The sequence below is a fragment of the Ylistrum balloti genome, unplaced genomic scaffold, assembly GCF_031769215.1.
Source record: "Ylistrum balloti isolate Yb309-2 unplaced genomic scaffold, AGI_CSIRO_Ybal_v1 Utg370612, whole genome shotgun sequence".
NCBI classification, from domain to species: domain Eukaryota; kingdom Metazoa; phylum Mollusca; class Bivalvia; order Pectinida; family Pectinidae; genus Ylistrum; species Ylistrum balloti.
The window spans coordinates 922729-1030011 of NW_026782376.1; the positions used below are offsets into that span (position 1 = coordinate 922729).

Below are 107283 nucleotides of genomic sequence, written 5' to 3' on the forward strand. Positions count from 1 at the left end.
ATTGCACATTCAGATGGCGATTTCTATGGTACATTTGCTATGTTTGGAATACTGAGAAGTCCGTTGTGGTTAGAATACTGTGAAGTCCGTTGAGGTTTAGAATACTGTGAAGTCCGTTGTGGTTAGAATACTGTGAAGTCCGTTGAGGTTAGAATACTTTGAAGTCCGTTGTGGTTAGAATACGTTGAAGTCCCTTGTGGTTAGAATACTGCGAAGTCCGTTGAGGTTAGAATACTGCGAAGTCCGTTGAGGTTAGAATACTGTGAAGTCCGTTGTGGTTAGAATACTGTGAAGTCCGTTGAGGTTAGAATACTGTGAAGTCCGTTGTGGTTAGAATACTGTGAAGTCTGTTGAGGTTAGAATACTGCGAAGTCCGTTGAGGTTAGAATACTGATGGACACACGATATAATTAGATGATAGTACATGTTATATACACGATATAATTAGATGATAGAAGTTATATCCGTTATATGTGGTTAGTTATATACACGATATAATTAGTGAAGTCTGTTGAGGTTAGAATACTGCGAAGTCCGTTGAGGTTAGAATACTGATGGACACACGATATAATTAGATGATAGTACATGTTATATACACGATATAATTAGATGATAGTACATGTTATATACACGATATAATTAGATGATAGTACATGTTATATACACGATATAATTAGATGATAGTACATGTTATATACACGATATAATTAGATGATAGTACATGTTATATACGATATAATTAGATGATAGATATAATTAGATGATAGTACATGTTATATACACGATATAATTAGATGATAGTACATGTTATATACACGATATAATTAGATGATAGTACATGTTATATACACGATATAATTAGATGATAGTACATGTTATATACACGATATAATTAGATGATAGTACATGTTATATACACGATATAATTAGATGATAGTACATGTTATATTATAATTAGATGATAGTACATGTTATATTATAATTAGATGATAGTACATGTTATATACACGATATAATACATGTTATAATTGATGACAGTACATGGTATAATTAGATGACAGTACATGTTATAATTAGATGACAGTACATGGTATAATTAGATGATAGTACATGTTATAATTAGATACAGTACATGGTATAATTAGATGATAGTACATGTTATAATATAGATGACAGTACATATAATTAGATAGTACATGTTATAATTAGATGACAGTACATGTTATATACACGATATAATTAGATGATACAGTACGATATAATTAGATGTAGTATGTTATATTAGATGACAGTACATGGATATAATTAGATGATAGTACATGTATAATAGATGACAGTACATGATATAATTAGATGATAGTACATGTTATAATTAGACGATATAATTAGATGACAGTACATGGTATAATTAGATGATAGTACATGTTATAATTAGATGATAGTACATGTTATAATTAGATGATAGTACATGTTATATAATATAATTAGATGATAGTACATGTTATATACACGATATAATTAGATGATAGTACATGTTATATACAGTACATGTTATATACACGATATAATTAGATGATAGTACATGTTATATACACGATATATAATTAGATGACAGTACATGTTATAATTAGATGACAGTACAGTACATGGTATAATTAATTATTAGATGACAGTACATGGTATAATTAGATGATAGTACATGTTATATACACGATATAATTAGATGATAGTACATGTTATATACATGTACATGTTATAATTAGATGACAGTACATGTTATAATTAGATGATAGTACATTTTATATACACGTTATAATTAGATGACAGTACATTGTATAATTAGATGACAGTACATGGTATAATTAGATGATAGTACATGTTATATACACGATATAATTAGATGATAGTACATGTATAATATACATGATAGATAAGTACATGGTATAATTAGATGATAGTACATGTTATATACACGATATAATTAGATGATAGTACATGTTATATACACGATATAATTAGATGATAGTACATGGATATAATTAGATGATAGTACATGTTATATACACGATATAATTAGATGACAGTACATGGTATAATTAGATGACAGTACATGTTATAATTAGATGACAGTACATGTTATAATTAGATGACAGTACATGTTATAATTAGATGACAGTATATGGTATAATTAGATGATAGTACATGGTATAATTAGATGACAGTACATGGTATAATTAGATGACAGTACATGGTATAATTAGATGATAGTACATGGTATAATTAGATGATAGTACATGTTATAATTAGATGATAGTACATGGTATAATTAGATGATAGTACATGTTATATACACGATATAATTAGATGACAGTACATGTTATATACACGATATAATTAGATGACAGTACATGGATATAATTAGATGATAGTACATGGATATAATTAGATGACAGTACATGGTATAATTAGATGACAGTACATGATAGTATAATTAGATGATAGTACATGTTATATACACGATATAATTAGATGATAGTACATGTTATATACACGATATAATTAGATGATAGTACATGGTATAATTAGATGATAGTACATGTTATATACACGATATAATTAGATGACAGTACATGTTATAATTAGATGACAGTACATGTTATAATTAGATGATAGTACATGGTATAATTAGATGATAGTACATGTTATAATTAGATGACGATATAATTAGATGATAGTACATGTTATATACACGATATAATTAGATGATAGTACATGTTATATATATAATTAGATGATAGTACATGTTATATACAGTACATGGTATAATTAGATGATAGTACATGTTATAATTAGATGATAGTACATGTTATAATTAGATGACAGTACACGATATAATTAGATGATAGTACATGTTAATGCATCAATTCGTTAGAATTTTCAGTATTTATATAGTTACGTTATGGTTTTCCAACATACACTACTCAATTGATTGTTCTGAATATCACAATTTGCGTGAAATATGTCGATATTTAACAACTAAATGAACAAGAGAAAAGTCAATGGAATGTTTCTTCACATAACTATGACCCCATCGCGTATATCCCGATTTCTTCGTGCTCTATGACGTCAGTTTCTCTCTTCTTTTTCCCAAAGGCCATGTTAGTCTTTAAGTGACCATTTATATAGTTGTGTAACATATGTGAATACATGTAACTTCACTAATGGACATATCTTTGTGGTATCATTGGATATGGTGTCTAGTCGCTGTAACATGTGTATATAATGAATGGCATTGGGAGGCCAAGCGCTGGTCTGACGTGGTAATATTAGTGAAACGCAATGAAGCAGATATTTCTTTTCTTCGCCATCTTTTCAGCTGTTCTTTCAGTAGGAGAAGGTCAGCGATTCCGACGAACATGTCCAAATGTTAACACGAAAGCAGATTTCAACATCACAGCAGTAGGTATTATGTTATTTGTCATAATTACAACATTTAAATCAAAGTACTGAAAGGCTAAACGTATTGAAAAATGTTCACAAATAACCGCAAAGCTCTATTACTTTCCCCATACTCCTACACTTTGGAATGCAAAAATTACTAAAATAAGAGAACCAGAGGCTATTTTTCTTAATTTTAAGCGATTTTATATCTTCTTTAATTCTTATTTGAAATTTGACGACAATGATGTGAACAAATCAAAATAGGTAAAAAAAAATAACAAAATACACACAACCATATATTTATCGCCAACAAGCCAAATGATAAATAGCTCTATGATAAAGTTGACTAAATAAAACCTTTGAAATACCCAAGATGTTGCAATTACTATCCTATCAATATGAGGATTTAGACAAATCGAAAGGACTTTATACCTACTTCTTTATTTTGAATGTATTGCAAAGTAATAGTCCTTACTTATTACAATTATATTTGTAGTTGAGGAAAGTAGATAAGGTGTACACAGCATTTCAGATAGATTAAAGTGTAAGTAATTACATTAAATGTATTTACATGCCTATCTTCCTTGAAGTATCATGGTTAGACTTTTCTTCCGGTAATTATGTCTATAAAGACATAGTTCTTTGAGATTAAACCAGATGTCCATGTATATATAAAATTTACTATATTTTCACTATAGCTACTACTATTTCTGATCTCTAATGCATTAGATAATGTCACCATGACACGATAAATGAATAAATATGTTATGGAAATGTTTCGTTCTAGTTAATTGATAATTATAAACATGAATATTTTGGATTTTTTTAAACGCGCTTTGTTTGAAGGAATATTTTCATTTCAAGGAACTTTGATGCATATTAACAAACCTTGAGAAATCAGCACAATCAACCTTCATCAAATAAAACTAAAAGACAAAAAATAAAAGTCATAACAGAGTCAACGTCATGATCAGTACAGTATTAAAAATATATTATTCATAAATCATGAGCACCAAATGTACCTTGCCTACGAAGCGCAAACTTTTTACCTTCAAAAACTTGAAAAAGTGTCATGGCGGTGGGTGTGAAAAACCAGAAAAAGTGTCATATCGGCTGGTGTGTGCGTGGGACGAACAGTCCAATTCGGTGACGTCAACTGAGGTAAAGTGATGTTATGTATTAAGACGATCTTGCCACAACGACAAGGATTAAAGCAAAATTGATGTTCTGTTTGTAAGTCTTGTTTGTTTATAAGTGCTGTTAGTTGATAATTCAAACCAAGCCCCCAGACTAGCTTCTTATCAACTCGCACGTACAGTGTTCTGTACGCTTACGTCCTGTCGAGAATTCCGTAAAATATATTGTTCCAAATTTATCAATAGTTCAACCACACGGTGCTTCTTTTTTGAAATATATAGTAATCGTATTGTTATTAAAAAATAAACTAATTTTGGATGCTTTTAAAATAGCGATTTGAAAGATCGGCATTATTCACGCAGAAAATTGCCGCTAGAGGGCTCTAACTCTTTTCGATATTTCAGCCAATGAGAAGGCCAGGATCTGTAAATTTGGTCTGAAAGGCCGTCGCAATAGGCTATGCGTACTTATTTTTTACTTATTTATTCATTTATTACGTTTCTAATTTATACAATCTATCAAAATTTCCGTCGAATCTGTTGATATTTCATTTCATCAAGCTACTCTAATTTCACTTATTTTGCATAACTAACATTAATCTATCCATTCCTTTTGGATCTTAATTCCTTCTTTATTCATACATCGTATACTGAAGGCGTTGATAAGTTACAATAACTTGTGCATAATCCCTTTTCTATCTTTTGGCAATAAATATGTTTAAACAATCTATACATTTAAAAGGAACAATTTTCATTCATTCAAACAAAACAATGATATTATATAAAAACAAACATAAAATGAATGGATTATGAAGTATATGTACAAAAAAGGTCTTTTTGATACTTGTATTGTCACTACGTCTAGATAAATTGTTTACAAATACTTATCCATGTATTATATCAATTCAAGATAATATATACACTACGTTTGCTGTTTGTTTACTGTTTGCTTTTTTTTTTCTTTTTTTTTTAGAAATGCTGTTTATCTTACATGCATTTTGTTTGTATACCATTGTGTATGTCTGACAAATCATCGCCGACCCTAAGATACAATATGATTTCATAGTGGTTTCCTTTCCCCCATCAGTTACATGTATGTACAAAGGTAAATTGTTGTCAACAAGCTGTAGTCTCAAACTTCTGACCAATAAGGTACATGTATGTAAGTAGGTAATTGTTGTAAACAAGCCGTAGACTCCAATAAGGTGCGTGTATATATGTACAAGCTTGGCTTTATACTGCTTAACATCTTACCAACACATATGGCTATTGGGGCACGGTCTCAATACATATCCGGGGAATCTCATGTTTTAAGTGCGCGGTTTGTCGGGGATATTTACGTGTGCACCACGAAAATATCAATAAAGGGCAATAACTCTGTTTTTGATGAACCATTTATTGAATTCCCTCAGGTTGTAGGAGTATATGTTGAGATGAATAGTTGAAGAAGTCGTATGTTCATAAAAACACAACACCAAGAATAGATAACACCAGACGTGCTCTTTCTTGTCGTTACGTATTTTGTTGTTGTTTTTCGTCCATTAGGAATCTCAGAGAATACTGGGGACAACTTCATAAAACTTAGTAAAACTCGCGAAGATTTGTAGACAAACAATTGAGTTTTTTGGGGTTTGAGTGAGATCATACATATCTGTCGGGACCTCTGAATGGTTGTAATTTCAACACAGTCCGATTTCGGTAATAGATATACTGAAAGGATAAAGAAACGCAGGGTAATATTTATTCCGATATTTTGAAAACGCGTTCTCCAAATAAAGTGAAACTTTGTGGATTGAGTAATTAGGTCATATTACACCTTGTCATGTATCGAAAATTTAGTCACGGTACAGTGCACAGCTCTGGTAAATGGAGGAAGGAAAAAACAAGAATCTCGTATACCGTGTTGTTCTGGTCTCGTGCAGCGTTGGTCAAGTCATCTTCGTTAGTCTTTATACAGACCAACTGCTTCCCTTAAATTAATTGAGAATTTGATTCGTTTTAAAAATGGCACGACTTACAGAAGTTCAGAGGGGTCAGGCCATTCAGATGCTGATGCAAGGACAGCTGCAAAATCAGGTTGCTAGGCTCTTTGGTGTTAATGTTTCCACCATAGAACGTCTTGTAAGACGTCTTCGGGAAACTGGGCGATTGGCCGATCGACCTAGGTTAGGACGTCCGCGCGTGACGTCACGACGTCAGGATTGCTATATCGTCGTCTCTCATGTGCGTAATCGGCGCTTACTGCCGTTGAGAGTGCACTTTATATTCGTGGAAATCATGGGCGCCCTATAAGTTCAAAAACTGTAAGGAATCGATTACGAGAAGTTGGTGTAAGAGCACGTCGCCCCTACGTAGGTCCACACCTTACCCCTGCTTGACGTCAGCGTCGTATGGCCTGGGTCGCTGCACATGCTCCACGACGGTTTCCACTGAGGCAGTGGAGACAAGTTTTCTTCACGGACGAGTCTCGATTCTGTCTTTATCGATCTGACGGCCGACAACGTGTCTACCGACGTCGTGACCAGAAGAATAAGGGCCGTGACCACAGCAAACGGCGGACACACAAGATATTGATGACTCAGTTCAATTTCAATTTCAAAATCCTATGGGTCCATTCAATTTAATCGGTAGTACCTCTAAACCAATTGTCAGATGCAAAATACAGACTTTGGAAATTTTTAAGCTTTAATTTATCTGTAAGTACACAAAATTTCGTTTTAAATGAAGCCCGATATCATACTTAATTTCTGGTTTAAAGTTCACCCTGCGTTTCTTTATCCTTTTAGTATAGTATTTTTTTGTACGCATATGTATTATGACACCGACAACTCTGTGTGGGAGATCGGTAACTGCTATTTTAGTTATCATTTGTTTCTCCATTTCTCAATTTGTATAAAGAAAAAAACAAAGAAAATGCCGACATGTTATTATAATTCGATGAAACCCGGGCGAAATATGACACAAAATGTATACACCAAGACTCCTGTACCGGGAGAATAAGATTCCGAAAGAACTGGCGTTTTCTGCTATATCGACGACACCTGCAATGTTTATCTTGTTCAATCCAACTAAATAATGTCACATTCCTAAATGTGAACAGAGTAAACAACACCGGAACCACCAGCCATACTATAGGTAGCATGAATCAAATAATTTCTCGTACTCTGCATTAACCTGCATATCTCGAAACCCTGTATTGTGAATTCTCCTGTCAACTGCCACATGACATTGGGAATAATCCTTTGAATATCGAATCAACTGCGACGTATAAACACAATAGGCTGGGGATTCAGGATTGTTGCTATCCAGAAAAGGAAAATTTACAATAGAGAAATGGAAATTAACATCCTTATCATACAGTTTGGTTCAAGGCTATCACGGTAGGTTATGTTGATGAAAAAATCGAAGTAAGCGTATGTTCAGTGCTTAATTTCCATATTTGGTGGGTACATTAACGTCTGTACGAGGAACATGGTTAATGAATGATTAATATATATATTTTAAAGTGTCACTGTCAATACAGTTAGCAGAATAATGTACATATTTGATGATGAGGGGCTATGTATAAATACATTAGTACCCAAATAATCCTTCATTTCTTGTAAGCTAATGTATATGCCTCCACCGATATCAATGAAATACAGAGTACATTATGCACTTGCTTGCCGTAAGGCGTGTGGACAAGATTCCTGACGTTTTAATTGTTGTCAGCTATCAGACAATCACAACTCTTCTTTGTTGGAGGTATGAAACAGAGATCAAAATTTCTGATGACGATTTACTCTTTTCCGTAATTACTCATTCGTATGCACATACCGACCATGTAAATAAGATTAAACCAATATATCGCCTATATCGATTTTTTTTCGAAATATGTTCATTATTATTATTGTTGTTGTTGTTTTTGTTTTATAGTACGAAGGTGACTGGTATGAGCAAAAAAGGTTTCCGGCCATATTTGAACTCGGATTGACATGTGTTAAGGCCAACTACCTCTTATTACAAAATGGAGACATTCGAGTCACTAACTCAGGCATAAACAGATTGTAAGTGTAACTTAACAATAGAACGAGACGTAAAGTAAGTATAAGGTACCTACTAACAATGCTATCTGACGTAGGTGAGTATGACGTCATACTGTTTAAGTATGATGCAAGGGAGCTACTAACATCGCTATCCAAAAATAGTAAATGTGAAATAATGTCTGAAAATTAGGTCACAAAGGTGAATGATTTTCTAACACCGCTACACGATAGTGGTAGGTATGATGTCATACCGGAACAGTATGACGTAGTAAAAAGCTATTAAGTACGTTGCTCGACGATGACAATTGTGACGTCCTGCTGGAACAGTATGACGTAGTAGGAGTTATTAACAACATTACACGACTATGGTAATTGTGACGTCAGGCTATCTGATGATATCTGACAGTTTTATCATACGCAGATTATCTGCATTCAATATTTGTCTAAAAAAAGATAATGTTGATCTTTTGTAAGCTAACCTTGAATACTTCATCTACTTGCATTTTTGTATTGAAGTGTTTTTAACGATCTTTCGAGATTGCAGTTGGAAGGATTCTGTATTTAGATCCCCGATGTTTGCAGTAGTTCTGGACGCCGCTGTTTATCAGCACCTTGGTATCGATTATACACATGTACTTCACGCTCTTAAGAAATAATTTTATATTGAAATTTACTCTCCTGTTGATTGATTTCTTTTAATAGATACAACCTTGTTTTAACCTCTCACAAGGCTATATCTGTATAATGTTATGTGAAATGAAATGTTTTTCAATCCGTTATTCCGTAATGCACCTTTTTTGAAATATTAATTAAGCACATGTATATTAAAACATGATCCTCCATATATTGGTATTTTGTCGTTTATTGGCGTTTTTCACACAATTTGATGTTAAATTTCTTGTTTTCTTATCTCCTTTACTTTGTAATTGATGAAAATAGCACCAAGCAAAAGTTACTAGATAATTTATCACATGGTATAAAAGAAATTATATACACTGTGCTGTTGAAAGTAGGAAATATTCTGTACAATAAATTTCGACTTTTCAGTATATATACTTTTTTTAGCTAAAACCTGTACTCATAAGTAGAAAAATGGCGCTTTATATGTTTTGTAGAAATTTTGCTCATGGACTAAATTTTTGACCGCGGAGTGCATCGCGATTTGGGCAAAAGCGTTAATAATTTCAACTTTTTCCCAGTTGTTAAAGTTTTAAAGCTTTACATTTCTTTAGAACAATTCTGGAAGTCTTAGATAGATTCAAAATCACCCATTTCTGCTGAGTTATCCTAAACTTGAACAACGTGAATCCTGACTCTTGGGGTGAAAAGTACGAAATATAACGTCCAGAGACGCTTTCATTTCCATCCTAGAAAATATCTGAAAATATCTCCTGATGTTCCTCTATGGAAGCATTTAGTCTCAAGGAAAAGCTCAGAATGTTGTCAATTGTTTTTATCTTTTTGTCGCAATGGGGTTCAATAGTAGGAAAATCAATTGGAATTTTTGTTTTTATATTTTACGTCATTTTTCATAAGTACACAAATGTACTTGTTGATAAAAAGGTGGACACTTGTTGAAAAAACGACCACTATGAAAAAACGCCTGTTATTCACAAATGAAATAAATAAAAAAGAATATTACGACATTTCCCATTACATATCTTCTGACAGCTATAGTGAAAAAAAAAGTGTAAAAAAACATTGATTTTAGCTTTTACATTACGTCCCAAAAACTGTTTCTCATAAAAAAATAATTCATGTTTAATAATTTCTAAACATGACTATCTTTGGTGAAATGAAATGTGTAGCCCACCTTACATTTCTCAGGTAGTATTCACATTCCTTCGCTGCATTATCACCTATTGTTTTTGTTTTTTCACTTTAGGTTTCAGATAAAGAAAAACAGCTGACGACTTAGAATTATGTTTTTTTCACAGGTTCCGTACTCCATCAGTATCTGTTGGAAGAGCCACGGTACCGGATCCTGCAGAGCCAGGCAGATTATCCGTCAGTTTCGGTGGTAAGTAGAAAAAATCACAGCGATAGTGGATTTTTTCCTAAAATTATTTTCAAACATAAGTTGTGAATACCGTCAACTCACGTGAATAAAATACTCAACAACGTCATCACACGAGAACAAACAAAACTTAGGTTCTTAGTATCACTGACTAGTCCTAGAAGGACGAAACAGCTGTATGATGTAACATCACTGACGAGTCCTAGAAGGACGAAACAGTTGTATGATGTAACATCACTGACGAGTCCTAGAAGGACCAAACAGCTGTATAATGCAGTTTAATTCATTGTTTGACTCTACTGTATCTAGCTCTTAATTTGTATTTAAAGTTGCTCTTCACTTGTGTGTCTTTTGTACAACCTTAAACACATTATTTAAGAAATTCGTCCTAACAGTCATTATTGGAGAAGGAATTTGAAGTAAAACCAGTAATCAGATACAGAGGATACCAACTTCTATCTACAAAGTACATCTGTGTTATTCACAAGAAAAAGAAAGCATGTGATTGAAAATTCGGTTCTAAAGCATCAGGTATGGATATGTAAGGTGAGTTTAAAGGGTTTTTTTTTTCTCATTCTCAGACAGTGGTTCCGGTCCATACTTGATTCTTGCTACTGATTATAAAGACTATGCCCTTGTCTACTCGTGTCAGTCCTACTTTAATCTCTTCGCCGTCGGTAAGTTATGTTACTGTATTAATATACGCAAATATACATAGCCATTGGTGCTTAAAAATTAAACAAGCTGTAAAAGACCTTTCGACTCCGCCTCTTTTGAGTATTCACCAATCGCAAAGCTGATGAAGTGATCGACGAACAGTGACAACCAATACTTACCCCGACGACATGTCTAAAATCGTCTTCCTTTCAAAAGAATTCCTACTCGCGATAACTACCGCTGAGACCAGTAGAGACAGGTGAGCCGATAGATTAGTCGGTAGAGCGTAGGCCTTCCCAACTTGAGGTGGAGATCCGTGGTGCATGGTCCGACAATTCTCCTCTCGACGTTGTGATTTTCCCAGGAAGCCGAGAAACGGACCGGTCTGTTGTGTCGTTGGTAGGACGCTCTACCCTGATTGCTCTGAACGATATGCAACATGCCTGTCGTGTATTGGTCATTAACTCACTACCTCTAGGAGACCCCACCTCAGCATGTAAAACAAGGGAAAATCCTTTATGTTCTAATTCGATTCTCTCAAACGAAAATTAATTATTCATCATTTACAGCCCAGCCCGCCTAGCTACTAGGCACACAATTTATTCGCGAAAAAACATTTCAAAACTCTCAAATCGGGCAAGATTTACTTAAAGCCTCAATATACTATAAAAAAACAAACTTTATCTTATTTTCCCCGTAATATATGTAACAAAACAAATACTTTCCTTTAATTAAAGAAAATAAAACCGACTGTTTTCAATTTAAATAAAAATTGAAAAAATCGGAAAATAAACAATATGGGACCCACACTAATTCATAATTACCGCTCGTAGCGATGACATTGCGCATGCGCATATTCCATGTGTGTAAACATGGCAGACACAGTACCGACGTCCACCAGTCGCTTCCTTTTTTCTAATCATACATCAGGCCAGTTCTCAATTCTTACGTTATAATTGTGCGTCATGTCGTTTCTAAACTAATTATTCCTTCTAATAATTTCCCAAAAACTGAATGTTTATCACAGGAATACATCAAGTCTACCACAAGACTTACCGTAGACATATCTGCATGTGATTCCTCTATAAGTAGAAACCTCAACTCTCGCGAGATCAGGTCATGAACTTTCCGACGTGGTTCGGCAACAATCGTAATTTCGATGGCGCGTGTTTAAAATGGAGGTTGTTTACAAATAGCGAGCTTCAACTGCTCATATATCAATACTTTATGCACAAAGTCATGGTAACTATTGTTTGAATAACTTAATTTTAACTACATCTTAGAGAATATCTCAATAATTATGTGTGATTCTACACTAAATTTTTGGTGAATGTTACGTATATTGGGGCTTTAAAGTCCATCTTTCCTCCCACAAATGTAGACACATCATGTCCTTAGAGCATCCAACATCTGGATTGCATTGTTACTGGAAAAGACAAACCAAACCAAGCAGCATTCATTTGATTACATAAATTCAACTTTCCCATGCGCTCGTTTACGTAATAACAATAAATATATATATGTGTGTGTGTGTGTGTGTGTGTGTGTGTGTGTGTGTGTGTGTGTGTGTGTGTGTGTGTGTGTGTGTGTGTCTTTCGACGCATGCGTATTCGGTGTTTTCTTTGGCGCATGAGAACTCATATTTATTTTTGCAACACTACTTGATGCTATATCTTGTACTTTTTTATAGAGTTCGCGTGGATCCTTAGGCGAGACAACAGTCAGCAGCTACAATCTGACCTTCGGAGTCGGTTGTATTCCATATTACTTAAGTACGATATTCAGCCATCCCGGTTTCTGGACGTTTATAATCCTACCTGTTAGATAACGATTAGTAGGCGTTTTCTCGGCGAGAACCCACTGTGAGAAAAAAATCATCATTTTATCCTGGAAACTTGACTTATTGAAGTTATTATGAATATTGGCATATCAAGAACTAATTTTATGATAAAAGTAAATGTATGTGAAGGAAATTAAAGCTGTTTGTTTTGTTTTGTTTTTGTATTTTTTTTTTTTTTTTTTTGTAGGTTTGTTATTATTATTATTGTTGTTTTTTTGTTTTTTTGTTTTTTTGTTATATTTATAGAAACTTTATACCACGCCGTATTTAGTTACATAACAACGCAGACCATATACAAATGAAAGATATCCGCAGACAAGATAGAGTAACTTTCCAATGACTTTCTCATTAATTCAGAAATTTATGGAATGAATTATAGATCCATAATATAAGCTTTGTTTAGCTTTACGATTATTGTGAAACAAGTTGTAAGCAAACTCTATCACTCCAGTTGGCCCGGGAATACTCCGGACACTTATTTAAGAGATTACATCAAGGGACATATATGATATCTACTGGAACTTGAAGTAGATGAGTACTTACCAGGTCAGGACCATTAGACCTAGAACGGTTAGAATAGCTGCTCTGACATAATGAATTGTGAAGTTAATATCAGATAAGGAATGTGATATCAATATTAGAGCCATGAGAGACTATTGGCTGAACACAAAATATATATTTTTTCTCATCGTCGTCTGAGACTAATAGAATCTTCCCCTACCCTGAGGGTATGATAGAGAAATCTCCAACCCGAGGAGTGATTTTTTTGTTGTCTAACCCGAGGCTCTACGGAAATTTATTATATCTATAGATTATTGCCATATTTAGAAAACAAAATTTGGCAGTAGCAAGCAAAGTCTAAATGACGTTTCGACAGCGTCATTAATATCAAATTCACCTAATGAACTCCAATTAAGTGAGTTTAGTTTGTCCTTGACTAAATCATTCCTCTGTCAAAAAGCCAGACGTTACGCTTTACACCCACTGCACTGGCTTGATAGTATTCAAAGAACATTAAATAGGACAATGTAGCCGATTGGTCAAGGAAGCCTTCTCCAACATTACTGATGATGGTATCATCACTAGTGCAGACAATAACAGGTCGGGACTAGATGAGCTGATATAGGTTAAAAGGATGAGGTACTTCACGTAAACGTGACTAGTGGTATTCTGTTACGATATTTGTTTTGAAATCACCGGCTATCACAATACGAGATATGCCTGTATCCTATGTGTTTACAATAGAATAGTAAGTCATGGACCATATGATGACAAGAGAGTCTGGGATCCGTCAAAACTGTAATATAAACGGGTTTTTTTCTGAACATTATGCATTTTCTGACACATTGAATAGTAGCTAGTTCTAATCTGTTCTTCAGTTTGTAGGAATACCTTCCTATACAGATACATACATGCCACCGTTGATCATATGTACGGGGGCAGAAGGGGTCAGAATTTCTGCGTTATCTTAAGTGGCATGAAATATCATTTGAATTAAACATTTCGTTGTTAAAAATAAGATTATTATATTACTTTGTAAGGAATATTAAGTTTTTGTTTAATACTTTGAACATTATGATGATATGATAATAACTAGTATCTGTACCTAACTGATCACAAAGCATAGGTAACGTAGACGAGCTAGCAGACATAGGCCAGAGTTCAGTTCTATATCTCCAGATATCATCGATTACCTATTAACCAACGTAAGAATAAGAAAATAGTTCCGTAACGAACAAGAAAGACGAGGAACTGAGACTGAAGTCGTTGTCACTGGATAATGACAAATATCGGCTGATCAATGTACAATGTATTTATACAAAGTCATGTTCGTCTGTCAGAAAAAACAAGCAAACTGGACATGTAGGCTACTTTGGAAATACTCCTTCAGCCATTGAATACTTACTTTAACATGAACTTAAAATGATATAACAAAAGTAGCTGTTATCCAATACAATTTGTACACAGGTGATGAAGACACGGAGTCGAGCACGGCATATACCAGAATGAGCAAGGAGGTGTTGATGGCAGTTTTGCGAAAACTTTGCATCAGCACCCAAATGTCCCTATAGAATACCAATGAACTACTGGTAGTGTATTCCAAGGACAATGTGGCGAAAGAATGCAAAATGGGCGTGGTTTATTAACATGCTTGCAACATTTGTAACAGTTTGGGACACGCATCTCGGAACATCTGTCAGACGTTGTTAAAAATCGAAAACCAAAGTTTTCACAAGCAACAGCAGGAAAGTTTCAGAAACAAATGTAATATATCAACCCTCATAGACCATGCCAACATACAGAGCTACAGCAGTTACACGAGGGTACTGATGGGAGGGGATAACTCGAAACATAGAAAGATCAAGGAATCCATGTGGAATAAGGGGGGAGGAGAACTGGAAGGTGTGTGTGTCGGGAGGGGAGGATTCCAGCTGAGTCATCTTTATGACCCCATTTTATCAGCCAACAAGAGGCAGAATTGAAGAAATATCAATCGTCCATCAGACTACATTATAAAAATACTTTTGGGACGAAAATATTTCACACCTGACCTTACGCGTTCGTCCATTTACCAAAGGGTGACTTGTCGTCAGTCATTTGCACTGAATGTTTGATTTAGGAAACAGATGTTTTCGAAAGCTCGCAAATTTTTTTCCAAAGCCTGTTTATTAATGAAGCATTCAGCGTAAATGGCATTGTTCTGGAATTTCACTTTTAAAGCATTCACTTCTTAAATCTTGTCATGACTTTAATATAGACAGGAACGTTTTGTTTGTAAGAGTGTTAGCATCAGGATGACACTAAAATTGAAAGTAAGTTACCGTATTTGAAATCGAGTGCTAGTTTCAACGAGATACGCTTAGAATATTTGTTTTCTTTAGCAGTGTGCAAAAATGTAGGTATTAGATAAAGAATTAGGACCAGGAGTGGTAACAAGTTATTATTATTTTATTTTTTATTTTTTTGTTTTGTTAATTATTATTTCTTATTATTTTTTCATTTATTCATTTTATTTTACCTCCGAAATCTGGCCCCTTTGAATCTACATATGTTTATATAAGACCTTTTGATAATTATCTTCCCCTGCCGGAGTATTCTATAATCTTACAAGCAATCGGAGCCTAATTTGGACCTTCTATAGTAGTACTTCATTCCGTTTTCAAAATACTTCAAATCATTTTGTGATGGAATTTCATAGAATAAAAAGGAAATCGACACAGTAAATTTATACCATAAGTTATTCTAAGTAACCAGGATGTATTTTTGCTTCCCTGGAATCTATTCTAGATAATTAAAAGATACAGGTATACCGACGGTCTGTCTTTAACCATAACAATTGCGAGACACAATTAACAGTCTTTCAAAATATGCAACATTTAAGAAGAATACCGAAATGCTTTTATTTTCTTTCATGGTACCATCCTGTCGTTCAAAACAAACATTAAAGATAATTATATCACAATTAATTTTCGACTCTGCAACAGTGTATATAAGGGTTGCTGTTTTTATTGTCCTTTTTCCCCCTATCCTTGTAAGTTTTATGCAAGTGATTTTGTTTTCATAGCTGTTAAAATATGTATTTTCTATGAGATTTCCAATTAAAACAGGGATCCGTGATAACCCTGTTGTGACAGCTATACATAATACGTTGAATTCCTACTAACACCCGAAAGCGTTTGTCATGCGCACTAAGGAGTGCTGCGCGTGCCCAGAAGGTATGATGCCAATCTCGACCCGTACACATGCGGTCTCGGTGTCTTGTCTCGCATTTTAATCCAGAGCTGTTTTCTATCACCTGTTGTCATTGGAATCCGACATAGGGAAACACCCTACTTAGGTCAATAGGAACTGGCACATTTCCGGTCACCTAGGTATGACATACGTCCGGTCAACTGGAATAGTCATTCATCCAAAAGTTTATAGCAAAACAGATATACCTATATAAAACGACACGTGTTCTGTCAACTTAATGTACTCGTTCACGTTTCTTGAAACCATACATATCTGATTGTAAGAAATAACCATGCACAGCTTAACACAGGCCAACCAAGAGGTACAAGATAAATGAAATATATCCACTTAATGAGAAACGTCAAAAAAGGAAAATACATGAAACAATACACATTCCGGGTCAGCAAGAAGCTTTACATATTCGGTAAAATATAAACGACTCGCATCTGGTCAATTTAAACTATGAAACGCCACGGATCGACTTAAAACGAAAATAGATTTCTAACAAGCTACCTTTTTTCATTGGTTGTATATAAGAAAAATTCGACACAGAGCGATGTTATTTCGGGCTTCTATATACCATTCGGGTTGAAAAAATTCGCCAGACAGTTTGCTCGAGGCTCTACTGGTAAATTTGTCTTATCGTAAAAATATTTGGAATGACACCTGTGAGTGTTTTACCTCGGGTGAACAATATCTAATGGGTATGATGCGGATAAGCAATTTGATTCCACAGGTACCAGTCTGAAATTATTTCACTCACGAGGAATTATTCAATAGTTCTCGCTTTATATCATGTATATGTGTGTTCATACGTAACTTATAACAATGTTATAATCGAGTTTGGAAAAAATACTGTTTATCATTGTTTCAGGATTTCAGGATAATTATTCTATTTCGTTAAAAAAGAGGCAGATACCGAGAACCTTATGATTCTCTTAATTATCATAAGATGCTCGAAAGGGACACATTTCATGTAACCGACGACAAAAATAAAATAAATACGTGATGGATTATATTTCATTATATCACTGAAATGCATCGGTTATCAAGCGTTGTTTTCATTTAGCTGCAACTATTTACCATATGTTCGTACGCTTCGTAAATAAATGTTAACTCTACTTCTGTATGAATGTCGTTTATTTAACACACGTTTATTTATTTAGATTTTATTTTTTTTTTTTTTTTTTTTTTTTGTGTGTTTTTTTTACTAGCCTGTTAATGTATTTATTTATCTGTTTATTTATTTGATGTATACATTATTATTATTATTTCGTTTCGTTTTGTTTTTTCTTTGATGTTTTTTTAAAGAAACTTTTGACTAAGACATACCTAGAACGATATTGATCACTGGACAAACAAAGATGATAGGAAGTTTGTTAACAAGATATCGCCTTTATTGATAAGGCAATGTTGTGTTATAAAAGTACAATAAAAGTTATGTTTACTACAATGTCTCCGGTTATCTATGAAAGTCATCATTTGTAAGTCTCCAGGCCATCTAGGCACTACGACCACCTGTTGTCGGAACACAACACCTCACTAAGTACCCTTGACCGCTGGTCGGAGCGAGAGGGATGGACGCTCTCTCTAGATTTGTGTTTCTAGTGTGTTTATCCACAGTTTCTTCGGCTTTTGGTAAGTGTTTTTATGCTTTAATTACTTTTTCATTTTTCATTTATGATATGCTATTTTCTGAATGTGCTTAGAACAATGGAATTTTTACCTTTACATCAGTTTGATAGTATGAAAGTGAATGAATGGTTAATTACATAAACAAATAATTCTGTAATGTAAATTTCACTTCCTTTACTTTTATATGTTATATTATACATAGGTAGTGCTATAGAATAATTTTTTTAAAAATACGCAATATTTATCTCTTTTCGATGTTTTATTTTTGTGGTTTGGGGAAGAAAATATAAAGAAAATACTTACATAACCATCAACAAGGGCGATAACTGATTTAAACTATTGAAACCAGAACACAATGAAATTCAAAACTTAGTATTCATTCATTCATTCATTCATTCTTTCATCTGTCCGTTCGTTCGTCCCTTCACTCGTTCGTTAATTCGTTCGCATTATTATGAATTTCTTAGCCAAGTCAATCAGCTATGACGAGCTCTATTTATTTACACTGATAGTTTCTTAACTACTTTCGGTTCATTGCACATCATATATGTAGGTTTTAAAGCACTAATGAGTATTTTCTTGGAATATGATGAATATGTATTAGTACTTTATGGATGAAAATATCTAATTTTCTATATTTGTGATAAGAATAATAAAAATTAAAAATACTAACACTTGCATTTTTTACGCTGAAATATCGAGTGAAATTTAAGACTGCAGAAACTGAGACCATCATGAAGGTTACGTGCACACATCTATCTTTATATGTGAAGTACATACAGTATTTTTTTCAAATTTATAATATTTTTCAAATTTATTAAGCAATAATCATCCACGAGATTTTATGGGGTTTTTTTTATTTGTTTGTATTTGTTTTTGTTTCTTTTTTTGTTTTGTTGTTGTTGTTTTATTTATTTATTTTTTTGTTATAACTAAATTAGAAACACGAAAATGAGTACCACACCTTAAAACAAAGCTTTAACAGTCGAAAGCTCTGAACGGATTTTCTTTTTATTTTACCCTAAAGTAAGTATACTTATTCTGGGTTACATAGAAGCATTTATGTATAATTAGATTGTGATTCCAAGTGGAGAGTTCTACATAACTTAGCTTGATACATTTTGCAATAATACCAAATGTTCTCACAATCTGGGAAAAAATCGATAGCTAATTCATAGCTTGATCGACTACCCTTATAACTACGCAGGTCACTGGAATCCGATGTAGATGCGTGCCGACCGATGATCATCGATAACGAAATGACCGCTGGTCAGTGTGATCAGTATGGGAGATAGGCGGGCCTGTTAAATTACCGCTGGCTATACTATTGACCAGTGAATCAAAAATAACGAAATCGAGCTTAGTTTTGTAAATATAACTTAAATTTGCTATATCCTATGTGATTGCTTGTTATAGACGTAAGTGTGTCTGAGAGAACAATAAAAATGTTGATTTTTTAAAAAGATTTTTTCGCCTGCGATATTCTGTATCATTTTTATAGATTTAAAGTTAATGTCATGACTTTAATGAAATAAGACATAGAAAATCGTCAGTTAGGTCGCTTTGAATATGATTTCTATGAAACAAGCTATAACGGATATTCGATAGCCTTTCCAAAATTTGTTGAACCAAAGAGTGTTAAATATCTAATTTTGCTACCACTAATTTAGGGGGAAATAAAAAAAAAACAAACAAAACATCCAGTTCTATACATGAATGTGTAAAATTGTTTTATTTGTCACAGTTATGACACACCAGGTATTGGCAACGTTGAGAAGTTGTCAGTGTTGATAATATAACTATACCAAATATTTTGTACATGTGACCGATTTAAAGAAAAAAATCGCTGTTATGATTCGAATGGATCCCAGCTGCAGGAAGGTATTCATTCGTTCGTTCGTGCGTTCCGTTCATTTCCCTGAGTCAATCCCGTGACATCAGTATGAAAAAAGGTTATCAACCGTTGTTTTACGAAGAATGTAGAACATGTGTACTTCAAAAAGGATGAATAGGTTTGACCCTAAGTTCGACAATACAATGTTTACTGATGTTATGATCTGGATGTTTGAATGTCTGTCGATGAGTAGAGGAGGTTACAATTAGTCTCTTGAATGACAATATATGGATCAATTCGTAAGTAGCCTGTTATACAATATACCAGTCAAAGTTGGTCTGTCATGCACTAAGTAAAAAAAATCTGTTAATAAACAACTTGCTTCACGAACAAACAATTTAACATACTCAATCGACAATATTTTTGTATACAGAAGATTCTGGAGTTGTCGGATATTTTCGGTAATCATCGACATGAGGGAAAGGCGCGAGTAGCTTTTCCATTGCAACAACAGGGGTTACAAGAATGACCCAAGACATTAATTTCGTGTAACACTGGATAAAAGAAACGATAATTAATGTTTTGGTTCTAATAAGTGTAAGAAAACAACGAACAATGTATATATATATATTCATTTAATGCATGTTTTTGTTCATTCACAGTTAATTTGGCATTAAATAAACCAACTTATCAGAACACACAACAGGAGTTCGTGGATCCGAAGTTCGGTTATTGTAATGAAAGTTTCGCTACAGACGGGAATCGGTATGCGGGTGGTAACCCATGGAAGTGCTCTTGTATAGCAAATGGAACTGGAACCAACACCTTCCCATTGTGGCAGGTAGATTTGGTGGAAGAATCTATCGTGACAAAAATTGTGGTAGATGTTTTGTCAAGAAGTAAGTATTATTTATATGTAACATACTGTCTGTTATCATTTACTAAAAATAACATTATTAAATTTTCGTGCAGAGTTGTCGTCCCCTTGGTATTCCAATGTAAAGAACGGAAACTTTATATAGAAAAATATAAAGCGGCTGTTGAATATGTAGTGATCTTAGCAAAATTGAATAAATTGCAGTAGTCTAGACTCGTTGATTCAAATTATGTATATATTAATGGCGTGTAAAAACGAAAAGTATCCATCCCTCCATATGACACTTTGCACAACGATATGAGAAATTGTTTTGAATGGAATTCAGTCAGGAAGCCACAATCTACTACAACATAACAAAGGCTTCCACGGCCGAAACACCAACCCCAAAAACATATTTCAAATAACAGTTCAAGATATTTTAAGTTTTTTACTGAAAAACTCTAAACCTAATTATTCTTGTTTTGTTTTTGCTTGTGGAACTTATTAAGAAAAGAGGTTCATAGTCCCGTAATGGTGCCATATATCTTTAAGTTGATGTTTTCTTGCAGTTTTACTAGAAGGCACTAAAGTGTATGTGTCTGATACACCCGATCAATATAAACAAGGGAAGCTGTGTTTCCATCAGTCAAATGACCAAAACATAGAGAAAACCGTCTCTTTCGACTGTCTTACAAAAGGACGTTACGTCACATTTGAAGATGAGCGTTCGCACGCCCCTGGAAAGAAAGGCGTAATCATAATTGTGCTGTGTGAACTGGAGGTTTATGGTAATATGGGATATTTACTACTTTACTTGAATAAATACAAAAATAATTAAGTAAATAAAATAGTTAAATAAATGAATAAATAATAAAATTATTTGAGGTCGGAAAATATACACTTATTTTTCTTCTTCTGTATTTAAATCTAATTATAGAATTATATCAATACCAAGCACATTACGAAGAATTCTGCAACGTATGTGAACACCATCTTCTTAAAATTCAACAATCTTTTTCGATCCGAGGAGGAACAAACCACAAACAAATAGTTTTAATCTGTTTGTTCGTTTGTAAATACCAGGATGTAGCAACAGCACATGGGGAGATAACTGTGACCAGCCCTGTCCCGACTACTGTAGGGACGGATTATGTTACCCAGAAACCGGTACCTGTTGGTTCGGATGTGAGGAACTGGGCAAGACGTCAGAATTTTGTAATGAGAGTGAGTAAAATACTGTAAAATGAGTCATTTTCGCAGGTTTGAATTTTCGTGATTACAAAGGAATATGATTTAAATTCTAACGATTTCTGGATAATAAGAAAGTACACTTATTTTCATGAATATTGTTCCCTGTCTTATCGATTTGTATGTTCTGGAGGGGAAGAAATAACTCTATTTCATTGAGTGATAACCTTTCCAAAGCTATGATGATACTGATATACAACACTCAAAGGAACCAAAACATAAACAAACTTAATGTACATTTAGCAATTTACATGCTGTGTTTTTTCCCACATTCCTGTTTGAAAATTCATATGTTTTAAATGGTATTTAATTTCAACAAAAAGCAACAATGTCTATTATCTATAGGTTCAGTGTTTTTTTCACAGCCATAAGAAAATTCTTCTGAAATTCTCCCTGTACTGTTTTGAATTCCAGCCTGCCCTAACGGGACATTTGGACAAGATTGTCAGGGTGTTTGTCACTGTGAGACTGGCGAGTGTGATGTCGTGACTGGACAGTGTCCATTCGATATATGCAGTAAGGGTTGGATTGGTCTAAACTGCAGTACAGGTTCGTAAATCACGAGTCGATTTCATTTAGAGTTTGTAAAGCGTTCAAATATCACCTCCTAAAATGTCTTTCAAAAGTAGTAGAAGGTTGGAGATCAGATCCATACTCTCACGCATCTCCTGAAGTTTTCAGCAATATTCTAAACTCATCAAACAATATCAGTGGTAAACTTCCTAGCGATTTTAAGTTTTTTCTAAATTCATTGTAAATTCGCGAAGACAGAAGAAAAAATATCCAAACCCAACAATTCTCACTCTGAAAAATAATGATTAACGAAACTAATCAAATTATGAGTCTTTTATACAATATCACAAGCGTATATCTAGTGTTATGAATTTAGCTAGATTTAAATAATTGCTGTTGATCGTTAGTATAAAGGTGTGATGATACCATATAGCGCTCTTATACAGTTTATCTATATCGTAAGTTTCATCAAATGTGTTTGAATTTGTCATAAGTGTGCCCCAATGGAACGTTCGGGTCCATGTGCAGTCAAAGTTGCCGATGTGCAGAAGGTACCTGTGATCCGATAAACGGAACTTGTCCTGGAGATCTATGTGGACGAGGGCGTGTGGGCCCCACGTGTAGTGAAGGTTAGTAGACTCTTCATCTCATAAATATCATGTAGATTTTCCTTATGCTGTTTTGTCAACGAAAAAAAAAACTGAATGAGTAGGTCGTTTCAACAAAAACACTAACTGAGAAGGTCGTTTCAACAAAAACACTAACTGAATAGGTCGTTTCAGCAAAAACACTGAATGAGTAGGTCGTTTCAACAAAAACACTAACTGAGAAGGTCGTTTCAACAAAAACACTAACTGAATAGGTCGTTTCAGCAAAAACACTGAATGAGTAGGTCGTTTCAACAAAAACACTAAATGAGAAGGTCGTTTCAACAAAGGATAATACTTTCAGCAGGAAATGATTATTCTATTTAAAAATATATCAATGTTTTGGTAAAGAATGTTTCAAAAGTCTGTACCTTACATCTTCATTACAAAATAAATCTTCTTTTTTCATCTAAATTCTATAAAAATGCTGTTTTCACGTGCATCAAATAAAAGAAAAAGCTACATAGATATATGTTTCCAAGTCATTAGAAGCAAAACAGAATCACTATATGTTTGCGTGAAGATGTTTGATTTTAGGAACAATTTTATCACTTATATAGATTGTCTGAGCGGAACATTCGGGTTTGGATGTAGCGAAATATGCCCCAACTGTGTAAAAGAAAGTTGTGAGGCAGAATTCGGTGTCTGCTCTCTAGGAAGGTGCAAGGTCGGATGGGCCACGAAATTCTGCAACGAAAGTATGTAACTCCACGCTGTTGATGTCTATACTAAATCAGTTAATTAATCATTGTTTTTATTTATCTATTTTAATTTCCTGGTTTGACGGTAAGGTATTGAATGAAACTGTCTTGTTGCAAGATGAATGGAGGGTTTGCTCTTCAGGGATACGAATTTCCACTTCCGGTTTTAGTTTCGCAATGTCGCAAAATAAGGCAATATATATATATATATATATATATATATATATATATATATATATTTGTATCATTCATATAAGAGTAACAAAAGTTAATATATATATATAATTGTCATATTTAAAACGAGAGAATATATGCCTTTGTGTAGCATACAACATTTCCGGTGTTACAAATTGACTCTCATTATTATCATAGCAATTTGTTTGTAAAGTTTCATTAAAGTACTTTATATTTAATAGTTATGTTGTAAAAATGGTCGTTTCTGCCATGTCTATTAGCATTAAAACATTAAACTTTCATCTTAAAAAGAATCTTGATTATTTGAAATGTTCGAAGAAACTTGTTAGAAACAAGTTTTCATAACTGAACAGTATTTAGAACATATAGATATACTGAGACAAATTTTAATCGAAATCTAAAATATGTACAATTTTCAGTGACATATATAGAATGAAGTAAACGTGATTGTAAATAACATTTTCCTACTGAAGGTTGTCCGGCAGACAGTTTCGGACAAGACTGTTCCGGATCGTGTCACTGTAGGAACGGAACCTGCGATGTGATAACAGGTGCTTGTCAAGACGATCTCTGCAGGGACGGATGGCTTGGAGCCACCTGTAGTCAAGGTGAGATGACTTTCTTACTAGAATCTTAAATCATATTCAATAAAATTTGGATGCAAGGATTTTTCTTTCAACGTAAATATCAGACTACACAGTAAAATATTGATGTTTGTTGGAAGTAATATATTTAACGTAAATATTTATTGTCGGGTCAATTATAAAACTAGCACTTTTACAAACAGGCTTGTGTATATTTTGCAATAGAAATGATTATTTCATGAAATATTTATTTGATATAAAATATTCGCCATACTTATTGTACTTTTGAAATTTAACATTATATATTTGGATAAAATGTTTCTATACAAACATTTATCGCTCTTGTTACACATGACCTTTTCTTTTTTCTTTTGGGTTTATAGCAATCTTCTGAATTTGTGAATGATTCATATTTGTGTTTTATAAAGCATGCCCCCCCGGGAAGTATGGGACAGATTGTAAAAGTACTTGCAACTGTGTTAACAGTACATGCGAACCGGTTAATGGCAAATGTGTATGTCCGCCAGGACGAACAGGACTGACATGTAGTGAAAGTAGGTATACGATGTTCGTCATTTTTTACTTATATCTGTGTGTATACATTGTTTTAAAAGGAAATTACTTATATTGTTTACATGTATAAATGTATATAACATATTGACTGGCCCTTGTTGGAAGACGTTTCTAGAGGCCCCGAAACCGTAGTTGGTAGAACATCGAACCAGGCAACCGTGGGTGAAGATCCGAGGTGTTTGGTTCGATCAATGCTCTGGGCAACATGAGACACTGAATCGTCCCGAGGTTGTGTTCTTTGGCAAAATACTTTACCCTTATTGCTCTGATTGACATGCGATGGGCCTCCCATACGCTGTTCAGTTAAATAGCTATCAGCAACTACAACGATACTTTACTTGAAAATCTTATAGACAAGGTTTGAGAAGATATACATATTTTAACCAATATCGAACACCAAAACTTACCAAACATATTCCATATTAAGGTAAGGACACATCCCCTTGTATATATTTGTATTTTCATTCAGATTAAGGTTTTCCTAGTACCTGTTTTGATTTTCACTCTTTTGGTTCCTAGCATCACTGAGGAAGGAGGGCACCATTGTATGGTCAGTTTCCATCATCTAGGGCATGTGATTACTAATTAATAGGAGGTATTTTTGAGATCGGGGCCAAATTCAAATTACTTAAATAACATATAAGACTACTTTAATGAAAAAAACTACATCAGTTTATAGAATATAGGTCACTGCTACCTATAAACGTGTCGTGTGCTATTTACAGACTGTAGTAAAGGAACTTACGGACCTGACTGTCGAGAGACCTGCTATTGTGAGGGGAGAGAATGCGATCCTTTCAATGGGTTATGTTTCTCGGATGGCCCCTGCGAGACAGGCTGGAAGGGACTGACTTGTAATGAGCGTAAGTACCTATTAGAAGCCATCGTGAAATGTGATACATCTATTCACTGCTACTGGACAGGGTGAGGGATTAATTGCAGCAAATGTAGCTGTTTCTTCTTCGAGGAGAAGGGAGTGGGGTTCGAATGAGGAAAAATCTAGAACTTATACTTACCTTTCAATTATTCTTTTTGTTCAACCGAATTTCTCATTAAATGTTGTCATATTAGTTCAACCATTGCTTATTCCTCGCCTGTGTTATATCGAACGGTACTGTTCGAAACAACGATTACACTCCTCTTTTATATATGTTTTTAGCTTGCGAGGCTGACACCTTTGGTTTGAATTGCACCCAAGTGTGTCACTGTTTGGATGGAACATGTGACCACGTGAACGGCACGTGCCTGAATGGCACCGATTGCGATGATGGCTGGATCGGGATTCAATGCGACCAAGGTACAGTATTGACCTTGAAATAGAAATTAATTTTGGACGGAGCATGGTTGTGTATCTTTGGAATTACAGATGGCAGACACATGCAGCTGATGGACTTTTTAGTCTTCAGGTTTTGCCGTTATGTGCATGGGACACATTTTAGGTTCATTTCAATCATGGCACGGTTCAGAATAATGACCGTTCCTAGCCCGAACTTTGATCTACAAACATTGATGTAGAACGCCTCTATTTGTTTAGACATTTCAAGGCCTTTTCTAATTCACTCTTCTCATTTCCAAGCATTGTCTTTTCGTTTTCGAGTTTAGCTATATGTTTTATCAGTTTATTTTCATATTTATGATTTTTGGACTTGGTTTTGCAGTGTGTGCTGATGGAACATTTGGTAGAAACTGTAGTGAGACGTGTGACAACTGTTTACACGGAGGATGTGACCCCCACACTGGGAATTGTACTTCCGGGTTATGCCAGGCCGGATGGAAGACCGCTCTCTGCAACAAACGTGAGCTGACAAGAACATGGATGAAATGATTATCACAACCCAATGAAACTACAAAAAATGCAGTTCCCTATTTATCTCCATTTAACCAAAATACAATATCGAAACGACAAAAACTGAAATTTACCGAATACAGATGAAAAATGACAATTCCATTGGATCGTTGGTTTACCTTCGACGTGACATCATTCAATTTACGAAAATATAATATATTTGCAGTTTCATTAATCTAGATTTTTTTTAAAATTGTGATGATAAATGGTAGAAAATGTCATAAAATCGTTTAGTAAATAATTATTTAAAAAAGCTCAGAAAGAATGCTGTTAATTGTTTTTTTCTATTTTCAGCCTGTGACAATGGTACTTTCGGGAGCAACTGTAGTGAAATGTGTTACTGTGACTCCAATATCTGTGATCCTATCAACGGCACATGTGACACCGGGATTTGTCAGAGTGGCTGGCATGGGGCCTCCTGTAGCCAAGGTCAAGAACTATACTTTACGCATTCGGATAGTATTACTGGCATAATTGCAAAAATCAGGGGGGAAATCGGAAAAACAGTTTAGAAAGTGGACATCTATTTTTAAAAAAACAACTTTTTCTTGTGCATGTAAAACCACATGAACAATAAAATCTACATTTAGTTATTTTCATGTTTAATCTTCGTTTACAATGTGGTTTTTTTTAATTCATAAATAGCATGTCCTTCCGGAAAATATGGACAAAATTGTGAAAGCGAATGCTACTGTCGAGTTGGCACATGTGATAAAATGAATGGGACATGCCCGGATGGAACTTGTCAGGATGGATGGAGAGGTGTCTCGTGCAATGATAGTAAGTCATTACTTCCATTTTGTCATTAAATGTCTTTATTGTTGTTTAGTTTCAAAATAGTTCTAAAATATGGATCTTTTGACATGCAGTGTCATTAAGAAGTCCATGATGAACATTATGGACATATTTGCATACAATTTGTTTGTAAAACTTGATGGTTTTTTATACTGAGTGTACTGAGATTTTTTTATGATAAGAACGATAATATTTGAATACTTAAACTTGGAACGTTGACAACAGAACGAAATAAAGGATATATTTGACTTAATTTTACGTTTGATTATTTTAAGGAATGTCAATTATTGAATAATAAATGTAACAAAAATTGTAAAATACAATGTACACTTAGATATTTTTTCCCTTTAGTAAGTCATCTGGGTTATTTTTATAAAATTATCATTTTCTTAGTTCACGGAGCGTCTTACTTTCGTGCAGTTATGATATGTATGATTACACGTATTTAGTTTATGTATAAGCTTATACTTTCTAATGTAATATGTAATTGACATGGTAGTCTGTGAGAATGGAACATTTGGAGAGAACTGTTCAAGTACCTGTTACTGTGCCATTGGCTCCTGTCAGCCTATCAACGGAATATGTCCCACTGGAGGTTGTCAGATTGGGTGGCAGGGACAGTCTTGTAGCCAAGGTAAACTAAACATACATCACCAAATTATCTTGTGTTAAATAAGCTCGACTAACGGTATTCTGAAGGAAATTCAAGGTTTGTGGTCCTATCTAAATATGGTAACGAAAAATAATTTTATCTTTTGATTATTTGATTCGCGCAGAATCATATTGATAGAAATTTCATTTATCAAGATATTGAAGAGGTTTATCACACAACAAGAAAAAAGTATTTTTATGTATTTTTATACATAAATATAAACATATAAAGTTGTATGAAGCAACTTTACTCACTATCTCGCAATAACTGTGTCATGTCATAAAATTTATGTTGCTTTAAGATGATGTTAATATCGTTTTCATATGCTCGTAGCTTGCGACAACGGAACGTTTGGACTGAACTGCAGTGGTATTTGCAAATGCGAGACTGGCACGTGTAATCCAGTGAATGGCACGTGTAAGGATGATCGATGTGAGGTCGGTTGGACGGGAAGCACGTGCAGTGAATGTAAGTGATATAACTTTCTGATGAGAAACAATGCGAGGTTTTCCATTTTTTAGAATAAAATTATTATAAAACATGTAGTATATAATATTAAAATTACGAACCCTTGTACTGTTACATATTCTCAGAAAAATAATTACAGAACAGCTGATACCTTTATTTAATCCAACGCACTCATAAATAAATAAATAAATTGAAAATTGATACTAGTTCTATGTTTTGATATGTAGCAACATTTTTTAGTTGAAGCAAATTTAGCGTTTCATATTTTTCTTTCTTTTTTTCTCAGTGTGTCCAGACATGATGTTTGGATTTAACTGTCAGCAGCAGTGCATTAACTGTCTAAGAGGGACATGTGACCCTAAATCCGGTGTATGTACTCAGGGACAGTGTCAAGCTGGCTGGTATTCGAACAGGTGTAATCAATGTAAGAAAACTTTTTTGTTTGTTTATATTGCTGTTTTTGTCATTGTTCATTTGTTTGGTATAGTGTAATGGAGCTTTCAATTCATTCATTTGACTGCTTTCATTTAATTGTTTTATTTATTTATTTTCTTATTTTTATTAAACTTTTCGTTTCATTTACTTTTTTCATATTTCTTATATAATTTTCCTTTTTCTTTTTTTTTTTTTTTTTTGTTATTTGTTATTTCTTTTTGAAATTTTCTTGATTAGAAATTTTGACAATACCACAAAAATCGAAATGGATTTCTCGGTACACGAAAACAGGAGCCATACATTATAATATTACAGGAACACTCTACATTGATGCACAATTCGTTATACATTCTTAGTATAAATAAGTTAGTAAATCTACTCTCAGTGTTGCAATATTTCAGAAAACATAAACATCCTTTAATCTTATTCGTAGCTTGTGTTTCCGGAACATTCGGAATCAACTGCCAGTATTCGTGCTACTGTGACACGGGTACCTGCGACAAAGTCAATGGAAAGTGTCCCGGAAATATCTGCAGACCCGGATGGACGGGACCAACATGCAGTGCAGGTAAAAGATAGGACCCGATGGGTATTTTACGACATATATGCCTTGTTACGACATCTGATTTGTCGTAAATAGGGCTTTGTTTATGTTTTGAAGACGATTACTAGTATAATATAGCAATGAGCATATAATCATGATTTCGGGGTTTTATACATAATCATTTTTTGGCTTCTTAAAAAGATTCTGCTTATTTTCCAAAGCTTCCTTGGAAATCACATAACACTGTAAGATAATGTTGTAATTTATTAAGTGACAATACTAACAACCTCAAAGTGTATGTGATATCTTGTGTAATGTTTACATTTTTGCTGTAAAATTGGAGACCCAAATATTACAAAGAAAACTTTGAATTTTTGTCATCATATAAAGACACTAAAAAGAATCACTACTCATAAATTATAGCAGTATATGAGAAGTGACGTATTTCTTGAAAAACAAACTTTCTTGTCTAAACATTGACTTATCCAGACCTGTTGTCACAGACAGAAATGACATTCTTTAGCTGAATGGCTGTTAAATGGATAGCTTTTGAGTATGTTAGGGTATTTTACTGTACCAATGTCAAGTAATTCCAAATTGTTCTGTTCAATTTTGTCCATTACGCAGCCTGTCCCAGTGGAACTTTTGGATACAACTGTTCCAGAACGTGTCTGTGTGTCAACGGAGCGTGTGACAAAAGCAATGACTCTTGTATTTGTAGTCCAGGATGGCAAGGAAAGCTTTGTGATACAGGTAGGCTTCTGAAATATATGATATCACTTTATTTATACGTAAGTACATTTAGTCAGATTTTTTCAGATTAAAGAGTTCTTTTGAAGAGAAAACATCTTCTTTAGTAGCTATGTTTATTTTCCGATAACCGATCTGTCACGTGCCAGATCACTCCAAATTTTAAAGTAAATATCCATTCTACTTCTTTCAATCGACCTTTATGACCTTTCACGTCAGTGTTTTGGAAGCGTTTCATTGTTTGTAATTGTAGTAAACTGGTAAATATTTGCTTTGGAAACGTCACATTTAACCCCAGTTTCACAACTGAATATGATAATGATAAGCATTATTTCTTTTTTCAGCCTGTGGCTTTAGCACATGGGGAGATAAATGCATGTCAAATTGTTACTGCGCGAACGGAACCTGTGATCACGTGACCGGGGTTTGTGCGGGTGGAAGATGTCGGCGTGGTTGGAAAGGAACAGCATGTAACGAAGGTTAGTATAAATGTTTGGTGACTGAAGCAGTCGCCATGTTTTCACTTTACCATGAGAGTAAGTGTACGTAGTATTTGGCAAATCCTTTTTTTACTTCCCTGTCTTCTAAATCTATTTATAATGACTTGTTTTGCAGGTTAATATATTCTTTAAAAATACTTGGAAGCAATGAAAGAAAAGTGCTTACGTATATGTTTTATTCTCTTTTCTGTTTCTTAAATCGATGTCGTAATTGTGATTTAATTTTTATACAAACATTGTTGTCTCCAGTCTGTGTTGTGGGAACGTTTGGTCAGAACTGTGAGGAAAGCTGCCACTGTAAGGGTGGAGCATGTGACCCTATTTATGGAATATGCCCAACAAACGCCTGCAAGCCTGGATGGAAGGGCATCTACTGCAATGAAGGTGAAGGTCACAAAATTATCCTGAAAAAATAACTTGATTTTAATACCTTGGTTGTTGCAAGAATATTTAGCATTCAAAAAATTTGGCACCAGATTTATGTTTGTTATAAAGCCGTATCTTACATATACAGTAACAATCAAAACAATGCAAGTGTCATTTGTTATAATACCTTTAATACAACTAAATAGACTTTATAGAAATGAGATAATAACGTATACACTCATGGATGTCTTTTTTTTATTCAAGCTTGCTTGGGTGGCACATTTGGAGAAAATTGCATAAACAGATGTTACTGTGATCAATCGACTTGTAACACCATCAACGGAACCTGTCCTGGTGACGTGTGTCAAGCAGGATGGACCGGAAACACGTGTAGTAACCGTATGTAGACTGTGAATTCATGTAGATAAAATACTTTGCTTAATCTACATATGATTATATATCCATATACTTTATTTATTTTACAACAATTACGAAAATTTTTCAACTTATCACATTTGTTGACCTGGATGTAAGCGCCCGAGGTTTTTTTTTCTATTGTGGGAGGAACCCGGCGAATCGTGGGGAAAACCCCCTCGGTCGAGCAAGTAACCCCCTTCCTTTTCACTTCTGTTCCGAGAATCGTACTCCGGAGGCTAGGTGAAAGGCGAATGCGTTTCCACTGCGCTTTTCGACCACTCGCTTAATTTGACATTTTGTTCCATAGAATGAAGTCAATGATAAGGATGTTGTGTTTACTTATTCTGATGGTTAGAATTATAGCGTTTTTACAAGATACTGGAACAAAATGAATTTATGCCTTTACGAAAATCTCGAAAAAGATTTTATTGGAAAAACTGGACCCTCTCGCAACACTACAATACACAAGAACTACAGATAAAAGTACAACATACTAGGTCCTCTCCCAACATTATAATACACAACAACTACAGATAACACAACATACTAGGTCCTGTCCCAACATTACAACACACACTAACTACAGATAACACAACATACTAAGCCCTCTCCCAACATTACAATACACAATAACTACAGATAACACAACATACTAGGTCCTGTCCCAACATTACAACACACAATAACTACAGATAGCACAACATACTAGGTCCTATCCCAACATTACATCACACAACAACTACAGATAACACAACATACTAGGTCCCGTCCCAACATTACAACACACAATAACTACAGATAACACAACATACTAGGTCCCGTCCCAACATTTCAACACACAATAACTACAGATAACACAACATACTAGGTCCCGTCCCAACATTACAACCCACAATTACTACAGATAACACAACATACTAGGTCCTGTCCCAACATTACAACACACAATAACTACAGATAACACAACATACTAGGTCCTGTCCCAACATTACAACCCACAATAACTACAGATAACACAACATACTAGGTCCTATCCCAACATTACAACCCACAATAACTACAGATAACACAACATACTAGGTCCTGTCCCAACATTACAACCCACAATAACTACAGATAACACAACATACTAGGTCCTGTCCCAACATTACAACCCACAATTACTACAGATAACACAACATACTAGGTCCTGTCCTAACATTACAACCCACAATAACTACAGATAACACAACATACTAGGTCCTGTCCTAACATTACAACCCACAATAACTACAGATAACACAACATACTAGGTCCTGTCCTAACATTACAACACACAATAACTACAGATAACACAACAACACACATACTAGGTCCTATACAATACCAACATTACAACCCACAATTACTACAGATAACACAACATACTAGGTCCTGTCCCAACATTACAACCCACAATAACTACAGATAACACAACATACTAGGTCCTGTCCCAACATTACAACACACAATAACTACAGATAACACAACATACTAGGTCCTGTCCTAACATTACAACACACAATAACTACAGATAACACAACATACTAGGTCCTATCCCAACATTACAACCCACAATTACTACAGATAACACAACATACTAGGTCCTGTCCTAACATTACAACCCACAATAACTACAGATAACACAACATACTAGGTCCTGTCCCAACATTACAACACACAATAACTACAGATAACACAACATACTAGGTCCTGTCCCAACATTACAACACACAATAACTACAGATAACACAACATACTAGGTCCTGTCCCAACATTACAACACACAATAACTACAGATAACACAACATACTAGGTCCTGTCCTAACATTACAACACACAATAACTACAGATAACACAACATACTAGGTCCTGTCCTAACATTACAACACACAAATACAGCTAACGCCTTACTGAAACTTCAGGTCTTACTCATTTGTTTTATAGTTTTTCCAGGATATCTGTGTGATTGTTATTTATAGTTTGCCTTTGTGTTTTAGGAAGATTTTGTTAATATGTCAATTTAAAACAAATTGTAGTTTGTTCGGCTGGATACTTTGGTGCGAATTGCAGCAGACAATGTCATTGTGAAACTGACACCTGTGACCCTAATACGGGTATCTGTCCGGGAAATAAGTGCAAAGCTGGCTGGCAACGTCCGACATGCAGCGAACGTAAATATCATTTCATTGAAGTAATATCTATCTCAAAGAAAAAAAATACAATGATGAAAATGTGCGGAGACATGCAAGACATGTAAGACATGTACATATGAAGTACGTGATATATTTGACGGCAAAAAGTACACATGTAAATAAAATAACTACATTAAAATGTTGCTGTTGGAACTATGTTCTTGTCGTGGGTGCTTTCAATAACACCCAAGTGGCGCCACCTACTGCTTCGGGTACACAATGGCTGTTCAGTAAAAATGATTTTTAAAAATACAATTAATAACATTTCTAAAGTACATTTATGTAGTGTCATGGATTATAAATGCTTAAAAGATTAAATAAAATCTTTTCATTTGCTTGTTTAGCTTGTCCGAACGGGTCGCATGGTGATAGTTGTACTGAGAAGTGTCACTGTCTGTTCGGTACCTGTAATTCGACATCAGGATTATGTCCCGGATTGTGCCAAGATGGATGGACATCCCCAAAATGCAACAAACGTAGGTTTTAAAAGAACACGTCCAAAATAGAATAATCCATGCATTTTTTGTTTTTGTTACATATAGAGAGAGAGATCATCTTTAATCATATTATATCAGATAATAGGGAAATATATTGATATACACATAAAATTACAATTTTAAACACGAAAATAAGAAATTGAATTATTCATTACGTAATGGACTTCCAAATAGCTAAGCTTTTAGAACAGGCATATCGTATTGTGTTGCACTACACTTTCATTCGTGTTCTTCTATTTGAGTTATCGATATTGTCAATATGTTCATTGATATGGAATATGTTACACTCTTCAGCTTGCCTGGCAGGACGATTTGGATTTGAATGTGCCAAGACATGCCACTGTGCATCAGGTACCTGCAACCACGTGACCGGAAAGTGTCCCAGTGGAGGATGCCTACCTGGCTGGCAGGCAGATACGTGTAGCAAAGGTAAGAGATCACTTATCACCATGTTACGGAGTTACTCATAATGGGGTAGTGCTTAAGATAATACTTCAGTTTCGTTTTTTCAGTTTGAAGGGATTAATTTGGTTAGTTGTGATGCTCGAAAGTTTAAAGGAATATTAGTACTTCTTCAGGTTACACATTTTCTTAACATTCTTTTGAATTGAACCAATATTAAAAAAAGTATCAAATGTATTAAATTATGAGGCTAAAGCATCTTCCAATCTAGATATTGACTTTTCTAAGTGGCTTTCTGGGCTTCATAATTTATGCCCTTTGCATCACCGACGAGTCCTAAAACGACGTTGTATGATACAGTTTAATTCATTGTTTGGGTCAACGCCATCTAAATATATAGCTGTATTAAAAGGTGTTATTCATTTGTGTAACTTTTGTACAATCGTTGACCATTTCATTTTTCCGAAATTATTAGGCTCGTGCGCTTCAAATAAATTTCACCAATTATTCAATATGGTTTTAATTTTCCTGAGTTGCGTTGAAGATTTAAACACTATATCCCCTTAGATTCATTGACATAGCATAGACGGCCGATTCATTATTCGTCACGCAATGCATATATATCTGGTTTTTATTGGAAAGTTGTACTCAGCTACCTTTTATACAATTCATTCTATACATATATCTCTTTACGATTTTTTCCATTTCAGTATGTGACTCGGGCTATTACGGCGATGCCTGTGCTAATAAATGCGGCGAGTGTTCCGACAGTGTCACATGTCACCACGTAAACGGTACCTGTCCAGCTGATCTTTGTCAATCTGGTTTTTCTGGCGCGCAGTGTCAGACGGCTTTAGGTAGGTAACCGGCTTCTGATTGGATGAAACGTACTGATAAATAAAACAATGCATTATTCAAATTGTTACCCTCAGTAATAAACTTGAATAAAGGAAAAAAAATGATTCTTTACTCCACATCCGAAATGATAAACATAGTCCTGCAGTCCAAATATAGTTGTTAACTTAATATATATCGACATGTACTTCATTAAATTATCTGATATTTGAAAATTACGAAATTCATTGCATTATCGGGCTAGCGCTCCTCCCTGTCTAGATTTTGACTGTTTTTTTCAGTTATTAAATCGATTTTCTCAGTCGCCTCCCATGTTTCAAAATGTAGGTCCTTAGCATCACTGACGAGGTCTAGAAAGATTAACAGCTGTACGACGCACTTTAATTCGTTGTTTGGCTCTACTATATTTAATTCTAGAGATGTATGGAAAGGTGATATTCATTTGTGTATCTTGGGTTCAATCACCTATATAATTTTTTTTTTGCAGTTGAGGATGCAAGTGTAAGCGTCGCTGGTATCATTGGTGCGGCCGTGGGATTGTTGGTGTTGATGTTGCTCGTTCTTCTAGTTGTTCTGTTTGTGGCTCACAGGTAACGTACATAAACTTCACACAATACCATTCTCCAACTTCTGAGTCCGATATAAACCTTAATTGATACAAGAATGTTAATGCATCAGAAAACAGACAAACATGGATAACTACATAATAAAATGAAACATATTATTTGATTCTGCCACTTGGAAAGCACAAAATATCAATGCTCTCAAACATTTCATTTCATTTTTCAGAAGAGGTCGAAATTCAAACCGACAGCGAATGATGAACTCCATTGCAAATCTTTACGGTGATAATAGAACCCGTACGTATCCCAACTGATATCTATCAGGACTGACAACATGAATCGCAAAGACTTTTCCTCATTATAAAATTTAATGATTTCCAAAGCTTTTGCGACGTACTTGTGCGTGATGTACTTAAAGTGACATTCATGTATATATTGAACTTATACCGTGCCATGTATGTATAGACAATTTTTCGTTGTGTCTTACAATTATAGTGTTCAATGGCGTTCTATGAAGCAGTATTAGAATATATAGGTTGCATTGATTTGACGTCACAAATCAGATTTACTAATATGATGTTGAAATCATATTGAATTAACGTATTTTTAAAATAACTGTCATTTATTTATTTTTAAATAAAAAAGTTTTTCCATAATATCTTTTGTTGTATTAATTTATCACTAAAACCAAACCAAAAATAAGATATATAAATAATATCGATAACAATATAAAAACATATTTATTTCGAATTTTACTCTTTAAACTGACTTCAAACTAATAAATATCTATCAAATACTGACAATTGTTTTGATAATGATGAAGGAAAGACACCTCTGCTTATTGGCCTTTTGCTTGGAAACTATTCTCATTTCACGATATTTTGTTATTAAGTGATACCGAAAGTGATAGTTCATATTAAAAGATACAAATTTAAGTTATCCTAATCACATATGCACTGTCAAGGTTTTTTTCACCGTATACCTGTAGACATCTAAGTCTAGGATATATCGCAGCTTTAATGTTTTGACACTATTCAGTCAAATCGCAATAATTCGTTCTATTTTTTCAAAATCTAGTATGTTGACAAACATGTTAAATAACCAGAATAATTTATTTCTATTATTTTAACAAATAATCTAGAAATTGATAAACCCACTGATGGACACAAATTTGGAACTTAGAGACTAACCTCATTTTCGAATATTTTTTTCTCTAAAATCGATAATATCTATTTATCATTAGAGTAGCTGTCTTCAAGACCAATTCAACAATTTGAGTTATTACCAATTTTCAAACAATTGTACAATACTTGAAAAGTGGATGACATTAATGTTCAAATAAAATGCAACCTAATATAGAATTCGCACAATGATGGATAGACTTACACAATTAACAATTTCCTCAGTAGAAATCAATAAATCGTTAATATTCATACGTAATCGCTCATGAATGATATAGTCATTTTCAATTACGAAATGTAATTCCCGCGAATATTGCAAAACAAAGACAATTTAAGTCAAATATCTAACGCAAAATAACAAGGTAAATTTTCGTGTATGCAAGTAGGTCAACGAATAATGAACAATTCGGGAAAAGCAACACATCTTCCTTATTGACTTTTCCAGAATCCAGAAATGTCATTTATCGTGGAGATAGCATGGATAGTAATGCTCCATGTTCTAAGACTTACCACGTGAACAGCTTGACACGAAACTCGTTCGACAATGAACTTTTCGTGGACAGTTGTAATGACGCTGTCCCGAGAGAGTATCGTTCACTAAACAGCTCGAAAGAAATGTATGATTGGAGCAGCACCGCTAGTCTAAACGAGTACCATGAAGAACCTAGTTCGGGAACCATCAATTATGATACCAAAATGAAACTTCAAGGATTCGAGGAATCGGTGGTTACTAAGAAACAGCTTGGACGTATTAGTGACGAATTCAAGGTATGTTACAGGATTCCAAGCCTACCTGACCATAACATGATATCAACAATGTCTTTTGTCATCGAATCAGATTGCGAATAAATTTGCTAATTGAAATTCTTAGATGTTTAAATATGTAACTGGACCATCTCTCATAATGATAAAAAAAATCACGAATTTTAATCGTTTCGGTACCTTGTGCAGAGTTTAAGACGACAAATAATTGTTTTCGGTGTCTTTGGTTGAAATAAACTATTTTATTTTTTTTATAAATAAACGTTGATAGGGATTAAGTGAATTTGTTTCCTTGTTTGTTTTACACTATATTCATTTTAATTTCTTTTACAGCATCTGCCAACAGGTCAACTTTTCTCATGGGATGTAGCAGAACGGCCAGAAAATAAACCTAAGAACCGCTACAAGACAATTCTTCCATGTATGTATGGCATTCAGGGACGGTAATTTTATATCTTTACCGCTACATAAAGTCAAATAAAGATATTGATTGATAGGTTTAAAATATATGTCGAAATAATTTCGCAAGTATTATTTATATACAAATATACAAATTATAGAAAATGTTAAACGGCAATTAAGATGAATTTTGCAAATATTGATGTAGAAACGTCTTCATACAAGTTCAAGATACATAACATTCAACAACGTTTTATTTTATCAAAATGCAGAAAAAGAAATAAGGATGAATTTATGTTTATAGTTTTGAAATGAAAGGACATTTTAAAATATAAGTTTGGAAATCTTTTCCAAAAAATGAAATATTTCTTAATCATAACGCATGCCATATTCATGTCTTGTGGAGCATTATAATGGACAGTAGCTGAAGCGTGCTCTTCAGTAGATGTGTATACATTCATATAGATAGATATTTTATCAGATCTGTAAAATTCTTTTTAAGATTTTTCTAAATTTCTTACAGATGACCAGACAAGGGTAATACTTAGAGCCAGACAAGGGCAGACCGATTATATAAACGCCAGTTTTGTACAGGTTAATATTTCACCCTGTTTTCTCAAATATGTCTTAATAAAAAACCAGCTAGATAATCATGTAATCAAGTGCATCAAGTATATGGGCATTTTGACTTTTAATAGAGTCAACTTTTTCGTTTAAAATAACATTTTGATTTATCAAACAGAAAAACAAGAGAAACGGCAACTAAATTTATTTTCATTAACCGTTTGTCTCTACATATCTTTGTTATACCGAAACGCTTCATATGACAGTATGCCATGCAAATTTCTCTCTTTTCGTATCCCAATGCACAAAAATAGAATCACTACTGATACGTCACCGAAGAAGCCGACATTTTCAAATCCCTTTACATCCCCATATACTCCAAGCAGATTTCATGCAAAGAAGATATCTAAAATTCAAAAACGACAAAAATTGTACAAATATTTAAAGAATCTATTGGAAGTAAAAATAATTGGTCTACTCCACACAAATATAGACATAGGTAACCAAACACGGGAATAGTTTGTACTAAATTCCCCATACTAGGGCGCTTTGGTCATCATATTAATTATGTATAATTCAAACTTGTCTTTCACAGAGTGTCGGAGGCGATGAATGTTACATAGCCTCACAAGGTAAGAGCAAGTGACATCTTTTATATATTTTGAATGTTGTTTACTTAAGACACTGTTTTATTAAAATGTTTGCTTCAAAATGCGAATGATGCAATTCAAACAAGCAATTTATTGTTACTTATATTTCCCTAAAATTTCATTCAAATAAATGATAAATATGCATATTGATCTGCATACTAAATGATAAGATATCTATATGTAGATCATCAGTTTTAAAGTTTCTTTATAAACAACTCAATCCATTAAGTTGTACTGTATAATAAGCCTAAATCCAAGAGCTCGTCCATGAAATGATAATGTTTTATAGTATCTGTGAATATTATGGTCAATATTTACCACGAAATCAAATGCCAACGAAAATGTTTATTTTTGGAAAGTCACGAAATTTTTGCCTCGGGAAAATTTATGATATTACAGTATCAAAGTGAAATCGAATCCTTTGTTATACTCTACTCAAGTTGTCTTTCTGTATATATCAGGTCCCAAAGATAACACAGTCTGGGACTTCTGGAGGATGACATGGGAACAGCATTCAAATAAGATTGTCATGCTAACGGACCTACGGGAAAAAGGAAAGGTAGGTCACAAGTTTATAAATTCATGTTGCATTGGGCCTGTGCATAAAATTTCCGTCACAGAAAAATATTTGTTTATTTTATATACCAGATATAGATATTAATCTTTTTATGAGTTGCTCATTTTGATAAATATTCATTCATCGCATCCAGTTGAAGAGTTTAACCGTCTTACAATATGAGAAATGGTATATATATTTACTACCATAGTTCATTTGTACATGAATCATTAAATACATTCGTGTTGACCATCTCCAAGAAGTTCATACTTACGCTGGTCGTTGATTTTCTCACACTTTATCAGTCTTGTAAAAAAAGTGTTATATTTTCAAAATCAGCAAAACGGACACCTCCCTTGACGTCATGCACTATATACACTGTTAAATCAGACCATGGTATACATAGTGCACTTACTTTTTACAGGAAAAATGTTGCCGGTACTGGCCGAAACTGGGGCAAGTCTTGACCAATAAGGAACTGACAATCACTACACTGGAAGAGAAGTCTAAACTCTACATCACAACTACACTTTTAAACATTAAAGAGGAGAAGGTAGGTTGATAGATTTCAAACGTTCTCGTACAAAATATTAATATATTTATCTTAGTAAACAACTCTTTCGTTCATACAACATTATCGTGATTTCAAACAGTATATATGCTTTATTACGGATATTTTTAAAATGTTTTATCACTCTATCGATAACATGTTACATAATATACTTTTTGTTGTGTAAATCCATCTAAATCTAAGCAATTTCTAATACCTTCACCTATGATTTTAAAAATCATTCACGTGCAATAAAAACATTAACCATTTCAAAGAAATCAAAATCTGAATTTCTAAAGAACAAGAAATGAAACGAGCTGGAATCAAATTACAGACTATATGAAATCATTAGGGAAAACATAGAAGCTGAAATCAATAATATTTATATCAAAACCCTGTAATGTTGTAAAATCAGGACTGTGTTTTGGTTGTAACTAAATATAAGATTTATTTTTGCTTTTTCGTCATCCATATTGCGATCAAATATTTAATGTTAGTACCAAGCTATATAATATATTATGATCTAGGTGAATTGACACGGGAACCTTCCAGAAAGAAATGTACAAAACAGCTGAAATCTTAATATCAAAGTCATATAGGTATACCGGAGTTTTTATTTATATAGATATCAGATGGAATTTTAAAAAGTATGTTAGCAAATTATTATATCTAACTGTACGCTTCAGACAAAGGAGAAGAGAACAGTTCACATCTTCCACTTCCTAGCCTGGTCAGATCACGGCACGCCGAATTCATTCAGACTGGCAATTTTCCAACGCCATGTGGATAAAAGTGTAGCTTCACAATCCGGACCGGTCATCGTCCATTGCAGGTTCATTTATAAGATTCATTTTATTAAAACAATAAACGCGAATACTTTTCTTCTTTTAAAATAAACGCGAATAATTATTATCAAAGGAAACTGGAGAAGAGGCAGCAATGTTTTTCATTACTTTATAATACATTATGGGGGAAATATATATAATTTGACGCCAACAACGGAAATCAATGTTGTGATATTCAGATTATTCGGAAGTACTAACCAGAAATTTGATTACAGTGGCAAATAGATGTATGCTCATATCAATTATGAAGATTAGTATAATTTATTTTGTCAAATTATGAATTCCAACATTATTTTCAATAATAGTGCAGGAATCGGTCGTACAGGGACATTTATAGCCCTTGATGGTCTCCTCAAGCATGGACGACGCACGGGAATGATCGACGTCTACAGCTATGTTGCTAAGATTAGGTCATGCCGCAAGGGTATGGTACAAACGCAGGTACGAGTTGTAAAAAGTCATAGTTATGAAAAAATGTGTTTGTGTGAAACTTTTATTCCCGTGACACAAACATTTACAGACTCATTAAAATGTATAGGTCTTCAAATAAGTCAGTTAAATGCTAACATTTGAATTCTTAACTTATGATAGATAATTAACTAAATTATCAATGATCAGAAATTTATTTTTCAATCTTTCTATTCAGGATCAGTATGCGGCCCTATATGAATCTTTGGTGGTAGCACTGACGCACCCAGATACTTCAATACCACGCAGCCTTGTTCCAGACGTTTCAGAAAACACGCAAAGACTCAAACAAGAATTTGAGGTAAAGTGATTATCTTCGGAGTAAATGAATGTGATATATCATCAAGATAAAATGGAAAACAGGGAACTTAACATACAAAATATAGGTTATCGATGGACATCTTTCAAATAGACTTTTCGATCGTTTTACATTTCATGGTTCATTACAATTATCATGTCATTAATCATTTTAATGAAGTCATTTGTATTAAACGTTATACTTGATTTCATACAGATATCAATCATTTCTTTTGACAGTCGTTTTCTGATATAAACACAGGTTACATAAAAAGTGGTTGCGAATGTTTTTTCCCCTTTTATTCGAGATAGTGATTTTTTAAAAGTTACATAATCACGAGCTTTAAACAGTCGTGAATTATCTATTGCGTGATTAAATTTCAATGATTGTTTAAAGCGCCCTTCCCGTCAAAATTCATCATGTCAGCCAATCGAAACGTATATACTGTTTATTGTCACAGAAACTATTCTTCACAACGATTAGGGAGTTTTCATAACCTGACCCATCCAACACCAGAATAGCTATATGCATATTAACATCTTCTTTCATACCCATTCTCCAAGTGAAATAGGCTTGCATGCAACAAAAATGCTCTACACTGGTAAAGATGTCAATAAACATTATAAATATATTTATATTCATGGAAAATTCATATTTCAGATCCTGCGTAAAAATCGTCCACAGTATGAGAGTACAGAATATTCGTCTGCATTATCTGTCCAAAACGTATGCAAGAACAGAAGTATGAAAAGTTTACCAAGTAAGTTGTTCCTATTGCATGTCCGGTACCAAATACAAGAACATGTTTACTTAGTAACACATTTCTACACCGATGTATGAAGTAATTAAAATACATGGTGTTGAACCTTATTACACAGAGCTGCAGTACCTCAGTTGGTACAGTCTCGAGCTAGCATCCATAGGAAAAACTTCTGAGGTGTGGGATTCAACTTTAACCGCCCTTGGTGGTTTGTATTTCTCAAGAAGTTAAAAACACTAGTTATCATTTGCTGTTGTCCTATCAGTGAAATATCTTTCTGTCAATTGTTCTGAATTGCATGTAGCAGGCTTCCCATGTATTGCTTGGCTAGGTAGCAGTCTAAAAGGACGCACTATTGCCAAATGACAATGGTTGTTTATAAAGACATGAAACTGGAGTATTTATTTTAATCTTAATTAAAGGTGACATATACCGGGCACCCCTTATTTCCCAAGACACCGGAAATGGTGACTACATCAATGCAGTCCTACTACCAGTACGTATTGTTCAGACTATGTCCCAAAATATATGTTATTCATTTTAAATGACAATGAATGAAAGTATTGAAATCAATCCATATAACTATTTTATACTTTTATATTGAAATAAGTATTGTATCACATGCAATCATCATTAAATATTGGGTTTTGGTAAACATGTACAATTCCTTAGGTAGTTTCAATTTGTTTCTCGGCAAACTCTTCCTGTCTTTACTTCACTTAACGATATGGAAAGTTAAGTATGTTGTGTAAATGCATAGTTCTGATAACGATAAACCATCGTTAATGATTGTTTGTTATGTTATTCACTGAAACGCTTCATTTTTCTATACAGACTTGTCTTGATATGGAAGGATATTTGGCAACCCAGATTCCCTTGCGGCACACATTGGTGGAATTTTGGAGCATGGTGCATGACTATAACTCGCGCATAATCGTCATTCTTGATAAAGTAGAAGATGTACGTTTTTATATTTAGATTTACCAAGTCTCTGTTGTACTTTTTCAGGAGTCTACGTGTAAAGCTTCCTTTCACAGAATTTGTGTTCTGTCGACATGTCGGTATTTTGTCTGCAGTCTATGTACTTGACTAGAAAACATATAAATATACTTAAATATACTACATATGATATTCTTTCAGGACAGGTTTGACATAATTTCCATTGTTTGGCTTCAAATTTGTTTCCTTATCTTCTTTGAAAACCTCCCACAACACTAACTGAACAGAATGTAGCAGCATAATGATGTGTTACCGCATCTAAATTAAGACAGATTTTATTCGCCACTCATATCTGAAGACTATTTTATATTTTGACAACAGAATTTCGACATCGTACCGCTGGGAGAACCTTTAAGTGTTGGGCCCTTCATCCTGGAATCACAGGGACTGCGTTCATCTGATAGCGGTATTACGGAGATGACGGTATCACTTCAGAAACAGGTAAAATAAAAATGTCTGTGAATTAAACAAAACACATGAATGTTGGTCAAACAGAGAGTCAGTAAGAATGATGTTAAGAACCTAAATTTTGAACCCTTGGAGGCGACTTAGGTAGAATCCAAAGTTGAAAATCGAAAGAAAATATTAAATTTAAATGTGGACGTGCACCTGTCTCATAATTTTTCTGACTTGCCACTTCCTGCAATTGTCTATTCCAATCGTCTCCCATGTCATCACGTTTTGGATTACTATCATAAAGGGAAAAGAGAAAATTTTCGGTCTGAAACTTTTCGACTTGAATTTGTTTTGCATCATTTAATATAAAGCAATAGAGTTTTGTTCAGAGTACATGCATTTAGTTGACATCCTTTTGAATTCATCCGATGTTACAAATCGTGAAATTATTGATTATTTGTTACGTGAAACTCCATGTCTATATTTACACGTTTAAATTTCGATATGATTTACATCTGACGCCTCCTAACATTTAGGCCCATAGCATCAGGAACGAGCAGCGTTACGACACAATGTAATTCGTAAGCTGACTCTATCTAATCTAATTCCGCATTGACACTTACATTTCTTCTGTACAATCCATTTAAGGTAGTTGTTTGCAACGATTATTTTGAAAATCTTTACCAACTTTACCAAACTCGCTACATAAAACCCGTATTATATTTACGTTAATGCCGTTTGTTTCCAGGGAGAAAGGGAGAGAAAGGTAAAGGTGTATCTATCATTTGGTACTGACGACAAAAAGAGCGTGATGTCAACACAAAAGTTGATACGAGTCGCAGAGTTGGCGAAAGAGGACGATGATGAAAATCCAACCACTATCGTCTGCAAGTAAGTGTGAGGTTTTATTTACCCTAGATACTATTTCTTAAAACCACATATCTGAAGATGGAAATAACGTATAGATAGTTTTAGAATTTACCATTGGTTGAACAATAAGACCAAGAGAGAGGGCTTCTCTTCTTCAAAGACATCGCTATCTACCCCATGGTCGTTCTATTAGTACAATGTATGTTTTCATTTATCTTGCTGAATTTATTACAAATTAAAACGAAAGTGAAAGCATTATTTCCTTCCCTCTCCAAGATGACATCATATGATAAAGAAGTTCCGCATTCCTGTCCTATCAGAATATCTTTCATTCAATCTAAGAATTTGATTTATCCAGCTTGAATCTTAATCCTTTTTCATGTCTGTAATAGAGCTTGAATTTCATAAGTAGAATACCATTAAAGTTAGATATTGGATACGATGCTGACACTTTTGGCGATCTAATGCGAAAACTTCCTTTGTTATGGTAAACATACAGCAGCCGACTATTTTTTTTTTTTTTTTTTTGGCAATTATAATATTTATGTTTAATAGGTAAGCGAGGTTTTAAGGTCACCTGGTTCCGCTTATAACTTACTTATATAAAAAAATTGTCAAGAAAAATGTCTGCAAAATATTCAATGGTGACCTGCATCTCATTATCGTACATTTAATGAACAGACATATCTGTCTGTATTAGTAATCTGCTTCATTGTAGACGCTTTTCATACACGGTAGGTATATTGGAGTGAAATAAAAATAAAATAAAAAATAATCATCTCATTTTCAATAAAAACTACACTGACTTGTTACCATTCAGATTTAACATAGGTAAGATTACATGTAGGAAAGTCTTATATATGCTGCTTCAGAGTAACATAAGATAACATTGTACGTAATTCAGGGATGGACAAAGCAAATGCGTGCCATTCTGTGTAATAGCGTCCCTAATACAGAAAATATCTTTGGACCAACTGGTGGACGTATTTGATATAGTGAGGGAGATTCTTATTCGAAAACCGGGCGCAATTCAATCTTTTGTGAGTACCATTATTTTACTAAAATACTAGAATGTATAGATAGGCTAGATAGGATTAGCTCCCTTTATCAAATTCATACCCAGTACCAGCTCGAGTAGGTGATATTTATCAATATATTTCATATATTGCTTGCACGTTAAACTCACTATGTCACAGAGGTCATAGAGGTCAAACATGATTACGACTTTTGTTTATGACAAAGTTGAGAAATCGAAGTTTGACAAGCATTTTGATTTTGTTTTTCGGCGTTTTAAATGATTTATACCAGAAATTAAGCGAACTTCGGATGAAATATTTTCAATTTAAATCATCAAATAAATCTGGCAGAATGTTATCTTCTTGTTTGTTACTTTCCAGGAGCAATATCAATTCTGTTACAAGGTTTTGAGCCAATATGTGAAACAGAATAGGAAGTCCACTACTTAAAGGAGCAAGACGAAGAACATACTGAAAACAATTTCGTTTTCTCAAAGACTTATTTTCGCGGTGTCGTTCTTGCTGCGACACATTTGTAATGATTTAAAAACATGCAATAATAGAAAACTTCATTTCACAAATGTACATACGAGATGGAATGAAATTGAGTTTGCGATTGCCACTCCTTACGAAAAATATAACCGTGATTCAAATATTTGTCTCTGTCAAATATTATAGTTAACCATGAGACTGATGATTTCAAAAGTATCATGATCGGTTTAAAAATTATATTATGTCATTGTGTTATGATAATTTTGTAAAATTATTTTGATTATATTTTTTTTTTATATTTTAATTTTTTTAACGGGTCAGGAAATTGTGATTTTTTCTGGGAATATTTATCATTATTTTATCGTTATCTAATATTATTTGCATTTGACATATGTTCAGTTAAAATAATGATATACTCTGTATTGATTGGTCTGTACAATGAAAATGGTCCAGAAAAAAAATGAATTTTATATAAAGATATTTCAAAAAAAAAAAAAAAAAAAAATGCAAATACATCTCTATATAACGTTGGCTTTCTAATCATTTTAATGTCGTTCATTACATATATATGATATTAAATATACATTTTTTACCTATGTTCATATGTAGATAATATTGATATACCACTTATAAGAGAATCCTTACTTCAAATACATCAACACAACGGCATATATCTATTGCATATATTTTCTGTTGAATACAATTTATTCGCAAGCATTGTAAAATTACAATTTTGCTTGTGAAGTCTTCAACTTACAAATGAATGATTATTGCTTATACCTGATATACATTATGTGGCTTGGTTCTGAGAATACTGATCCATAATAACTAAAGATCAGAGTCAGGAATGGGGCTTCTGATTTTAACTTGTCATTATACCTTGGAAAGCCAAAATCCAGCCCCCTATAATTGTAGATACTGTAAATATGTCTCTTAATGATTTGGATAATGAATTTTTTATTTCATAAATTATTATAATTTTGTTTTCGTGATACTGTGACGGTAAAGGAAAAGAAACATCGACATTTTCATTAGTATTTAATAATTTCTTGTTACAAAATACATCTTAAGCCTAATTTTAGAATCAACATACATGTTATTTACAATATATCCATACTAACAATCCCCCTAGCTGCATATAAGTATTCCTTAACAGTTTATGTGTGAGGAAATTGAATAATGATGAAGTCACTACTTAAATCTTCATTTCACAATGAAAAACATAAATCTAAATTTTAATACGAAGTATCGTATAAAACTAAAAAGTGGTATATATCGCAACTGTGTCACCTTCTTTTTTCTTTGTCATTTACTTGTTTACGTTTTTGAAAGTGTTTATACTTTCTTTTCGCATTTATTTTCTATACATTTATGTACTGTACATACCGAAGAAAAACATTGTTGAATAAAAAATGCTGCTATTATTGAGAAATTGTTATATTATCAAGACACGAACGAAATATCAATTGTTTTTACCAATGGTGTTATGACTGCATTGATCTACATTCATGGATGGAGAGCGGTGATACCACATATATGTAGCGCAATATTTTTTTCAGAGTTCACATGATTTTGTTTCCTACGTTTATGACACAATATATAGGCAATTACAAGTATGATGGAATTTAATCATATCATATCCAAGGTTTAGTTTAGATGTCAATAAATGATTAATGTCAGGAGAGATTTTTAGCAACCAACAAGGGATTTGTCTTTTTTTGTTTTTAAAACCTTGAACATAATCAGGAACACATTTAACATTAATTCGTCTGATTAACTACTGGTTACAACGGCGAATATTTGGTGCTATGACATAATCCATAACTGAAAGCTATTAAAAAGTAGAACCAGATACTTGTACTGTAATGTATGATGTTATTAAAATGTACAAATGTATTGACTCTTTTAATAAATCTGCTACAGGAACGATACATTTTAACAAAAAAATCAACTTGAAAGCGGGTTTCCTTGAAAATATAAAATCTAGGAAGATCGTAAAATACATATAGTATTCTAATTCAATATTTGCATTTTCCATTAGACATGTACTATATTGCGTAGCATTAGTGCCACTTATACATACCGGAAAAACAATGTAAATTGTACATTTTCCTAAACAATAACATTCTATACGCTTGCATTTCTGGAATGAAATTTCCAGATTATAATTCTAGTTTGCATTTGAATGAATTTATTCTCATTTCTCGCTCCGTGTTGAAATCCTCCAATGAAATTAATACGAAAGAGGCGACAAGTAGACATAATCGAAAGTTAGCATTTTGCGTTATTATTCTATTGAAATACATAAATTTACATATCCCAAGGTGATAGGCAACGGCTTCAAATCAGTTTAATCAGAGACATTTTTGAAATGTTAGCTGCCTCACAGAATCCCTGAAACAAACTGTAAAAAAATTAACTTTTAGTGGAGGATTTATTTACAGTTATCTTTGTCGAGGCCCTTCATTCAATGACATTAATATATCCACGCACTGATCACAATAAGTATAAGTAGACTCAATGATCTATGGTTATCTACGAATACCAGTGTCCATGAAATAGAAATTGATTGAAAACCAATAAATTCAAGTCCCCAGAGATGATATGGTAATAGTGTTATGCAAAAGCAATGATTTGGCAGCGTAATATTATATTATGTCTGGTAGTTTTAAAGACATTAAAAAGCTACGAAAAGGTATACATTCACATTAAAGACAATAAAATAATAAAACAAAAAAATGACACATCATCATAAACATCAATACAAACATCACAACAGTTCTTCTCCAGGCCAAAGTCATTACAAGACAACTGCACTTTTGTCGGATTCAGAAGTGAGATGTCCATAGCATCATAACGAGAAGAATTAAACAACGTGACGGTTCCTTCAATGAAGCCGAGTTAGTACACGTGGTGTCAGTCGACCGTTTGGTTTGTATCGGACAGATACTTGGAGAAGAGGATTCTGAAACATCCCGGACGAAATCTGACGTCACTTGAGTCCAGAATGTCGTCTGTCTCCTAGCAACTGTGGCTCTGTACATAAAGAAATTCCATATCAAATATGTTACATTAAGTAGAGAACGTTGAGAACAATACAGGTGCTAGAAAACAATAAGTGTTACATACCGGAAGTAGACATGACCAACGGACGCATCCGGAGCTGTCCACGTGAAGGTTCTATCTACGATATGCGCATGTGCAATGTGTCCCACTGCACTCTGAAATGTAAGTGCGTGTAATTAGTAAAGCTTCATCATGGTACAGTGAAGACGAATGTTTTTGTTGAATTTAGATAAGGGGCCAGATAATAGTAGAGTATCAGTCTCTACCAAAGTTGCTGTTCTCTAGTGTGTAAACAATGATAAATTGATCAATTAGCTTGGTGATCTAGTGTAAGGGTACCACAATACACTCAATTGTATAGAATAAAATGGTATATAAGAAAGTGAAAAGTATTACAACTTAAACACAGAATCGAATATTTAAGCGTTCAATAGACTTCTCACATAGGTACTAGCCTCGTCTGTTGGTAAAATCATACTAAACGAAGTTCGTAACTCTATTAGTTTTCCGAAAATAACCAATTCCAGGAAACTCGTGATGGTCATTAAACCGTTCATGATACAGCATCTCGCTAGGAGTGGTCTGAATCGACTGATAAATATTTTTTCTTTACTTTGGTATATGATTCACTACATACCATGCTCTAGAACTGTCGCCAGACTATTGTTGTAAAATTTCAGTTAGTTGGACTCTCATTTGTCAGCGAAATTAGACACTGAATCTCTATCAATTAGCTTCAAAGACACCTTTACATGACAAGTACAAGATTCAAATTCAATGCAGTGTTAATCAAGAGTGGTCATTTTCTGACTTATCTGTGGTTTATTTTCAATCCCTATGTAATCCTGTTTAACATCACAGCTCAGAATTAAAACTCCCGGTACGCTGTCTCATGAAGCCAATCTTTTTGGCTTGAAAAATGCAAATCAGTGTTCTCAATTTAACGAACCAACGAATTAAAAAATTGGAACAATAAACGCCGTGCTAACAAAACATTACAGGACATTTCCATTTCCATGAGTCAAAATGTCGGCATTATTCACGTTTTTGTCGGGAATTTTAAATTTGAGAATTTCTCTTCGAAAAAAAGGGAAAAATTAAAAGACAGATCGTTCAGGAAATCTGTGAATCAATTGTAATTTTCCAGAATATACACGTAAAAATCTAGTATTCTACTTTATATCTGGAGGTAAATGTCCCATTTTCGGTAGGAGTAGGTATGCTTTCCCCGTACAATTTTAAACCTACGAAAACGTTATCCCCGGCCATTACGTACGTTGCGTCCTCCTTGGCAATTAAGTAGGCCGAGGAATGTTTCATCCGCTGGAAGGTTGAAGGTTCCAACCGCCTCCTCAAAATGTGTATGTGAACAGTTTGCTCGTCTGGCTTGTAGCAACAGACCTTCAAAGAACTTGATATCTTTGTTTATCGTCGTATTCACCACCACTGCGAAATGTAATTTAACTTTGATAAAGGCATATATTTAAAGAATAAATTACGTCTGTATACGATACACTGCTTGTATCATTCGCCAAAACCCATTGAATGATATAAGGTTTCAACGGTTCATAACTGACAGTCACTGCAAGATACCTATTGTGTCTCTACATTCCACGGATCAATCTAAATCAATGTTCTGGTGAAGGTAATGAAGTGTTTTAACAAATGTGACTCATAAGACCTTGGGTGTTGGCGAAGGTAATTTCTTTTCGTCATTTCTGTTTCTTCCTTATAGCATATTGGAAATCAAATATGGTATTTTATCATAACGTACTTGTGTCTCCATGCTGTTATCCAACATCATTTCGACATACATATGTGGGTCTTTGTGAAGTATAATAACATTTTAGGGTCTCCATGGGGGAATTTTATCATTATGATGTACATGTGAGGGTCTCCACGGGGGGATTTTATCATTATGATGTACATGTGAGGGTCTCCACGGGGGGATTTTACCATTATGATGTACATATGAGGGTCTCCATAAAGTATTATATCATATCATACTTTTGAGGGTCTCCTTTGGGAAAATGTATCATTAAAATACACATGAGGGTCTCCATCAAGTGTTATAACATACATTTGAGGGTCTTCATGTGGGTATATATATCTATGAGGCTGTCCATTGGGTGTTACACTTTTACATACAGTACTGTGAGGGCCCCATTAGGGTACTTTTATAACATACGTATGAGGGTCTACACAGTGTGTTTTATCATTATATACCTGTGAGGGTCTCTCCGGGGGTGTACGTGTCCTTGCTCACGGTGATTGTGTATGGCGGATCCGATGTCTGCGAGTCCGCTCCATGTGCTTTTGGCCACATATCCACGCATGCGCCCAAAGGTGGTCCCATTCCGAACCCTCGAGACGGCGCAGGAAGGAAGCAAATCACTATTGCCAGGATCTGAATGACTATCGCCTGTCAGGAACGAGTTGAAATCATCAACGTTACATGAAGTCGGACAGTCCTTAGTAATTGTATTTATAAATAAATAAACTTTATATATTTTACAACATTTGCGAAGCGAGTTTTTCCCCCAGCTTATTCACTCTCGTTAGCCCGGACGGAAGCGTGCGAGGGGTCTTCCTATGGGAGGAGATCGGAGTACCCAATTACACAACTTTATGTTATTGACAGACGAACGGACGCAAAAAAAGGCGAGTTCTATTCATGTATACCCCCTTTACTAATTATAGGGTATAATATACTTTATTGAATTTCGACCAAAACACCAATGTTTCAGTCTCAACGTCACCCAGCTCCGTTCCGTGGCTAGCGACACAGGCAAAAAAGGTGAAGAGATATGCCTGAAGGACGTCACTAAGTAGTATCGCAATGTGGATACTATAATATTGTTATACACACACCCTCAAACACACCTGTTTACATTAAAAAGCGAGGTAGCTTTTGAAACAAGTGCGGGAAGTAGCCAAATTCTACCGAAATTGAAAATGAGGATGAAACAAATTTCTGAGTAGCCTGTCGCCAAAGATTGATCGGTACATAGATCTAAAATTTGAAAATTTGAATTTTCACATACATTGCGAGATACAAATGTGTTCTGTCATACCGTGGTATAGACAAAGTGAGGTACACACACTCAAATCCAATTTGACATAATTGTAATATCACACAAAAATACTAAATGAGATGCACACGTTAACGAAAACAAAAGTTTACATAGCAAGGAAGTTTGATAACGATATATCTAAACACGGTATTTATTAGAGCAGTAAATGTCACAATGAAGACAAAATGGTAACACAACACCACACTTCAGAGAAAATGGGTAAGTAAACAGAGTGACAATACCCAATCAGACAGGTCCATGAAAATCACCTTACCAGCCTAGCGAGGTAAATGAAAATTACCTCTCTTTAACGTAATCCTGTTAACACACAGTGTTGTTACACCAGACCAGCCTAGCGAGGCACATGAAAATTACCTCATTTTTGCGAAATTTTAACACACAGTGTGGTTACATCAGACCAGCCTAGCGAGGCACATGAAAATTACTTCATTTTTGCGAAATTTTAACACACAGTGTTGTTACACCAGACTAGCCTAGCGAGGCACATGAAAATTACCTCATTTTTGCGAAATTTTGTTAACACACAGTGTGGTTACACCAGACCAGCCTAGCGAGGCACATGAAAATTACCTCATTTTTGCGAAATTTTAACACACAGTGTTGTTACACCAGACCAGCCTAGCGAGGCACATGAAAATTACTTCATTTTTGCGAAATTTTGTTAACACACGGTGTGGTTACACCAGACCAGCCTAGCGAGGCACATGAAAATTACCTCATTTTTGCGAAATTTTGTTAACACACAGTGTGGTTACACCAGACCAGCCTAGCGAGGTACATGAAAATTACTTCATTTTTGCGAAATTTTGTTAACACACAGTGTGGTTACACCAGACCAGCCTAGCGAGGCACATGAAAATTACCTCATTTTTGCGAAAGTATGTTAACACACGGTGTGGTTATACCAGACCAGCCTAGCGAGGTACATGAAAATTACCTCTCTTTAACGTAATCCTGTTAACACACAGTGTTGTTACACCAGACCAGCCTAGCGAGGCACATGAAAATTACCTCATTTTTGCGAAATTTTAACACACAGTGTGGTTACACCAGACCAGCCTAGCGAGGCACATGAAAATTACCTCATTTTTGCGATATTTTAACACACAGTGTTGTTACACCAGACCAGCCTAGCGAGGCACATGAAAATTACCTCATTTTTGCGAAATTTTAACACACAGTGTTGTTACACCAGACCAGCCTAGCGAGGCACATGAAAATTACCTCATTTTTGCGAAATTTTGTTAACACAAAGTGTGGTTATACCAGACCAGCCTAGCGAGGCACATGAAAATTACCTTATTTTTGCGGAATTTTAACACTCAGTGTTGTTACACCAGACCAGCCTAGCGAGGTACATAAAAATTACTTCATTTTTGCGAAATTTTGTTAACACACGGTGTGGTTACACCAGACCAGCCTAGCGAGGCACATGAAAATTACCTCATTTTTGCGAAAGTATGTTAACACACGGTGTGGTTATACCAGACCAGCCTAGCGAGGTACATGAAAATTACCTCTCTTTAACGTAATCCTGTTAACACACAGTGTTGTTACACCAGACCAGCCTAGCGAGGCACATGAAAATTACCTCATTTTTGCGATATTTTAACACACAGTGTTGTTACACCAGACCAGCCTAGCGAGGCACATGAAAATTACCTCATTTTTGCGAAATTTTAACACACAGTGTTGTTACACCAGACCAGCCTAGCGAGGCACATGAAAATTACCTCATTTTTGCGAAATTTTGTTAACACAAAGTGTGGTTATACCAGACCAGCCTAGCGAGGCACATGAAAATTACCTCATTTTTGCGGAATTTTAACACTCAGTGTTGTTACACCAGACCAGCCTAGCGAGGTACATAAAAATTACCTCATTTTTGCGAAATTTTGTTAACACACGGTGTTGTTACACCAGACCAGCCTAGCGAGGCACATAAAAATTACCTCATTTTTGCGAAAGTATGTTAACACACGGTGTGGTTATACCAGACCAGCCTAGCGAGGTACATGAAAATTACCTCACTTTATCGTAATTCTGTTAACACACTGTGGAAACACCAGACCAGCCTAACGTGGTTCGTGAAATTTACCTTACTTTATTCTGTTAACACAAATGGCGGTAATACTACAGCGACTAGGCGTGGTACATGAACATTACCTGATTGAAGATCGCCGAGTCGATACACTGTGTGACACTACACCATACAATTGGGATATAAAGTAAACATGTTCACCTAAGTCCTGCAATCGTGACAAACAACGATAACTTTAAATACCTAAATTCTTAAAAACATATATAGAGCCTTTCCCCTAAGGAATCATTGACGTAACCGTCTCTCGCGTTGTCTGATTTCCACGACGTAATCCACGTCCCGACAAGTATCGATCATGCTTTGTCGGATAAAACGTATCACGTATACTTAAACTAAGTAATTCTGATACCCGCTCAAAACCAACATATGCAGTTAAACAACAACAAATTGAACGTTGATAATACACATCATTGTTACTAAAATTTGCTGTGTACATAGAGTTTTGGAGTGATAGGGCCCTTCCTCTACCATGGTACCTACAAACATCTGTTAGCGCCTTATAGAATATTCCTCATTTATAAGGTATCGGTCTTTTAACACCCCCGAGAATAATCCTCACTTATTAGGTATCAGTCATTTAGCGCCCCTCGAGAATAACCCTCACTAATAAAGTATCGGTCTTTTAGCACCCTCGAGAATAATCCTAACTTATTAGGTATCGGTCATTTAGCACCCTCGAGAATAGCCCTTACTAATAAGGTATCGGTCTTTTAGCACCCTCGAGAATAGCCCTTACTAATAAGGTATCGGTCGGAGAATCTCGTCCAATAACTGTATGTGCCCACTAAGACGATAAAAAGCTTGGATTACAGGACTAGCAGTACTTCTTTGCTGTACCAAACAAGCGAGATAGAGTCACATGGATGGTCCTAGCTGGAAAACAATCCTCCTCTGTCAGACAAACGAAATACAAACACACGACAATATCACGACCGGTATAGGACCTCAGTAAAGTGTTAAATTATACCACAGACAACACAAACACAAGACAATATCACGACCGGTATAGGACCACAGTAAAGTGTTAAATTATACCACAGACAACACAAGACAATATCACGACCGGTATAGGACCTCAGTAAAGTGTTCAATTATACCACAGACAACACAAGACAATATCACGACCGGTATAGGACCACAGTAAAGTGTTAAATTATACCACAGACAACACAAGACAATATCACGACCGGTATAGGACCTCAGTAAAGTGTTAAATTATACCACAGACAACACAAGACAATATCACGACCGGTATAGGACCTCAGTAAAGTGTTAAATTATACCACAGACAACACAAGGCAATATCACGACCGGTATAGGACCACAGTAAAGTGTTAAATTATACCACAGACAACACAAACACAAGACAATATCACGACCGGTATAGGACCTCAGTAAAGTGTTCAATTATACCACAGACAACACAAGACAATATCACGACCGGTATAGGACCTCAGTAAAGTGTTAAATTATACCACAGACAACACAAACACAAGACAATATCACGACCGGTATAGGACCTCAGTAAAGTGTTAAATTATACCACAGACAACACAAGACAATATCACGACCGGTATAGGACCTCTGTAAAGTGTTAAATTATACCACAGACAACACAAGACAATATCACGACCGGTATAGGACCTCAGTAAAGTGTTCAATTATACCACAGACAACACAAACACAAGACAATATCACGACCGGTATAGGACCTCAGTAAAGTGTTCAATTATACCACAGACAACACAAACACAAGACAATATCACGACCGGTATAGGACCTCAGTAAAGTGTTAAATTATACCACAGACAACACAAACACAAGACAATATCACGACCGGTATAGGACCTCAGTAAAGTGTTAAATTATACCACAGACAACACAAACACAAGACAATATCACGACCGGTATAGGACCTCAGTAAAGTGTTAAATTATACCACAGACAACACAAGACAATATCACGACCGGTATAGGACCTCAGTAAAGTGTTAAATTATACCACAGACAACACAAACACAAGACAATATCACGACCGGTATAGGACCTCAGTAAAGTGTTAAATTATACCACAGACAACACAAGGCAATATCACGACCGGTATAGGACCTCAGTAAAGTGTTCAATTATACCACAGACAACACAAGGCAATATCACGACCGGTATAGGACCTCAGTAAAGTGTTCAATTATACCACAGACAACACAAGACAATATCACGACCGGTATAGGACCTCAGTAAAGTGTTAAATTATACCACAGACAACACAAGACAATATCACGACCGGTATAGGACCTCAGTAAAGTGTTAAATTATACCACAGACAACACAAGACAATATCACGACCGGTATAGGACCTCAGTAAAGTGTTAAATTATACCACAGACAACACAAGACAATATCACGACCGGTATAGGACCTCAGTAAAGTGTTAAATTATACCACAGACAACACAAGGCAATATTATAGGACCTCAGTAAAGTGTTCAATTATACCACAGACAACACAAGGCAATATCACGACCGGTATAGGACCTCAGTAAAGTGTTCAATTATACCACAGACAACACAAGACAATATCACGACCGGTATAGGACCTCAGTAAAGTGTTAAATTATACCACAGACAACACAAGACAATATCACGACCGGTATAGGACCTCAGTAAAGTGTTAAATTATACCACAGACAACACAAGGCAATATCACGACCGGTATAGGACCTCAGTAAAGTGTTCAATTATACCACAGACAACACAAGGCAATATCACGACCGGTATAGGACCTCAGTAAAGTGTTAAATTATACCACAGACAACACAAACACAATATCACGACCGGTATAGGACCTCAGTAAAGTGTTAAATTATACCACAGACAACCAAAATACAAACGTATACTTTAAAAATACCTTAGGACTGTATCAATATGGTTACAGAGAAATAATACCTGTCTGTTAGGTAATAACAGATAAGTTCCTGGTTCAGGAACGAAACCGCTAGGTATCAAGTCTATTTTGACCTGATTTGCTGTTGACTCGTCCTTGACCTCTGCCAATACCCAAGAGTACGTGTCGAAGACTGTTGCCTAAATGACAGACCGCGGGAACAAGTATCCCACTGTCCCGGAATGCTTGAAAACATTAAAGGGCGTTTTTTCACAATATTATATTTCTCTCCAGTATGACGCAATGTCAGTTATAATTCAAAAGATGTCATCCCTTCCCACTCCTGTGTGACTAACGTGGGTGGCAATATTGATTAAAAAAACACAATTCGTGCAACTGCTTCTCCATAATTGACATTTTCTGCTAAAGGAAGTCTAAACATTTTACGTAGAATCAACAAAATGCCATTGTGAAAAAAGTCATTTACAGGAAGTTTGTTTCACTCCACAGGTTTTCAACGGTTAATCTCTTTTCTTATCGCCAAGGTGCGGTTTAAATTGCATAAATACATCTATATACAGGTTCTAAAGCAGAGACATCTCTGGCTCTAGTAATGAAGATGGGAAAGTTTTAAGCCTTGTATTGAAGGACTTAAGAGCTAACCATTGAAGCCATTCAATATCGCAGGTGAAAGTGTCTAAACACTGAAGAGGATTACGTTCATCACAAATGTTACAAAATGACTTCCAAAAAGTCAGATATGAGCTTGTAAATCTCAGCTCAATCAGCCCTCATACATATATACACACTACTACACCGTGTTATAGTAAAAGTGCTATCAGCTGGCTATGACGTGTTTCTGCATTAAATCAACAGCATTAATCATAAAGAATCTCCCTTAGGCACAGCAATATATAGAAATAAGATAGATAAGAAATCTGCAGTAGGGCAGTGGTCACTAGGAAATTTTGTTGTTTTTGTTTTCACGTCGTCCCATTATACATCTAATGCTTTATTACACGTAACGAGGTACCTTTCCTCACTAGGTGAGTATTTCTTCACATATTTTGATTGTAATTTAAAAAGTATAGGCGAAGAATAATTATTTTCTTCGTCGATTCATGCCCATTCTTGTGATAAATCTAATTTAAATCATGCGATGTTGTATGCACTTCCTGCCACTGACGTACAGACATGCATTTGTAAATGCGCATATATATATGTACTCGCATTTTTACACTTTTACCCAACTTTTCAAAACGCTGATTCGAGGACAATGAATCATCAGCGATGATATAATAGCGTCAAAGTTTTCTACAGTACGAAGTTGTATATTCATATAGCAACAAGAAAAAAGAAAAAAGATATGTATAAATTCCTACCATTGTCCTTATCCAAGTCCGTGGCTGTCGGGAGATCCGCCGGAGTAATAGTCCAGTATGTCCTATATTTCGTAATTCACCTGTTTGTGCGCATGCGTATAAAACTCCAGCAGCTACAGAAGCCCGCCTATATCAAACATGAAACGAAAGTAAAATGATCTTGGTTACTGCCAAAACGAAAATCGCCATTGATAACGCACCCACCCTTCACCTGTCCGTCCGGAATTCTACTCCCTGAACGGACGAAAAAAGGAAGACTCTCGCCAGCCCGACCACGTGGGTTTTCTCAGGGCACTACGGGTTTCCTCCCACATGACATCCGGACCGACAAGCGTGATTGATATAAATTGGACGACTTGTTTCGCAATTCTAAAATGTATTTTATTTTTAAACAACCATGAAACAACAAAGATGAAGTGTGATGTCGCACGTGCAGAGCCCTTTCGTGACGTCACATCATGTGTAGTGTATCATACGTGTTTTCATCATTTGAAGGCACGCTTAGTCTTAACCGGACATACTGTTTGTTTTAAAATTAAATATACCACATACTCGGAAATTTGTTTGCTAAGAACTTAGTTTATATGAGTTCCTAACGCACTGGAGTAATCATATTGCGGACAGATCACGTGATACTAGATGTGTATTCTAGGTATGTGGACATTTACAATGTGTGCGTTTTGAGTTGTTCCCCGATGTTAAAGTATCAATTTTAGTTCAATAGTATTTAAAACCCAAAGTAAACGATAATTTTTTACCATTTACGTCAATTATTTGGTTCGTAATTTTAAAAAAATACATATGCATTTGAAAAATTTCTGAATGGCATTTTCCTCCGCGTCAAGCCAGACTGTTTCTGTCAACAAGTCCGCCGAGCTGACCTCGTCCAAATATTATTGACGATATCGCCGCCAGCGAGGTTTCGAAACACATATAGCAGTGTTCATGTGTATGTAAGACATTTGATGGACGAGACGAACGAATTAAAAACACGTTAGTAATATAAACGTAAATGTCCATACAAAATAGATAAACACTGGTATATAGTTTGTATAAACCCCTATCCAATGCGACCACCTGTCTATAACGAAACTATTTTACCTTTTCATGATCGTACGCGCGGCTAAGTTTGTTAACACTTGATCTCGAACTGCTTCTTCTCTTTCTAATGATACCCATTCACACTTCACAGTTAGGCGTTCAGGAAGGTGGTGCATTTTGTTTTCAAAACGCTCGGCATTACATTGCATTCATAATGCAGGGAAAAAGAACTGTCCTATTCTGATGTCGGATAATGACGGTTATCATATAAATGTATCAATCCATCACAACATTTCATTAAAATGGCACTCTCTGTTGACCTCCTAGATATTTCCGATTCAAACAGCATTCGCTCATTTTCAGTGGAAACACACGAATCTACACACATATTTTTAATCCAATTGAATTGAGCTCACTTTGTATCGATGAATTCGATTTTGATGATAATTATATATATTCTTGTGATGATATTTTCTAAACTATTATCCTTGTAATGGATTATTACAGAACCACTTCCAAAGGACGTATTTAGTCACAGTTTATATAAATCTTTTGGTGTTAAAATGTGAACATTTTACTGTTTGATGGTGTGTTCTGGGCAGCTTCCTATTTTAATTTGTAAGTAAACTGATCAAATGAGATATGTACTGTAAACAGGTGCAATATTTTAGTATGCCATGATGTATAGAAATGACACTTGAATGATATTTTATTATGGTGTACAAAACAGAAAATCTTCACTCTTCACTGACTCCAGTGTCCCCCTCCCCCCTCAGTCAAGCCACCAAATCCTCGCCCACCCCACTCCCCCCTAAGCCAAGCCACCACATCCTCGCCCCCCCTCCCCCCTCAGCCAAGCCACCACATCCTTGCCCCCCCTTCCCCCTCAGCCAAGCCACCACATCCTTGCCCCCCTCAGCCAAGCCACCACATCCTCGCCCCCCCTCCCCCTTCAGTCAAGCCACCACATCCTCGCCCCCCCCCCCCCTTTCCCCTCAGCCAAGCCACCACATCCTTGCCCTCCCCCCTCAGCCAAGCCACCACATCCTCGCCCCCCTCCCCCTCAGCCAAGCCACCACATCCTCGCCCCCCTCTCCCCTCAGCCAAGCCACCACATCCTCGCCCCCCCCCCTTTCCCCTCAGCCAAGCCACCACATCCTCCCCCTCCCCCCTTTCCCCTAAGCCAAGCCACCACATCCTTGCCCCCTTTCACTCCCTTGAACATCCATCAAATTAAGCAATACCTATAAAAAGACGTAGACTAAGAAATAAAGCATTGGAATCAATTATATTCATTTTTTAAGATGATAAATGAGAAGAAAGAAATGTAGTTTGGTTTGAGGAATGGATTCATAAAGTATTAATGGTCACATCAGTTCATGTGGCTGTGTCCTTGCAATGCTAATAACAAATTATTGTATCGGGTCATCTGGACAGTGTCCACAAACGGTGGCGGGTCATTCAATGGTCAGTTAAAAAGTACCACCATGATAACTGAGTGTCAGGTCACCCCTGCTGTACAGGTCACCTATGTATACAAATTAATTGCTAACAGTGTCAAGACTGACACAACTGAAGAGAGAGAGCCAAGAAAGAGAGAATGCAAAGGTACTTTCATCTATCTGTTTATGGATTTCTTTGTTCAATGGAATGATTAGTTTTCATTATAGTGATTCTCTTCTAATGAAACTCATACCAATTGTGTCGTTTCTGCTAGATATTATGGTCTGTATAGAAATAAGCTGTTTTTGGTTTTTGTGTAAAATTGTCAGAATGAAAGTTTGAAACAGAAGATTCAGAGATCACTTGATGAGGTTTAAACATTTGTTTGGAAGGTTTCCGCACAAAATTCACACACCGGAACTGTTTTGTCCAAAATCTTCTGGCAGCAGTTAAGTACAAGAACAGAGGGACACACAATTACATGAGGACACATTTACAGTTAAGAAGGAGGGAGCCATGTTGGTCAAATCGCTAAGGCTCCACCTATGGCTCCATGTTTGAGTCCTCCATTAGACAGTTACAAGAAACTGGCAGCAGGTTGGTGGTTTATCTCTGAGAACTATGGCTTTCATCCACCACCATACCTGGTATCTCCTGAAATGACATTGGCTGTTAATAGGACCATAGAAACAATAAGACGGGCTATGATATACACCAGATCTAAAACAAATTTTATAGAAGGCTGATGGATTTGAATTCTGTGTATTCACAGTAAACTTTTTCATAATCAAAATGGGTAAAATGAAAAGAAACACTTCATGATCCCAAAACAAAAGATGTTGTGAGTTATCAAATCATTGATGTTATTATGCCTTGATACTGTTCAGACAAAATCAAAATATTTTGACCAACCAGCCCCTACAGCAGCATTATTGGATACAAAATGTATAAATCAGAATTAATCATCTTCAAGTTGATGGTAATTGTTAAGTTAAATAAAAAAAAACAAAAGACCCAGTGGGCTGCCTCACTTATCTGATATTCAATGCTTTTCACAAACACTTTGACAAGCGATGTCATCAGAAAGTTTTGGCAAACGTGACCCCTGTCACCTTGAAGGTGATTTCTTTTTCCAAACATTATCAATATTCACTACAGAAACCTACCCTTTAAATCTTATTCTTGGCCTTTTGTATTAGATGCTGTTCATTGTCTCAGTTTTGACCTTTATAATCCGGAGTATAGGTCAAGGCCATTTCTTTTTGAAAAATTGTCAAGCCGAATGCAACGAACCTTCCTGCCAAATATGATTCTAGGCATAAATAAACTCCACTCCCTATCTTTTTTATCTTTGACAAAAGCGCTTCAGGGAGGTGCTATCATAAATATATTAACACCTTTATCTTTATTGAAAATCTTCAAATTAGTTTTAACAAACATATAGTTCATTTGACATAATCTTAATTAAATGTCCATTCAGTTGAAAATCTGCAGAACTCCATTTATATCAGCACACTTCATCAAATCTGGTGAAGCTCTTTTCTTGATACATATTTGTTCAATAAAAGAAAAGGAAGGAATAATACACTCAATCTGTTAAATTTCCTTTTTTATTTTAGTTACCTATAAATGACATGAAAACTGACATGAATTTTCCTGGAAAGTTGTGTCAAACTGAATATACCTGTTCTTCACTATAGTTTGGCAGATATATAATCTTAATCTTATACTATTTAACTAATGTGTCCCTTTCAGCAACCTCAATCATATTTTGAGTCTTGACAGTTAGAAAAAAGGGTCAGTGGTTTTAAATGATAGTGCATGTCCAAGTGTGTAGATGTTTATTCTGAATAAGCAAAAAATATCAATTTCATAATGTTTATAAAATGGACAGGACATGAAAATCTTACAATGTCACAAAATTTACATTGTTACAAAATAAAATATTCATGTCTAGTTCTAACGCCCTGAGGGGATAATGATTTAAATATTATGAAATTCTGTTGATTTTCTATAACCTTTGACCTTTGACCCCTTACCATTAGTCATGATCCTTGAAATAAAATGTGAGAGTTGAATAGAGAAGTTACACAAATCTAGCAAATTTCATATCAAAATCTATTGATCAGAATAGCACTGTCATTCTTTGTATGACCTTTGACCAACAGCCTCCTTGCCCCCTCCTAATGATCTTGAACTTTGCCAAGGTCAAGGTGAGTATCATAAATTCTAATATAAACACCTCTTTTGTTATTTTGACATGCGCTTGTGATTGGTGGGACTCGGATATTTGAGTAAAGACCCATGCTTTTCCTGTAGGACTCGCTCAGATTTTGAGAGCTAATTTTATCCTCAAGTATTGGAACTTCTAATTTTTTTGAAATTGGTGTTCTGGACTTGCTTGAAAAAATCTTCAAAAAATCACTGATGCAAATGACATGAAACACATGTATACATCAAAACACGTTAGCTGATTTCTATGTTTTTCTTTTTACATATTCTGAATTAAAAAAAAATAACCCAAGTTACCGTGAACTCTTCCTGCATGTGGCTTGTTAGGTTTCTGAAGACATTTAAACAATGGATATAAAAACGGACCTGTTTTGTATATTGAAAGAACATTAATTGTACTTATTGCACCAAATCATTCATATAACACATTTATGAAATAGTAACTATAGCTCAGCTATGATAACATGGGACAACTCTATACTGAAAATGATAAAACTCTGCCAGCAGTAGACAACCTGGGTGGATTATGCAGGGTTGTTTAAGTTAAATGAAAATAAACAAATAAGTTCAATCTACACTTGGATTTTTTTGCGACAAAATACCAGGTGTTTTAAAAAGTAAATCTAGTCAGATTGCTGTATAGGGACAACTTTTGTTGGGAGACTCTCATTGTTTAAAACATCATTGCTGAACAACTACCTCTGTTAAGAGACCATCCCTTTAAAGATACCAACTTTATTGAGAAACCACCTTTGTTAAGAGACCACATTGAAATTCAAATTGCAAGAAAGAACTGTAGTTGTAGTCTCAACAGGGGTATCTTAACATATCTAGTCTCTTAAAAAAGGCAATATTTTATTAAAAAGTAAATTTTCATTATTTCATGCAAACTTTAAGATACCACTTTATAGACCTAAACAAAAGTGGTCTTTCAGCAGGGGTTTGACTGTTTGAGACAGATACAGAGAAATCATTTTTTTCATTGCTACCATAGATTTGTCAATTAAATATAAAATAATCACTATTTACAAAACTGGAATTCTTCTTTTCTGGTAAATATCAGCAAAACATGCATAGCACTGGTGATCTAATAGATGTCTATATGAAATTATTTTATACACAACAACACCTTTACATACAGTATAATATTTCTGCACTTTTTAGATTTAATCATAATCTCTAAATTAAGACAACAAAAATACAAAATACCCAGTTTTACACACATGATCTCACTTTCACAAATCATAATAGTTTCTCACTCTCCTTAATATCTTCTGCATGCTTGTTTCAGATCCGCACGTCGTCCTATTAATCCATGCATACATATTGATAATGAATTTAATACACAGGTGAATTATATTTCAATATTTATATATTAAGATTTACACATACATAGAGAATACCTTTGTAACACATGATTAGATAACTGATCTGTGCAAAAACATAGCTCCACACCTTAATGGACATAAAAAGCAATTTTATGAATTTTCGTAAATAAACGTGTTTGTTACAGCAAATAAATCGCTTATTACAACAGTTTTTTTTTTTTAATATTTTTTAAGTAATAGTGAAGTAAATTCATAAAGTAATTCTATCGAATTAATGCACATGCTGAAACACAGCAGATTTCTATCACTGCCAATAACAGCAAAAATACATGTGGCAGGTGTATTCCATTAATGGCAGTCCAAGTTACAGTGTAAATATGATTTCAGCGATTATAATAAATTAATGGAGAGTCTACAATCTTATCAATGTCAGTTTGATCTTGTTTAGGTTCTATACCCAGTACTCAAAGTCCAGGGTTCTGATGGTCACTGTCTCACTAGCAGGCAACGTTGGTAAAACAGATGACTTCATATTAAATTGTGATTGTGTTACTGCCAACAGGTGGCACTTCAAGTCACACGTGACCTCGGCTGTATCAAAAGGTCAGAAGCACTAAAACAAGCCACACATGTGACTCCCTGTCATTGAAAATTACCATTAACATGCTTAAAAAGACTGTTTTCCAAATCAGTATAACATTGCAAACCAGTGTGTAAATGTCACTGTCCAGTGAACCTGAAATTGTCACAAAAATTTTATAAATTGTGAAAATACAAATCCCTGGAGAGGCTCAGCATATATTGAAACACTTTGGTCCGCTTCTTTATCCCAAATCTAAGAATCACTAGTCACATGACTGCCAGATAAAAAGTCCATGATGGAGGATAAAAAGTGTCACTGACTACAATCATTGTATACAAATACTTGTGATAGTTCATCATGTTCATATGTCCTCTTTAGGAAATTGTCAGTCAATCTCAGTCCAGATATTGTCTGCAAATAAATAAACTTCACAGTGAAAATAAGAATATGGAAGCTCACACTGACAATGGACTGTACTAATCATATCATACTTACAACAGGTTAGTAGACAAAGTGTCAGCCCAAATTAATCTTCATATTTCATATTCCAAAATATCTGTGACTTTCATAGTTTAATTTGTTGGTTAATACAATTTGGTTTTAGCACCATGAACTGTGATATTAGAATTTAATGTATTTGTGATGATTACGTGAAATAAGCAAAAAACTTCCAACACAAAAAAATGTCTATCAGTATATCATAACAACAATTATGACACATGTAATGACTAGACTTTCATGACAGGTACAATTTACAGCAATTACTCGAACAAAACACCTTAATTTCTTATAACATTAAATATTTTGTTTGATTTAGTGCAATGATTAAAAGAAACTCAATTTTTATGCAAGATTGAAACTTTCTCTTAAAGGAAAATGGCTGAAAATTGAGGCAATAGAAGGGAGACAACTGTGTCAGAACTCTGAAACACTATCCAAGCTGAATCATGCCTAGATTTCATTTTATCAACAAGCATATCCTCACTGCTGATACATCACAGAGTGTGTAACTCTGGACACAGAGGTCACACAGTGTGGGAGTTTAATGAAGATGACAAGAAAACACTTAGATGTAGCTGTACATGTATTCTGGCTCCAGCATCACAAAACTTCCTTGAATTTTCTTTAACTTAAAATTGCACATAGGAAACATTACATAAGTTCAGGAAAGTTCCTTAAATTTATGTTTTTCCTTAACTTAATGCTTTGCTATATGAGTTAACAATTCCTTAAGTTAAGGAAGAATCATGAAACTGGGGCCTGAAATCCTTATTCTTGAAGTATAATTCATCCAAGCAAATGTTTTGATGAAGGAAGTGCATGCTTTTAAAGAAAAAATTTGCAGTACACATTAAACATTTCATTTAATGTCACAAGGCTTACTATCACTTTGTGGTTCGTAAAATGTTTCTTGCAACCAATGTAACATACCCTGGGTCTTTTCTAGTTATTGCACACCCTTATTTGAATGATTAAGGGTTAAGTAAGCTTTCTAAGGTAATAACCCTCACCTGGAGACCTGGAATAGTAGCTATTAGAGTCAAAGTGAGGTCCATGTGCTCATTTGGGGGGAGTTTCCCTAGCTGTCGGCCCGAAATCCCACACCAGACCAATCCAGCAGACGAGTTGTTCTGTAACACTAATGTCAGGTCCATAGTCCTCTCACTGAAACAGGAGGCAAAATCAGTTTTTAAGTGACCATGTGAAATGTGACGGACATTGGTAATACTGTATGCAATCCCATCCCCCACCCACAATTAAAATGGAGAGGTGAGTTAACATCTATCACTAATGGACAAAGGAATCAATTTGGTGACAATAAGATGTATTAGAAAGCTATTTAGTTATTACAGGTCAGCAGACATTATTGTCATTAGCTAATTTTATCAGATAACTGGCCTGTTGTGTCACTTCATACAGCCATGTCTTAAATATTGTTAGACACAGTTGTGATAACACTACTGTGACGTCATTAATAAATGAAATCTTGATGACGTCATATTATGGTATTGGTAGGGAAAATGTCCCCATTGAAATATAATAGAAAGTCCATTTATAGGGAAATTGATATGAGAGTTTTTGCGTGTTTTACAGAAATACTGGGTATATGAAGAATAGAATCTCACACTCTTAGCCATATTACATGGAATTAATTAAACTTGTTAAATAATTTGATATGTCACATTCCCCACGCCTACAGGCTTTGGCATATCAAATTCTTTAACTTGTTTGATTACTTTCATACAAAAACAGCAAGGAAAAAAAAGCATTTTAATTACTGATTGGATTAAAGAACATGAATTAAGATTTTCAGCTAGGAGTGGGGGTTGGGGGAAAATCACGACTTGACAGGGAAGACAACAACTGCATCCCATCAAAATGCACATAGCACTCGCAGTACAGTGATAAATTTCTGCCCTTTGAGAAAACCCAGATAATTCATAAATCAGTTTAAATTTATTTAATCTCTGACAAATATGCAGTGTTCTGTCAGACAAAATGCGTTAGCCTCACAGGGGACATCACTCAATTGTCCTGCAAGGTGTTTACGCACCCTAATCACTGCCAATATGCATCCAGACCGATTAACTCTACATTTTGTTCATTTACACTGCTGTGGTACACTTGGGCTTCAATGACAGAGCTATAACGGGGAGGTAGATGACACCTACAGTGTGTTACGTTACTGCAGATTGAATTACAATCATGTAGATTAATGGCGTACATGACCAAAACATTACCAATCAATATCAATAAAGGTAATATTTCAATCAATACCTATTTCACACAGCACAAGTCACACTAACTTTATTACAGCCTGGTGTACCCACATTGTGTACAAGTTTAAAACAAATTCACAGGTTTTTTCAAGTTACGTTAACTCAATTTATTTAAACTGATTTCTTCCACCTTCAAAAGTTACTGGAAGATTTGTGAGTAATGGCAAGTCTGAGGTGTTACTTAACCATAACACACAAAGACTATAAGGGTTTACATAAAACTAGTGGTGGAAAAGGACAGCTCTCAGACACTAAATAAACAAACTCAAACCACAAAATAAATATTTAACTAAAGGAAATCTGTTTTGTAAAAATACTTGATATAAATTTACTTTCCTTGATATCTATAATTAAATAAAAGACCTTAGGGATTGGGCTGTCCACCTCCAAATGTAATGAGATTAAAAGACAATTTTTAGCGAAAATCTTATTATCTTGGTGCAACGAGAAAAGTGAAGAACTTTTTATAATTTTCTATTTGATTCCAATTCCATTTATCTTTCATTTTTTTGTTGTTTTTCTTTTTGTTTGCTCACCAACAGTTTGTAATGCGACAGATGATATTGAAGGTGACCTCTAGTTGTACAGTATCAGGGACTGACTCCACTGTGACTCGAATATCTCCATAACCAGGGGCCTGTGGATATAAACAACAAAACATTTCTAACTCATGATAAAACATTTACATATGTCTGCATAGGATCAACAGAATGTTTAAATGATGTTGTGGATAAATCTTGCTCAAACATCCACTTGTACTATAATCCATGTCAACTTTAATCTGTTCATACTTTTGAGGATACATATATTTGTGGATTCAGAGTATCTATGAATTAAATGAAAATATATCCTCACTAAAATATTGATTTTACAGTATACAAAATACAAATTGCACTTATCAAAAAGTATATATTTTTTTAGTTTCCCCTCTGAATTTCTCTGTCCGGATCACTTACAACTCTCTGCAGTTGACTGGTTTGGAGACGGCCCCTTTCCCCCATGTTGGTTTTCCAGACAATGTCCAGTTTGCCTATGTTTGTAACCCCCTTGAGAATCTTGCTGTCTCGTGTGCCCTCTTGTTTTGGTGAAAGGCAGTATAAATACTGTCGTGTGTCCATAGGGTTGAGGTAGTTCACCTTCCCAAACACTAAGTCTGGGCTGCAACCACAAAAATATAAATATAATTCATCATTAAAAGACATGATTTATATTCTTTTATCTCCGACTTTAATACATGTTAAAAAGACAAAAAAGGCAAATATACAACAAAACAGAACAAAAACCCCAAAAAAACCAACAAACTAACAAATGTTAATGTCTATGAGGAAATTTTACCCCAGTTGTAGCTCTTCATTCTTTTACAAATGGGGTAAAAATAAAAGGTGGGTTATAATTTTTCTGTAATTATAGGCTAATACCAACACAATGTAAGTAAAATTAATATTTTATCTACAAAGACAAATCCTAAAACAAGGGCCACAGTTTCCCTGTAGGTAGTAATTTGATATATAACTTGACCACACAAGTCAATGCTCAAATGAGCACAAGAAATGATGACATTAACTCATTTTAAAATATAAATGAAGGCCATACTCAATATCTAATGACAAGTACGAAAGTTTCACAAAGAACTGATGACTACCAATAGTTAGAAAGGTAAACACAAGACGTAATGTAATATCTGAAAGACAAATTAACTGATGATGGGCAAGCTTACTGGACAAATACCATTAAATCTACACCTACATAACCACAGATTTGGGTGGGCTTATCACCAGACATAGATTTACTTTCAGATCTGGCCAATCAAAACCATTGGTTTTCTTACCATTCCTTGCCATCTAGATTGTTGAGTTCCTTGGCATTGTACTGAGTGGATGGATCAAGACTAACATGTTCCATATAGATGGGTTGAGGTGTAATGTTCTGGATCTGTGCCTCCAGGTACACTTCATCAGACTGTGAACATAACATAATTATTATATCTCCTTGCAAAAACTTCTAAAAATAGCTTTAAAGGAAACCCCCTGAGAGCTAAATACAGAAATATGCTTATAGTTGACCTTCTTCTAAAAATTGCAGAAATGGAAATCCAAGCAGAGATAAATATAGATACATATAGGCTTGTTTAAATTCACATTATTAGAGAAAGACAACATTATCAGGCCACTGCAGAAATAAAATTTCACAAAATAGATAATCTTTTCTATATATATTGAAAAAACTTTCTAATTTAGTCTTCTTTGGTGTAATTTAAAAAGAGATTCAACATTTGTGTAAAATATTTTGTAATCTTTACCATAAACATTTAAGGATGTACATGTGTTATAAAATAACAAGATATTAATTGAATAGGTTTGTAATTTCATGATTAAAAATTAAATTTTTTTGTTCTATTTAAATTCCCGACCATTTTTTACATCAAATTTGAAGCTGTTGATAAAAATATTCTGAATAATAAAACGAAATAAAACAAGATATCAGATCAGGATCCAGAGGCCTTACAAAATAAATCTGAAATACATCTTTTTTTCATTTTTAATACATTTTAATGCATTTTTGAAAGATATAGATTATTTGAAACAACAACAAAGTTTGGGGTACAGTTTTTAAGAATCTCACTAATGAGATACAAACCTAAAATTGTGTTGTTTATTTTCCAACAGCATGAAAAAAAAAAAAATAGAAAAAAAAAGTAAAATAGTTAATAATACTACTTCCCTCATACAGGTCAATTTCTGAGTAAATATATGTAGATCTAATATTACTGAAGCGTGCAGAATAGAGTTATAGCGTGAATGATAAGCCAAGGGGAGGTAATTAGTTTGACTTGGACTGTATTGACTGATGTTTTTGTTTCACTATACTAATCTTGAACTTGCTATGGAATCACTAACTATTCACCATTATCTTTTCAATATGTTGTCTCATCTTATTGATTTCACTATGTTTTGTTTTTCAGTGAATTTATTTGAGATGAGATTTCATTTTTATTCAGACAAGTGGAGAAATAAAATGAAAATTCCTGCCAAGATATCATTTTGTTTCCTACTATCTGAGTACATTAACATTTCTAAAATATCATTTAATGCTAAAAAATGAAGGAAATATAATAAACACAAAACTGACAATAATAAATGGAGTTATGTCCCCTTTAAAAGTTAACTACTGCAATTAATGTTCTAAGTCTTCAAACTTTTACTTAACATTTATTAAGTACATTGAGAAATCTTTCCCCTTATGCGCTGAAAATTTTCATTTTGCATATTTTTTTGTGAAAAGACAGGTAGAGGGTGTTTAATAATGACAGATGCATACTAATCTCCAAGCCTACATACAGGTTATCTAACCAATAGAAGTACCCAAGTCTGTGTCTGAACCACAGAAAAAGTCCATTGATCAGAAAGAAACTAGGTCTAGCTGTGATTGTAGGTATCAGCACATTTTGTGGAAAAAATATATATTAGGTCTTAATTGTTGATATGAGCAAAGTGCAATATATCTTGGTTTTGGTAAGCTTAAGGGGAGATAATTCTGGTCAACTTGTTTGTGGGAGTGACATATAAGGAAAAGTCTTTGTGTAAGTTGTATGTTTTAAATAAAGGATATCAATGAAATTTACTTACATCTTCAAAACTCCATAGATCCTAAAGCATGAAGACCATTCACTAGAGTATATATATATACTAAATTACATGTATGTATTGTTCTAGCTGTATGAAAACTTTACACAAAAACAATATAGTGCATGTAATAGTTTTACAAATTTTAAAGCTGATTTATGAAATGCAGTATTAATCTTACAACTCATTTTCTTGTTTATGTCTGGATGATCAGAGAATATATCAACTAAATTTTTCTGTAAAATGTAGTGCAGCATATAGTATTTCCAGCCAGTTTTGTCAAAAAGTATCTGTTCATGGCCTTCAAATCAAGGGTGACAAGGTGTTTTAAAGGGCAATCAGGTAGAAAGATCTTATCATCAATTTCGTTTTATAATTATCACACCTGAATATATTAAGATGATGTTCTATGTTATTGATTCTATGGTCAATATCATGTTTACCTGACAAAATCAGGTGAGTTGGCGACACTGAGTATATGCAATTGCAAACTCCGTCCTTTTTGTTTTATGTTACGCTAATTTGTAAGTTTGAATCATAATATACATGTACTTCAAATGAGGACATTGAAATTTGCTCCTTCATTTCAATTTCCTTTTTAAAAGTTGGATCTGAAACAAATCTTGAACTCACTTTCAAAAAGCTAAGCTGTAAACTTCAAGTACAATATTTGTTTTCATCATTTTTTTTGTGCAATACATTATTGTTAGGAAATTTTTATGATAACTCAGGCATCTTTTTAATCTTAATCTTTTTTTTTAATAAAAATTTAATTGTTGATAGCAACTCATGGTTGAAATAGAAGAAAAAATTTTAGAAAAGTTTAAAGGAACAGATAATTACGTATACCTAATTGATACAGAAGAGTAAGCAAAGACATTGGTATCATAAAAGAGACCCTACAAAAATGTTTAGTAAATAATAAACATGTTGCTAGCAATGAAGTATAAAACCTGAGTGCAGACTACTTAATAAGGGGTGTAATCAAAACTGCCTCTGTAAAACATTAATTCCCAATTACCAGAGTCTTGCATGGATGAAAAATATACATTAGGTCAATGGTGTTGAAAATAGATTTGAATGAGGAAGCACACACTGGTAAAAATCAGACATTGAACGCATCAACCATATAAGCTTATAAAAGGAAAAGCATGCAAATTACAAATCAGTATAAAAATCAATTTCAGCTGCATCCAAGCGAGAAGTTAAGTAAAAAGAATGCCAAATCAAAATGAGGATACAACACAAGGGTTGGGCTGATCACTTACGACGTAATCCTGAATGAATACAACATTCAATAAAAATCAGGAAATTAAAAAAAAGTTCGGTTAATTCAAGAGGAAAAAAATGTAATTAAATTCTGCCAAAAACATCACCATACAAGTATAAAATATGTAGCAAGAAAAAACATAATTAATTTTCTGCAAACATCACTTTACAGACAGACACTGACAAATATACTAAAAAGCATAATATAAATTGATTAGAGAATTACATAGAGCAGGCTTTAATTTTAATATCAAACAAACATCATCTCACATATATCAAATACATGTATATAATAAGACAGCATTAAGCATATATAGTTCCCAACTTTATAGAAAACTTTAGCATAAAAACTAAACAAAGGGTAATAACTCCGTTTATAATGGGACATTGGACAAGATTTTCACACTTAGCTGGTGCATGTGCATGATTCTAACCTACAATATTATAATTGTGGGTAAGATCATTTGAAATAATAGTAGACAATGAGATGAACTGAGAGATTGATTAATTGTCTGAGTAAAAAATCTAGAAATATTGAAAGTCTGTTACTTTGATAGAACTGAACTCTACGATCCTCTGATCCTTTTAATTTCTTGTCTCTGATTGATTCTTAATCATTAGTTGTCTTAGCAGGTGACTTGGTTACACTATTACACTAAGAATACTAACATATGAAATTTGAGAATGATCCCTAAAAAAAAAAAAAAAAAAACAGTCATAAAGCTAATTTGTCAAAATAAACGATGGCCATTTTTTTGCCATTTTTTTCTTTGCAAACACATATATATGTAATTTGTGAATGATTCCTCTTTTTCTTTGTAAGAAACAAAACTAAGCTGTCAAAGGCCAACATGGCAGTCTGTTGGCATTTTATTTTCCAAACAGTCTTAAAACTGAACATGCACATCCAATGGCCACTAAGAACACCTACATATGAGATACAGACCCATCAGGATTCTAGGTTTATTAGTAGCACTGACTGATTTAACACATAAATCCCGTTTTCAATCTCAATCTAAACTTCTGTAAAAACACAGATTTCAGTGGAAATGAGGGAATTATGTTTTAGATTTTAGATTCTAAATAAAAGCCAATCATGTGAGTCCAAATATAACAAGGGATACAGAAATTTGATTTAAAGATGAAAACGGTTTTTAGATTATGATGACATACTGGCCGAAAAAAAAAATCATTTATATAATTGGACACTGTTATTAAAGATAATAAAGTTACATACAAAGAATTTTATTAAATACAAGAAATGAAAAATATTGCCATGAAACACTTACCTCTGCATTGTAGAACTTAGTTTTCACATCCAAAGGTTTCAACACCTGCAATATCAATACATTTTTAACATATGTTTGTGCATAAGTTTTAACTTTGTATAATTATATTATTTTTAAATTAAGCAGAACTAAAGTAGAATACAGTATAAAGGTCTACTTCACACCATTTTTCAGTCAATCACTCACCTGAAACTTGAAGAATTTCCTAAAAGCATTCTTCTCGCCCTGGCTTGTGGTGTAACTTACTGCACATACCAATCTAAAACAAGACGAATCACAGTGACCACTGGTCAGTATCGGTCAATGCAAACTGAGATGGTTTTGTGCCAGCCTTGACTTTTAAAACTGTTATTACATCTATTACCAAAGTTCCATTTGTTGCCATTCTCTTTTTTCCTTTTTTAATTCTAATAGAATTTGACTGATTTATAGCAATCTGAGTACTAATGGAAATATCTTTCTGGCATTAAGCATTTTTTAGCATTTTGTGTACATTTTAGATAGTTTTCTTATAGTTGGGATCAAAATGTCTGCCATTTTGTTTTCTGATCAGACTTAAAATCACATAACCACAATAAGGGATGAAGGGGAACCTTCATAATAATTTTGAGAGAGGTCCATCAAGTACTTCTCAAGAAATAGCGATAACAATCTTGCAAAGTCAAAATCTAAAATGGCCACCTGTTGGCCATTTTGGATTTTCTGACCAGTCCCAAAATCAGATGGCCACAACAACAGACCAAGGGGAAACTATATATAAAATTTTAGAGAGATCCATCCAATATTTTTCAAGAAATAGCAATAACAATCTGCAATGAAAAAAGCCATTTTGTTTTTCAGAGAACCTATGTATGAAATTTCAGAAAGATCCATCCAGTATTTCTCAAGAAATAGCGAAAAATTTTTAAGGATGGACGGATGAGGGATGAGGTATGACAGGCATAGGGCGATTTGAAAAACAACATAAACTCAATCAATTTTAGAACAAATTTAGACTTAATGACTAATGACAATTTTACCTGAGCAACAACAAATTTATGAATGTTAAACTGAAGGGGGGATAAGAATAAATTCACAAATGGATATTTCTTGAACATTAAAATTGTATTTCAATGATTTATAAATTTGCAGATAGATGATATCATTTATAAGGTTTAGCTTCTGACTTGTTTTTTTTTGTGAAAATGTAAGAAAACTCTTTAAGATTTATTAGAATATTTTTTGTTCAAATAATATATATCAAAGTTCTGAACAATACAATATGTAAATATTCACACACCACACTTCTCTTAATCAATGTCTATGTACTTTTCAAAATAATTATAATTAAAAAAAACATGTAGGCAGTACTTTAAGCTCATCTAGTTAACATGGTAACTTACATATGTGTGCCTAATTCCTTGACTTCGTGATGTATGACATCATCAATACTGTAGTCAGGGGGGAGTTCCATCAGGGGCCGTGACTCCGACCCAGACAACATCAATCTTTGTGAGCTGGTCTGGAGGTCAACCTGAAGCACAAGACAATCAATCATTATCTATAAGAGTCTATCAAAAATTAAGGCACCTATACAATAGTACATGTATCCAAGGGTCATTTGGATTGGAACCTAGACATTTACTGAAATTCTGAATCCTCATTTTTTCTACATTTAGAATGTAATGCGTTCTAGTTGATGTAGTTAAAAACTAATACCAAATCTGTATTAGCAGATACCAGAAAGGTAGAAACGTAGTGTGCTTGACACACACTCGCCTTACACTTTGGCAAGGAGGGTTTGATTCCCCCGTTGGATATAAAAAGTTATGGCTGAGTCACCTGCCCGACTAAATGGATTTTCTCCGCCGTTCTGGTTTCCTCCCACAAGTTAACCTCTTCCATGTTTCAGTTTGAGCTAACAAGAGTTGGATTACTGTATACATACACCTGTGTAACATTTTTACATATTACACACATGTTATACAATCATATACTGTTTTTATTTGCGTGGTTGACATTTTCGCTATTTGGTAATACATGAACATGACCACAAAAATCAAATCTATGAAACAATGAGACATGTGTGTATTTGATGTCTTTTATATCCAGATTGCTAATTTTTCCATCCTTGTGGGCTGGTGTTTTATATCCAGATTGCTAATTTTTCCATCCTTGTGGGCTGGTGTTTTATATCCAGATTGCTAATTTTTCCATCCTTGTGGGCTGGTGTTTTATATCCAGATTGCTAATTTTTCCATCCTTGTGGGCTGGTGTTTTATATCCAGATTGCTAATTTTTCCATCCTTGTGGGCTGGTGTTTTATATCCAGATTGCTAATTTTTCCATCCTTGTGGGCTGGTGTTTTATATCCAGATTGCTAATTTTTCCATCCTTGTGGGCTGGTGTTTTATATCCAGATTGATCATTTTTCCATCCTTGTGGGCTGGTGTTTTATATCCAGATTGCTAATTTTTTAATCCTTGTGGGCTGGTGTTTTATATCCAGATTGATCATTTTTCCATCCTTGTGGGCTGGTGTTTTATATCCAGATTGCTAATTTTTCCATCCTTGTGGGCTGATGTTTTATATCCAGGTTGCTAATTTTTCGATTCTTGTGGGCTGATGTTTTATATCCAGATTGATAATTTTTCATTTGTTGAAAAACCGTAATGAAATAATATGTTATAAACTTGAAAATTGATAAGAAATTAAAATCATTGCTTTGATCTTCACAAACATTCTGCATTCAATTAATACAGTTTTAATGTTATACCAATGGTTTGTCAATCACTTCAGACTTAATTGTAAAAACTACATATTTAGTGCTTCTAAAACTGCCAACTCTTGTAGTGCATTAGGCAAATAATGGGGAAAAAACATTTTTTAACTAATACTTCAGAAAATCAAAGGATTTTTCAATAACTTTGCTGTCTGAAGTCAATGGCATTGCAGCATAAATATCCAAATGTCTCTCAAAAATGAGCTACAACGGAAATTCATAAGTTATTTTTTAGAGATTTATGGTAACCACTCGTGGTAGGCTAAAGTGCTAACCATTAATAGAAGACTTTATTGTTCTTGGTTTTTAAATGTGACTTCAAATCTGAAAATGTTACAGTAAAGATTTAAGAAATTAACAATTCATTGAGTTCAGCAGTTGTTAAATCCTTTATATATTTTTTACAAATTTTATGTTGAAAGAATTAACTGGTTATTTTTTTGAACACTTGGTGAATAAAACTGTTGACTGTGATCTTGTAAAATAAATATAATACAGGTGGTTTAATCACATAGGTTGGCTCTTAAACACAGTTGGCCTCTTTATACAGGCATGCTCTTTGATACAGGAAGGCTCTTAATGCAAGTTTGCTCTTAACTACAGGTGGTCTCTCAACACAGGTGTACTCTTACAGACTTGTCAGCCCTTAACACAGGTTTGCACTTAATCAAAGTCTATTAACATAGGCATAACTGTTAAATACAGGTGAGTTCTTAGCACAGGTATATACAGGTGTTTTTTACCATAGCAAAATCTTAAATACAAATGGTCTCCTGACAGTTAGAGGTTTCTTCATTCAGATTTGACTAAAACCTATATAATATATTCAGAACCAAGTTCACTTTACTTACCTTTAAGACAATATCCTTACAAACAGTTGTGCTGTCATTATGGACACTGATATAACTGGAAAATGTCTCGCCCAGGAAAATGTTTCTGTAAATCAGAGTGAATACAAATAACTTACATTAATACAGATTTGTCATATTTGGATAAAATCCTAAACAGGTATGTCAGTAAATGTTTCAGAGAGCGACAGGTAAGTATTGAATTATGAAATAGTTTCCTGCATTGAAGATTCTTTCACTGAATAGATTTTTCTCTGGTATAACAGAATTCTTCTTTGCCATAAGAGAATAATATGTTTTTCTTTTGGATTAACAGATAAAAGTTGAGTGGTGAAATGGTGCTGTGCTAACTGATACATACACCTTTAACCTTGGTGACAAAAGTTTGAAACCCTGATGTGAAAAGATATGTGGTCACATGCCCAACAAAGTAGGATTGCCCAAGAAGGCCCCTTGCAATCTCCAATGGAGAACTCCATAGAGATGAACGCATACCAGTTGGTAAAATTGAAGCTGATAAAGCTTTTTGTAAAATATTAAATTTATCTGACCATTAACCCATGCTTGGTAATAAGCCCACCCACTCTAATGCACTTGTCATAGAAATGTCAACAAATGTTGTGAATCTGTAACCATATACATTATACTGATAAAATGCCACTAAAATATAACCAATATATTGGTTCTCACCCAAAATTTTGTGGAAGAGTTAACAGGTCCCCTAATCCAAAATAGGGCACTCCAGCTGGTCGGGCGATATCAGTGTCGCTCATCTTGGCAAAAATCTCGCCCTGTAAGTCCCGTTCATCACTAACAAATGGGTGGTACGGCATTAAGGCTGGCTTGGTCAGCCTCATCACTGTCAGAAAAGAACAAATGTCACGGTTACAAGACTGATAACAGATGTTTATTTGGAGGGTTTTATTGCTCAGTGACCAGGTCTCCTTGTGGCAGCTGGTGCTATCTTTGTGAACAACATGCAGGAGAACTGCTGCATATTATCCAAAGTAATATTGGTATAGTGACTTTCTAAGGATATAAACATGACAGTGCAGAAGGGTTCGTAACCTTCTCAGAAACAGAAACCTGGCCTGAATAAAGATCAAACCACACATCTCAAATCTTAACTTTAGATAGTGATCAAAGATCTACAATAAGAGACCATTATCAGACTTCTGAGAAACAGAAACCTGGCCTGATCAAACCACACATCTCAAATCTTAACATTAGATAGTGATCAAACATCTACAATAAGAAACCACTATCAGACTTCTGAGAAACAGAAACCTGGCCTGATCAAACCACACATCTCAAATCTTAACATTAGATAGTGATCAAACATCTACAATAAGAAACCACTTATCTGAGAAACAGAAACCTGGCCTGATCAAACCACACATCTCAAATCTTTTTAGTGATCAAACATCTTTAAGAAACCACTATCAGACTTCTGAGAAACAGAAACCTGGCCTGATCAAACCACACATCTCAAATCTTAACATTAGATAGTGATCAAACTTACAATAAGAAACCACTATCAGACTTCTGAGAAACAGAAACCTGGCCTGATCAAACCACACATCTCAAATCTTAACATTAGATAGTGATCAAACATCTACAATAAGAAACCACTATCAGACTTCTGAGAAACAGAAACCTGGCCTGATCAAACCACACATCTCAAATCTTAACATTAGATAGTGATCAAACATCTACAATAAGAAACCATTATTAGACTTGATTTTTTGAAACATCTTTAAACATGACATTGAGACAAGTCTCTGGAAGTATTCTTACTACAGTCATTTCAGACAAGTCTCTGGAAGTATTCTTACTACAGTCATTTCAGACAAGTCTCTGGAAGTATTCTTACTACAGTCATTTCAGACAAGTCTCTGGAAGTATTCTTACTACAGTCATTTCAGACAAGTCTCTGGAAGTATTCTTACTACAGTCATTTCAGACAAGTCTCTGGAAGTATTCTTACTACAGTCATTTCAGACAAGTCTCTGGAAGTATTCTTACTACAGTCATTTCAGACAAGTCTCTGGAAGTATTCTTACTACAGTCATTTCAGACAAGTCTCTGGAAGTATTCTTACTACAGTCATTTTCATGTTGAAAACATTAAAACACTGAAATATTATTCAGGTGGTTGTGGTTCCTTGCAGATATTGTGGGTGCACTATTTCACCATTTTAAATTTATTCGAAATGTAGCATATTTACCTAGACTATGAAAATGATTAGAGTCACCATCAGCAAATATTGTATTTACATATCACGAATATTTGATAAATCTATGGCATATGCTGATGATTTTGCTAAGGACTTTTTTGTAACAGACAAACACCAAAAGAAATTATCCTACGGAACCTGGGGTTGATGATATTGGGAAATATTCCCTTGTATAAACTTAGGAGGTATTAGTTCATACTTTTTTCTTTTCTTTTTTTATTACAGAATTGACAGTTTTGATTTTAAAGGATTTTCACATTTAAGGAAGATAAAAAAAAACCGAACAAATGCAGAAAATATACTCATCAACGACATTTACTTAAACAGATTGGGAGTGACTGTTTTTCATATGCTACAGACAGATAATTTCTTTCTCGTTGATTCAATCCCCAGTGTAACTAAAGCTAAACTACAAACAATATGATGGAAACCATCATTCTATTAAATTCAAATTATTTTAGTCACATTATATCGAACTGTTGAAAATTCTTAAAAGGTTGTTTTTCTAAAAGATTTTTCAATTAATTTTTTTCCCAAACAATCACATATTTCTTTTCATGCCATCAACTTTGAATGGTATTTACTCCATACATGTGATAAATACTAAGACTGCTGTCAGAAACAAATCATTCTGGTTTTTGAACAACAACTAAGAAGACTATCTTATTGGGTTATAGTTGTATAGTCATAAAACTTAAATGGTTTGTTTTGGAGAAACAGATAGATCTGGAATTTGATTACAGCTAGAATAACAAATAATAAATGAAGTGAAGAGTTTTGACGGCCAGACAAATCTCTTGAGGGGTAATGTAGATTGAATGTACAGTTACAACCATCTGAGAAGGCAGTATGGGTCCCTCTGGACTCAACATCATCAGAATGACTCTAAACGTGTCTTAGTTCACGCAAACATGAAATTTTATCAGTCCAAGTCAGAATTTTATATGTTTAGAGGTGCAAGCTTCCAACCCCACTGTTTACATTATTCTCACACCCTTTTGTATGTTTAATGATATTTTTTTCTTTTACATTTATGATTTATCAGAATAAAGCCTTCCAGATCTTCTAACAATCTGAAACACACACATCATATTCTACTGAACTTTACATGGCAGAGTTATATCAATATTCACTTGACATTTGTTCAGCTGAATGTTTGTAAAAAAGAATATTCATATTCAGTATTCAAGTAAACTGACAACAAAACAGAAGGTCAACAATCCACTGTCCTCCACCTTCAGACATCCTTTTTTGGGTAGACAAGAGATCCCAGTACCAATGATTCTTAACTTTCCATTTCTATCTAAAGAATAAAGTGTTATTTTCTATAAAAAGCTCAATAAGTGTTTCTTAATCCTTAAATTAAATGACAATTCCAAAGTTATATGATTGTCAAAATTCATCATTTTTTCTTCATTTAATAATTAAAAGCCAAATGGCTGTGATATCAATTCTTATTCTGAGTATGGGGTTATTACAGGACTGTAAAGAAATATCATGGGTTTAATATTTTCTTGAACAAAAATGGTCTAATGATCAAAAAGGCATGCCCAGTAATTTCAGCACATCCAAGCTATTTCAGAAGAAGTGCCAGAGAAAATAATGCTCCACTAAGCTGAATATAAATGAACAATAATCAGAAATGTGTAAATAAATTAATAAATAAATGAAATCAATATACAGTTAATTCTCGTAATTTGAAAGACTATTAAATTCCTCAAATAGCAAACTGGGTGTTGGTAATTCATCAATAGTTAATGTAATTAGCTAAGTCATCCTGCAATCAATTTTCTACAATGCAAGTGTTGTTATGTCAAAATAGCATCACAGAAGCTATTTATAGTCCTTTCTTTATCACCAATTCTACAAAAGTAGGTTCGTCTATTGTCATTGACGTCAAAAAGACCTGTGACTGGTTTTATATATTGACGCAACATTTGTGTTTCATTTCTTACGTTTGTTACGCATTGCTTCAACAACAACACCCACAAAAAAAAACATTCCATGTTCTATTGCATCTAAAGTGTCATTAAAGGTACGTCAGACAAAAATGAAATAAGTCTATAGCCTCAGAAGATTCAAGAGCCATTGTGCCTGCGTCAGAATTACATGAGGAAGACGACAATGCCATCATGTGGGCAACCAGCCTACGTATACAGGATGAAAAATATGCATGTACACAGGAATTCAGAAGTGAACATACTAATTTTAGAAGTAATCATTGTGTACTAAAAGAAAACAAAAACAGGTGCTGTGGACAGTACACATACCAGAATCAATAACAAATATGTGGTACAAACGGCAAACGTGACACTGTGGCAGTGTATAGTGCATTTGACATATGGTTCTGGTTACAATCTGCATCTCTGATAAAAGATACCAGCCCTGTGGAGGAAAGCTAAAGGGGGGTTGAGGGAGGGGGGATCTCGACAATAACAGTCACTTTGTGCTCGTGACAAACAACTTCTGACTTAAAAGACCGACCACAGTCATCTCATTGCTGACTGCTATATAAGTCTGAAGTCACTCTCCTGCCTTGTTGACAGCTTTAATGTAACAAATCAATCTAAATGAGAGTTATTTCCCTTTCTGTATAATCATATTCCACATCAAATTTGTTAATTGCTCTGAAAGTCATTTTGTTTGCTGTATTTATCATGTTGTGGACTGAATCAAGGTCACGTTAAGGCATTGCCTCCTTATGTAGAAGCTGGGGACTGCTTTGTACCATACTGAACATCATGCTAGAGGTACGACTATCTTAAGCAGTTAGGGTAAACATTCTTGATTAAAGACACATTTAAACACAACAGCATCTGACAATTTATGATCTCCACTTTCCGAGAAACACAACCCACCATCTTGAGTAGGGATCAAACCACACACCTGAGGTCTAATGCCCTACCAACTATTGACCTGAAAGTCAGAGGTCAAGGTTATCCATAAATTGACCACTAGGAAAAGTATCTGTCACTTTATAATCTGCTTACTTTTGACCCATAGTGCAGGAGACATATCCAAATCTGTCAAATGCTAGCATAAAAAAATGTACATTCAAAACCAAATTTGCTTTTGTGTCATTTAAATTTTTCCGATTTTTATGTAAATTGTGACTTATTTTTTTCCCTTTCTGTTACAGAAAGACCTACTAAACCATTAACCAAAAGTCTAGTATATTTACATACATCAATAAAAAAAAAACCGTCACAAAATTCAAAACAGTCACAAGCAATATCCTTTATGATAAAAACCATAATCAAGTTGGAAATTCAGAAGCTGAATCATGTAAATTGTGTTTAAACAATTTTGAATATGACCGCAGCGATTTAGCTTTAAAAAACTGAATACAGACATAATTCTGTAAGAAAAAAATTTTGGATTCAAAAACACAGACTGTCACTGTTTAAAAAGCAGGTCACGGTCCCCATAGGGTCTAATTACAGACTGTCAATATCTCTATCCAATGGTGCCATCTCTTTTCCAAGAGTGACACATGAAACCTTCAGAATTCTTTTCAAAACTGGATAATTTTACACAGGAGACACCATGGGGTTCTACTATTTTTTTTATTTATATCGCCATGCAACATCTAAAACAGTGCCTATAGTTTGATTTCGTCACTAAATCTGAGGCGCTAAAACTACTGGTCCTATCATTTTGTCACATGCCTCAACATATGCGAATGTATTCTTTCACATATGTGAGTGTAAGTCTTCTACATATGTGAGTGTAAAGTTGTGCCACATATGTGAGTGTAAGTCTTTCACATATGCGAATGTATTCTTCCACATATGTGAGTGTAAAGTCTTCCACATATGTGAGTGTAAAGTCTTCCACATATGTGAGTGTAAAGTTGTGCCACATATGTGAGTGTAAGTCTTTCACATATGTGAGTGTAAGTCTTTCTTATATGTGAGTGTAAAGTCTGCCACATATGTGAGTGTAAAGTCTGCCACATATGTGAGTGTAAAGTCTATCACATATGTGAGTGTAAGTCTTTCACATATGTGAGTGTAAAGTCTTTCACATATGTGAGTGTAAAGTCTATCACATATGTGAGTGTAAGTCTTTCACATATGTGAGTGTAAAGTCTTCTTCATATGTGAGTGTAAGTCTTTCACATATGTGAGTGTAAGTCTTTCACATATGTGAATGGATTCATCTAGAATTCTTCTGGGGTAAGATTAGACAGGATGTCAGAATACCCAGAGGTCAGATCAGGCAGGATGTCAAAATACCCAGAGGTCAGATCAGACAGGATGTCAGAATACCCAGAGGTCAGATCAGACAGGATGTCAGAATACACAGGGGTCAGATCAGACAGGATGTCAGAATACCCAGAGGTCAGATCAGACAGGATGTCAAAATACCCAGAGGTCAGATCAGACAGGATATCAGAATACCCAGAGGTCAGATCAGACAGGATGTCAGAATACCCAGAGGTCAGATCAGACAGGATATCAGAATACCCAGATGTCAGAATACCCATGGGTCAGATCAGACAGGATGTCAGAATACCCAGAGGTCAGATCAGACAGGATGTCAAAATACCCAGAGGTCAGATCAGACAGGATATCAGAATACCCAGAGGTCAGATCAGACAGGATGTCAGAATACCCAGAGGTCAGATCAGACAGGATATCAGAATACCCAAATGTCAGATCAGACAGGATGTCAGAATACCCAGAGGTCAAATTACAAAGGATGTAAGGGAAGACAAAAGTCTGGTTAGACAGGATGTCAGAATACCCAAGAGTCAAATTACAAAGGATGTAAGGAAAGCCAAAAGTCTGGTTAGACAAGAATAGTCAAAGATCAGATTACACATCCTGTAGACAGTGAGTGGTTAGATTAGACTGGATATTAGAACATTACAATGATAAGATTTTAAAAAGTTGATAGTAATTTTTTTTTATATTACAACGATCTAAATGTTTTCTTTAACAAGAACATATTTCTTGATAAAACAACTAACATGTTTAACTTCTTGTCTCTCTGTAAATTACATACAGATGGAGACATGACGTTACTATGCAGAGAAGGAAGCAAGTCACACTTACATGCTGCTGTAACTTTCTCCGACATCATAGTTGATATTTTCCCTGTTGTCTTTACCTAACTATAGAGTCCACAAAAGATGTTTCCCATGTTAAAACTCATGACATCATTATCACAGCAGGCTAAGCACATTCTTCAGCTTTCTTCAATTGACACATCTGAGCAGAAATTAAATCATGGTGCACATCTCCTCTTTCTACAAATTTCCTATACGTTTTTTGTGTTACACAGAGAATGTTTTACACATAGACTCTTAAATACTTCATAGAAATTTGCTCTTATTGTTTGCTGAAATATTTCCGATAACCTTGACAATAAACATAGAAAATGTCTATGTTTGCCAAAATGGAAAATGTCTGAACTCTTGCACTTCATCTCTCCTGATAGTTCCACTTCTGTACCTGCATAAAAATCTTCTACACCTCTTTAGAGATTTCACCAATGAAATAAATCTGTGACAGTTCCAGTCCTACAAAACTAACTGACATTCTCCTTCACAAACACAGAGAAGACGGCAAGACACAGAACCTGCATTATCTCCTGTAAATTTCAGCCATTATGTAACAGAGGTCAAGGGTGAACTGTACGGACCAAGTCCGAATATTCGTCCAGCAAACTAATTGAGAATGATGTTTTATTCAGCAAAAGACATGTACAGATCATAGAATCTTCTCATGCAAAATGCATGAGAATGGGAATAGATACGATTCTTGGTATGTACACACTGACCACAGATCAGCAATAGGTCATTCTCTAGTACCATCTATGCTTTAAAATCAAAACCAAATTTTCTAATCTAAACAGCATTGGGCAGCAATGTTCAGATCTGCAATTAGTGACATATTTTGTTAACATAAGAAGAGAATTATGTGTATTATTTCCATGTAAGTGTTCTTGTTCCTGTAATCGAGAACAATAGCATACTCTTTTATGTAGTTTATTACCCAGACATAAAATACCATGAACTTTTTCTCTAACATTTCAAAGTCTCGTTTTTATAATGTTTTGAAATGTTGTCCTTCTGTTCTCAACCCAGCATTCGTTGTAATCTGTCATAAGACAAGTTGCCCTCGAAAGACATCTGTGTATGTCTTAAAGGCTTACAGAAGACTTTTTGCATAAGCCGTCGTTAGTGTGATTAACGGCAAATCAATCTACATGAGTAGGTTTCCTTCGTGACTAGCCATCAGCTACATAAAAACTCATCTGGGACCTTGGTGTTGCATGGACAGCGTGACCTTACAACCCCAGACAAATATATTAACAGTCATCGTTGCGAAGTGTTTTTAACAGTGTGCTATTTACGTGTCAGAACCAAAATCTTAAACTATACTATAAATCTGCACACAACGTTTGACATACCATCTATGCTGCAGATAAAATGAACTGACAATGCCTTACATAAATCTCGCAAGACTGTCCTTCTGAATATCTTAACTTATTGTTCTCAACAGCCCTGACATCTTGAATATCTTTGATAAACATAAAAAATCTTCAGGTACATGTACTGCATATTCCAAGAATGTCCAAATGGCTATTTTTCCTGTTGATGATCGACTTCCAAATGTTTCAAAAGCTCAAATGATTACAACATTTAATGTCCAGATCTGCCAAACTGATTTTCCAAGCAGTTGATATTTGTTGATCCAAAAACTTTCGATATCCACAGCGAGAATCTTTACAAAATTTAGAGGAATAAAACATATGAGGTACTACTAGAATATCCACTTGTATAAACAAATCATCATTATTGCCAGCTGTTCTCTTTCGATTTTCACTGAATATTTCCCAACATTTTACAACACTGTTAGCATTCACCATTACACATGAACATGTTCTGAATGAAATGTTTATTTCGAATGCATGCATGGTTAGTAATGAATTCACAAAGGTGAGGTCTCAAGGGAGACACGATCAAGTAATATATAACAATCAACTGATAAAAAAAAAAAACTTTCTTTAATGATTTCAGATCCTGAAGAACTCCTCGCTCATCCATTATTTAGTGACCTGTTCAACCCTTGCTAGGGCAGCTTAGTCTTTACACCTAAAAAATTAGTTGTTAGGAATGAACCTAAAATTAACCTGTGAATCAAGAAATAAATGTGTTTTATATGAAACTAAAACAACCTTGCCAGCCATTAATTTTGGTCTCTTACAAGCAGCAAAGAGCGACGGTGACATGGCAGAAAAGGTAATGGAAATGATGCCATTATGGTGTGACTGAATCACAGGAAATTTATCAACACCAGATTGTCGTATAGAACGTTTTTATTGATGCGTTGGCGCCCAAAGGGTGTCTTACAGATCGTATGTAAGATACAGCTAAAATCTGTTCTTACATTTCCATTGCATCAAATTTCATATGAACATTTTTTTCCCGAAAGATTGACAAAAAATGCATACAGAGAATCCAAATGACATTACCTAAATAGCAATGCAGTGGTTCGAAAATCATATATTGAAATAGGATGAAATAATAATTCAAAATGAAAAAAAAAATAATCATCAATATACATTTTTTTTTCTTTCCTCAAAAACATTTCATACTCATTATTACTACAATAAATTCAAATAATAATTTCTCTCGAAAGTTGGGCTTATTATAGGACAATGATACAGCATATTACAGGACAATGATATAGCTTATTATAGGACAATGATACAGCTTATTATAGGACAATGATACAGCTTATTATAGGACAATGATATAGCTTATTATAGGACAATGATACAGCTTATTATAGGACAATAATATAGCTTATTATAGGACAATGATATAGCTTATTATAGGACAATGATATAGCTTATTATAGGACAATGATATAGCTTATTATAGGACAATGATGATACAGCTTATTATAGGACAATGATATAGCTTATTATAGGACAATGATATAGCTTATTATAGGACAATGATATAGCTTATTATAGGACAATGATATAGCTTATTATAGGACAATGATACAGCTTATTATAGGACAATGATACAGCTTATTATAGGACAATGATACAGCTTATTATAGGACAATGATATAGCTTATTATAGGACAATGATACAGCTTATTATAGGACAATGATACAGCTTATCAGAGGACAATGATATAGCTTATTATAGGACAATGATATAGCTTATTATAGGACAATGATACAGCTTATTATAGGACAATGATATAGCTTATTATAGGACAATGATACAGCTTATTATAGGACAATGATACAGCTTATTATAGGACAATATTATAGCTTATTATAGGACAATGATATAGCTTATTATAGGACACTTATATAGCTTATTTCAAGACAATAATTTAACATTTGTTGGCAATATTTATTGAACCAATTGTACAATGAGCCTTCGACCATTGGAATCAAAGTCTGGGGTTTGGGCTTATTAAAGAAAAAAATAACCAGCATTTATTGGTCATTCTACTAAACAGCAGGCATAGACATATACAGTACATTTTTTAAAACAATTTCTTTACTTACACAAGGATATAAGTAAACATTAATTGTTGATGAGTGTGCCCTAAGTTGATTTCTATATATGGGCATATAATTATTCCTGAAAAAAAAAATCTGATCAATAATAACACAAAGGGAAAGGTGAAGCCTCATCTCGATCAACTGCAACATAATACACTATATATACCTGCTGATAACAGAGAATCAAGAAAACAGCTCTTCACCATTTCCAATTTTCTTCATTAGCGTGTTTACATTCTATAAAGCACTGATTCTAGTAAAATGTATGTAATCAATATTGATTATCCTGTGTTCCACTCTTATAACGAACCAGTACTGCAATCACAAAAACACACCTAATCATCCAGAACTGATGGACAAAATCTGAACACATGAACCACATTAGCTAATTTATTATTTAATTATTTATTTATTTTTGTTTGTTTCTGTTTTTGAATTCATTTTGATAGATAAATGCATCAGATTGAGTGATCACTTTGAGTATAAATCAGTTTCTAGATATTGATTAGGTATGAGATAAATAGCTATTATTGAAGAAGCATTGGCATCAAGTTCTTAATATAAATCATCTACAAATTTGGAAAATCTGTCTTTATATTGTACACAACTAATGATGGATGTCTAGATAGACCATTGATCATTACATATTCTGAGTATCTGCACATATCTATTTTTTTTTTATTATTGCCTTGAGAACAGCCTGTGCAATTAATACAGGGTTTCCTTGCAGAAGATGGTGAATACATCACTGACCATCACATGGGAGGTCCACCATATTTAGATAAATCAGGAAGAAATGATTACATCAAAGTCACAGCCACACCAGCAGAGGATACTCTACTCAACTTACTTAGATGTAGAGACACTTGTAAGGATCATTCCATCATCAAACAGTGCCGACCTACAACCAGGTTATATACCCTACTGGAGTAAATATATTATAAGTAGGAGTGTCTATATATCCTGTGTGAGAATCTACATTGTATTTTGTGTGGGCATACTCATGTTTGACATAAAAACCTGTGTTATATAAATACAATGACAATGCAACTCTCACAGTAAACTGGACACAACACAACACACACAGTAGTAAACAGCTGACAACACAACCCTCACAGTAAACTGGACACAACACAACACACACAGTAAACTGGTGACAACACAACCCTCGCAGTAAACAGCTGACAACACAACCCTCACAGTAAACTGGTGACAACACAACCCTAACATTAAACTGATGACAACACAACCCTCACAGTAAACAGCTGACAACACAACCCTCACAGTAAACTGGTGACAACACAACCCTCACATTGAACTGGTGACAACACAACCCTCACAGTAAACTGGTAACAACACAACCCTCACAGTAAATAGCTGACAACACAACCCTCACAGTAAACAGCTGACAACACAACCCTCACAGTAAACTGGACACAACACAACCCTTACAATAAACTGGTGTCAACACAACCCTTACAGAAACTGGTGACAACACAACCCTCACAGAAACTGGTGACAACACCACCCTCACAGTAAACTGGTGACTACACAACCCTTACAGAAACCGGTGACAACACAACCCTCACAGTAAACTTGTGACAACACAACCCTCACAGTAAACTGGTGACTACACAACCCTTACAGTGAACTGAACACAATAAAACACACACATCCCACTGGTTACAACACTATCCTCACAGTCCACTGGACACAACACCATCCTCACAGCCCACTGGACACAACACCAACCTCACAGCCCACTGGATACAACACTAACCTCACAGCCCACTGGACACAATACCAACCTCACAGCCCACGGGACACAACACTATCCTCACATCCCACTTGTCACAACACCATCCTCACAACCCACTGGACACAACACCATCCTCACAGCCCACTGGTCACAACCCACTGGACACAACACCATCCTCACAGCCCACTGGTCACAACACTATCCTCACATTCCACTTGTCACAACACCATCTTCACAGCCCACTGGACACAACACCATTCTCACAGCCCACTGGTCACAACCCAGTGGACACAACACTATCCTCACAGCCCACTTGAGACGTACTAAACAACCCACCTCTAAGTGTACAGGATTGGTTAGAATGGAGTTTGGATGGCGTATCTCCCAGAGTCTGCATGATGAGTTTCTCAGTGATCCTGACTATTAGCTAGCACACCATGTTACACCAGAATCCTTCATACACGCTTCATCACTGGCTATCATAATTCCACATATGGCAACATCAGTGTTTTAGGTCTATAAATGGCTGTATGAAATTTTCATAGCAAATTACTGCTTTATGTTATACACATGTCCTGACTGAGGAGAGCCCAGCTGCCAGCATATAACGATAATGGAAATCTACACTGATGATAGCACATCAATAAGTTTTAAATCAAACCAGGTGATAATGATTAGGATGACTATTGAATTACTGAAATCCTGCCAACTAATTTGATATTCAAGTTAAAAGGTCAACTCAGGTTATAAAGTTGTGCATATAAATGTTACATATAAAAAATTCTTTAATAACCTGTAACATTTGAACCCTGTATATTCTGGCAACTACATCAACTAGGTTTTCAACATTTTGAGTTTGCATTGCTTCAACTGAGTCATAAATTAAAGCTGTAATCGCTGTGATCTGAAACCTGTATAATAACTGCTACTTTTAAAAGCTTTATAAAATTACAATGAAACACCATTGATTTTATGTAAAGCAACTAGGCGGCTCACGGGCCTGAACAATCAATCACCTTGGTATTGTTCTAAGGTAACTGGCTACCAATTTGGTTTTATGTTATGATAATGAGCTGATACTAATTATAGTAATATTATCATAGGTATTATCATCTCATATATCTGCACATACATGTTTTTTGTTTTTTGTTCTTTTTCCTACATTATGGCCACCATCAGACTTTTGAGTAAAACATGATATCCTGGGAACTACCAAGGAACCACTCCTGCACTTACATCTATATGAAATACCCCGGTAGATATTTATCTCCAGAATACGAAACAATGCCATGACATTCCAAAGAAAGGAGTATTTGATATGGTTTTCTCCTGATACAAGATTGTAATTAAATAAGGAATGAATATATTGAGCATTTAGACAAAAACACTTTTAAGATTTCAGTAGTGTAAATATTTGAAAAGAAAACAGTTTCAAAAATAATAAAATTCTGAACTGAACCAACATTTATAAAGGACTCAAATTGGTCTTTAGAAGCAAAATAAAAACAACAAACTAACAAAACAAGAAAAAAACTAATGAAAACAGAAGAAGAAGAAGATGAAGAAGAAGGATTTTGATGCATTTTAATTACTTGTGAAGTTATTCATGTAGTAACAGTTGGTGACAGATAACTCTTTATAACACTATATTATCAGAGTTCTTTCACATCAACATAGGGATCATGTTTTGTAGACTACACCCATATTTAAGTTAAAATACATGCTTGGTAAAATGAAAGCAAATTAAGGATTTCAGAAAAATCAGATTTTCTTGAAAGGACATTAAAGAAATATATATATATATAACAACTTGTTATTGATCTAATTTTTTCATCATTAATATCCCAATTATATGTGTCACATTTTCATTTGAAATCAATAGACATATTAAAAAAATTTATGTGGTGTGAAATTGTTTACAACTTGAATGGCATGCCAACAGCGCTTGATCTATCACATTATTCTATATATACAAACCTTTGAGAGTGGGTACCATTGTATCCATGGCAACAGTATATATCAGTAATGGCTACCTCTCCATGGCAATGGTGCCAAATCTTTCACGCTTTAACCAATCTCTTTGTGATGATTCTCTCTGGAGTGTAACAATATTGTCAACTATCCATAGCACAACAAATTTCAAACAGCGACAATCTTTCGATGCAGCAAAGCATCACATAATCTTTCAGATGTGTTTTATGGTCGATGTTGACATATTCCTCTTTGATGCATAACTAATGAGAGAATTATACAAAGAGGAATTCTGATGTATTGTACTACATTTGTATCACCAATATAAATATCTGTGACAAAGGTTTTATGAGAACAGTTGACATACCTCGCCACTGATCTGTGACATTCCTATTGAATTTCACTGAAAATACATCAAGCCTTACATATTGCTTTTCTTTGAAAAATATCCGATAGCATTTCAAATAAATACCAATGACATAAGTTAGTGATCCAATACGGTTTCAATTTCATGTCAAAATTTCTCAGATCAAATTCCATTGAAAGTCAGATGCCACTGTGAATTTTAAGAGACACTGTGGAAGCAGACGTCTTGTGTGACACATTGTAGCTCCTACCATTAACAGTGCTACCCTGTCAGCTGGTCGGCCAGTCGCTAGGGAGTATAATGCATAGCAAATAAACTTCAATCATCTCCTTCATTTAAATGAGAATTTCAAACATGATGCCTGCAGGGTGTGCGTTTTAAAACCGAACCCTTCAGACATAATATTATTGTTTACTAAATGCAATTCAAATAGAAGTAATAGTGATCTGTATCAACTTTAGAGAGATAGACGATTAAATCACAAAAAAAAAACAAAGGAGGGGGGATTTATACCTTCACGAATGAAAGATTAATAAATCTACTAATGTTATTGATCAATTTATATGGGAAAAAATAATAGACTAAAAAATTGTTGCACAAAAACATTGAAGAAATAAATTGTCTTTGATACCCCTGAGTAAAAGTTGAAATTATCTCCAAATGGCAGTGTCTCTATTTTTAGGTCATATTGTTGGTTTATCAAATAAATCAAACAAGCAAACTCCATTTCATACTGTCACATATATGATTTCCTCCGAGTCAGGGCAATCTGATTCCAGCAGTACTGATCTTTACAGGATCAGCCTGGTCAATCACCAGGGATGGTGCTTCAGTTCAGCTGGTTAGGTAGTCTGAGTGTCTAAGAGTCAAGAGATCCCATGTCATATTCTGAATCAGACTGTTGTATTCTCGTCTTCCAACAACATTTGTCTCCAGATGATTTATACCCACAAATATGTTTCATGTTTCCATATCTTGAAGGTCAAAAACTTTATTGAAAGATAGCAGAAAATTAACAGCTTCTGACATGGTTTATCATTTGTGAACAGCTAAGGCTGCTCTGAGTGTGTTGTTTCAACAATTATCAACTTTTTAAATGTCCTCCAGCAATCTAATATCAAAGTCTGATTTCATTATCCCACTCTTATTGCCTCCTAGCGATAAATACTCCTACAAAGCTTAAGTATTAAATCTCATGTGCCTTTAAGGTAAAAAGGCTTTAAGGAAATTGGAGAATTGTTACAGACCTATACATGGTGAATGCCAATTATACATCTCAGACTTACTTTGTTCAAGTTTCCTTTCAGAAGTTTTTTTTTTCAAAGATTGCAGCTAGACTGTAACAGGAATAGACATACAGATGTGTCTGTTAAAAAGTTTCCTTAAAGGAAAAGAACTGTAACAGAACCTGATACTGAGACTTACAATTATGTATCACTAGAACACTTCTTCATTAGACAAATAACCAGTGTCAAGGTTATCAGAACTGGTTTATAAAGTGTATGAGAAGGTACAGAATGGACAAGGGGCCATGGTAGCCAAGTGGTTAAGCTGTCTTGCCGTCTTCATTGACACCTTTGGGTACCAAGTTTGAGACCTATTAGGAGCAGTGGCTAGGTACTGGCCCCAGGTCTGTGGGTTATCTTTGGGACCTCTGACTTTCCTCCACCTACCAAACCTGTAACATCCTTAAATGACCCTGGCTGTTAATAGGATGTAACGCAACAATAAACAAGATAACACAAAGTGTGACATTATCCCCTGTGCCCCATTGCTTAAAAAAAAGTCACACAATCATATATGTATGCAAATTTTTCAAGTTGAAATTCTATTTTTTTTTTTTAATTGTTCCATACAAAGTATTGAAATGGTGAACTTCTACTAGAGTACTAGCTTGATGCCTGTACAATGTTTTGAGTTACAAAGTATTGAAATGGTGAACTTCTACTAGAGTACTAGCTTGATGCCTGTACAGTGTTTTGAGTTACGGGTAAGTACCTTGAAGGGTTTAAAAGAACTGGTCTAAAAAAATTTTCGGATTTGGCCAATCTGTTTCCAAGGTAACAGAAAAAGTACTTACCGGTAAATGGAGAACTTCACCATAGCAAAAGATACTACAAGCTTAATAAGTGTAAAAACTTTTGAGCAATTATCTTGAATGGTTTCAGAGCGCTGGTCCAGAAAAACTGAAATTTGTTATGTGGGTTATCTGTTTCCATGGGGGAAAAAAAGATTAACTAGGGCACTGAACCTAATATATACAGAAAGTTTTGCGGAGTTGAGTGGAATGGTTTGGAAGTTGTAGCCCGGAAAGGAAAGTTAACACTAATTTTGTGTTTTTTGACTATGTTTCCATGGTAGCAGAAAAAAAATTAAAAAAACAAAATGTTGTCAATAGCAAAAGGCACAACTAGAGCACTAACTTAATATATACAGCAAGTTTTGTGAAATTAAGTTGAAAAGTTTTGAAGTTATAGCCCAAAAAAGCCCTTGGGCGGATACGCAGAGCCCAAAATAATATCCCCCACAAAGAGGTTTCATGGGGATAACTAAACATTTGGCTGCACTATCATCCGTACACTAACATAGAAAATAGTGTGATAAGACAGTAAGAAAGATTACAGAAAATGAACACTTGCCGATCATTCCATACAACAAAATCCTATTTTATTAATAGTGTAAATAGGATTAAATTGCAGGGGAAAAGTCAGGTGGATTCTGTATCATCTTATGCACTAGATAAGTCAGTACTGATAAGCTTCACGCTGGTCATTTGTTTGATGAAGATCACATTGTTTTTATCGAAATGTTTTGCTTAAATCTTCCACTGGTTGCGTTATAAAAACTTCCATTCTATTGACATTACCAACCTAAAAATAAATTCTGAAATAGATTATGTATTTCAATTATTTTTGACTGTCTCTTTATAGGTCACACATTCAGTGTTGAAAATTAGGTTTGGCATTTCTCAACTTCTGTTACATTTAGTCATATACATGTATATCTTTCAATCTGAAAAAGATATAGTTAGTGTGGTAATGATGTAACAATGGATATTTATTTCTGATTAAATATTGATGTTTTCTTTGGGCTACCTGGTATTTATATCTTGACATTTCTGCTAAATGCGTAACTAAATTTTCAATCTTAAAATTGACAACTTATTGACAGAACAATTTTTAAAAGAATCAGATATCAGTTTGGAAAGCATGGTCTAATTCATTTGAATAGCAACACAGCTCAGTATAAACAAATGTTCTAGACATTGTTCTAAAATTATCTGATATATGAAAATTATGGAATTTTGGGGCTTATGAACTTCCCCATCTAGATTTTAACTTTTCTTTTTTTTTTTTTCCTCTGTCACTTCCTTGATTTCAAAATTTAGGTCCTTAGCATCACTGATGAGTCCTTGACCAACATAACTGCTATATAATGCAGCTGAAATCATTGTTTGGCTGTGTCTAACTCTAAATTTGTATTTAAAGGTGCCATTCACTTGTGTGTTTTTGTACTATCTTGGAAGACTTCATATGTTTATTCTATGAAAAAGGTCTTCTCTATATGATATCAGGCACGAGAAAAAAAGAAAATCCATTACATCTGGTAAGAATTGTCAGGACACTTAAAAGCTTCTTTCCAGCTGGAGCAAAGTAGGAATATTTCAGCTTTTATTAATATGATATCCCCCAAGAAAAGAAATAATAATTTTTCATGAAATGGTTTAAAGACATAAGCCAATATCCTAACTGTCGCCGAGCAGGAATCAATCATCACAATGTTATCTGGAAACACTGTAATATTGTCTTGTATTGGGAGAAAAGATAAATAAATATATGTTTGATTAATAGTCACTTTCCTTAATGGTTCATCAACAAGAAGAACTTGGGACAACTCTAGACACACAGACCATCGGTCACTCAATATATAGGCCACTGACCAGTTCTGGTTATCGCTCTGGAAACTCAGACAATGAATTATCACTACACATTCATATCTTTCCCTGTACCGTAAAAGGTAGTAGTTGATTTAGCTGTCACTCACTTCAAAGTATCAGTCGCGACATTTCCACCATCTTGCCAAGCTGATATGCATGAATACATAATTCAATAGATTTTGGTGTACAGAAAAACCTTTGTCTACGATAATAAACTTGACCTGACTGACCGATGGACAGGCACGCACATTACTGAAAATTAATTCATGGTGAAGAAAAAGCAATCAGTCGTGAGGTTGGAAAGGTCTTCCATTAATGTAGACAGTACGCGCCACTACAGTAATTTTACCAGCATGTCCAAATTTGACGCAAACCAGCCAGTTTAACTACAAACAGTATTTTGGTAATTCTTAAAACCTGGATATAAGAAATTGATAACGTTTCACATGGAAAGGAAAGTAGTTCACAGGAAATAGACATGGCAACCAACCAAAATATAAGACAATAATTTGATAACCTATACATATATCACACCACAAAGATCAATTCCCTGATCATACTGAAGAATCCATCGCCAGCCAATGTTTGTCAAAATAAAGCCTGGTTTTCATTATTATTACAAGTCTTAGTCAACTACATCCTCATTTCAATGTTAACATTTCTCTGATGGAAGAGTAATGGTGAAGGTAGCCTCTTTCTGAAGCAAGACTTTATGGTGAAGGTAGCCTCTTTCTGAAGCAAGACTTTATGGTGAAGGTAGCCTCTTTCTGAAGCAAGACTTTATGGTGAAGGTAGACTCTTTCTGAAGCAAGACTTTATGGTGAAGGTAGCCTTCTGAAGCAAGACTTTATGGTGAAGGTAGCCTTCTGAAGCAAGACTTTATGGTGGAGGTAGCCTCTTTCTGATGCAAATGTTTCTGGTGAAGGTAGCCTCTTTCTGGAGCAAGACATTATGGTGAAGGTAGCCTCTTTCTGAAGCAAGACTTTATGGTGGAGGTAGTCTCTTTCTGATGCAAGAATTCTGGTGAATGTTTTCTCTTTCTGAGGCTAGAGTTGATGGTGAAGGTAGCCTCTTCTGATTCAAAAGTTTCTGGTTATGGTAGCCTCTTTCTGATGCAAGAATTCTGGTGAATGTTTTCTCTTTCTAAGGCTAGAGTTTCTGGTGAAGGTAGCCTATTTCTGAAGCAAGACTTTATGGTGAAGGTAGCCTCTTTCTGAAGCAAGACTTTATGGTGGAGGTAGCCTCTTTCTGATGCAAGAATTCTGGTGAATGTTTTCTCTTTCTGAGGCTAGAGTTGATGGTGAAGGTAGCCTCTTTCTGAAGCAAGACTTTATGGTGAAGGTAGCCTCTTTCTGAAGCAAGACTTTATGTTGAAGGTAGACTCTTTCTGATGCAAACGTTTCTGGTGAAGGTAGCCTCTTTCTGGAGCAAGACATTATGGTGAAGGTAGACTCTTTCTGAAGCAAGACTTTATGGTGAAGGTAGACTCTTTCTGATGCAAACGTTTCTGGTGAAGGTAGCCTCTTTCTGGAGCAAGACATTATGGTGAAGGTAGCCTCTTTCTGAAGCAAGACTTTATGGTGAAGGTAGACTCTTTCTGAAGCAAGACTTTATGGTGAAGGTAGACTCTTTCTGGAGCAAGACTTTATGGTGAAGGTAGACTCTTTCTGATGCAAGAATTCTGGTGAATGTTTTCTCTTTCTGAGGCTAGAGTTGATGGTGAAGGTAGCCTCTTTCTGAAGCAAGACTTTATGGTGAAGATAGACTCTTTCTGATGCAAACGTTTCTGGTGAAGGTAGCCTGTTTCTGGAGCAAGACATTATGGTGAAGGTAGACTCTTTCTGATGTATGACTTTTTGGTGAAGGTAGACTCTTCTGAAGCAAGACTTTATAGAGATTGTGTTGTAACCTCTTCCATGTATCAAACAAATACAAAAGATGTTGAAGTAACTTATACCTGTCAATGTCACCAATCCATATTTAAAATGATGGGGAAATTCAGTGATAATACTGTCAGGATTAAAAGACAGTTCCTGATAATATTTTCCAAATCTTTTTGTAAGTGCCAATAATAATAAAATAATCCTGCAAAATTGCTTCCTGGAGCTTGATCTGTATTATCATGTATATTAAATCAACTTAATATGGAGACTAAATTTAGGAATGTTAAAGAAAATAGCAATAATAATTTGCAACGAAAATTACTTGATCTTGCCAAAATTGGGATGAATAATTTCTATTCTTAATCAGAGTTCTTCTGTAGATCTGGAATCAATAGAAAGAGAGCAATGATAAATGATTGGTTCCTTTTATATCTAAAGCAAACTATACATGGAGATATCTTACAGGCATCGGATTCGGGAAAGATGGAATCCATAAAAAGTATTTCCTTATTTGTATCGTTGCAGACGTACCGAAAAAATGTGTCTGGAATTTGTCTGGATACACCAGAAGTCTTTATAATTAAATGAAGTAGTTGTTTCTATGTGGGTTCATCAATGCCAACAAAACACAGTGGTCAAGCATGAGTTAAATAGAAACATAATTAGATTTTCCTGAGTGGGAATTCAGTCTGGTATATACAGACTGAATATTAAATCATACCATTCTTTGATTTTCCTGAGTGGGAATTCAGCCTGGTATATACAGACTGAATATTAAATCATACCATTCTTTGATTTTCCTGAGTGGGAATTCAGTCTGGTATATACAGACTGAATATTAAATCATACCATTCTTTGATTTTCCTGAGTGGGAATTCAGTCTGGTATATACAGACTGAATATTAAATCATACCATTCTTTGATTTTCCTGAGTGGGAATTCAGCCTGGTATATACAGACTGAATATTAAATCATACCATTCTTTGATTTTCCTGAGTGGGAATTCAGTCTGGTATATACAGACTGAATATTAAATCATACCATTCTTTGATTTTCCTGAGTGGGAATTCAGTCTGGTATATACAACCTGAATATTAAATCATACCATTCTTTGATTTTCCTGAGTGGGAATTCAGTCTGGTATATACAGACTGAATATTAAATCATACCATTCTTTGATTTTCCTGAGTGGGAAATATACCAGACTGAATATTAAATCATACCGTTCCTTGATTTTCCTGAGTGGGAATTCAGTCTGGTATATACAGACTGAATATTAAATCATACCATTCTTTGATTTTCCTGAGTGGGAATTCAGTCTGGTATATACAGACCTCACACTTCATGGATGTTCCTCAACTTGTGTTAAAGAAAAATGTTCATATTATTATTATTAGGTAATTCTTTTTGAAAATACTTTCTAATGACAAAAATCTAAAGGGTCAGGCCATAAACTCTGTATTTTTGCACCGAGTCCTGGAGGCTATCTCCAAAACAAATTTTCACGAAAAGTCAGGACGGCTAGAGGTAGACAACATAAAGCATTTTGCTAGGATTTTACCAGAATTGTGATAGAGTGGGTTTATTACTAGACATGGCATTACTGCTGGATAAATACACCAATTTTAATGTATACTAGTCTTCATTTCTTGGCTTTCGATGAGATGAAACTAAGAGATTCCAAAATATCTCTTGTTCTTTTCATCCTTCAGTTAAACACTAAGCATGGACATAATAGACAAACAGAGAAATTAATTATGCTTTTTAGATTCTAAATAAGTTGCTTGAAGCACAACTAATATCAAATAAGCAAATATTTCCAAGGAATAATCTGACTCTCTCATATAGAAAGTGATTTGATTAAGATCGCATCAGAAAAGTTGATTAATCAATCTGTTTGATTAATTATCTGTGTGGGTGCCCTGCCATTGACTTTTTCTGGGGACTATACTCAAGTTCTGAGAACGGATTGATTTACTCACAGCTATATGTCATATACCCAATGATGATAAATTGTTTGGATGATCATTTGATGGCAATGGTGTTTAGTCAGGATGGCATACCATATTCAGGTCGTATTACAAGGTATATAACACATACAGATATAGAATGGTTTGATATACACAAAGGGTGGATGACTAAACTTTGCTGGGTCTAACACTCCATGTCCAGCCAGGGCCATTTTAAGGCAGGGCCTCATTGTAGCGGCATGAGCTTATACTGTAAAATCATCCATTTTTGTATAAAATTTATTTTCAACAATTTCCTGTACTCTTAATCCATGAATTGCACACCTGCACCATAAAGGAAAGAGGAAGGGAGGTCACTCTATGTCTCTGCCATGATGGCTCATGGGATCGCAGGGAGGGTAGGATTTTTTAAATCCTTTGTTTTTGGGATACAAAGATGGGTGTAGGCACCATATATGCACACTAAAGTTATGGTAATTATTACTGAAATGAAACTATGAATTCCTATGTCCACAAAATGTCAAAATAAACATAAGTAGATGAATATATACTAATCCACAAAAATCATGTGTCCATAAAATGCTAATTTTTTGAAAACCCACGAAAATTGAACTCCACTAAAAAATTATGATTTTACAATACCTCACATTATATTGTATTTGAAGCTCACCACATGCTTCCCAGAGCAATTTCTGTAAATTCAAGTGTCTTGGCAAAGGGTGCAAAAGTAACAGAATAGGACAATCCAGGATACACCTTGGTTCTTCACCTAAGGTAGGACAATCCAGGATACACCATGGTTCTTCACCTAAGGTTGGACAATCCAGGATACACCTTGGTTCTTCACCTAAGGTAGGACAATCCAGGATACACCTTGGTTCTTCGCCTGAGGTTGGACAATCCATGAAACACCTTGGTTCTTCACCTAAGGTTGGACAACCCAGGATACACCTTGGTTTTTCATCTAAGGTTGGACAATCCATGATTCATCATGGTTCTTAAAAAACCCCAACATTGCAAGAAATAACTGACACAATAATTTGAATGTTTAGAAAGTGTGATGTAAAGGTTTGATAAACAAACAGTGTCTGCTAATATTCCAAAAGATTTTAGAGAGCACAGGTTTATGAGTTTATTGTTGCTTAATGTCCTTTTGACAGCCAAGGTCAAGTGAGGATGTGCTAGGTTTGGGTAGAGGAGGAAGTCTGCTTACCTGTGGCCAGTACCTGGTGACTGCCCCACATAGGCCTGGAATCTGTCACCCTTAGATGGAGGGTTGGTGATAATGAGACCAGATTGGGCCACTGCGGCTCTATGTTAAGGGCACACAGACTTAAATAAGTATTATGTTAACCAATAGTCATCTCCAGTAGTACCAGTGTTGTGTTGTAACCTCACTTATCAAATACAATGCATCCACAACAGGAAACAATAAGGTCTATTACCCTTCTTTACAGGCCCTAGAGATGTCTGACAGTCTTCACAATAACTGTAATGTTTGTCACAAAAGAACAAATAGATCTTTGTATTGTGACCCAGACAAATTCCAGTTCTGCCTCCCCTAATGGCCAAATCTAGGTCTGTAAGTGACCATAGCTGACCATTATCAGTCAAGCCCTCTTTTATGTATACATATATTATATATATAGAGAGAAAGATGGCTGTCTTTCCTTCCTGAAACCAATTAGCTTTTGTCTGGCAGACCAAAGAATTATGACCAAATATCTAACAAGGTTTCAACAATTGGTCAAGATACTGTCTTCAGAATAACCAAGTAATAAAAGCCATTTGATTTATCAATGTTTTTCTAGCCTTTCCATGTTACCCATCAGAAATCTCGTGCTTTTACACAGAGAAAGGCTTTGTACCAAGGTCATATGCCACCAAGTTTGATTTTTGTCACTGCCATGCATACAGTAACATCAGCAACACTGGGTATGGCAACCAGCTCAACAATTATGTTACTATTACAATGGAATAATTCTTTTGAAATATTTGCGAAATTATACAAGACTATTCCTGATTTCATAATCAGAAATATGGAAAGTTTTTTTTCATAACGTAATGGGGTTTACAAAGTCTGAGTTTCCCTGTTCTTTTTGGTATCAATTTACTTTGTGCCAATGATGGAAAGTATTGCTTATAAGAAGTTGCTATCTATTTGCATACTACTGTCTGTAAACAAATCTAAAACATTCAAACAAAGGTTGATGGATTTCTCTCTTCATCAGTTTTCTTCCAAGAAACCCATGGCTTCTGTGAATATTTCAACATGATGTGTTCATAATGAGTATCACACTGTATCCTTGAATAAGAATTGTCTTTGTGTATTAATGTAGCTTATCAACCAGTACATGTAGTTTCACTGAACACAAGGAGAGTAAGCAGAATTTATACTATAATAAGGCACATAGTCAACATGGTTTTATTTACTTCAAAATGAAGGAAATTATTTGCCAAATTATCCTAATTTCTTTCCTGCTTTGCATTCCCCACCCCTAAACCACGGATCCCAAACCTTCAGCATGGAGCTGCTCCCCCCCTCCCCCTAGCAACCACAACTGACTCATCATTGTCTGTAAACACATTAAAACCAATTAGCTACACGCCTGATAATGTAGAAATTGTGATATGTTATCATTAATTTGTCTAGTGGCACATTGCTAGCAAACTTGCATTTCACCTGCTAGCTAGTGACCAGGCTTGGATCCCACCTGGACAAGAGGGTACGACGTCACCTGTCTGACCAACTGGGTTTTCTTTCTGTGTTATCTCCAGCTTCCCAAGACAGTAAGGACCAACGATAGTGATTACTGTATTTATTCTCATAAACACCCCAGGGGCATGCAACTTTGCAAGGAGGGGGCATTTAATAGAACACAAAATTTCTGAGTCAGAAAGTTGTTAGGTGTAAATATAAAGTTTTAACCAGAGTCTAAAGCCAACATGTCTGTGTAATGCTTCAAATATTGTTAAACAAATTAAATGTTTTGGCATTGATGTAAGAAACTGCACTATTGTCATTTGTAGTCATGGTCACGAGTACTTGTGTATGAAATGACAATTAGACAAAGCGTGTCAACTTTTGTCAAGTGATATAGTAATTCGGTCATGAACTTGTGTTCTCTCATTGCTTGTATGTCATTATATCACATTAAAATAATATTATCTAGAGTCATTCTGATCCCAACTTTCATTACACCATCACCATGTTTGGAACCAGAGAAAATAGGACATTTCCTTTAAACTTACAGTTATCGCATATGAGCAAGAAAAGGGGAAACATGCTACGGCTAGTGTGTTCTGTGTAGACAGAAAATGAGTGCAGGACAGGTGTCAAAACCAAGATAAATTAAAAAATCTTGCTAAAACATCAAAGCTTTATAAAGGAGGTGGAAGGCCTGTTCAATATGAAGATATTGATAAAAACTTGATGAAATGGCTGACTGACAGACGAGAGAAGCTGGTATTCGGGTGACTAGAAAAGCTTTCCTTTTTGAGGCCCTATGTATGCATAAGGCAAATGGAAGCCAGTCATTCAAAACTTCCTATGGGTGGTTCACAAAGTTCAAAAACAGATACAGCATTTCATTAAGACAATCAACCCATGTTACATAACATACTGTTTCCTTGACTGACAATCGTGTTGACAGTCTTTTTAAAAACTTTGTACTCCGTATGTGGTGGCTGCAAGAGTATCCCGATAGGTTTATTGCGAATATGGACGAAACACCTGTGTGGCAGTCCCTTGTCATTTATTGCGTAGAAATGTAAATAAATAAGTTTTTTCGCTTTTGGGATTTAATTGTTCTTTTGATTTTTGGATTTTGCCTGTTTCATATTCATATTTATATATTATATATGTGGATATTTGGCTAAGGTAATTTTTGTGATCTTAGTTGGGGAATATCACTGAGAAAGAGGTGGGGATGGGGGGGGGGGGGGGGGGGGGATGGGGGGGGGATGGGGGGGATGGGGGGGGGGATGGGGGGGGATAAGAATTGGGACATTTATTAGAATAAATGTGGTAATACAAACTGATAGCTTGTTATGCATTTGTTATGAAATAAATGAATTGCTTTAAAAATTTACAGTTTCAATGAACACTTGTGTTTGATAAATCCTGGAGGTCTTTTTTTATTCAACACATTTAGATCAACTTGTTTTTTATAAAATTGTTTACTAGATAGCCAGTGTTCTTAATGCTTTTTCCCTCCGTAATCTTTCAGTCAGTGAAAACTAGCTTCAGATCTCCAGCCTTGTATAAAAAGGAAATCGCGATAGGTGTTGTATGTTTAGGTGTGTAAAGAGAGTTTTTTGGCTCTTAGCTCTATCAGTATAATTACTTAAAGATATCTTATGGTAATAAAATCTATCAAATTCTAGATAAACAACTTGGACGTTTTCATATCAAGATTGTAATGAAAACTGAGTAATGATCCTCAACGATTTAGAGTTTTTTCCTTCATAAATCTGAAAGACAAGCTAACTATAAATAAATTGCTTTCATTTCTTCACTCATACAAATAAATTAACCAGGTCTGATATCCTTATAGATTCAAATTGGATTCTTTTTTAATGTTTCATTAGAATTGAATTATACCCGGTAAATAATATATCACGTTGTTTTTATTTTTTCTAATTAAGCTTAACACCAAACAAAATCAACAAATACCATAATAAAGACGCCTTTCTTTGATAGGAAGCAGGTGTGACTTTCCAACCTAACCTAGCTGTAAGGCACTAACCTCACGGTGAGAAACATCCAGATGGCAGGAAGCTACAAGGTAATGGGCTATCAGTGTAACAGAGTCAGGGGCAAATAACTCTAGATTAAAAAGTTAAATTAATATCACAATCTGTTTTCCTTCCAACTAAAACAGAAATCATATGAAAAGACAAATTACAATACTGAAGAGATAAAACAGATTCTAGTGAGCAAGACTGATACTTGTATTGTATGACGTTCTGTGTAAACAGGTTAACAGGTACACTGACCTATATATCTAGTAATATGCCCATGTCTGATGATAAGCCCACCTATTGCCTTTGAGTACCTATCATTACCAACTACCAACTAACACTATTTATTTTAATTTCCAATAACAATCCCATCCCATAACTGTAAGTCAGTGGTTAATGTGTTTACC

The 107283-nt window shown here is 34.7% G+C and overlaps 4 protein-coding genes across 5 annotated transcripts; 2 read left to right on the forward strand and 2 right to left on the reverse strand.

Annotated features, from left to right (window-relative positions):
* The first annotated feature begins 3339 nt into the window (after positions 1-3339).
* Positions 3340-13100, forward strand: LOC132556960 (apolipoprotein D-like). The gene is made up of 5 exons (XM_060221424.1): positions 3340-3459; positions 8493-8623; positions 10540-10626; positions 11205-11296; positions 12967-13100. The coding sequence occupies exons 1-5, from the start codon at positions 3340-3342 to the stop codon at positions 13098-13100; spliced, it is 564 nt and encodes a 187-aa protein (XP_060077407.1).
* A 5325-nt stretch (positions 13101-18425) lies between these two features.
* Positions 18426-47701, forward strand: LOC132556961 (multiple epidermal growth factor-like domains protein 6). Its single transcript, XM_060221425.1, has 44 exons — positions 18426-18486; positions 20980-21216; positions 21743-21961; positions 22257-22397; positions 22836-22970; positions 23429-23563; positions 24142-24279; positions 24951-25085; positions 25490-25615; positions 26360-26497; positions 26794-26931; positions 27293-27430; positions 27775-27909; positions 28126-28260; positions 28775-28909; positions 29261-29395; positions 29682-29819; positions 30264-30398; positions 31002-31127; positions 31469-31603; positions 31874-32008; positions 32255-32389; positions 34465-34599; positions 34965-35096; positions 35412-35546; positions 36230-36376; positions 36862-36964; positions 37164-37234; positions 38564-38886; positions 39214-39301; positions 39803-39873; positions 40439-40475; positions 40955-41052; positions 41474-41602; positions 42286-42431; positions 42750-42885; positions 43091-43213; positions 43871-43970; positions 44393-44466; positions 44805-44930; positions 45291-45410; positions 46114-46256; positions 47140-47275; positions 47633-47701. Exons 1-44 carry the CDS (start codon positions 18426-18428, stop codon positions 47699-47701), a joined length of 5727 nt encoding a protein of 1908 aa, XP_060077408.1.
* A 1067-nt stretch (positions 47702-48768) lies between these two features.
* Positions 48769-60315, reverse strand: LOC132556986 (putative defense protein). Its single transcript, XM_060221450.1, has 5 exons — positions 60270-60315; positions 53036-53231; positions 52086-52255; positions 50873-50964; positions 48769-50779 (listed from the first exon to the last, which is right to left on the reverse strand). The coding sequence occupies exons 1-5, from the start codon at positions 60270-60272 to the stop codon at positions 50572-50574; spliced, it is 669 nt and encodes a 222-aa protein (XP_060077433.1). The 5' UTR covers positions 60273-60315; the 3' UTR covers positions 48769-50571.
* A 4051-nt stretch (positions 60316-64366) lies between these two features.
* Positions 64367-80321, reverse strand: LOC132556943 (trafficking protein particle complex subunit 13-like). Of its 2 annotated transcripts, XR_009554489.1 has the most exons (11): positions 80157-80321; positions 79470-79554; positions 77240-77370; positions 76044-76116; positions 75858-75902; positions 71505-71635; positions 70633-70834; positions 70213-70313; positions 68408-68561; positions 65283-67307; positions 64367-65153 (listed from the first exon to the last, which is right to left on the reverse strand). XR_009554489.1 is itself a non-coding variant. In XM_060221405.1 (10 exons), exons 1-10 carry the CDS (start codon positions 80297-80299, stop codon positions 67209-67211), a joined length of 1164 nt encoding a protein of 387 aa, XP_060077388.1. In that variant the 5' UTR covers positions 80300-80321; the 3' UTR covers positions 64367-67208. The 2 variants fall into 2 exon arrangements, 1 of the variants encoding a protein (XP_060077388.1); XM_060221405.1 differs by having other exon boundaries at positions 64367-67307.
* Between the last annotated feature and the right edge of the window lie 26962 nt (positions 80322-107283).

What these genes read in the sequence shown, in the direction of transcription:
- LOC132556986 (XM_060221450.1), bottom strand. An exon ending in ATTGCCAAGGAGGACGCAAC is followed by an intron (nt 50,965 to 52,085) that starts GTACGTAATGGC and finishes CTTACATTTCAG; the next exon opens with AGTGCAGTGGGACACATTGC. An exon ending in GTTGGTCATGTCTACTTCCG is followed by an intron (nt 50,780 to 50,872) that starts GTATGTAACACT and finishes CTTTATGTACAG; the next exon opens with AGCCACAGTTGCTAGGAGAC.
- LOC132556943 (XM_060221405.1), bottom strand. Translation starts at nt 80,299, where the DNA reads ATGCCGTACCACCCATTTGTTAGTGATGAACGGGACTTACAGGGCGAG. An exon ending in GGAAATTCTTCAAGTTTCAG is followed by an intron (nt 75,903 to 76,043) that starts GTGAGTGATTGA and finishes TTGATATTGCAG; the next exon opens with GTGTTGAAACCTTTGGATGT. An exon ending in CCAGTCAACTGCAGAGAGTT is followed by an intron (nt 70,314 to 70,632) that starts GTAAGTGATCCG and finishes TTATATCCACAG; the next exon opens with GCCCCTGGTTATGGAGATAT.
- LOC132556960 (XM_060221424.1), top strand. Translation starts at nt 3,340, where the DNA reads ATGAAGCAGATATTTCTTTTCTTCGCCATCTTTTCAGCTGTTCTTTCA. An exon ending in AACTCAGGCATAAACAGATT is followed by an intron (nt 8,624 to 10,539) that starts GTAAGTGTAACT and finishes TTTTTTTCACAG; the next exon opens with GTTCCGTACTCCATCAGTAT. An exon ending in CTTTAATCTCTTCGCCGTCG is followed by an intron (nt 11,297 to 12,966) that starts GTAAGTTATGTT and finishes ACTTTTTTATAG; the next exon opens with AGTTCGCGTGGATCCTTAGG.
- LOC132556961 (XM_060221425.1), top strand. Translation starts at nt 18,426, where the DNA reads ATGGACGCTCTCTCTAGATTTGTGTTTCTAGTGTGTTTATCCACAGTT. An exon ending in AGGACTGACATGTAGTGAAA is followed by an intron (nt 25,616 to 26,359) that starts GTAGGTATACGA and finishes TGCTATTTACAG; the next exon opens with ACTGTAGTAAAGGAACTTAC. An exon ending in ATCCCCAAAATGCAACAAAC is followed by an intron (nt 35,097 to 35,411) that starts GTAGGTTTTAAA and finishes TACACTCTTCAG; the next exon opens with CTTGCCTGGCAGGACGATTT.